The 144,179-nt window shown below is 34.5% G+C and overlaps 10 protein-coding genes, 1 non-coding gene and 3 pseudogenes across 15 annotated transcripts; 5 read left to right on the plus strand and 9 right to left on the minus strand.

The window, feature by feature from the left end:
* Positions 1–15,675: 15,675 nt before the first annotated feature.
* LOC120192475 (CBL-interacting serine/threonine-protein kinase 6-like) lies at positions 15,676–17,171 on the minus strand. The gene has a single exon (XM_039195247.1). The coding sequence runs from the start codon at positions 17,039–17,041 to the stop codon at positions 15,743–15,745; it is 1,299 nt and encodes a 432-aa protein (XP_039051178.1). The 5' UTR covers positions 17,042–17,171; the 3' UTR covers positions 15,676–15,742.
* Positions 17,172–19,808: 2,637 nt separating this feature from the next.
* On the minus strand, positions 19,809–46,296 carry LOC120192546 (reticulon-like protein B21). Its single transcript, XM_039195306.1, has 11 exons — positions 44,793–46,296; positions 44,626–44,685; positions 44,446–44,545; positions 44,289–44,363; positions 44,058–44,202; positions 43,916–43,985; positions 43,238–43,303; positions 42,255–42,377; positions 41,962–42,081; positions 27,102–27,106; positions 19,809–19,823 (listed from the first exon to the last, which is right to left on the minus strand). The coding sequence occupies exons 1-11, from the start codon at positions 45,877–45,879 to the stop codon at positions 19,809–19,811; spliced, it is 1,866 nt and encodes a 621-aa protein (XP_039051237.1). The 5' UTR covers positions 45,880–46,296.
* Positions 46,297–48,366: 2,070 nt separating this feature from the next.
* On the minus strand, positions 48,367–55,949 carry LOC120192547 (formin-like protein 13). The gene is made up of 20 exons (XM_039195307.1): positions 55,700–55,949; positions 55,521–55,610; positions 54,445–55,145; positions 53,878–54,099; positions 53,027–53,806; positions 52,925–52,991; positions 52,200–52,836; positions 51,986–52,109; positions 51,498–51,569; positions 51,194–51,292; positions 50,970–51,011; positions 50,710–50,790; positions 50,573–50,623; positions 50,396–50,477; positions 50,058–50,152; positions 49,812–49,883; positions 49,610–49,726; positions 49,456–49,524; positions 49,294–49,360; positions 48,367–49,064 (listed from the first exon to the last, which is right to left on the minus strand). The coding sequence occupies exons 2-20, from the start codon at positions 55,591–55,593 to the stop codon at positions 48,886–48,888; spliced, it is 3,630 nt and encodes a 1,209-aa protein (XP_039051238.1). The 5' UTR covers positions 55,594–55,610; positions 55,700–55,949; the 3' UTR covers positions 48,367–48,885.
* A 5,740-nt stretch (positions 55,950–61,689) lies between these two features.
* Positions 61,690–63,032, minus strand: LOC120192548 (annotated as a pseudogene).
* A 2,564-nt stretch (positions 63,033–65,596) lies between these two features.
* Positions 65,597–73,270, plus strand: LOC120192466. 2 transcript variants are annotated; one of them, XM_039195241.1, is made up of 5 exons: positions 65,608–66,107; positions 66,337–66,422; positions 66,630–66,685; positions 66,785–66,813; positions 73,242–73,270. In XM_039195241.1, the coding sequence occupies exons 1-5, from the start codon at positions 65,637–65,639 to the stop codon at positions 73,245–73,247; spliced, it is 648 nt and encodes a 215-aa protein (XP_039051172.1). In that variant the 5' UTR covers positions 65,608–65,636; the 3' UTR covers positions 73,248–73,270. The 2 variants fall into 2 exon arrangements, with proteins under 2 accessions (XP_039051171.1, XP_039051172.1); XM_039195240.1 differs by lacking the exons at positions 66,785–66,813; positions 73,242–73,270 and having other exon boundaries at positions 65,597–66,107; positions 66,630–66,778.
* A 6,916-nt stretch (positions 73,271–80,186) lies between these two features.
* LOC120192467 (caffeoylshikimate esterase-like) lies at positions 80,187–81,788 on the plus strand. The gene is made up of 2 exons (XM_039195242.1): positions 80,187–80,503; positions 80,977–81,788. Exons 1-2 carry the CDS (start codon positions 80,215–80,217, stop codon positions 81,627–81,629), a joined length of 942 nt encoding a protein of 313 aa, XP_039051173.1. The 5' UTR covers positions 80,187–80,214; the 3' UTR covers positions 81,630–81,788.
* A 12,593-nt stretch (positions 81,789–94,381) lies between these two features.
* On the plus strand, positions 94,382–97,503 carry LOC120192567 (probable LRR receptor-like serine/threonine-protein kinase At2g24230). Of its 2 annotated transcripts, XM_039195324.1 has the most exons (3): positions 94,382–94,475; positions 94,566–95,608; positions 95,756–97,503. In XM_039195324.1, the coding sequence occupies exons 2-3, from the start codon at positions 94,790–94,792 to the stop codon at positions 97,349–97,351; spliced, it is 2,415 nt and encodes an 804-aa protein (XP_039051255.1). In that variant the 5' UTR covers positions 94,382–94,475; positions 94,566–94,789; the 3' UTR covers positions 97,352–97,503. The 2 variants fall into 2 exon arrangements, with proteins under 2 accessions (XP_039051255.1, XP_039051254.1); XM_039195323.1 differs by having other exon boundaries at positions 94,383–94,475; positions 94,566–97,503.
* A 2,738-nt stretch (positions 97,504–100,241) lies between these two features.
* Positions 100,242–101,833, minus strand: LOC120192410 (probable purine permease 5). Its single transcript, XM_039195195.1, has 2 exons — positions 101,737–101,833; positions 100,242–101,527 (listed from the first exon to the last, which is right to left on the minus strand). Exons 1-2 carry the CDS (start codon positions 101,759–101,761, stop codon positions 100,449–100,451), a joined length of 1,104 nt encoding a protein of 367 aa, XP_039051126.1. The 5' UTR covers positions 101,762–101,833; the 3' UTR covers positions 100,242–100,448.
* Positions 101,834–105,201: 3,368 nt separating this feature from the next.
* LOC120192414 (probable WRKY transcription factor 32) lies at positions 105,202–108,229 on the plus strand. Its single transcript, XM_039195198.1, has 5 exons — positions 105,202–105,478; positions 105,596–105,644; positions 106,292–106,998; positions 107,139–107,297; positions 107,857–108,229. The coding sequence occupies exons 1-5, from the start codon at positions 105,237–105,239 to the stop codon at positions 108,212–108,214; spliced, it is 1,515 nt and encodes a 504-aa protein (XP_039051129.1). The 5' UTR covers positions 105,202–105,236; the 3' UTR covers positions 108,215–108,229.
* Positions 108,230–109,139: 910 nt separating this feature from the next.
* Positions 109,140–113,495, minus strand: LOC120192579 (probable GMP synthase [glutamine-hydrolyzing]). 2 transcript variants are annotated; one of them, XM_039195334.1, is made up of 6 exons: positions 113,323–113,495; positions 111,010–111,941; positions 110,438–110,495; positions 110,223–110,306; positions 110,004–110,145; positions 109,140–109,743 (listed from the first exon to the last, which is right to left on the minus strand). In XM_039195334.1, exons 2-6 carry the CDS (start codon positions 111,470–111,472, stop codon positions 109,381–109,383), a joined length of 1,110 nt encoding a protein of 369 aa, XP_039051265.1. In that variant the 5' UTR covers positions 111,473–111,941; positions 113,323–113,495; the 3' UTR covers positions 109,140–109,380. The 2 variants fall into 2 exon arrangements, with proteins under 2 accessions (XP_039051265.1, XP_039051264.1); XM_039195333.1 differs by lacking the exon at positions 113,323–113,495 and adding an exon at positions 112,046–112,643.
* A 2,269-nt stretch (positions 113,496–115,764) lies between these two features.
* Positions 115,765–119,308, plus strand: LOC120192387 (annotated as a pseudogene).
* A 10,165-nt stretch (positions 119,309–129,473) lies between these two features.
* On the minus strand, positions 129,474–129,545 carry TRNAW-CCA. Its single transcript has one exon. It is a non-coding gene; the product is annotated as a tRNA-Trp (tRNA).
* Positions 129,546–131,144: 1,599 nt separating this feature from the next.
* LOC120192582 (replication protein A 70 kDa DNA-binding subunit E-like) lies at positions 131,145–133,989 on the minus strand. 2 transcript variants are annotated; one of them, XM_039195338.1, is made up of 3 exons: positions 133,561–133,989; positions 131,914–133,131; positions 131,665–131,828 (listed from the first exon to the last, which is right to left on the minus strand). In XM_039195338.1, the coding sequence occupies exons 1-3, from the start codon at positions 133,869–133,871 to the stop codon at positions 131,810–131,812; spliced, it is 1,548 nt and encodes a 515-aa protein (XP_039051269.1). In that variant the 5' UTR covers positions 133,872–133,989; the 3' UTR covers positions 131,665–131,809. The 2 variants fall into 2 exon arrangements, with proteins under 2 accessions (XP_039051268.1, XP_039051269.1); XM_039195337.1 differs by having other exon boundaries at positions 131,145–133,131.
* A 518-nt stretch (positions 133,990–134,507) lies between these two features.
* LOC120192550 lies at positions 134,508–138,249 on the minus strand (annotated as a pseudogene).
* Between the last annotated feature and the right edge of the window lie 5,930 nt (positions 138,250–144,179).

Here is a 144,179-nt window from a genome sequence, read left to right on the forward strand (position 1 = left end):
AATTTATTTTTATGATTATCAAATTACATTTTAATTTTAAATATTTTATCTTTTTTAATAAAATTAGCTTTCTGTCGCAACCGTCTTTCGGTTGGGCCCCGGGATTGGGCTTCGACTTGAAAATGTGGATTGGAGTCGCCACCGACCATTTTAAAACGAATTTAGGTGGGTCGGACACCATCTTACCTGATATGCGTTGTACCAGAAACGTGTCGGGTTCGGGAGTCGATTACTGTCAAGGAAGGATTAGCACCCTTGAACTGCCCTTTCGGTACCAATTAATTTGTCGGCTATTTTAATTACGAAAAATTAAAATTTAAATCAAAATTTAAAAATTCATTTCGAATTACTTACCGTTGACTAGTTAAAAGTGTACCCTAAAAGGTCAAAAATATTAGATAAAAAGTATTAAATAAATATTAAATAAATGAAATGAAAAAAAAATAACAAAAAAAAGTAATAATATAAAATAAAACTCATAATGATTGATGGGCCATATGGAGAATTTACCCAAAATTAAAAATACTTGGGACTTTGTTTTACTTTCACGCAGAAGCCACAGAATTGGTCACAAATGGTTGCACATTTCCACGTGCATTTTAGATTGCTCTCACATACCAGTTTGTGGATAATCGAGGGTTGAACCTTCTCGTGTAAGTACTTCGAGCCCCTTGCCGCATCAACTGCAATTCTTACCCTCTGCATCTAGTTGAGAATTGGCCTCGGTTGTGCCCCTTGAACCCCCTTCCTTCCATGCAAAATGTCATGAAGCGAATCCATTGTTGCAAACTCATAGGCAAGCGCACGGTGATTTCATTCAACATAGCAACCTTGCACCTCGACAAAATTGTCATGCTTCAGTCTTGAAACCATGGGAAGCGATAGTTTGAGTTAAGATTCATCGTTGTTTCTTGCAACTTTAACGTGTACGTAACCGTAGCCCCCGATGTTTCATCGGATGGTGGTGTGGGAGCCATTAGTTCAGGCATCGCCCTTAGAGTTCTTTCTCGTAAGACAGTTTCCACCGTCGCTTGGCAAACACGACAGTTTCCACCGTCGCTTGGCAAACACGACAGTTTCCTGTCCATAAAAATACCGACGGCTCCGTTCAAAGGATTCACCGTTCTCCCACAAGCTTCGAACAAAAGTGATTGGAATAAAGCAGGACGTTGAGACGGTCGTAGTTTTTGAGGAGGATGGGCCACTGGGAAGTGCCGATGGAAGGGGTGGTGCTCTGGGGTTTGATCATGAAATCTTGCTCCGATTCTTTGGCTTCACCATGTCAATGGGCAAGCAAGAATTTGCGTCCACCTCCCCCAACACTGGTTATCGGTTCGTGAAGACCTGCATGTGGCAATCTTTGACCAACAATATCCTTGTTCTTCGATGGCAGCCTCCAGTCTCGAGTCTTCTTCTTCAGTCCACGTGCCTACATTCAAAGCTGGATCTAGAGAATTCACTTCTGCATAGGTTAGCAGTGAGTGTGGTGTTGAAAACTCGTTGGCATCTCGGATTTAGCCATGTGCACGATGTAAGTCTTCCTACGGCTCTTCTCCTTCCCCGATGTTGCAACCATGGACAAGTGGTAGAAACCCAGAAGCAAAACAATCATAAAACACTTAACCATCCCGATTTTTGTGCACTCTTGGATATTAATTTTTGTTTCACATGACTTAATATCCTTTTTTTTAACTGAGCCCCCGCCAAGAACTCCTTCTCCCCCTAAAACCAAGATGATGGCCCTCTTAAAAAGAAGAAAGAAAATGTAACTAAAAGGAGAAAATTATGGGATTTGTTTTGAGTTAGTGGGGGTAGTGGTTGCACAATGGAAGGGGAAAGTTGTTGGGTAGTGTCTGAGTGGATTATTATTTTCTAACTATGTGGGGTGTAAAAAGTTAATAAAATATTGAATGAATGGTTAAAAAAAAGTGTGTTTACAGCTGCCCCTCTTTGTCCATAGTCGTGTAACGGGTGTAGGACAGATTAAAAGACACACTTTTTTGTTTAACATGAATGTATCCAAATTTAACACCATCCATATAGGGGTGAAATCCCATCGAATATCCTCTGTTTTAGAGTTGAAATCCGATATTTGGTCTAAAACACAAAATGAATCCCTCGCCGTGAGTTGAACTAGAAAATTCTGAGCACGAAATCCTTCGTTGTGAAGTTGAAAACGAGCTCAAAGCTTTTGACAAGTGGCCTCTGAATCGTCTTCTGGCTCAAGATACTTCGTCGTGAAGGTGGAACTTGAACTGAAGACTTTGGTGTTGTGATGTTACAGATGACCCATTCGTCGTGAGGTTAAGTCAATCTGTTGGGGTATGATACCCTTCGTTGTGAAGTTGTACATGTATATGGCCCCTTCGTCGTGAAGTTGAGCCTGAGAATTGGATATCCTTCGTTGTGAAGTCGAAATCCAAGTAAGTTGTATTGTTTTGAGACCAATATCCTTCGCCGTGAAGTTGAAATCGGTTCTGGAACTGGAAAGTTTATTGACAGACACTCCTTCTTTAAGTTGGATATCCTTCGTCGTGAAGTTGAAATCCAATCTAGAGATGGATGCTGCTTGTGTGCACGATTCCCTTCGTCGTGAAGTTGAAACCGCGGGTGGCCCCTTCGTCGTTAAGCTGAGCCTGGAATTGGATATCCTTCGTCATGAAGTTGAAATCCAAGTAAGTTGTATTGTTCCAAGTCCAATATCCTCCGCCGTGAAGTTGAAATTGGCTCTGGAACTGTGAAATTGTTTGTTGACAACCAGCGGTCCCTTCGTCGTGAAGTTGAACTTGCGTTGTCTGGAGTCCAATATCCTTCGTTGTGAAGTTGAAATTGGTTCTGAAATTGAGAAATTGTTTATTGACAACCAACGGTCCCTTCGTCGTGAAGTTGAACTTGCGTTGCCTCGAGTCCAATATCCTTCGCTGTGAAGTTAAAATTGGCTCTGAGATTGAGAAATTGTTTATTGACAACTAGCGGTCCCTTCGTCGTGAAGTTGAACTTGCGTTGTCTGGAGTCCAATATCCTTCGTTGTGAAGTTGAAATTGGCTCAGAAATTGGGAAATTGATTATTGACAACCAGCGGTCCCTTCGTCGTGAAGTTGAACTTGCGTTGTCTGGAGACCAATATCCTTCGTTGTGAAGTTAAAATTGGAAAATTGTTTATTGACAACCAGCGGTCCCTTCGTCGTGAAGTTGAACTTGCGTTATCTGGAGTCCAATATCCTTCGTTGTGAAGTTGAAATTGGAAAATTGTTTATTGACAACCAGCGGTCCCTTCGTCGTGAAGTTGAACTTGCGTTGTCTGGAGTCCAATATCCTTCGTTGTGAAGTTGAAATTGGGAAATTGTTTATTGACAGCCAGCGGTCCCTTCGTCGTGAAGTTGAACTTGTGTTGTCTGGAGTCCAATATCCTTCGCTGTGAAGTCGAAATTGGCTCTGAAATTGGGAAATGTTTATTTGACAACCAGCGGTCCCTTCGTCGTGAAGTTGAACTTGCGTTGTCTTGAGTCCAATATCCTTCGCTGTGAAGTTGAAATTGGCTCTGAAATTGAGAAGTTGTTTATTGACAACCAGCGGTCCCTTCGTCGTGAAGTTGAACTTGTGTTGTCTGGAGTCCGATATCCTTCGTTGTGAAGTTGAAATTGGCTCTGAAATTGGGAAGTTATTTATTGACAACCAGTGGTCTCTTCGCCGTGAAGTTGAACTTGTGTTGTCTGGAGTCCAATATCCTTCGTTGTGAAGTTGAAATTGGCTCTGAAATTGGGAAGTTGTTTTTTTGACAACCAGCGGTCCCTTCGTCGTGAAGTTGAACTTGTGTTGTCTGGAGTCCAATATCCTTCGTTGTGAAGCAGAAATTGGCTCTGAAATTGAGAAATGTTTGTTGACAACCAGCGGTCCCTTCGTCGTGAAGTTGAACTTGCGTTGTCTGGAGTCCAATATCCTTCGCTGTGAAGTTGAAATTGGCTCTGAAATTGAGAAATTGTTTATTGACAACCAGTTGTTTGTTGACAGACAACTTTTCTTGACTTAAGTTGTGCTGTAAATTTCCTTTAAATGAATGATGGCCCCTTTCGCCAAATTTTGTGAGCCGGATATCTTTCGTCGTGGAATTGAAATCTGGCTTGAAAGTGTTAACTGGAAACATACTGCTCATGGTTGAGTTTGTGTCGAACTGGATTTGTTTTGAACTGGTTCTCGAACCTATCTGAAATTGGTTCTAAGATGTCAAGTCGGTTGAGGTGTAGCTTCTTACTGCCGAGTTAATCAACCACCATCCTTCTTCGAAGGTACTTGAGAATCAAGTATCCTTCATCCTGAAGTCAAAACTTGACTCTAAAAGCTGCAAAAACGTGTATGCTAAAATGATGAATGTGATGCACCTAAGTATGTTTAAGATGCATGCAATATGGATGAATTATGTGTTATCTTTTGGATGGAGTCTCGTGCTTTGTCTGTCAATCAGGTCCTTGGAATGGATCGTGCCCCATTTGCTTCCCGAGCTTTGGCTTTACATACCTTTCATATCTGAGACTGTTCTGCTTGAAAATGTTTTTTCCTTTTTCTTGTTTTAGGAGAGACATGATAAAAATGTTGTAAAATATTGTTCGCAATTGAATCAAATTGTAAATGTGAGTTCAAAAAATATCAAAGGAATCAAGAGCTCTTTTAATGCTTTCAGAGTTACAAATCTTTGACAAATGTTCAAATGGATGAGTTGGCTTTAGGTTGGCCTCCTTTCTAAGGTTTTGGTAACCCAAAATGTCATTTTTTTTAAATATCGAAATATGCTTTGGCATTTCATTTGGGTGCGGACATAATGACGCAACTAGAATGATCAATTACTAGACATTTTATTTCGGTCCTCTGAAATCTTCCATTTGTTCAAGCTTTGTAGGCTCCTCCAACAAAGGCAGTGCGAAAAATATCAGTCTAAAAATGAAATTCTTGAGTGCTCGTGTATAGTCGACTATAACAGGTGTTCCTTAACTCCCTTAGTTCAACATTACTAAAAATTTCTTGCTCAGATAAATTTGATTTAATTTTTCGTTATCTGGCAAGCTGGATCCATAAAGCCGGGGCGTTTAACCAATTGCTTTAGAGGGACCACTTAACATTATAATCAGTTTCATCAAGTTCACTGAAGGGTTCATTTCATCACAGAGTCTTTAGCCTGACAAGAGCAGTGGAGCAAACATCGAATTGCCAAGTGTCCGAGCAATGTCATGGTTTGAACGTAATCTACTCATAAGACCAGGGCTTTCAAGTTTCCTCTATAACCAATTGCCTTAGTGGAATAGCTCAGCTTTACGGATTTAATTTCTTAAGATTGTCAAGAAGAACCTGTTATAGCTTAGGTGTTTGTTGAAAGTCAAAAATTTCCTCTTTAGAGTTCAATTTTCAAGCAACTGACCTAAACTAGATTCACATACTCGACTCTTTCATTTGTAAAGATCATCATCGTCATTAAATAAAAAACATAGTAATTGTCATATGCAAATGATGCCCCATGTTGTCCGTACCTTATGAAAGGAAAAGGTTGTATTAGTTAATTGTAAGAGCAGGGTACGGTGTTTGAGGGTATATTTTGGGTAAGGTCAAGGTCCTTGTTTTAAAACATGTTACTTTGTCAAAGATCCGTAACTTTGAACCATTCACAGAGTTTCTTAATTCGAATGATATTCAAAGAATTGCAAGTTTGCAAATGTGATCCATTGCTTAACATCTTTAAAGTAACATAAATTTATTTAAAAGTCCTTATAAAAACTTGAGAAAAAAATGAAAAAACAAATTCAAACAAAATGTCTCAAATGATGAAATGGTCTTCCTCACTTGGATGCCCCCAAGTTATTGAAGTCGATCCGATTCTTGTTACGTATTTTCTGTATGATTCTCTTGATTGTGGAGTAATTCTCGATAGTGCGCCCTGGGACTCCACTGCAATGAGCGTTCTCATCATACTACCTAGGGTATGGGGCTTCATGGATTTCTCTGGATATGGTGACACCACATGTGCGTCGAACAACTGTTGGTAAAGCTCCTTATATGTCATAGGGGCGAAGTGTTCTCATTTTTTGATGAATCATGTGAAGATAGTTAATGTGAATGTAAAGAAATGAACAAAATGCAAAATGTTTAAATGCATGAAGCATGAAATGTCCGAGGCATTGATCCGAAAAATGTGCCTATTATTCTGAATAATCCTTATTAGGGACAAAAATGTTACGTCTGAAGAGACAAAAAACTTTTTGATGGTATAGATCCCGCACAGCCTCTGGCAAGTTGATTCGTCTTCCGCTTCTTCACCGGTTGAATATCCTGTCGAACCGTTCCAGCTCCTTTGGCTAAACTTGTGCGGGTGACGAGTTGCTTGCCCCAAAAAAGGTCTCGAATGACTGCATCTCCGGCCTTCACTCTATGCCGAGCTCGTTCCAAACGAAAGTGTCTTTGGAGCCTTCCATCTGAAGTTTGTCGACTTGTTTTTGGAATTCATCAATAATGGTCTCTAGCTTGGCTAGGGTTTCACCATCTTATTCTCGTAATTTTCGAAAGGATTCTCCGGGTCAATAACCATTTCCTCGTCTTGCCCCTGCAACCTTTGCCTCTAAGTATTCTTTAATCCCGGTTGGACTTCTGAGCTTTTTATCTCGTTGTATTATAACCCCTTTGTCCATTAATGTAGACTATTTACGTTTAACAAACACATTTTTTGTGGATCAACACCTCGTTTTAATGATGCGAATGATCAAAAAAAATGCAAAAGAACAGAAAATGAAAGGAGAAAAAAAAAGTTAGTGAGATAAGGATAATAAAAAAAATGAAAATGAAAATGAAAAGTCCTACCCCACATGATATCTACCCCACATGCTTATTATTCCTACCCGGACATGATCTCTATCCCGCATGTTGATTTTGAACAAGTCCTAACCGCATAAATTTCTAGTTCACATGCTTTGAACAGAAAGAAAAGCAGGAAATAATTCCAGCATCCTAGGGTTTGAAATGAGGTTTTGGGGTGGGCTCTAACTCTTTCAAAGTCTCCCAGTTTAGGTTCTAAAACACGGTACCCGAGTTCTCCTTGCTGGTGCCCCCCTTGGGCTTACCAGACCCTTAGTCCTAAACCCATCACAGGCTTGTGTAGACTAAGTTAAACTCGAGAGGAAACATTCCCTTATGCCCGCACGGTGAATAAATTCACACGAAGACATAAGGTATATGAATCCCGAAGGCTACTTGCTAGGCATATGCGGTGAATAAATTCACACGAATGCGTCGCTTTCACCCCCACTTAAAACGGGTTTGGAGCTCGGGTTTAGAGCTTAGAGATGACAATTTTGAAAAAATCTGAAATCATTAAAAAACATCAGTACAACTATTTATTTGAAACAAAATAATCAAAGATAAATAATTGGAATCGAATAAATAAATTAAAATTAAAATTTAACATTTTCACATAAAAAAAACAACCAAAAAATAATTTCGGCCTGACTCACTTACCTGGTCCCCAGCGGAGTCGCCAAGCTGTCGCAACCGTCTTTCGGTTGGGCCCCGGGATTGGGCTTCGACTTGAAAATGTGGATTGGAGTCGCCACCGACCATTTTAAAACGAATTTAGGTGGGTCGGACACCATCTTACCTGATCTGCGTTGTACCAGAAACGTGTCGGGTTCGGGAGTCGATTACTGTCAAGGAAGGATTAGCACCCTTGAACTGCCCTTTCGGTACCAATTAATTTGTCGGTTATTTTAATTACGAAAAATTAAAATTTAAATCAAAATTTAAAAATTCAATTCGAATTACTTACCGTTGACTAGTTAAAAGTGTACCCTAAAAGGTCAAAAATATTAGATAAAAAGTATTAAATAAATATTAAATAAATGAAATGAAAAAAAATAACAAAAAAAAGTAATAATATAAAATAAAACTCATAATGATTGAGGGGCCATATGGAGAATTTACCCAAAATTAAAAATACTTGGGACTTTGTTTTACTTTCACGCAGAAGCCACAGAATTGGTCACAAATGGTTGCACATTTCCACGTGCATTTTAGATTGCTCTCACATACCAGTTTGTGGATAATCGAGGGTTGAACCTTCTCGTGTAAGTACTCCGAGCCCCTTGCCGCATCAACCGCAATTCTTACCCTCTGCATCTAGTTGAGAATTGGCCTCGGTTGTGCCCCTTGAACCCCCTTCCTTCCATGCAAAATGTCATGAAGCGAATCCATTGTTGCAAACTCATAGGCAAGCGCACGGTGATTTCATTCAACATAGCAACCTTGCACCTCGACAAAATTGTCATGCTTCAGTCTTGAAACCATGGGAAGCGATAGTTTGAGTTAAGATTCATCGTTGTTTCTTGCAACTTTAACGTGTACGTAACCGTAGCCCCCGATGTTTCATCGGATGGTGGTGTGGGAGCCATTAGTTCAGGCATCGCCCTTAGAGTTCTTCCTCGTAAGACAGTTTCCACCGTCGCTTGGCAAACACGACAGTTTCCACCGTCGCTTGGCAAACACGACAGTTTCCTGTCCATAAAAATACCGACGGCTCCGTTCAAAGGATTCACCGTTCTCCCACAGGCTTCGAACAAAAGTGATTGGAATAAAGCAGGACGTTGAGACGGTCGTAGTTTTTGAGGAGGATGGGCCACTGGGAAGTGCCGATGGAAGGGGTGGTGCTCTGGGGTTTGATCATGAAATCTTGCTCCGATTCTTTGGCTTCACCATGTCAATGGGCAAGCAAGAATTTGCGTCCACCTCCCCCAACACTGGTTATCGGTTCGTGAAGACCTGCATGTGGCAATCTTTGACCAGCAATATCCTTGTTCTTCGATGGCAGCCTCCAGTCTCGAGTCTTCTTCTTCAGTCCACGTGCCTACATTCAAAGCTGGATCTAGAGAATTCACTTCTGCATAGGTTAGCAGTGAGTGTGGTGTTGAAAACTCGTTGGCATCTCGGATTTAGCCATGTGCACGATGTAAGTCTTCCTACGGCTCTTCTCCTTCCCCGATGTTGCAACCATGGACAAGTGGTAAAAACCCAGAAGCAAAACAATCATAAAACACTTAACCATCCCCATTTTTGTGCACTCTTGGATATTAATTTTTGTTTCACATGACTTCATATCCTTTTTTTTAACTGAGCCCCCGCCAAGAACTCCTTCTCCCCCTAAAACCAAGATGATGGCCCTCTTAAAAAGAAGAAAGAAAATGTAACTAAAAGGAGAAAATTATGGGATTTGTTTTGAGTTAGTGGGGGTAGTGGTTGCACAATGGAAGGGGAAAGTTGTTGGGTAGTGTCTGAGTGGATTATTATTTTCTAACTATGTGGGGTGTAAAAAGTTAATAAAATATTGAATGAATGGTTAAAAAAAGTGTGTTTACACTTTCTATTTGTATAAAAAACATCACTCATCTCAACTCATTATGTATTTAATATCAATATTCCTTTTAATAAATTCTATAATAAGTATATAATTAAAATAATTAGTAGCATTAACTATCAATATTAATTCAAATTATATAAAATAAATTAAATTTAAAATATAAACATAGTAGCGCGAGTTTTTCACCTATTAGTTTCACTTTTTAAGGTTTATTTTTATGCCGACACCTATAATTTTATTTCATTTTAGCTTTAAGCAAAACTTTTAGATAAATTATTTTAAATGGCCCCATAAGTCAACGGCGCGTTGCTTTTGTTTGGAATTAAAATAAAGAAAATTCCTAAAGGTGAGATGATAATATATTAAGGGTAAATTGTCATCTTGATCACTAAATTAATATCCCTTTTTATTTTAATCATTGCTTTTAATAAATTTATTATTGAAATTATTTTTTATATTTTGATAATTTACAGTTTAATCCATGATAAAAATTTCACGAAAATGACGATATAACCTTAAATTATAATAATTTTAACCCAAAATTTACATATTTTATTATTCTGATTTTTTAAAAATTTTTTTTGAATAAATCTTTAAAAAAAAGTTTACTCATTTCTGTTGGAGTATTTGATAAAAGTTAAAATGTCAAATGTGTCGACTACTTTTTGCCTTGGTTAAGGCAGTCCAATCCGTTGTCTTAATAATCTTGGATCTTCAAATTAACATGTAATATGAGTTTGAGTTACGTCCCGGCAAAAGTATATACTATTTAGGTTAATTGTTTAAAGAGTTCCATTTCAAATTTGGCTTATAATTATTAAATGGTTTTACTAGAGTTTCAATATTGTATTTTAGTTTATTTTAATAATATATGATGTGGAGAAATTTAAATTTTATGCTTTAAATTAAGAAGCAATTAATTTAGATATAGTTTATAATTCATAATTACATAAATATCATTCATTCTTCTTCAAGTACATTCAATGGCTTAAACTACAATATTAGGTGTATGCAAAATTAGTATATATATATATATATAACTTAAAAATTTATTTATGTTTATTTCATTCAAAAATTTTCTAAAAATATTTTTGAATTTGCCGCAATACAAATATCTACTTGGAACAACATTTATGATATACATAATTGAAATTTAATGTTAGTTCCTGCATGTCTAAAGAGAGTATTACATGAGAGATAGATATTAAAAGGATTAATACAAAAATAGGTATTTTAACTAAGTCTTAAAAAATTCTTTAGGGATTAAAGAATTTTTAATTAAAATAAGTGTCTAACGTTTCCAATTTACACTTTTAGGTGTCTGGACCATAACTATCATTAAATTTAATCGTTATTTGACACGTGTCGTCCTCATATTCATGAAACTCTAAAATCCTTCATTTCACCCTCATATAATCGTCGTTGATCATCACCGGCTGTATTCACCATCATCAAACGGCCACCTACTCGTCATCGGACTTCCATTATCGACCATCCCTATTATCACCGTTCAAATCTTCCTAAATCTATGAATCTCTAAACTTAAATTTAATGGGTGAGTGATTTAATTGAGATTTAATCCCGATGATTCAGACTGGGGAAGGGGGACCGACAGCAACAGTGACCGTAGGCGAGCTTCTTTGTTCTTGTAGCCATTTTTCTCACCATTTTAGTAGATTTAGGAAGGGGAGGGGAAGCTGCTGCGCGGGGAAGGGGGAGTGAAGGGGGACGGGGGTGGAAAGTGAGGATGAGGTGGCATCCACTTTTTTTCTAAAAATATTTTTTACTTTTAAAAATTAAAAATAAAAATTTAATTTAAAAATAATATTCTTATTATTAAAAAATTAAAAATATAATAGTATACACTTAAAAGTGTAACGGAAAAAAATACTAGATACCTATTTTCAACAACAACAAAAAAACTTTAAACATTAAAACGTTTTTCTGTACATAATATAAGCACCTGTTTTTGTATTTAGCCATATTAAAATTAGCAATGGATTAAGGCCTTGTTGAACCCAAAATTACAGCTATCTTCGTTGGTTGAATCGCACTGTGGCAGAGCTGCATCAAGCTGATTGATTACGATTGTCCAATTATTGGTTCAGCACATCTTGAACCCTATATTATATAGATCTGTATCAACCTACTGAACTAAAGGTTTAGAATTAAAGATGACAATCAACCCATAAAATGATTTAAGTAGTATAAGAAAATATTTTTTTAGATGTTTTAGATTCAAATAATTATATATATATATATATATAGAGTGTGTACGTTGTCAATTAATAATTTTTTTTAAATATATATTATTTTATAATCACTTTAAATTATATATATATATATAAGAAGAATTAAAAATTGAAGGGATATATTATGTTTGTGTGGAAGGTAGGCTTGGGGTTTGAAAAGGGGCTGGTGGGTTTGGTAAATAACGAGGGAAGTGTAGGCTTGAGAAGGAGTTAGGGAGGCTTGGGTCGGGTGGACTTGAGAAATAATTAGGGAATGTTGGGTTTTGGCTTGAGAAAGAAAATGTGTCACATGTGATTAGGGACGTAAAATTAGACGAGCTAGATCGTAAATTATTTAAATTCGATTCAATTAATATTCAATATGAATGGACTCGACTTGAATGGTTAATGAGTTGAAACGAGCTATTTGATGATAACAAGCAACTCGAAAAAAATAATATATTAAAATTTTAATTATTCTAAAATTAAATTATTAACAATATTGATGTTTGTACGTATTTTTTTAAATATAATATAAGGTTTTTATGTACTTAAGGTTCATGTTCGTGTCGAGTTGGAACTAAGCTTGAGTTTGACCTTCAACTAAGTTAAGTCTGAAAATGTTTTGAGTTCAAGTTTTTTCAAACTCGAGTTGAGCTTTATTTTTTATTTTGAGCTCAATTCGAACTTGATAATTTTAAGCTTATGAGCTTTCAAGTCGAACAAATTCAACGTTAAACTTTTTGAATCTAGTTGAGTTAAACAATGCTCGAACATGATTCAGTTCATTTACAACCTTATATGTGATTGTGAGAGAAGGGGTTAAGCTTGGTTTAGGGTTGAAGAGGGAGGAGCTTATGGTATCCATGAGCTGAATAGGGTTCATTGTGATCGATAAGGAGGGGGTTTTGGCGGTCGATATGTGGCAACAGGACCGTCACCGACATAGAGAAGAAAGCATGATGTGAGAGGTGTGGTTCTTTGTCGGAAAGGGACTGACCGGCGAGGCTAACTTTCATGGTGATATTCATTATTCTTTTAACTTTTGTTTAAAATTAAGTACTCTGGTTCTTGGACCGTCCATTTGAAGTGCCCCACGCACCCAGCTGTTTAGCCATAAATTTGAAATAGAGATTAAATTATCTAAGAATTAATCATTCACTAATCTGAATCTAATTAAAGTTACCTTCCCCACATAGACGCAAAACAGAGACTCAATTATATGTGATAAAGAATATATGCATACATCATACAAATTTTCATACCATTATTGGCTCAAAAGTATATATTATCTTCTTTTCATTAATTATGAGCTTTTGTTGACAATTGTTCTTAGGATATTTGATGCAGTATTATTTATGACATTAAGTTTATATTATCAAATTTATTAATATTCTATCATTTATAAAAAAAATTGTATTCTTTTTATAATATATCAATAATAATGTTAGCAGTAAACTCAATTCACACAAATTATTTGTTAGCATAATTCATTAATTATACTAGTGATTAGGTTAAGTAAAATTACTGTAACTAATGTTGTGAAATAAATACAGCTAATATTAATTTATGTTGTTTAATGTTAATTAAATTGGGACAACCAACATGTTAGCTTATAGTTTAAGATTATAGCAATTAAGGGTTTATAATCTAAGTGGACATTTTGCTTAGTTTGACACGAAACAACTTAGAATTAGATGTACAATTATTTTCATTTCAATATTAAGCAATTTTGTGCATTGAATGTATTGCATGGAATTCAATCTTTTTAAAGTTAAATATTGGTTTTAGTCCTTGTGCTCAGGGCTGAAGCTAGAAATTGTGTTTAGGAGTCAAAATCGAATCATTAATTTTTAGGAGGATCATAGTGTAATTTAGTCATTATATTAATTTGTAATTTTACAATTCTCGAATGGATTAAAGAGAAATTATACCATTTTTTTTATTTAACTATCAGTATTTGATCAACTATTTCGGATCACATTTTGTAAAAATCCATTATGGAGGTGACCCTCTTAACCCAATTGTTCTATTCGCAAAAATCAACATTCGAACTCTTAACATTTTTTTAAAGAATTCCTCGTACCACTAGACCAATTGTTGATAATAAATTAAATTATATTAACGTAATATATTAGAATCATAATTAATTTAAAAAAAAAACTATAAAGGTTAAAGAAATCTTGGCGTACTAAGCTAGTTGAGTGGTTTGAAATGAAATTGGTAGGGGCCAAAGCCACGTGAACAAAAGTGGATCTTAGTCACCACAACGTGACAGATGATAGTCCTTCACATGCATGTATAACTCATCTCCTACTACATAACGCTACCTCTGGTCTACCCCGGTCGGTTACCGTCACAGTTTTAACGTCCACTTGCAACCTTAGAGAAGCTTGAACTCTAATATAGGATCGGAAACATTACATTCTTCTCAAAAGATATGCCTAATAATATGTATGACGTCATTGCTTATAAATGAATTATTCCCCTCTCGACCAATCTACATCCTTAAGGATTTTACATGCAAATTTTATTAGAATTAGACCTAAATCAAATAAAGTGTTTTATACTTGTAATAAATATATATTAATGCGATTTTCCAAAAGAATCATTGATCTTTATCGATGATCATCTTGTATTTAGATTATATATTTAAAGATAAAATAATAACCTTAAAATCTATATTGCTATATTAGTCCACAACATGACCCATGCAACCAGCCCCTTTCATGGAAAATTTAAGACGACAGACCTATAAATTGCAGAGTTTCAGTATCCATGGTTCAAGCTGATGAACCCTTGTATAATAGACAACCCACCATTTCCATTTACTCCGTACGTTGCTGGAGTAGGGAAACCTAACAGTGAAAAGGACCAAATAAAGGAATTAACTCAGCTCAAATAATTGTTCAGTCCCTGTATTATGAGTAAATTACATACATAATCCTTGTACTTTACTCATTGTAGTCATGATAGTTTTGTGGTCAACAACACATGGCAAACACGATAAGATAGCATATTGAAGTTTAAAGTAGCAACAGCCGGCAAAAGCATGAGAGACATGAAAGGATTGGTGCGGTGGATATGGGATCTTATCTTGACTGATTCCAAGATGTATTCATATGATTCAAGTGCGTTGAAGCACCCAAGAGGGAGCCTTAAATGGAAACAGAGCGTCCAACATTATACCTCACAAAACGCATCTTCTTTTACAAGATTACGCAGATTACAGCTCATTGAAAGTTCAATCTCACGTGACCTCAAGCAGTTAAGTTGATTAGTTGTGGATATGATGAATCAAAGTTACCGGATTGTTTGTTGAAGTCAAAACTCCCATGTACTTGGGCTGACGCTTGTCTTGCATAAAACCCGAGTCTTGAAGCCTAATTAACTCATCTACGTACCTTGCTGCTTATTAACACACCACACCAACAACTACTGGAATTGTAGTACAATAATTGAGTGTAATATCAAAATTGAAGCCCCTAGAAAGCGGTAAATAAACGCGGTCGAGGATCCAAAGGACATTATTCAATCAAAATATAACTCTTCAAATACGAATATATATTTTCTCGGTTCAACTTTTATATATTTATTACCCGATAAGAATAACTATATAATCGTAAAACAACAAAAATATGTCTTACATTAAAATAATTTTCCAGAAATTTAGAATCTTTGTACGAACCAAATGACATCGGTGGTAAATGAATTATTGTTATTCATTGAAATCCTGAAATCTTGAAATCGAGCATCATAATTATTAAAGATGTGAACGTTCCATAAAATTTATTTTTGAATAAATACTATATAAAAGTATTATTTAAGGTATGTTATCCAAATTGCAATACCAAAATAGCAAACTCTCCCCCTTCATTAAAAAGCAATAATCTGCGTGGCTTATAGTATGACTAACTATTGATTCCAAATATCAGTATATCACTATAATTGAAAAGAGAAAGAAAGAAGAGGATTGCTGACAAAGATAAATCGTCACTAAAGCAGTCCACTGGCACTCAACATATCAACAACACAAACATCAACAACATACAATGGATCCAACAACAATAACAAAGTTTTAAACAATCACGACATTAAAAGAAAATTACAAAGAACAACATTATCATCAAGCAACGGTCGTGTTCTCGGTCGGCGATGTCCACACGATGTCTTTAAGTGCCGGTCGCAGCTCTTTACTGCAAAACTGATTGTACTCGAAGGTATCTCCGTTGTCTTTCTTAACTTCCACCACCGAAAATGACGGCGTCACCGAGAATATGTCGGCGGCGATGGCTAGTTTCCCTTTCCTTCCGTATTCTTGACCCTGTAACCGCACCCTTGACTCGCTCTTCTTGATGCTAAACTTCCCCGATTTTGCCACCTCTTCGAGCCTCAATATCACGCTGCTCGCCGGCCTTGTGGTGGCGAATCTCATTTCTTCCTTTTCTTCTCTTTTTTTCTCTTCGAACAACGGCGACAGATCGAAGCCTTCCGACAATGATATGATGTGGAATGCGTTCAAAGTCTCGGGCTTGGATGATTTGTCTCCGTTGAAAGCTTCGAATTCAAGCTCTTGTTTTGTTGTTATTGTCTTGGGGATGGATTTTTTGAACCAAGACGAGTCCATGATCTTCGAGATCTTGATTCGTGTATTCGGGTTCGGGTCTAAAAGCTTGGTGATTAACCTACGTGCTTCGGGCGAAAACCATGGCGGGCACTTGAAATCACCTCTGTAAATCTTTCTATACATTGCCACAATGTTATCATCTTGAAACGGTAAAAATCCGGCGAGAAGAACGTATAAAATTACCCCACAAGACCAAAGATCCGCCTTGGCTCCGTCGTATCCTTTTTTTCCGATGACCTCCGGTGCCACATACGCCGGCGTTCCGCACGTCGTGTGTAACAAGCCGTCTTGTTTCAAGTGTTCCGAGAAAGCGCTAAGTCCGAAATCGGTGACCTTCAAGTTGCCATCTTCGTCCAAGAGCAGGTTCTCCGGCTTCAAATCACGGTGGTAAACGCCACGGCTGTGGCAGAAATCGACGGCGGAAACAAGCTGTTGGAAGTAAACTCTGGCCGCGTCTTCTTTGAGACGACCCTTGGCTACTTTCGAGAACAATTCGCCGCCGCGGACGAGCTCCATTGCGATGTAAATCTTGGACTTGCTCGCCATAACTTCGTGTAATTCCACGATATTTGGGTGTTTCACCATTTTCATGACGGAAATCTCCCGCTTGATCTGGTCTATCATCCCGACTTTGATCACTTTCTCTTTGCCGATGACTTTCATGGCGACATTCTTTCCCGTTTGGAGATTCTTTGCATGGTAGACTTTGGCAAAGGTTCCTTGACCCAATACACGACCGAGCTCGTATTTCCCATGAAGCAAAGATGGATTTTCGTTCTTAGTACCATTATCCGCCATTTTTGTAACTTATAAGCTCGAGGAATTTTTTTTAAAGAAAATACACCCTTTGAACTGAATTTACTCTATATTTACAACACGAGAGATGAACATAAAGAAATGGAAAATTAAAAGAAGAGAAGAGAAACTATGACTGGATGACCGATGAATGGATCATCCGTCTTCGACGTGTTTCCGGTGACAATTCCGGCCGCCAATGGATCGTTTACGGTTGCCGCAAAGCTCAGGCCGTGTCAACGATGAACTTCTCATCTCTCTGCATTCCCCAAAGGGATTTTTTCACTATTTTACAACGAAAATTAACAAAAACAAATGAGGAAAAAAAAGACCCTTTTTCCTGTTATCTACAATGGCAGGAGATTCAAGCTTTTTTCTTTCTGGGATTCAATGCTAAAGGTTGTAACTTATAGAAGTTTTCCCAAGGGTGGAATTATCGTTTTAGTCCCTTGAATTATCAAGTTGTGATATTTGGTTGTGGATGATTCGATTTGGTTTGAAACAGTAGGATCTTGACGCGTGGAAGTCTTCAGGCAATAATTTTGGCCTTTTTGTCATTGCAACTGGTAGGTTCTTAATAATTTCGTAGGGTCCAGTTTCAGACAAGGAAAGCGAAACTGAGGTTATTGTTTTTGGCACGACAAGTTAGGCAAAAGTGCCGCTACAAGGAGTGTTTAATTTCATAACTTGCTTTAAATATAATTTTTTCATCTAACGTATTTTTTACCGTAATTATTTAAAAACTACCGAATATCTTAATGTCTTTGAGTTAAAATTTTTATACATGAATTACTCGAAGTTTTAGTTAATTTTTTCTGTGATTTTGGAGATTTTATCAAAAAAATCACATTTTCCTTAAATATTTACGTTTCATACACCCTTTAAGATAATATTCCCGATCTAACACCCTTTGCAGAAAGGCACGACTTATGCACCGCGCCTTACGCTGATGTGGTGCCATGTGGGTCGCGTCTTACTGTCGTCTGACACACGTACCAGATAGGCGCGATGCATGGTTCGCGCATTGAATAATTATATCTGTATTTCTCGGCTTTTAAACTTTTCTCTTGGCTATAAATACGCTCTCAACCCGTAAACATTTATAACAATCTTCTCAACTAGAAGAATGTCGTCGCTTCAGTACAGATATCCAACATCATTGTTTCCCTTAACTTATACAGATTTACATCCAAACAAAGTAAACCGCTTTCCATTTTATAACTGCAAAAAATAACATATTTAAATAAAATAATTAAATAATAAAATAATACAATAATTAAATAAAATACTAACAAAATATTAAATATAATAAAATATACCTTATAAATAAATTTTGAACGAGGTTTGGTTTTTGAGAGGATTTGGTGTGGTGAAAATAGTTGAGAGTGGGGTATTTATAGGATGAGATGGATGGTGTGAACAATCAGTTGGGTCGGTGTGATGGAAGGTGCATGGGCCGCGCCTTCGGTATTTATTCTGTCCTAACGTGGGCCACACCTTATCCCACATGTCGCCATATCAACGTAAGGCGCGGTGCATGGGCTGCGCCTTTCTGCAAAGGGTGTTAGATCGAGAATATTATCTCAAAGAGTGTCTGAAACGTAAATATTTAAGGAAAATGTATTTTTTTGGTAAAATCTCCAAAAATGCACAGTAAGCAGAAAAAAAATTAACTAAAGACGCCGAGTAATCCATGTATGAAAATTTTAGCCCAAAGACGCCGAGATATCTTAGGGTAGGTGATTACTGTAGAAAATACGTTAGATGAGAAAATAATGTCGGAATCATGTTAGTTTGGGAATTAAACACTCCCTGTAGCATTATCTGGGTACTTTTGCCCGACAAGTTATTACGCGGTTTTGTTTTAATCAATGTCCAGAGTAAACTGATGAAAAGAAAGTGGACTTTAGCGCACAATAAGTTTTCTTTGGGCGTACGTTAGTAGGGCTAACGGTTTTAGGGTTCTTCGTCGTATCTCCGGCGTTCCTGGGTGTTTTTTTTCATCTCTTTCACGGAGTCTTCTCTTCGCTCAGTCTGCTCTTGTCTCCCTTTATGCCTCACCTCGTGAAATCCCATGGATTGGAGAAAGTTATTCGGATGTTCTGAAGGCAACAATTTGGAATTTCACCCTCTAGGGTTTGCGACGGTACCACAACGGTTCATCCCCCAAAAGAAGTGCTTGATTATGGAATTAATGAGTAGAACCTCTCTCTCGTGGGACAATTTCTTGGTCCTACTCCGAGCTTCACTTCATTGCAAATAATTGTTAACAGTTTGTGGAGGAATGCTACGGCGGGTGCACAAGTCCAGGTGAGTATTGCTGGAAACAATTTATATGTTTTCTCATTCTCTTCTGCTACTGCTCGTGACTGGGTCCTTGAAAATGGACCCTGGCACGTTTTGAACAAGCCCCTTATTTTAAGAAAATTGGAGCCTAGTCTACAAAAATTAAGTTTCGATCTTTCTAGCTTACCTATCTGGGTTCACCTTTACAATGTTCCCCTTGAGTTATATTCTCGCTTAGGACTCAGCTACATAGGTAGTGCAATTGGCATTCCACTTTCTATGGACACTATCACTGCTTCTAAAATGCACATGGAATATGCTAAACTCTGTATCGAAGTAGGAGCAAATGACATTGTTCCTGAACAAGTTGAAGTGGAACTAAAGGATGGAGTAAAGGTCTCAATAACAGTCGAAGTTCCTAGGATGCCAGCTCTGTGTAATTACTGTAAAATTTTCGGCCACAATGAAAAAGGTTGTATGCATTCTAAAAACCATGTTGCTGCAAAAAATCTAATTTGGAGGAAAAAAGAGAAATCTACAAGTGTAGCCGAGACATAACCTTTAGTTGGTGTAATTGAATTGCTGCAAGAGAAAGTAGCTTTTTCTTCAGGAAAAACCAATGAAGATAGTACAACTAAGGACGATTCTGCCAAAAGAAGGAATGAACAAATCGAAGAACAACAAAATCATACTGCCTCTATTGCAAATGATTCTCAAGTCAAAGATCTAACAAAGGAAAACATAGAGAAAAAAGAGGCTCATTAAGCCCTCTCCATAGTGGATCAAACCAGCTCAGACCCAAATGTAGAAACTGTTAAGAACAAAAGTGAATCTTCCTCGACTATTCCTAAAAAAGAACGAGGAATGCTTGCCAAAGAGAAAACAAAAATAGATATTTCAGTTTCCTCAAACAAATTCCAGATTCTTAATGATACTGAGGAAATTCTTCCTGCTTCAATGGAAATTCAAAAGAAATCTCGTGCATCTTCAAAAGGAGTAGCTGCCATAGTAAAGGAGCTTAAGTCGAAAAAGAAAGAAAAGCAAGATAACCAAAAGTGTTTTGTAGTTGGTGGTGGAGGGGAAATGGAAACTCCATCCTAACGAACCTAGCTTTTTGGAATGTAAGAAGACTCAACTGTCCTCATAAGCAAGCAATAGTTATTAGAAGAGCTAACCAAAATAAAATTGACGTGTTCTGTTTGATGGAGACAAGAGTGAAGGAAGACAAGTCTGTAAATATCCTAGGTAACAAATTTCATGGCTGGAATGCAGAAACTAACTATGACCAGGCCTTAAATGGTAGAATATGGATTCTTTAGAGGAAAGGTTTGGACTTCTCGTTAATTAAATCTTCATACCAGTGTATTTCTATCTGAGGGATGTTCCAGAACACTCATATAGTCATCTCAGCAGTATACGACAACAATGACGTTAGTTGGTGTAATTGAATTGCTGCAAGAGAAAGTAGCTTTTTCTTCAGGAAAAACCAATGAAGATAGTACAACTAAGGACGATTCTGCCAAAAGAAGGAATGAACAAATCGAAGAACAACAAAATCATACTGCCTCTATTGCAAATGATTCTCAAGTCAAAGATCTAACAAAGGAAAACATAGAGAAAAAAGAGGCTCATTAAGCCCTCTCCATAGTGGATCAAACCAGCTCAGACCCAAATGTAGAAACTGTTAAGAACAAAAGTGAATCTTCCTCGACTATTCCTAAAAAAGAACGAGGAATGCTTGCCAAAGAGAAAACAAAAATAGATATTTCAGTTTCCTCAAACAAATTCCAGATTCTTAATGATACTGAGGAAATTCTTCCTGCTTCAATGGAAATTCAAAAGAAACCTCGTGCATCTTCAAAAGGAGTAGCTGCCATAGTAAAGGAGCTTAAGTCGAAAAAGAAAGAAAAGCAAGATAACCAAAAGTGTTTTGTAGTTGGTGGTGGAGGGGAAATGGAAACTCCATCCTAACGAACCTAGCTTTTTGGAATGTAAGAAGACTCAACTGTCCTCATAAGCAAGCAATAGTTATTAGAAGAGCTAACCAAAATAAAATTGACGTGTTCTGTTTGATGGAGACAAGAGTGAAGGAAGACAAGTCTGTAAATATCCTAGGTAACAAATTTCATGGCTGGAATGCAGAAACTAACTATGACCAGGCCTTAAATGGTAGAATATGGATTCTTTAGAGGAAAGGTTTGGACTTCTCGTTAATTAAATCTTCATACCAGTGTATTTCTATCTGAGGGATGTTCCAGAACACTCATATAGTCATCTCAGCAGTATACGACAACAATGACGTAATTACCAGAAGACTTCTCTGGCAGCATTTACGCGACCTCCATTCTACTGTTGGCCTCACTCCCTGGATTATTGGTGGAGATATTAACATTATTCTCCACTCAAATGAAAGTTCGGACTATGACCTCATTGGCCCTATATCTACTTCTGACATGAGAGATTTACAAGAAGCACTCACTGATCTTGACCTTTTCGATCACCCATTTTTTGGTCCAACGTACATATGGAGTAACAAGCAACAGATCACCTTCCTTGCAAGGAAACTCGATAGAGTTCTTGTTAACCCTAAATGGGTGTCATCTCTCAAAGACTCGCACGTTGAATTCCATGCCCTTGGTACCTCTGACCATTGTCTTGCTCAAGTCTGGCTCTCTAAAGAAGCTCAAGTTAATCGTCCTAAACCGTTTAAATTCTTCAATTATTGGACCCAGCACCCCGAGTTTCATAGAAGTGGTTATTGAGATATAAGTTATAAGTTGATATTGAAATAATACAATTTTCAATTATTAGAAGAACGAGAATGGGTGATTATTCTTTGAACAAATACGTAAGGGTTATATGAAAAGATTGGGTGTATAATAATACTTACAAGGATTAAAAAATGAGCAAAAACTTGATTTATGTGCAAAGCACATAGAGAATGATGAAAAAGATCAATTGATCCATAATTGTGAGGATTAAGGATTTGGGGTTGCTATCTATATAATGAATAATATTATATGGACTTATAAAGATGTGGACGTATATGAAGAATTGAGTATGGGAAAATGGTAGGTTGTAGCGGTGGCAGGAAATATTAAGGGAAGCAACATGAAAATATTAGAAGACGTGATATTATAAAGGCATGCAGTGAAAATTCGAGGACGAATTTTCTTTAAAGGAGGGAAGATTTGTAACATCCCAAATCATGGTCAGTGATTAAATTGCAAATTTTGAAAGTTTTGTGTTCAATTTAGAAATGAAATTTAAAAGTCTTGGAATTTAAGTAAAGAATTTTAATATTGGATTAAATAACAAAGATGGATGAACTAAAGGGGCAAAATGGTCTTTTCATGGGAAAGATTTTTATCTTCCCTTTTTGAGTATTATAAATGTGGGAAATATGAGAGAGTTCCAGACTTCTCTTCTTCTCTTCTTTTCCACCGTGAAGCCATAAGCAAATGTAAGTTTCTTCATTAGTTGATTATTTGTTCAACTAAAGGTTTGGTTATGATTATTGGATGATAATTAAGCTTAAGGAAAGCTTAAATCATCTTAAAAACAAAGGATGGTGGAATTATGAGAGATTAAAGATTTTGAGTTTTTGAATGAAATCTTGAAATAAAGTTGATAAGTTGAATTTGAAGTTGAATTTGACTTATCAATAGTTGAATTAAGAGATTTGGAGTGATAGAAAAGAATTTAGAACATGTTGAAATTTGAGTTTAATTCTTGAATTTCATTAAGATGAGAGGATTTTGAGAATTAAGATGGATTAAATGAGTACAAATGGGCTTAAGTATGTGTGTTTGAGTTTAGTATATAGAAGAGGTTGAAATATGAAGTGTTTAAGATGAAATGAAGTAAATTTCGTGCTAAAAATATGATTTCTGGGCAAGGGGAATCAGTACCCATTCAAGGGAATCGGTACCAATTCAATGGGGAATTGGTACCCATTCAATGGGGAATCGATACCCCCCTCAAACGAACCAGAAATTCCAGAATCTCATAGGGGAACTGATTCCCCAACAGGAGGGAATCGATTCCCCCTAAAGGAAAATTGTGAATATGGGTTTAATAAGTTCGTTTAAGTTGCTAGTATCCAATTACAAGGTGTACGTATCTAATAATTGCCTTAAAATGTACATTTATGTAGATTCTGAGCATAAGGCAATTCTGGAACATTTGGCAAGTAAGATTGATCAGGGGAAAGATTAGAGATCGAGATTGACTAATGAAACCAGGTGAGTGCATATTCAATAGTATATGGTGTGTGATGGGAATAAGACTTGCGATGAGTCTATTTCCTGAAGTGTTACATATGAATTCATGATTAAAGGCATGAGTTGAATATGAGTGTATGTATGTTTGATTATCTGAATTGATATGTTTTGTATGTGACATGTGGTTTATGTAAAAACACGATTAAGTGTTATTAAGAGAATATAAAATAAGTTATGAAATTATAGGAATATAGAAGATAAGTCGAGAGATATAGGGAAATAGAAATAGATGTAGGGAAATAGAAATAGATGTTTATAAAGAGTCATATGAGAACAAATATAAGTAATATGATAATGAAATATAGGACTATGTGAATACATGGTTATGAGATAAAATATGTAATAATAGGAAAATATGATGAAATTGAGTTTATGAGAAGTGATATGAACTAGGTAAACATGGGTAACAGTATATGCATAATGGAAACATGAGTTGGACAAGTACATAGTGGTATGATTTATTATGAGGATTAGTATAATGGAGCTATATGAAAAGATTATAATGAATATATGAAATTGAATTAAGTAAAGAGATTAAATTAGTACCTAAATAAAAACACTATTAAATGATATATGTTTAGAAATACGACATAATTTATAATCTAAGGGAATACAAAGAAATGGAGCATAAAGTAGATAATATGATATCAGTTATTATATATCTATATGATATATGTCATCAGGTAATATGAAAGGACTCTGAAAATTGATATAAGCTATGAGAAAGTGTTCTAAGTGTTTCTATGTGTTATATGAAGCATATATGATCATATGTGAACAAGATATGATATGTATGTTTATATGAATATCTGAGAAATGATCTAAGCTATATGATATGATATATGTGATTATATGCACTTTGGGATATATGTTATATGATGTGGATCTATGTAACTACGTGAGAAAGTATATAAGCTATGTGACATGTAAATGTGACTCATATGAAAATGTTCTATGAGTAATTGAACTATGTGTTATGTGAAATGATAAGTATAAAAGAAAATGCCCATGTTATGTGTCTTGAGAGCTAGGGGTATATTTGGCATGCCAAGAGTCAAGGGTCTACGCGGTCCTTCGGGACATATATGTATTCTTTGGAACATGTGTGAAGACTGGTGAGACACATACTTGATCCTTGGCATATGTATATGATTCTTAAGGAATGATATGTGGTCCTTCGGGACATATATGTATTCTTTGGAACATGTGTGAAGTCTGGTGAGACACATACTTGATCCCTAGTATATGTATATGATTATTAAGGAATGATATGTGGTCCTTATGGACATTATTATATGGCACTACGGTGCAATTCTACGCGGCACTCCGGTGTAATTCTACGTGGCACTTCGGTGCAATTATACGAGCTGTGGTGACAGCATAGTGCACAACCTCCATAGACTCACATATCTATAGTTCTCACATGTGTACATGGGCTTTGAAAAGAGAACATAATTTGATATAATGATATGTGTATTTCTCTTGACATGGTAGAAGTGCATATATGTCATGGTGATATGAGATGCTATGCGTTTATGTATTATATAATTATAGAAATTAGTAACGTATTGTGGCATATTAAAATATATAATATGTTTATATTCATTATATGCTCATATGAAGGAATTGAAGTAATGACAAGGGAATTAGTAAGGATAAACAGGTTGGTGATATGAGAACAATGTATGTGATATATGTATATGATGTGTGATATGAATTGCATGATATGATATATGTGTGATAAGGGTTATGGTATATGTTACATAATATACATGAATATATGTTGATGTATATGTAAATGAGTTGTATAATTTGATAGCATAAAACAATCATGCATGATTAGTGGGCATGAATTCCATTAGATGTGTTTTCTTTATGCCTCACTAAGTCATCAACTTAGTGTGTGAGTGTTTCACACGTAGGTTCCGGAAAGCTAGAAGAAAAGTGAAGAGGAGCAAGACCGGTCAGTTACTTCTTACCGAAGATCAGATCAGAAAAGATGTCTTGAATTAGATGTATTTTGTATATTGAAAATAGTTGGCATGTAATTAATGTTTTGAATTGTATATACTATGATTGGTTTTGCAAAAACATTTAAGCTCTGAATAGTTCTGGAAATCTTTTGAATAAGTTACATGTATAAAAGTTTTAAATTACTCACTATTTTATACAAGTAAATGTTTTGAAAAGTCAATGTGACATCTCGGACTCGTATCCGGGTCGGGTACGGGTTGGGGTGTTACAAAACTCCTTCAACTCAGACTCGAGGCTCACCAAGTTCTTACTCCAACTGCTAATAATGTCAGTAAAATATGGGACTCACTTCGGGAAAAGAAGGCTAAAGTCCCTTGGCAAAAACTGCTATGGTTTCCCCTGCATATTCCCAAACACAGCCTGATAACTTGGATGGCTTTCCTTGATAAGCTCCCAACAAAGGACAGACTGCTGCGTATAGGACTCATCAACGAAAGCCATTGTGTTCTCTACAATTCTGATCTGGAAACTAGGGAGCATCTTTTTTTCAAATACCCTATTGTTGTCACAATTTGGAAAACAATCTTTTCACTGTTTGGTTTACAATTTCCGATATGTTCCTGGGAGATCTTCATGGCACGGGCCTGCTCTATGTGGAAAGGCAAATCATTACTCACGGTGGTCATGAAGTTAGCTCTCAATGCCATCATTTACATGATTTGGGAAGAGAGAAACAAAAGGGTGTTCCAAAGCCGAGTAAAGTCTACAGAAGCAATTATAAAGGCCATTAAAGATATTGTTAGTCTGCAACTTAGGGGGGAAATTTCAATAGAATAGATGATGTTAATATTACTATATGCAATCATTGGGGTATAGAATATCATTGATTATTTTGTAAGTATTTGTTTTTTGTTTTGGATCCGTGATTGTAATTTTGTATTTGACTGTGTTATTTGGATAATAAAATCTGACTTATCCAAAAAAACAACATCCATAGTAAAAAGGATTATATCCTAAAAGTGGAATTTGTTGTTTCTTGTTCTATAAAACCTTCAAAATATTTGTTTGAAGTCATATAAATCTCGATTAAATCTAGCTTCGAGCTCAAATATATTTTATTTCAAGCGTTAAACTTTCTATAAAGTGCATTTTTATCTGTAATGAGATGTTATTACAAGATTTAAGGGGTCGAATCAAAAAATACTTAAAACCATTATTATCGAAAAATATGTTTTTGGATCTCACATTTTAAGTCCTTTTTTTATCGTATTACATTAAGATAATATATATATAATCACATGTACATTTGGTTAAAGATCACTTGTATTAATATATATGTATCAAGTATTTGTAAATATTTATTTAAATTGTATCTATTTTGAGGATAATCAAATTAAAAAACAAAGAGGGAAAAGTATATCATTTTGACAGTAGTTATATCAGAAACAACAGTCGACAATAGTCGAATAGTAGTGAAGAATGATAAAATATTAGATTAATTTCATAAAATGTCTCGGTACTCTTCTTATACAACTAACGAATGAGTAACCTAAAAAAATAAAATTTATAAATTACAACAAGTGATAACAGTTTTTAAAAAATAATTTGAATTATCAAACTATAAATATAGTATTTATTTTTTTTAAAAAATAATTCTATTGATATTTCTCTTATAATTCAATAAAAATACATGATATTTAATTTTTAAGATAAATTACGTATTTAGTCATTCTTCACGCGGTTTTATTAAGATCGTCTAATTATATATTTTTTTTAAAATTATATGTAACGATATAACGTTATGTTTTGGTCATCTATCATAAAATATTATTGATGATATTTATGTGTCACTATAAGATAATGTCACATTATCTTTAAAAATAAATAAATAAAAATGATATAAAAAATTTACAAAATTATTCTTTCTAAGTTCTAGAATAAAAACTATCTTAATATTTTTCTTATTAATTTGATGTGATTATAAAATAGTATATGTTTGAAATACTTTCAGTTATTTGATAATGAACCCTTATACACCATTGCAAACATAATGTTCAAACCTTAGACCTCAAAATATAACAATGATCTCTTTAACTATTGAGATAACTTGATACGTGTAAAATCATCATAAAATTTAAAAAAATCAATTTGCTAAGTATTTAGATAATTTTAAAAAATTGTTAACAATTAAATTTCTTTAAATTTTAGAAAATAAATACCTATTACTATTTTAAGAACAATTATTTAGTATATTATCTACACAAAAATTTAATTTCACAAAATTTCTTAAAAAATGATATTTTAAAATATATATATTTAAACTTTAAGAGAAATAAAAAACAAAATTGTTGTCATTTTAAAGATACTTAAAAATTATTTTTTTATGATACGTCAAGCGTTTTTCCTGAAAAATCACCAGTGACAGGTATATTTATCGATCTAACATCGGTCAAACTATATTTCCCGATCTAACACCCTTAGCAGTAAAGCGCACCCCCTGTATCGCGCGATATGTTGATTTGGCGTCACGTGGGGTAAGGCGCGCCCCCTGAAGCGCGCCTTATGCTGACATAGATACACGTGGATAAAGCGCGGCCCCTAGGGCGCGCCTTACGCCACGTAGGGGTATAGCGCGGGGCAGGGGCTACGTCATACATTTAACTGATATAATTATATATGGCGCGGTGCAGGTACCGCGCCTTGTTACTTTTCTCGGCTATAAATACCCTTCTCCCCGATTAAGTTTCTCACATCTCCTCATATCTCTCCTCTAAACTTATAAATTAATACAACAATTCCGTCAACGAGTCAATAATTTTGAAAATTTTATCATATTTTATTCAGAAGCTCGTTCAATTTTTCTTTATAAGGTAATTTTGTGATAATTATTTTATTATATTTATTGTTTATTATAATTATTTGAAAAAATATTATACTAATTTTTGTCAATTAATTTATGTGTTTGTAAAATTAGAAAGCGGGAATATACGTCGAAATAGTTTTACGGTACAGGAAATCATATATGGTTGTGGTGGCTGTTGTGAAGGTCCTGTTGGTGTAGCTGAGGATGAACCGAAAGCACCTGCTCTCCGTCCACGAGTCGGGGATGATGGTGCTGTGTCGGTGAACGTCTCTGTCGATGTCGCAGAAAGGTCTGCCCTCGTGCATCCTCGGGAAGCAAAAATGGTTTCCCGTTACTGTTGAACCACTCGTAATAACCGTCAGCAACCATCAAGAGGTCAAGTAAAATGGGCTCTCTATGGGGAAGGCGCCGATGTCGATCCTCCCACAACACGACCCACACATGATGCCTCACCAGCCAATATGTATCTGTCTTGCCGCGTCTATATGTGTTATGCAACTCGTCCATATTGCGAGGTACTTCCGGAATTGGTTGAAAACAACCAAATTACCGGAGCACGCGATCAGTGGAGTGTCACTCAACGGTCGCATAACAGATCAAGGGGACCATCGCCATCCAAACATCTGATGGGCCCCTCAACTCAGGTGGGATCACCGCCCTCACACCATCAGTAGAATATGACACCCATTCAAACTAAAACAAATATATATAATTTTTATTAAAATAATAATCTAATTATAAACTATAATCTAAAATCGATTTTTAAAATTAAAATTCATATATGTGTGCCAGCCTGCTGATCGATGAGAACCCTAATTTTTTCTAAATCATCAGGTAGCTCCTGATTATTTTTCCTATCAGTAGACCACTTATTCGAGGAAAAAAATTATTATACGTTGTATAAAATGATTAATATACGAAATCAGTTTTATAATTACTTCAATAGTAGTGGAAATACGAATGAGTTCTTGACAACGGGACATAAAAAGGGCAATCGATACCATGCCCAAGACTGCAACAACATGAGACATCGGCCGATAGCATTACGCTTGTAGTCAGTGGCTCGACACATCTCTCTGTACAGGAAAGCCAAAGCTGCCGAGCCCCAACTGAGTGATCTGGCCAGATGAAAGTCGCCAAGGTGTCGCAACCACTTGCAGTGAACTTGGTTGCGCAATTTATCCGGCATCAACAACCCTCCTATCAGCTGCAGTATGCATGCTCGTGCATACATTTTAACTTCATCCTCAAACGCGTCCTCGCTCAAATGACGAAAATTGGCATCTAACCAATTTAACGGTATCCGACCACCGTTAAAATTTTCCGGGACACGTCCTAGATTATCCCGACACAAAGCAGTCCATGAACCATGCGCGATCCCCGATATCACATCTCCATCCAGCGAAAGCCCCAGGTGCATAGAAACATCCTTAAGTGTAATCGTGCACTCTCCGCACGGAAGATGGAATGTGTGGGTCTCCAGCCTCCGCCGCTCTACTAAGGCAGAAATCAAGTCTGGCTCTATCTTACAGTGACTCTGATATCTACCTATATAACCGAATCCAGCCTCTACTAAATACGGCAAGACACAGCTAGGTATCACTAACTTAAGATTCCTAATAAAAGGATCTAATACACGGTCCTTCTCCTAAAATTAAATAATTACAAAAACTAATTCTTAATCTAATAATTATGCATTAAATAAATCAATAAATTATTATTAATAATTTAAATTAAATTAAAACGTTAAAATGTTACCGTATCAGCAAAGTGTCGAGATATATAATTTGCATCCAAGCGAAGTAGATCGTCTGCCATTTTATATCTGCAAAAAAATTAAATAAGTAAAATATTAAATAAATTAAATACAAAATATTAAAAATATAATAAAATATACCTTAGAAGAGATTATAAGAGTATTTGAGAGAAGTTGAGAGAATTTGTTGTGATGAAAGTGATTGATGATGGAGGTATTTATAGAGAGGTTTGGGGTATTGAAGTCGGGGTAGTTGTGTAATTACACCTAAGGCGCGCCTTCCTGACGCGTGTCAGATTCACAGGGAAAGCGCGGCCCCTGCCCCGCGCCATAGGTGTAATTACACACCTACCCCGCGTTTTATCCACGTGTATCTATGTCAGCATAAGACGCGCTTCAGGGGGCGCGTCTTACCCTACGTGGCGCCAAATCAACATATAGCATGATGCAGGGGGCACGTTTTACTGCTAAGGATGTTAGATCGAGAAATATAATCTGACCGATGTTAAATCTGTAAATATATCGGTTACCGGTGATTTTTCAAAAAAAACACCGATACATCAAATGATAATTTTTATTTTAATACATAAACTATTTATTTGATGGATATACTTATATACTAATGTATTATATATAAATATTTTAATATTTATCAATAATTTACGGAATAAATGGTTAAAAAATTAGTTAACATCTCTCGTTTCTTCTAGAATGTGAACTCAATGCACACTAAAAATAAAATTCTCATTTTTCTTCTCCCAAGTAAATTGTTAAAAATAATAATATTTTATTGTGGAGCAAATTTTTGTGGGATATGTGGACAGGTTTTGACGACACATTTAAGGGTATTACTTTTTCTATTATTTACAGTATTAATTAAAGCCGGAAATTGGAAGGTATATAGGTCACAATCAAAAGAACATATTAAATCAATATGATTAGCCGTATCGAGTAAAAAAGAAAATATTAAATCGATAGATTATTCGGGCATTTTTTCCCAAATATCACATAACATGTTTTTATTTTCCTGTCAGACACTTATTTAGGCTATTTTTCGATCTAACATCTTTTGCAGAAATATGCATCGTGCTTTAAGTTGATGTGACGTCACGTGCTGATATGACGTCACGTGTTAAAAGGCACGACCCATGCACCACGTCTGATGTCACGTGTAAAAGTTGAGGGCTAATTTTATAAATATTTTTAAAATGATGCTCAATATGAAATTAATTTTTATTAATGTGACATTTGTGTGACAACGTCAACTTTATTTATTTTTTTTGTGTGTGAAAAAAAAAATTATACATTAAAATCTTTAAATATTATTTTTCAAATTATTTTAAAACTCGACAAATTTTAATTTTGCATGAAATTACATAATACATATAATCTAGTATAGGAAAATTTTGAGGGTAAATAATTTAAAATATGAATATTTTTATAAAAGTTTTATAATTAGTATTTCTTTTACAAAATGATGATGATGATAAGAAATATTTTATAATTTAAAAAAATATAAATTTTATATATTTTTGAAAAATTTATTACTTTTAAAATTAATTATTTAAAAATATAAAAAATATTAAAATAAAATTTTAATTATAATTGAGGGATCAAATGAATTATTATTCATTAATTATTTTTTTAACAATAGTTAATAATGTTTATTCATTTTTAATAAAATTAGAAAATAACATTTATTTTATATTTTTTAAAATTTATATTAGAAAGAATATTTTAAATAAAGATGTAATATTTTTTTAACTTTACATTTTTTTATTAAATTTTATTCACTTTTAATTATTTTTTATTGATTTTTAAACATATGGGTTATAATTTAAATGAATCATTTATTCTGCTATTATTTAAATTAATTAAAAAAATTATGATAAAATGTTTCCAAAAAAAGTATAAATACATATATAAAAATCTAAAGATTTTTCTTTCTTTTGTGCTACTCTCTAAACTTGTAATAAAATTCAATAAAAAATAATATAAAATTAAAAAGTATCACTTATATATTTAAAATATAAGAGAAGTAAAATTTAGTGAGTCAATATATAATTTATCCTTTAACTTTGTCGTAATTCAACCATACTCTATCTTTAATGATTTCAATCACCTATCATTAAAGTTTTTTTTTATTAAAAAACAAATAATATTCATATGATTTTTTTTCAAAAAAAATATTCATGTGATTTTTTTATATATGTACTTGAGGGTTGACCGAGGGGATGAATAGTGCCATAGCCCTTGAATATTTCAAAGTTCTATATATTTTAAATATTTTTATAGTATATTTTTATTAAAAATTTATTTTTATCCCTTAAAATTTTATAAATTATCTCCCTTAACCTTAATATAAAATCTTTTGTCTTTCCATGTATTTATCGACCTCAATTCTCAAAATCTTAAACTAAATAATCACCTTAGAAAAACATACACACATAAATCAGCTAGGTATAACTATTAATTTGGCCCTTTTATTTTATACATTCTCTCAATCAATATTTAATTTTTTTATCATAAATTAATATTTTATTGTTCATTTTATCAATATGTTTTATAACACCGTTAAAAGAGATGATATAACATAACAAAATCACAACACTTGATATCATTTATGTTATATATAATATTTGATAAAAAGAAAGTATATAAAAACCACCGCCTTCATTACAATAAACAAATCAATACATTTAAAAAAATGGTTTTTTCTTGCTAAATCAACAACAGGCCAAAAGTAATAATAGAAAAAGAAAAGAAAAAAGAGCGAATAATTACAATGAAATAAATTAAAAAGAAAATTTGTATATGCTGAACCGGTTGTTTCTGGTTCAGGTTTTATTTAATGTGTAATGATAAGTTGTGGAACCCATGCCCTTAGGCCATACGCCTACGCTTGGTATGTCTGTCGTCATTGACCTATTGTCTTCTTAAGGAATCGACCCCACCCATAATTCATAATACTAATAAAACTGGTTTAATCGCATCAACGGTCTTCAAGCCATGAATATATTATAAATTGACATTTGATTTTCAAGCCGAGAGTATGTTCACTTAAAAACTTAATTAGGGTAATACTATTACTTTGAGGACTAAATTAAAATGTTTTTAAAGTTTGAAAGTCAATATAAAATCTAAATTGTAATTTGAGGATATCTTAGTCATAATACATATACAATAAAAATGATTAGTACATTAAATGTATGTACAAATATATTGCTAGAATTCTGTGACATGGATCCCATTTGGTTTGGAAAATTGCTTTATCTACCCTTGTTAAAGATTGATGAACTCAATAAGGTTAAAAGATATAGTATAGTGTTTTATGATAGTTAGTGTCATTTTTCTTATAAGAGGTCAAATGTTTTACGAGATGGTAAAATATGTTGAAATTCAATATTATGTTGAAATTCAATATTATTTGAACATGATGTTATTATTCGTGGTGATACTAATGCAAGTAAACTTAATGCTTATGACAATCCCGTGGATATGATAACTAAATAATTTCTTATAATTAAGTTTAAGCATTGTTTGGATTTGATTAGTATTTTTTGTTGAAGAATATCCTTCAAGGATTTTTTCTTATGAAAAAGGTGAAGAACTTGTTGTTGATAATTCGTGTCAAAGTAAAGATTATTAGAGTCGTGTCATCCTAATTTCGTTTGATCTGACCTAAAATTTTGAGGTGTAACTTACTTGTTGAATAAACAAAATATAAGATAAAATTGCGACCTCGAGTCATTTGATCAACTAGGGGTATCACGATATGAACCTATTGAATTCGTATAAGACTATATTTATGTTATTAGATGCTGATTATGAGTAGATTCATAGTTACGTAAGTTTCATTTATATTCAAGTAATCATTCGTATACATAGTTATTAGAAAAAGAAACTATATATGAGTTGATTAATCCTTAAATCACACAGTTATATTTCTTATCTATGATTTCTCTCGGTTAGCATTTTCACTTAATTTTTCTTATTTTCTTATGTTTTTTCTTAATGCTTTGCGATTGTTTCTAACGTCAATATATAATATTACAACACGGAAAATTCTAAAATGGATGCCAATGTTTGACATCCACTACTAATTTTATAATGTAAAATTTATAAATGAACATTAAATTATATCAAAATGATATTTTTAGATGTCAAACTTTTAAAAGTTATATAATAGACATTAAACTTTTTATTTTGTTACAAAATGTGCACAACACCATTTTTTTTAAAGAAATAATTAATTTTATTCAAAATAAGAAATATCCTAAATTACAATAAAAAATTAAAAATTATAATCGTAATTTAAGCATATAATTAGGACAATTTTCTATAATCATTGAAACAAAACTAACAACTTAAGATCACATAAGGACCATACAAGGAAAGATTAAAATCTAAACAAGAAAACTCGACAAAAGATAGATACAAATAAATATGATTACATCGGCAAACAAACCATAAAAGAGGACAAAGCTACTGAAAGACCATCGACAAACCGCAAATCAGACTCGAGCGACGTGAAAAGCTATCCACGAATGCATAATGATATTCAAATCCAATCCGAGGGTCTAAAGCAGGGAAGATCAACAATATAATAGATAAGTACCATATTGATCAATCGTGGCGATGTCTAATAAACCCTTAGAAAATGATAAATGAAAACAATAACCAAATGGCCGAAAAATGTGCCAAAAGGTGAAAAAAAAAGTGTCAAAAGACAGAAGAAAGCGTGCCCAAAAGGTTGAGGAAAACATGCCATACATGTTGATTTATTGAAAATAAAAAACAAGAGAAATTAAAACGACGGTAAAGAATACATGCAATCGACAACCAACAATAAAGTTGGCGTCGTCGACGATCAACAAAGACAAAAAAAGAAAAAGAGATGAATGACTTACCAATGAGAGAAAACTAGAAGAAAAAACTAAGATTGAAAACTAAATATACAACACCATTATCTATCATTAAAGATGTGACATGACATACTAAATTAATAAAAAAAGTACCTCATTTAACCCTTTAATTGTAGCTAAAATTTCATTTTACTATTACATTTAATTAAAATAATTTTTATTATGTTCATTGAATTGAAAATAAAATGGATATAAATAAAATAAATATTATTATTAGTTTCATATTATAAATATTGAACATATATTGTATAAATTTCTAGATACATCACAAAAAGTTAAGGATTGTTATTTTTATATAAGTTTGAATGTATTTTTTATTAATGTGATACTTTAATTTTCTGAATATATTTTTTAAAATTGTGTTTAAACTTCTTAAACAAAAATCAAGTGCTTGAATCACATCATTTAATAAAAAATATTTGCATTGTTTGATAATTTTATTTTTTGTATCTTGAAAATTAAAAAAAATTAATTTTATAGATACAATCACAATTAATAAATAAATAATTATAAAATAATTGAATGAAAGGTTTTAAAATTATAATTTTTAACTTTAAAAATAAATAGTTTTCATATATATTTTTAAAAATTCTAAATTATTTAAATTATTACTTAAAAATATTGAAAATATCAAAAATGGAATTTTAGTTATAATTGAGAGACTAAATAAGATATTTCCTATTAATTTAGCATGATACTTCACCCCTTTATAATATTTCACGGTCATTATCTATTTTTTAAATAAAATTCAAAGTTTAATGTCTATTTTATAACTTTTAAAAATTATAACAAATAAAAGCATTTTAATAATAAATTTTATTATATTTTTGCATTAATTGTGAATATCGACATACATCGATACAAATTAGTATGTGTCACTCGCTCTGAACTCATCTATTATAAACACTAATATTTTATGTAATAATAAATTGTTTTAGAACGCATATAACAGCTAATGTAATATTAGTTTTTGTTCTTATGTTATTATTTATATTCTAAATCTGAACTAAATAATTTATCTATAGAAATATTAAATAATTTAGGGCCTAACATTCCAAAAGTTTGAGTCCGATCAGATCGGCGACATGGACAGGATGGAATCCGACAGGCACCTAAATAGCTACAAATTGTGTGGAGCTCAATATTTTGATGTCATACTTCATCGCTAGATTGGTGCTTCCATATTAATATAATATGATTGTTGATGTTTAATTTATTTTATAGAAATTGTTAATTTTATAATATGATTGTTGATGTTTGCATTAACCTTGGAATTATGAAATCTCAAATGTCCTTTTTCGAGCGATGAAGTAGATCTTTATGCATAAAATAATGTTAAAATTTTGATTTAAAACCTATTTAATTATAATTATTTATAATACTAATCAAGAAACCTTAACGATTAAGGGATTTATTGTTATCCTTTGAGATCTCGAGTTTAAACATGCATATGCAGGGGTATGAGCATTAATTGTCAAACCTTTGAACAAATATTACATTTTACTTATATCAGTCTTAGTGCTAGTTACTATCATTAATATTTCTTATTTTCTCTTTATTCTATTATATCACATATCGATTCCCCTTTGATTTTTTTAATTTTTTAATAACTTTATCTTTATGACACATTTTTTCCCTGTATTTATGACATGTTTTTCTCTGTCTTTTGGTATATTTTCAGTCATTTGACCGTTCTTTTTTCATTTACCCTTTTTATTAGGGTTAAATTTGACATTGTCACGACTAATAAGATGATACTTATTTGTTATCATGATGATCTTCTGTGCTTTTAACATCGGATTGAATTTGGATATGTAATTTGTCATTCATGGATAATTTTCTTATCTGATTAACGATTTGTCGGTAGTCTTTTAATAGCTTGATCATCTTTTGTAGTTCGCTTGACGATACAATCAGATCTGTCCGTATCTACCTTTCGATCGAGTTTATATGGTTAAATCTTTTAACCTTTTTCTTTTATGATTGTCGCGTGTTCTTAAGTGACTAATTTCTTGTGTTAATGATTATTAATAAATATCATATTATGTCATTATGTGTTTAGTTTACGATTATAATTATAAATATTTATTATAGTTTTAGATATTTCTTATTTTTAATAAAATTAATGGCTTCTATTTATCAAAAAATAAATAAATTTATATATAATATTAATTCTTTAATTAAAAAATATAAATTCATAATTTTTGTATATTACTTTTTAAAGGAAAAGGATGTGAGGTGGGGTGGAATTGAATATCCAATAATAAATCTGAATTTTTTTTCGTCTGTTTGAGAATGGACACTTGGACACGCTGCCTCTCACATTTTAGTTCTGCCATCACTTTCACAGTTTCACTTCTTTATAAACTGTTATTAAAATAAAAAAAAATAATATCAAAACAATATTGGAATTCAAAATATTTATCTAATATAAATTTACTTTAATAAGAATTAAGGGTAAAAGTTAATAACGAGTCATGGTAATTTCGATTATGTAAATTTGGATGTGATTGAGATTTACGTTTATATATTACGTAGAAGATAAATTTCGATAAAGAAAATGTATTTTAGATACTGTAACCATAATAATTACGAGTAATTGAACGATTTATTATTGAGGTGAATTCTTGATAGTAATTTTTTTTATTAAGGTCATTAATATGGATGAAGACTCAAGATGACTCGAGGGGTAGTTGAGATAATTGTTTTCACTCTTAAAATTTTATAAATTCATTTTTTTTTAATTTTTAAAATTTCACCATTTAATATAAAATTATGTCTTCGTTCTTAGACAGAGTAATTGTATAAATTCATTCATATATGAAAATATATAAAATTTTAGTATTTTAAAAATTAATTATAATATATTAACTGTATTGTTTTAATTTTTTTAATATATTGGCATAGGTCCATAGGACCCCGAAAGAGAAGGTCAATACTAATTCTCTCATATTATCGTTATTGTTAAAGTTTAAAAGTAAATTCATTTCATGTTTTCAATTTAGATCTAATAATATTATATTAAATTTTTTAAAAATAAATCATAAAAATCAAGAAAATATAAAGACTAAAATCATAATTAAACTTTTATTTTATAAGTAATAAAATAAAATCCACAAGTGAAAGAGTGACATATGCCTTTGATAGTTCGTGTAGTAGTCTTTTAGTTTATTTATGAAGTAAAAAAAATCCCCATTCTTCACCATCAAATAGGAAAAATAGTTTTCAAACTCGTAATTGAAGATTTTTTTGACTTTTCTTTATTAGGTTGCAAAGTCTATTTAGACAATGACAAATTGGAGTTTGGAAGTGACATAAATTGATTAATTATAGAGATAATTATTAATATTATGGGAATTTAATGGACTAATTATAATTAGTTAGACAATCTCATCATGATTATGACAACTCGATAATATTACAAGCTCTAAAGCACACGGTTTCGTAAGTTTAAAGATTTCAAACTATACTAGTGTTTAAGGATTTTTATTTGAATTTTATTCAATTTGGTCTAAAAAAATTGTAATACGGAGATCCGTATGGTGAAAAATTAATTTTTTTTAAAAAAATGGAGATTTATAATAGATGAGTTCCCTATGATAACAATATAAGTGTGTCTAAGATTTAATATTCGTACACTTGTTTCTAAAAGATAATAAGTCGTATTCAAACGTCAATGACATCAAGAATTATATCGTTTTTAATACATTCCGATTCATAAAACATAAACTATAAAGAATTTATCATCGTTTGTATAAGGTTTAGTGTTCGTACACTTATATATATATATATATAACTAGGGTTTTTTTTATGATTAATGTGTTTTTCGCATCTATCTTGTAATATTTATGTCATTATAGTGAACTTTTTATCTAGTCGTGATTTTTTCTGTCAAAATCCTTTTACATAAATTTGTATGATTGTTTTTCTTTTCTTTTAAATTTGTTATTGATTATTTACTATTATCTTTTTTAGTTTGCAACGCTAGTCGAATTATATTATGCATATAAAATAGTTGAAAATTTGGAAATGAATATTCAGTATAGTTATTAGTTAGATAAAGATTGTGGTAAATATTCAGGTGTGACTCTCATCTTTTGTAAATTATATATTGAATGCCGTTAAATTTTGTTCTAATTTTAAACCCATCATGTGTATGTTTCTACTAAATTTATGCTAATTTAATTCTTGCTAAATTTCGATTATTATATATTTTATAAAAAATAATTCTAGTTATAGACTGTAGTCTACTTAGATATTACTTATAACTTAAATAATAATAATTTTTCGTCAAATATTTGTGTTTCCTTTGCATACGTAGAGCAACCATGTGTATTCTGCTCGTGCATGCATACGTATCTCCCCTCTTAATTTTCTAACATTTTCATATTAGACGACGACTGATTATTTGGATTTTTTTTGCAACTAATTAAGAAAAGGAAATTAGGGTAAATTAATATAATGGGTTCGATTAATTAATCAGGGACGTGTTACATAAACTTTGGACGTGATATATCATATGAAGTTTTCAAATTAAATTATTAGCAATTAGGGCCAACGAGGTTTACATTTAATAAGGAAGATGTTTGGATTTTTTGAGGTTTCATGTAGTTATGACGTCTTAGGTGTGCATAACATTCGTCTCATATTATAATTTAATTCTCGAAATGAATTTTAATATTTTTAAACAATATAATAAGATATACAGTTCCACTTTGTGTTGGATTTCTATAATATAATATTTTTAAACAATATAATAAGTCTTACCATGCTCGATTTGTGGTTGTAATTATGTTAATATATGTCTACAACTCGCAATGTACATTTTTATTTTAAATAAATTTTTTATAATTTTTTTATTTTGATTCCTATATATTTTTTATTCATTTTTTTCATTTTGGTCCTAATAGACACATCACTGAAATTAAAATCAACCAAAGACATCGATGAATATCACCGACTCCGTAAATGTCAATGATAAATGTCGACGACCTTGACCACTTCAAAAAAATTATCATCGTGTATAGAATAATTTTACTAAAATTGTCAACATTTAAGAACGACTTAAAAAAAACTATACTAATTGTTTAACTAATTACCGAGTTACATCGTTTTACTGTTTTTTTTTCATATACACTATCCCTAATTGAGACCATTTTGGTGATTAAACAATGAAAAACTGGGTTTAGACAACAATGATTTTAACCTAATTAGCGGGCCCTATAGTGCAAGTAGCTAGCCAAGTTGAAACTTTAATGGAGAGCAGAGCTTCAGATACGTAGCAATATAAATATTAAAATAAAAAGATATTAGAAAAGTAAGAAAATGGGAACCACAGAGTAGTGATTCAATGGATCGAAGAGACAAAACAAACCATTCAATTGATCACAAACGTCACCCTTTTTCATTACAACATTATTTATTATATTCATTATTGAATAGTATTATAAGTTTATTAATTGCTTATATATGAATGAAGTAAACTATTTTGATGAGCTCAGTCACCTGAGACGTTTACTGAGGGCAAAAGAATAATGAAGGACCCATAAGTAGGTAAATATCTCCATCATGTCGTATAATTAGGCTGGATTTCTTACTAGACATGGCGGAAGCTCATTTGACAGATTAAGAAGGTTTCAGATCCCATGGTAGTGAAGATTCAACCATGATAATACCATCTACTTACCACTTCAATGTTTTATATATTGCATTCCCACTCTACATGTCTTTATCGCTTATAATTTAGCTCCCACGTCTCCACCAAAGTTTTTGGCAATGCATATGATGTGGTTCTGCCTATGCCTGTTCTCAGAGTTGAAGGGTCGACATAGTCGTATAACGAAAAATTATTTAATTTTAAATTCTTAATAAATAATTTATTTAATATTTAAATCTAAAAAATTAAATCATTACCGGATCCAAAATAAAATTGAAGGAAAGGGACTTTCTCACGTTCCATTTAGTTTTGTCTCCTACAATAACTAGGGATATGATGGTGATCTTATTAGAATCTAATGAGTTCTGGTCCAACTCGATAGAGTTTATTTTTTTTATATGATTGTGGATCAAGATAAATTATGTAAAGGGTGAGATCGGATCGGATTCAAATTTAAAATAAAAAATGTCTGATCTAACCCGACTTGATATCATAATATAATTATTTATTTATATATTTAGAAATAATTGCTACAATATCTCTCTTTATATAATTATTTTTCAATTAGGACTCTATTTTATTGAATAAAAATAAATTTTTTTATATTTATATCAGGTTAGGTCAGATATATATTTTTATCTCAAGATTCAAATCGAGTTTTAAGTCGGGTGAAACTTTCTTATACTCGGATCGGATTGAGTTCAAACATAGAAAATATACTTCTTGAGTCTAATTAGATTAACCGAAAATCCAATCTATTATCATGCCTAATCATAATCGACAAAATCATAGTTAAAGAAACAAAATTATCGTTGGCTAGGATCACATATCATAGTTCAAATCTTGCATCACCTGTCCAGAAAAAAAAAATTAAGGGTAGTGAGTACGGTTGTGATTGATTCCATTTAAATAATTATAACTTTTAAATTTAGAAATTATAAACGGTTAAAACACTAGTTTAGAACAATTTTGTTAAAGTTAGCTAGAAAAGCCACATAAACCAAGCATGCATATGGATAGCCCAAAAAGGAAAATAGAGAGAATTTATTATTACTATAAAACTATATATTACAGAATTTGAAGTAAACCCAAAGAAGAAAGAGCCCAAAGCAACATGTAGTGTGTGATATATGCATGGGCCAAAGCTGACTCTTAGGATCGTTTCTTTAGTTTATTTGGTGTCTCCCCACCGGTCCTTGCCATGATTCTTCATTATTGCTCGGCTCGGCTTGGGCCTCAACCCACTCCTCCGTCACTATTCTTTGCTGATAGTATCGGAAGGCCACAAATAGCATGAAAGCTACACACATTTTTTGGACGATGTTAAGTATTTGGACTAAGCAGTAACATTAGTTTTAATTGGAAGATCGAATTATAGTACAAAATTATAAGGATTAAATCTCCAAATTGACTATATTACAAGGACCAAAATCGTAATTTGACTGAAAAAAAGTCAAGCTGAAGTTTGCTTACCGGCCCATATGCGAGCAACAATTGAAGATAGGTTCCAAACCAGGGTGAAGATGGCCACTGCCACGGCTTTTTTATGTGTGCATGACGCCCATGCATCTCGAAAGCGTCTAATCCAAAATTTCCCTTCATATTTTATTTAGTTATAAATAAGTAAGCAACCCGAATCCGCTTAATCCAAACTCGACAATAATCCAAGCCCAAAATCATCTACATGATAAATTTGAATGACCCGAACCCGAAATAATTCAAAAATAATCCAACCAGACTGATCCGATCCAAAACCAACTCAACCTACCCCATTGACACAAATCTACAACAGTTGTGTACTACATCGATCAAATGGACACCCAGCTCTAGTGCTGGAATTCAAAATTCAATCTCTTTTTCAGTCTTAACTCAAATTTTAATGCATTTGAATTAAGACACCAAATTCGATAAAAGCAATATAAATAATAGAGATATTAAAGCATTTTAACCACCAAGTACTACAGCATTAAGCACATTAAACCACTCACCAACCCCATTGAAGATAAAGAATGATAATACAACAAATAATTTATGACCCAATATGTAGACCGCTCTCCTTGATCTTGATGGTACCTACATGTTCATTATTTGATGCCATCTAACTTCCATAATTCATTCATATCGAATTAATTGCATCAGACATCCTAAAACTATTACTCAAACCGTAAATTAATTCTTAAATTTCAGGACGTTCTGGTTGAGCCCTCAAAGTATCAATATTATATCAAACAGGTCTTTCCATCAACCTAATATCAACTTGAAACGTATTTAAAATGCATGTGGTATACTACACGAAAGCTTCGGATCCGGCTCGAAACATGATCATATCAAATCAATCAAAGAAACAAAAAAGAGCCGTTACTAGTACATCAGATCAGACAAACAAGGTCATATGTGGGGGGCAATGATATTTATATGATTGATGGAGAGATTACTGGGATGAGAATTTTTTTTACCGTATGCAGTAATTTGATGAGAATAAGAGCAGCATACTTTTGGAACAGTGAAAACGCCAAAAAATCCTGAGAGAGACACACAATCAACAAGAAACCATGCCTCAGTTGAAAGGTGAAACATGCAATCATTCATTTAGATTTTGTTTTTCACTGAAAACTGTTCTGTTTTCAGTAGTGGCCACCACTACTTCTAACATTATTGTCTAAATGAGGTCAAAATATGGTTTGCATCCTTCCATATGTTCGAACTTACAATTTTGTCCCTTCATTCTTTTATTTGGGGAAGGGGGCGATAAGGGAGGGGATATGGTTTGAACTCGTGAGTCGTGATTAAGTATAAATTAAAGACTTGATAACAAAGCAAGTCTTTTTGCCACTACACCATTGTCTAGTTTAGTACCCTCTATTAGTTCAAATTTGAGATTCAGTCCCTATACTTTAATTTGACATAATTTGATCGTTTATTTTTATGTTGTCACTACTTAATCCATGATAGTTAGCCTGTTAATTATTCTCATTAAAATATTGACAAAAAAGTTTCTTAAAAATACCTTTAAAAAACCATGTCAGCATTTTAACCGAAATAATTAACAGGATAAACTAATGACATTATGAAAATAGTGGATTAAGTGGGGGACCGAAACCATAATTTGACCAAAAGGAAATGAAAAGGCTTACCCAATTTAGCCATTTTCCATATAGTTATGGAGCTGCCACATCTGGCCAAAACAAACAGCAGCACTGCCAACTGCAACTTTTCCCAATTGATCAACTTCTTTAAAAAACAAAACAAAATGGTGTTGAAAAATTGGAAATTTACCTTCATTGTTGTAGAAGGATCACCAGAGAAAAGTGCCCTCAGCTTTAATAAGAACTCATTCAAGTATGGAAGAACCAATTTAAGTACCCAAATTGCTTCTTCTTCTCCAACAACACAGCTTGATTCATCAATATCCACAATTCCCCTGGCATTATTATAGAAAGAAAAAGAAAGGGTTAAATTAAAATTCAGTTTATTTGTTCATTAATGGCATGTGATGCAAGGTGTTACCTGCAGATGACTGATCTGTAAAGGAATATGGCAGCAAGGTAAACAAGTCCCACATAGGAAATTACAGTAATAAAGCTGTTGAAAAGATTGGCCAAAGTGTTTTAGTAATGGACTTTGTGAAGATTGAAAACATTGAAAAAAATGACAATTTTGAGACCTGATGAGGTCTTGTGTGTAAGACGATGAGATGGTGATGAATGTTCCAATCCCGAAGATCAATGCCGATTTTGACACATCTCTCCACATTACCAAATCAACTGAAAAAAGAAGAAGGATTTAAACAAGTTGCAGCTATGAAATCCATCGATCTTACCAAGGAATGAAATCAGTTTTCTACCTAAACTCTGCAATTTGTTCTGAGTTTGTGGAAAACTCTGGTAATGGCAATCATCTGGGGCTGAGAAAGGAAAACAATAAGGTCTATTAGCAACATTCATTCAGCAGTAAAAAAAGCAACAATCTTTATCTCAATACATAGCATCAAATGGAAGCAAACACACTTACAAGGAGTAGATTTTGTAGTTTTTGCAGATGTTGTGTAAACTGAAGTAGCACACTTAACAACTGGTGGTGGTTGCTTATTCACAGTTGAAGAAAATGGTGCAGCTTTGTTATGGAATTGGCTAATTTTCTTCACTTCATTAGCAACTTTACCAGGCTTATTTTCTTGCAACTTTGTCACCGCATTCACAGCTTTGTTGGATTTCTTTTCTTCTGGGAATTTCGTAATTTCATTAGCTTCTTTGTTAGGCTTCTCCACCTCTGGTACATTCATTTCCTTAATGTCAAAGCTTTTCTTTTCATCCCCAATCTCCATTTCTTCTTCTTGTTCTTCTTCTTCTTCTTCATAGAATTCTTCTTCGTCTTCTTCTTCTTCATCATCATCAATATCATCATCAACTGGTATTTCTGGAGATGCTTTGGCCATATTCCCAGTGCTTGAAATGACCATTTCTTGGCACACAGCAAATTCTTTGCAATGCTCCTCAGGCAAAGATCCATCCTTCAAAGTTTCATTCGAGTTCTTCACATTTCTTTCAATCTTTTCATTATCTAAAACCAAAACTTTATTGCCATTTCCATTACCAGAATGAGCTGAGGAGACCTTAACTGTATCTGATTTCGCCTTCCTTACTTGAACCTCAGATCTTAGCTTCTTACTATGAATTGGGGTCCTCTCAATCCCATCAACAGATTTACTAAGATCCCTAACCCCTTTCTTGACCTGAACTGGAATCTTCTTAATCCCACCATCAACAGACAAGCTCAAATCTTTACAATTCTCCATTGAAGATCTTCCTTTAGCCACCCTAATCGGACTCTTCTTGCATTGCTCCTCAGCTTTACCTTTAGCAATCTGAATCGGGTTCTTCTCAAACCCATCAAAGCTCTCACTTTTCCATGTCTTCCTCTTCCCAAAGGCTTGCCCTTTCTTCAAGCCCAACCCCTTATCACTGTTTTCTTCACCATTGCTGTCATCTTCTCCGTTGAAAACCTTAAACCCACCTCTGATTTCATCACTCCTCATCCTGGTCTCCCACACTGAGCCTGCAACAACACTGCTTTTAGCTGCTGTTCTTCTCAAATCCATCACTTTTGTGCCACCTATTTAACTTACCCCTTGTGGTAATCAAGTACTAGTTGGACATGGGCTGTTAATAATTGGATAAGAAATGGGATTCAACACTGGAAAAAGGGGAAAGGGGAGAGAGAGATAATGAGTGAATTGCAAGGGACTCCTGGGGATTTATTGTGGAATATGAGATTACATACAAGGTGGTGGGGTTCAATGATTTGGGGGTGCTGTTTAAGGATCTTTCTCTCTTTTCTTTTGCTTTAGTTCTTCCCTTCGCATAATTGTTCTCTCTTTTTCAGTATCAAAAGGATATCTTAGACCGAGTTAAAGACTGCAATTTCACATGCAAAATGGAGACATTGTCCTCACTGAGAGTTAAAGGCTTTTGCTAATTTTCTTTGGATCTGAGGCAAGAAAAAACTGCAACTTTCTTAATTTTTGTGCTCAATTCTTTAATCAGATTCTAGTTTTTGCCCATTGAATATAATAAGAACTCAAATACCAGTATAGCATGCTCAAATTGTGGTTTTGGCCCCTTTACTATGTTTAATTTGTGAAATTGATAAATTTTTGGTATTTTAAATTGACAAAATCTTCTTATTTTTTTTTGTAATAGTATTCTTTTCTTGTGTTAAAATGAGAATAGATATAACAAAAAAATCTTTACAGACTAATCAAATTCTAATATATTTATATCATCGTCAATCGGTTTAAGAATTATCGATAGAAAAATTGATAATCAACATCATTAATCAATCAAAAATTATATTTTTTTCATGGTAAATATGTTTTTATTAGTTTGAGTAACAACAAGGTAGTATCTGATCGTATATTCTTAATCATTTAAAAATAAACGTTCGAACACCCCTGTAAACGTCACTCGAACTTTGGACTTCTGGAATACCAACCATATTTTGAACCATTGAGGATTTTAATGTCCGGGACTAAATCACGAATTTAAACATAATAAAAGCACCAAACCGTGATTTGACTGAAGAAAGATTGGTGAAAACGAAGATGTCTTGATAAGCCAACAAAAATGTGAGTATTGCAACTGTCGGTCCTTGAAACCCTATGTTTTAGAATTGGGTGGCACGTTCCATAGAAAATGCTTGACCTTGGCTCATCAATTAATGGAAACCCATGTTTCTTTTAAAAATTCCAAGTTGAATTTACCATGTAACATGTAGGGTTAATGGCATTGAACGTCCCCGACTTTTTAGAATTTTCCATATAACTATACTCAAGCTCATGTGACTTGTTTTTGGCGAAGAAATAAATTGAAAAAAATGTAGATGATAGTGGCACAATTTTATTTAATTAAAATATTTGTATTTTTATAATCATATATATGTCTAAAGTTTTAGAATTTAATACAATCTTATATTATATTCTTATAATTATCGACAAGTAAAAGTAATTTTTTTACATGAATCTATATAATATTATTTTTTTACTGTTTTGTGATCATTTATTCTTCTATTTATAATTACTTTATATTTTGTTTGTAATTCTTTATTTTTTTTTAAATGAAATGAGGTCCCACCGCCCCTTGCTTTTGAACAAGCTCGTAAGGCCAAATCATGCCGAGAGCTTTGGCTCCTTCGTAAATGGACAAGGTGAAATTTCCACCGACACTCATTTACCCAATTTAATATTTCTCGTATGATCATCATTACTGTCACTAAATTAATATAAAGTATATTAATCACAACAACAAATACAAATAATTTAGTCATTTGTTTATGATTTAAATATATTATATTATCTTGAAATATAATAATTCGAACATATCAAACGGCCTCAATAATCAAAGAGAATATCACTCCCCCTAAAAATCATGAATTTAAATAGCTGCATTTATAAATTATATATATTTTTTCAATAAATTAAAATTTTTAAATATATATTGCATTAATCGTCTTATTGTAATCGTCCCATATAAGAATTTACTTTGTTTCTTTAAACGTATAGCGTTGAGATCACGTGAGTGGCATCGCCCGCCTCCAAATATACTGCTATCCACGTACAATATAATATAGTTATAGGACACCACCAATAATACTACAACGTATATGTATTATATAATATACGTTTGCATGGGAAAGGACACAAATATCACCAAAGTTACCTTCCAAAATTTACAGATATAGGGATTGCAGTAACTGTTCGGGAATGGCATTGATAATTGTTTACTGGCTTACATTGTTTAATACAACTATGAATAAGGTCTCACCCACAATAATATATATACACTGGCCAAATTACAGCTATAGTCCCTTCATTATGTTTAACTTTTTCTTTAAGAAAAACACTCGTGCTGAAATATATTGTGTATTGTAAAAAGGTGTTTTTGAGGGGGGGGGGAACATGATAAACATCTCTGAAATCAAAGCTGAAACTTCAGATTTAGAATAAGAATGAACATGGAAAGATATACACAGTTCCCACATTAGTTCTTATTTGTGTAACAAACAAAACATCGGCCAAAAGGCAAATTCATGAAATCAAATCAAAGTAACAAACTGTGGTTCTCTGAGGGGGAAAAGGAGCATTTGTCATGATTTTTCCTGAAAACTACTTGCAAGTTCTACGAGGGGATAATGTACAAGTTGCCTATAGATTTAATTGAGTCCGCGAGTCACTTAATTCCATCTCTGCAACGATAGGATCGTATCACATCAGTAAGCTATCATGTCATATAGAAGGGAACAAATGAAACGGCAGAATTATTATGATAGACCAGGAAAAATGGAGGAAATGGGGATGCTTGCCTCTTTCAAGCTTCGAGCTAAACCAGGAAAAATGGTGGAAATGAAAGGATGCTTGCTTGTTTTCGTCGAAATCCTTTCATTTTTTTCATTTTTACATTTGGTGTATCAGTCCACTACTTGTTCTTCAACAACCATCCATCCACTGCCCTTCTTTTTTCTGCCAATTCGAATAGTTCTTGTATGGACACCATTACAATCTCTCTTCCCCAGGGAAGAGAAAGCAGTTTACATCGATGTCTGAAATCAATTAAGCATTGCTGGTCTGAATAGAACTTCGTAATAATTTTTCAGATCCCTTTTTTTGCGAAGCATTCATCTTCAACTTCCCACTTTCTGCTGACTTTTTCATTTCTTGCTCGAGCTGCTTGGAGTTCTCTTCATGAGCTTTGTTAAACCTCCTCACGAAATCGAGTAGAGTTGAGGTAACTGCAGTAATTTAGAAGAGAAATATAAAATAAGGCATGAAAAGAATTGAAAAGCAACTTCTACTGTTTTAATCCAGCAACTACTACCTGTCCGTTAAAAAAAAGAATATGTAGCGATTTTAAGATGAAGTAAATCCGGAGAAACACGGATCATATCCATGTATCTCCAACAAAGTTGACAGAAGTTAAAATGTAATTAGCATTACGAACTCATGACATCCATTAAATACCTTGTTCAAAGGGACACCGAGCAGGATCCTCTCCAAAGTAAACAATCAATGCATCCACATTTCTTCCCTGTCAAGGTAGAACTCCGATATAATGAATGAATGGTTGAATACGGTAAACATTAGTAAGAATGTCACTGTTTGCAACAAAACCTAGATACATACCACTGCAGAGTATAGGGAAGCCAGGGATCTCACTTCGGCTTCGGCAAAAGAAAGGAACTCCTTTAAGTTCTGGACAACACAAAAGAGAATATAATATATAAATGAAACACGATTGTGCTAAATCTGTTAAAACATATTATATGCTTAAAGTCACCTCACGGAACTTTTCGGATACAGGCCCATCATTTTCAGAACTGGAGAGTTCCTGCACAACTTTCTCCAATCCTTTGGTTATGGCTTGCATTTCCTCAGCCAAAAATTTAAGTTGTATCTAGTTGGGAATCGCATGTCAGCCAATGATGCTAGCCCAAACTCAACTTTTGTAAAACTATTTTCTCCAAGAACAAGTAACATACCTTTGATGCAGGTTCTAAACTTGAAATATCTTTTGAAAAATCTAGTACCTCTGGGAGCTTGTCAGCGAGCACCTATGATTTATTATTCAAAATATTATGAACAATTGAATATGTTACAGTTTCGACAGATGATCACATGAGTAAAGAAACTAATTTAGAGAGGTAAATCAGTATAGATTAATAAACTAGTTCAGAATCAATAACTAAAAAAACCGGGTATGGTTCCGAATGATAAATAACTTGTACCTTGCAAAGGTAATGCATGAGAGTCATCCTGTTGTTTCGTGCACGTGTATCTGTTAGTTTAAGAAGGCTGTCCAACCTAAATCCAATAGCAGAACCTAAAACAAAATACAATCATTACTGCAATCGTCAGACAGATCAATACTAGCGGTATTAGTGAATATCATTATGGATAAAGTTCCAATGATTAAGCCAATGAATTTTTGGAGCCTATGACAAGCACATTTTGGGTTCATAACCAAACTTTAACTTACGATTATGATGTCTCCTCATATTGAAGATATGGAAGTATGATAGTTGTTACCGATGTTCTTGTACCAAACAAGTCATACTAAACTCACCTCTTGTAGTTCCCTGGTTCAAAGCATTTCCTAAAGAAAGAATAGTCTGCATGATTCTCTTCAATTTGGCAGAGTTTCTAATCTGATAATATAAGTTCCGGCATTAGTGTGATGTTGATCATTGGATAACTAAAACAGTTTGCAAGAAAGAATGCAAGTAAAAACTATATAACTTGCCTCCTCTGCTGTGGAGTTCACAATATTAAGGCTATGTCTGAGATCGGAAACCTAAAGGACAATTCAAGGCCCGATGAGTAACAAAATAAAGCCAACATTTAGCTACTCTGTAATTTGGATGCAGTTTTTGATCAAACCTGGGAGCGGAACTGTTTCTTAAAAGAGTACACCCTGAGCTTGGATTCTACTCTGGGAATTTTCATTAGCTCCAAGAAGAACTGTTTCCGGAGGTCCATGAAATAAGTTGTTAATAAGCAAAAGTTCAAGTGAAAGCCAAATGACTATAGTTTGACTGACAAATTATGGATATCCAACAGAAGGTGCCCTGGTTAACATATTGACTTAGCAAACAACAAATAAACAAAATATAAAGAAACACAAATAAAATCATGTATACCTGTTCACATTTCCCTAACTTTTCCTTTTCTCCAGTGTATCCCTGAAAAAGGAGTTATTTATGTAAGTACAACTTATGAAATGACAATTCATGTACCTTGAATGAAAGTTGTTTTGACTACATCAAAGGCAGAAAGATGATTAGAGGGAACCATCAACTCTAATGTTACTATGATAAGAGAGATTTTAAAGAACTATTAATCAAATAACAATGATTCATTTCACCTTTAGTAATTCCATCTCCTCTTTGGTAGGGCAAATTTTTATGAGGTTATCAACTTGGTCAACATCTAATGCAGATTCATCCAAGGCAAGCACCGAACTCTGCAAAAAATTCACTAAATAGCATAAGGCTGAGAAACAAGAGATTACTAATAGATAAAAGGGTAAAATGCTGTCCAGAGTCCAATGCTATGCTATGACTTTGCAGTTGATTTAAGGATCAAGATTGACCAAAAGTAAGGTTTCAGAGTAAGAACACAAAAGAAGTAAATAATTGCAAGCTCTTGAATAATACACTTCCACCTACCATTAATTCGGGCAAGGGTACTTTCACTTTCGAAAGCATGATTTCACAATTATATGCACGTCTGTGGTCAACCTGCAAGAAGGAAAAGTATTAAACAAAAGCATAGTAAAAGACAGTAATAAGGTTGATCATATGGTTATCACAACCAAGCCCATGGTATGAAGTTTAGTTCACGTGTCGATACGAATTAGACTGGAAGTTTGCATTACATGCACCATTCTAGAAAGTATTATAGTATTTAAAAGTTCATTTCCTGGATCCAAGTCTCTCATCTGGAGCAGTGTTACAATCATTCATATTTCCTTTGGCAATCAAGCAGATAAGCAATGACAATCAAGCGGATGAAAACTGCACTTAGCATTTAATATACAACACCTTCAGCCAAGGTTAAATCATATAGCATGAAGAATCAAACTATAGATGGTAACCTCTATGAAACAAGCAACTAAACCATCAACTGTTTCAATTCAATATTGAAAAAAAATTACCAATGTTACTTTCTCAGATTTTGGTGCACGTGTTGTAGGCATACTTGATTTACTACCACGACCAGCATTGGGAGCAGCTGCCGAGAAAAGATTTTCAAGCTCTGACATGTCAATCTCTGGAGCTCTGGAACATTCCAATGAAGTACAAGAAAAAAAAGTAAATATCATAATACTTAAACGGCACTAAAAACAAATTTTGCTGAGCAGCACATACTTCGAAGCTTCACCCAGTTTTTGTGCTTCAGCCCATAGGCTTCCCGACACAGCTCTAGATAGCTTCAACCAATGCAATGGCTTTAATTTCTTTGTCTGATGACTCCTTGAACTAATCGTACGTGAAAGATGTTTGTTTCTTGAATTTGTGGGAGAAGTATAAGGTAGTGGTCCAGGAACCGAAAAGCCACTACTATCTACAGCTTGAGGTTCTGTAATAATGGCATTTGGCCTTTTACCAAAAGGAGCAGGGGGTGCTGGTGCAACTGGAACTTGAGAAGACTTTGATCCCGAGGCAAGGGTGGGTGGGGGTGGGGGTGGGGGCACTGATGATGAAACTGTAGGAATCGCTGCTTGCTTGGTATGAAGAGGAGGTGGTGGAGGTGGTGCAGGTTTAGGAGCTAAACTTTTATTCAAAGGTGGCATTGGAGGCGGCGGCGGAGGGGATACATGAGATCCAGCTCTAATAGATGTTGGAGGAGGGAGAGGGGGAGGTGGAGGAGGTACAGATTTAGAAGCCAAGTTTTTCTTCAAAAGTGGCATTGGAGGGGGAGGTGGTGGAGGGGATACATGAGATCCAGCTCTGATAGGTGCTGGAGGAGTGGGAGGGGGAGGGGGAGGAGGTGCAGATTTAGAAGCTGAATTTTTCTTCAAAAATGGCATTGGAGCAGGAGGTGGTGGTGGTGGTCGAGGAGGAGATACATAAGATCTGGCTCCATTAGGTGCTGGGGGAAGGGTAGGTATAGGTTCTGCTGGAGTGGTAGCCCTCAGAGCTAAGTTTTCCTCCAAAGATGGCAATGTTTTACGAGGTATGCCACTCTCTTTCAAAAGTGGTGTTGGAGGTGTCACAGTAGAGGCTACTGTAGAGGCCGGAGAGGATGTACAAGAGGAAACCTTCAGAGACTGCTCTTCAGGTAATGCAGTCTGATTTTTGTCTTGTAAGTAGGTTCCAGCTTCTGAGGCAGGTGAAGATTTTGCTGGTTCTAATGCTGAAGAAAGAGAACTTGGCAATGGTGGAGGTGTCGGGGGATGAGGAAGAGCCTTAGTTGCACTAGAAGTTGGGGGAGGTTGCACTGGAGCAGATAGAAGTGTTTGTGGTGAATCAGAAATGTTTCTAGTTTCAGCCACTTCAGGTCTCTGTGATACAGACTGAGAATCATTTATTGCACCAGCAGCAGACCGAGAAAATGGATTGATGTCAGAGACTTGGGGTTTAGCCTCCTTACTAGCATCAGAATCAAAAGATGACCTTCTTGAGGGTGCAGAGAGAATCTTCATGCTAATAGATCTGGGACTCCTGGGACTACTTGGTAATACTACAGTGAGCTTTGTTTCCTGAAGACTTTTAGGTGTTGATCTCTCTGACCGAGGACTGAGGTCCGTGCTGCTGTTCCAATGACTGTCAGTCACTTCTTGGGCAATATTTGATGCACCGATTTGTTGAAGCATGTTAAATGCAACATCTGCCCGAGGATCCAACCAGTCGACATGACTAAAGATTTCATGAACTTTGGCAAATGCTTCCACAGGAAGGCCTCCTTTTTCTTCAAAGCCAGTAAAATCTAGGGAAATAATGGACGAAGCAGCATCCAATTCTGAGAAAAGGAACTTCATCCACAAGGAAACATTTTGTCAGAAAAGGACCCAAAGTCACAAGCAAAATGCACGAAGATATATACCTCAGCTGTAAATTCTTTTGGAAACAGCTCTTTAGTATCCCACAATGTATCAATTTCATCACGATTGAGCATCAAAATGTTTGATCTAATAAAAGCTGTGTTATACACAACCCTGAAGATCATCCCCTCTCTTTCCATGTCATCATTCAAGTTGATACACTCAACCACAACATCACCTTGAATATGGCAATTTATATCAATTTTAACAAGGGCACACTCTTTCTGCAATAAAATAGTAATAGGTTAAACCATCATATGATCTAGAGTGAAACCAAACAAGAGGGAGATGTCACCATATGATCCAGCATATGCCAAAAATACATTAGACATGTTTATAGTTAGAGTGAGGGTTGATGAGATTATTTTTACAAAAAGCATTGGCTTTTTCATTATATTAGAGCACAATTCCCCAAGTTCGAATTTCAAGAACAAGGTTATAAGCACTAAGCAGCAGATGTAACCTAATCAACCACTGAAGCACCAGAGAAGAAAAGGTCATTCATCCTTTTACTAGAGGATTTTCAACCACTTTGTCATATGTGTGTATATCTAGAAAGATGGGATTACCTGCTTATAATGCCGTACAGATTTGTTTCTTTTAGGAGTTGAGTGCAAAACTTTTGGAGTTTTATCATCTGCAAGGAAAGGATCCTGTCCATATATCCGAAATATTGGACGACAACCACCATGTCCATCAATATCAGGAATGCAGCGGAGAATGACACAATCCAAGGTGAGAGCTCGATCCAAAGGAGGCCATTCTGACCCAACATTCCTCCGACAGACATACTGTAGATACCTCAATTGTGAAGGAACTGGATTCAGGGGCGATAACAACCGCAAAACCTCATGAGAAGCTTGCCTATATATCATGTCCAATGTCTTCTGCTCTCCACCGTACTGCTTCCTATATAACAGCAATGCAGCCAGCACGAAGGCCAAGACCGGCCAACCACCCTGTTCGCAATGCATCAGTAGCAAATTATGCTGACCAAGCGAGAGCCAGCTTTCACAGGATCTCAGAAAATGGTGAAGCACCTCCATTGGTATTAAAGGACACCCTTCATATTGACGAGGGTAATCCATTATAGTCAAATCATACTTGGACAGTAACTCTGTTATCGGGTTTTGTGATTCTCCTTCACGGAAATTGAAGACCAAGAATGAAGCATCGGGGAAGTGATCTTGAAGATTACTAACTATTCCCTCTATGTAGGCTTTGCAGTTTTCTTCTTCCCAAGAATCAATGGTGAAGCAGTAATCAAAAACTATAGGCCACCACACCAAAGCACACAATTTATCAGACTCCAATTAAAAGATACACAAATAAAATTTCAAGGAACAAAATTTAGCTACACTATGGTTCTTTTTTTTATTCCTCTTCTCCTCCACACTTAAACAGAGAACTCAAGAGTCAAAACTTCAAACTTTGCATTTCCTTCCCGAATTTTTCTTAGCAACCAAACAGAACCCATATTCTAAAATAAACAGTATACCTTCCAAAAATTCATTTTAATCACCCAGGTATTAATCATTAACATAGTGACCATATTCCCGCATCCTAAAAAGGAAAAATAACTGAAATCCCAATAATAAAAAAGACAAATTGAAGAAAGCCAAGAAGACAAAAAAAAAAACCTCACCGTAGACCCCTTCAGATATTTCCAGAAGCCCATCAGGTGGTTTCTTGTAAAACAGTTTACTAAACAATCCCATGTCTTCGCCCCAGAATCCTTGAAACACAACAACTAAATCAGACCCCAAAACATTCAACAAACAATAAAAAATAAAATAAACAACGGAGGAATATGAAAACAGAGACCTTGACCTTGAAGGAAACAATTTCTTTAAACCTCTGAGGCTTGCAGTTGAAGGAAAACAATAATTGGATTTTGATAAAGCAGAGAAAGATAACGACTGGAGAGAGATAGAGGGTATTTTTGTTTGAGTTTGCTTGTGGAGTACAACTAAAAAGGCTCAAGCCTTGAGCTTTGCAGCTGACAAATAAGAACATTTGACACCCACCAGCGCATCCTTTACTTGACGTGGACACCGTCTCTCGCCGACAACATCTACCACTTACATATTTCTCGGGGTTTTATATGATTTTGTTTTTATTGGGATCTATTTTTCCTTCTTTAGTTAATAAATCAATTGTGAAAATAAATGGCTGGCTCTCGTGCAAAACCCGGAAAAAGGGGGAGAGTTTCTACTTCTTCATCAGCGGGTTGAAAGCCCACATCATATTCACCCCTCAACTCGGTGGATTTTTGTTTTTATTTTGGCTCAACGAGTTAGAAATTCTTCAACTTTTAAGAAAAATAATTATTTTGTAATTGTTATCTAATTAAAATTTTATATTCTAAAACTTTATTAATTCCTTTTTATTTAATATTAATTATTAAATTTAATAATACTTTATCAGTTGGTATTGTATACCGTATTTTAATGTTCTCGCATTATATTTTTATTATTTCATTAATTTTTAGATTTTTTTTAAAAAATCCACGAATGACACGTAACTAAATCAGAATATGTCATTTAATAATAATATCTAAAAAAGTTGTTAAGGTTTAGCGTTAAAAATGATCAAAGAGTTTAACTAATTTAATTTTATAATTCAAATATTTAATTGATTCAACTCATAAGTTGAATAGTTCAATTGAATGTAAAATTAATTAAAGATTGAATTGATTCTTCTTAAAGTTCGAAGGCTTTAAACCAGTGTTTTGAAAATCGGATCGGATCGGATCGGTCTGTTCGGTTTAACCAGAAATCGTTGTCTAGTCCGGTTCAATCTAGATCGGTTGAACCGCTACTAATGAACCGGTCGGAATCGTTGAATCGTTCAAATCGGACCGGCTGAAAACCGGAAAAAACCGGAAATTTTGTTTTTTTTTTAAAAAAAATTAAACCAAACAACGTCGTTTGTTAAACGAGCCAAGTCGAACTCGAGTATTGCTGAGCTCGACTCGAACTTGAAAAATTTAAAAGTAAGCTCAACTCGACTCAAACTCACGAGCTAAAAATTATCAAGTTCAACTCGAACTCGAAATATAATATTGAAACTTGAACTCGAAAAGGCTTGAACTCAAAAAAAAATTAGAAGCTCGATTGAAGCCTAAAATTCGAGCTTGATTGAAGTGAAAGAATAGTTCACTCAATGCTCACTAAAAGGCTCCATGATTTTGAATGTCAAATTACCTCTATTATTTATAGAAGTTAGTTGGGATGATCTTATATGTTTCTTAGCCATGTGAGATTGTTTAAAAAAAAATTAAACCAAACAATATCATTTTGTTATGATTTTTTTAGCCCCAAATTTATTTTTTAATTATAGTTATAAATATTTTATTATTTAATATGTTTTATCTTAAATATTATGTTGTAGTTAATTTGAATCATTTTGTTTCACTTGATGTTATGGTTTTTAACTTATATATGTTATGACTTGCTTTGAATATAAATTGTGATATAAAAAATTATTTTTTATTAAATATTTTTGGTATTTTTATTTAATTTTTTTAAATAATTATGAAGTCGTCCGATTTTTCTAACCGGTCAGATCGATTCGACCAATTGAACCAATGAACCGATAACATAATCGATTCGCTAACCGATCCGATTCTAAAAACCATGCTTTAAACATCCTATACTTTTTTATTTTTATACTGCTTGAAGGCTTTATTTTTTTTATATAATTTTTTTTCTATTGAATATCAGAATAAGCTTTTATAGGTACTTATCTTTACGGTGAGGAGAAGTGAAGTGAAGTGAACATGAGGCATATGTCAAAATTAACTTCCACTATTTATTAAAAAAGTTATTTTAGTTATCAATGCGTTATTCTATAATAAAAAATCTTTAATATTTGATATTATAATATTTTTGCTTTTATTCTTTTTTTTATATTTTGACTTTCAATTTTTTATTTTAGAGTAAAAATGTTTATATTGTGGAGTATTAATTATGTGTTGACTGACGATTTTCACTAGGGGTGTATTCGGTTTGATTCGGTTCGGTTTTTACTAAAAATTGAACCGAATTGAAATAAACGGTTTTTTAAAATTTAAACCGAAACCGATTTTTTCGGTTCGGTTTTTTAAACGGTTTGAGTTTTTCGGTTCAATTCGGTTCGGTTTTTAAATGAAAAAATCACTTGAAACTATAATTTTTTTTAAAAAATTGTCTATTCGGTTCAATATGAAACAAATGGGTTCCATATGGAAAACCCAAATCAAAAGAATTGAGACTTTAAACCAACCCGTATAATACCAAACCAAACCGTTTTACTCGATTTATATCGATTTTTTCGATTTCGTTGCTCAGCCCTAGTTTTCACTTATAAAGGAGAGTTTTTGCCCAAAATAAAATGTAAATAGTTAAAATATTATTAAAATATAAGAGTTAAAATGATCATTTTGATAAACGTAGTTTAATTTTAACCTTATGCCAGTGTAAAGCTGTAGACTTTTCTTTGAATGCATTTGGACGGTGGATTGGGATGAATTGGTTCCAGTTTAAAGATTGGTTAGTTTTAGAGTTGTTGGTTAACCACAAGGTTAGCTAATAAAGCACTAAGAAATGGTGGTTGTATAGTGTACTAAAGAAAAATCCGGTAGTAATAACTTTGATTTTGGGTGGTTGGGCTACAATTAATTTATAGTATATATTTAAGTGGAAGAACAAAAGCCTGTGGCCATTGATGTCCCTTCAAAGTTATGTGATTAAAGGAGTTTATGGAACAATGCATAGTGATTACCCATCATGTATAATATATTATTTCCGTAATAACTTTGATTTTGGGTGGTTGGGCTACAATTAATTTATAGTATATATTTAAGTGGAAGAACAAAAGCCTGTGGCCATTGATGTCCCTTCAAAGTTATGTGATTAAAGGAGTTTATGGAACAATGCATAGTGATTACCCATCATGTATAATATATTATTTCCTGCTCTTCCATTGATATTTTCTGTCTACACTCAACATCCTGTTACATTCCTCGGTTCGTTGTCCTTGAGGGGTATATAGAAATGCCAAGTTTTACATCTTTCACAGGATTAAGGCCCTTTGCAATTCAAGAGTTGATGTTGTATTACCGGGTAAAAGTAAATTGGAGAGAAGATCATATACAATACAAAAGTCAGGTGACTATTTTTTTAAAATGAGAGGTTGAAGAACATTATGGTCTTTTATGAACTCAATGGACTTCATCTTTGCTGTTGATGTTGATGACAGTAACTAAACAAAGTTTCATGGAATTGATGGCTGCCCCAGAAGAATCTTCTCCAATCACTGTTTTGAAAACCGGACTGGACCGGCCGGTTCAACCGAGAATCGTTATCTAGTCCGGTTCAATATACACCGGTTGAACCGCTACTAGTGAACCGGCCGTAACCGTTGAACCGTTCGAGTCGGACCGGCTGAAAATCGGAAAAAACCGCCAATTTTGTTTTTTTTTTAAAAAAATTAAACCAAACGACGTCGTTTGTTAAACGAGCCAAGTCGAACTCGAGTATTACTGAGCTCGACTCGAACTTGAAAACTTTAAAAGTAAGCTCAACTCGACTCAAACTCACGAGCTAAAAATTATCAAGTTCAACTCGAACTCGAAATATAATATTGAAACTTGAACTCGAAAAGGCTTGAACTCAAAAAAAATTTAGAAGCTCGATTGAAGCCTAAAAATCGAGTTTGATTGAAGTGAAAGAATAGTTCACTTAATGCTCACCAAAAGGCTCCATGATTTTGAATGTCAAATTACCTCTATTATTTATAGAAGTTAGTTGGGATGCTCTTCTATGTTTCTTAACCATGTGGGATTGTTTTGTTCTCATATTTTTACTCTTTAGACTTCTGGGATAATCTTCTATGTTTCTTAGCCATGTAAGATTGTTTTTAAAAAAAATTAAACCAAACAATATCATTTTGTTATGATTTTTTTAGCCCCAAATTTATTTTTTAATTATAGTTATAATTATTTATTATTTAATATGTTTTACCTTAAATATTATGTTGTAGTTAATTTGAATCATTTTGTTTCACTTGATGTTATGGTTTTTAACTTATATATGTTATTACTTACTTTGAATATGACTTATAATATAAAATATTATTTTTATTAAATATATTTGATATTTTTATTAAATTTTTAAATAATTATGATGTCGTCCGATTCTTCAGACCGATCAAACCGATTCGACCTATTAAATCAATAAACCAATAACATAACCGATTCGCGATCCGATTTTAAAAACCATGTCTCCAATCACATTTCTCAAAAGGGTAATAATGCCTGATATTTTTAAGACCTTGGGGTCCATTGCCTTTCTTGGTTCTTCCTTATCTGTCAGCCGTCACTTTCAGTTTCACAAAGTGTTCATTCCTATGCTCAAATCATTATTTTTCAACATATTCTTTAACAGAGGAGATTTCCATGAAAATTATTGTTGCTCTTGGACAGTGTTAGATCAGAGCATCTCCAACACTGCGCTACAGTGGAGATATATCCACTGTAGCACGCTCCAGCCATGACACACCTGTCGCTATAGTAATGAATTGCTACAGCACCACGCTGCATATAGCACGGTACTGTAGTTAATGCTATATTTTTTTTAAAATTAAAATATATTAAATTATAAGATAGATAAAAATATATTGAAATTAGATAAATAATCATATTATTTTTTTTGCAATTTTTCGGATTTTTTTTGTATTTTTTCTGATTTTTTTATATTTGTAAAATTAATATTATAATAGTTAAATATTATGAATAAAGTAAAATTGATGATAATGTAGAGATAGCGCTGAAGATGAATTACTATTTCATCTCTAATATAGATATAGAGATGCTCTAGAGTAGAGATAAGGGCTGGAAATGACCTTAGCTAAGCAGATTCATGCTATACAAGCTCAACCCAACGTCCTAACGTACTTAGCTGTAAAATGATTGTAAATTGTTTTCTAACCTCTGTTTAGATTGACCTAATCTGTCGGTGCATGCAGGGCATCTTCTTATAAAAATATATGTTCCTCAATACTGACATTTGATCTTTTTTAAGTGTTAACTAATTGTAAACCTAATCTCACATACTCTTTTTTATTCATTTATATAAAGGTTGGAAAACATATATAATATTCAATTATGTGGGGTATAAATTAGCATTCATCAATGGTGGAAATCTGGTTTGATCTGTAGTTAAGGTTTGAGTGAAAAAATTGCAGGGTGGATGGACCAGCTGGTTCATGAATGATCTATTAGACTAGTAAATGCAGGTAGTAGAGTTTGTTGTGGTTTTTTTTTGGTGGGGTTGTTGGGGGGGGCCTTATCAATTATCATTAGTAGATTTGGTGTACCAGAAAAATGTTCCCAGGATTGAATCGATCGAAACTTATCGGAACTAACAGTACTTAAGACACTAACCTAACATGAGGCAAAGCATAAGTTCATCATTCTGTCAAATGTTTTATATCTGTAAGATAATCAAGCAATTGCAACTGTTCACATGTAATGAGCATCTAACAAGTGCGTCTTTGGTGCTCGAGCACCATCTGCACCGACTTGCCTTGGTGCCCCGACCACCATTACACCAACTAGACTTGGGCTTAAACATCAAGATCTAGCTAGTGCCTATTGTGTTCCTTGGTTCTCGATATCCCACTTTTTAAGGATAGGTACTTGAATCAACTAGCTAAATCTCGATTCGAAATGAAGCAAATGGTAAAACAATCATTTTTTTCATTCCTTTGTAACGATAACCAAAATACTTTACAATATAAGAACTCTAGCTTTCTATTTATGCTGGTGGCGGTTTAGCAATCTGTTTCATTTCTTTGAAATAGTAAGCAAGTTATATATACAGCACACAACTTAAAATGTCACCCTTCAATCCTTTTGCCTAACCTATAATATTTGCTGTACCTATAAGTTGATCCTCCATGTTCAACTACCTAAAAACTTAAATGACTATTATATCAAAGAAAGAAAATGCTGCTACACCAACGAAACCATGACCTGAACCATATAACCGGCATTGGCGGAGTTTCCCATATGTCAAACACATTATCCTCACTACGAAGTGAAAAGAGCCGATCACCCCCCATCGAGAATTCACATATCGAACCGCCATAACATCTTTGAAGCCTAGATTTTAACACCCAATCGGGACCACAAAACACCGAGATGCGATCATTCTAGATGAAAACAACTGCTCATTATGCAAAACAAGTTTAGGATAGCAAGGCTCATCTGGCATCTTCCCTTTCATCAACCTACTCCTTGAACTCCACCTTACACTCCCCCACTGATCCTCAAATCGATAAACCCCAAATCCTCGTACTCATTAACCACGCACACCGAGTTGCATTCCTCCATTGCGATTGCATCCCTCACTCTTTTTTCATCAACGGTTAAAGAAGGACCAATGTCGGACCAAGACCAAACCATTGTCTTCTGTCTGAAATCAAGTAAACAGATGTAACAATTGTCTTTCCTGGGAAACAAAGTGGCTACTAGCAAACAGTTTGTCCCGTTTAGCCATTGGAGTTTATCGGCTTCACCGAGTGACCAACCGTGACTTTCGTAGAAGAAATCAATCTGTTTGCCAGTAACTTGGCCCAAAATCCAATCTCATACTCATTAAGGATGGCAAACGGCCGGGTCGGATGCGAATACCCCCTCCCCTCTCCATCTCCATACTCACATAATATTTTTAAATCCACCATTCGCCCACCACCCACTAGGTAAAATTCTTCAAATTCACACCCGTCCATGTAGATACATTCTCAAATACATCCCCACACCCACTACTCAACCGGATACGTACCCAGCTAGACCCGCTTGACAGCAACCTTAAATTATACATAAGCAACAAATATAAAACAAACACGTCCATTAAGAAACATCATAAAATAAACCAAAGATTATATGAGTTAAGTGTTAATATAGATCTTAAAATACGTAAAACACCATCGTAATAAAAGACATAATTAAAGCCTAGAAACATAAATAACAAACACATAATATTTTTGTTCTTTGGCACACATAAACGACAAATCCTAAAATTATACATAAATTTATAATGATCCAAAATTTAATGAGTATTTAATGGGCCGGCGAAGGTGGGGCGGGTAAGGTCTCAAACCTGTCGCCCATCACCTGCCTACTACCCGCGACGGGTATCACTTTTTAAATCTACACTCGCCCACTACTCACTAAAATTATACCCATCACCACCTAAATTAAAGCAGATATGATACAGAATCCACGAAATTATACTCGTTTACCATTCCTAATACTCACTTCACTACTTCTCCCTTTACAACATGCAAAAAATATTTATGATCAGGGTTGAAACTCAAAGCACGCTAACTCTTGATTTGGTTATCATGGACAACATTAAACTTGTACCTCAAGTCACCGGTGTATGAACAAAACAACCCCATCCCGCCATCTCCTCTCCCTAGCCTCTCACAAGCACTTAAGTGGCATTTAGTTCGTTGGAATGTTTATGAATGAATTGAAATATGTGAAGGAATTAGAATATGTAGAAATTGAAATCTGAATCTGAAACATGTTTGGTTGGCAAGAAATTGAATTGGAATCCAATTCTATATTCTGTTTGGTTTGCAGACATATCAGATGAACTTAATTTCAATAATGTAAAATGACAGAATTACCCTTCTTATTTTTTTTTTGCTTAATTTTAGTTTGTTTTATAACTTACATGTAGTAATATATTATAAAAATTTTAAAAATATTAAAATTTCATTTTATTGAATGATTATTCATTTCAATAAATTATAAAAATTATACTAATAAACATCATAAGTTAAAATCATCTTAATTAGGGATGATCATGGGTCGGCTTGGGTCGGGTTTTTGGTCAACCCGATCTGATCAAAATAAAGTTTCACCCGACTATATAAGGTAAAATTATATATTTTTTTCAGGTCGGGTCTGGTATTTTTCACCCTAAACCCAAACCCGACTCGAATATCACACTTAAAAACCGACCGAACCTACTTTCCTCTCTTGATAGAATTGAATTTCAACTCCCCTTTGAAATCTTGAACCAAATATAAGAAAGTGGTAAAATTAAATTACAATTTCCTCTAATTCCAATGATTCCAACGAACCAAACGACATCTTAGTAAAATATTCTTATCGTTGACCCAGCCTATGCCGTTGACTCTTTATTAATCGACGTTAAGTGGTGGATGTTCTTCTAACATCCGATCAAAAACATGGACCATGCTACCGTGCGCCACGCAGCAGCCGCCGTCCGGACGGCGGTTCCGCACGGACTTGGTTTGTTAAGCCGTAAAACATGGCTTCTTTGTAAAGAAGCCTTTCCGGAACGTTTGAAGGGATGCAGAGATCGACGGTGCGGAGAAGATCGAGGATGACGGCGAAACAGTCTGGGTTTCTGTCGATGAAGAAGTCTTGGTTTTGTTACTGTCGTAAGTCCCAATTATCGTCGAATAATGCACCGAAGAATGAATCGCGGCCAGCGTTTGCAAGTGTTGTAGCTGTCGTTTGGAAGATTCTCCCACCTACGTTGAACTTCACTATGTCATTTTGGATTCCCATGATTTTGAAGAATCCCAGATAGTGAAACAGAGGAAAAGTTTTGGATTTTGGTCTCAGGGGAAGGGAAAACGAGATGAATTCCCTCAAGATGAGACTCACAATAAAGCAGAAAGCAACTAAAGATGAAGGGAAGCTCAGCTTTAGAGGGGGAAATGAATTGAAAGAGGCAAATTTAATCAAAATCGGGATCTGGGTATTGGAAATACATGATTTTTTAAGCTGGGTTTTGAATTTACGTCGGATTTAGTGGAATAGAATTAAAGAACGGTAAACTACACTCAACGTCGATATATTTTGAATATAGAGTTTTTTTTTGGGGATAAAAAACAATAATATGAAATATAACAATAATAATAAATAGTTATATCAGTAGTAAAAATATAAAAACAATAAACATATTTGTTGAATCATATTTAAGCCTATATTTACTTATTTTTGTTTTAAAACTCACGTATCCTATCTTTTCAGAAACGCAATAATACACTAAGACCTAACCCTCAACAAATCCATTGTCCCACAACAGAGAAATCCCAGCCGTTAAAGGTGTCTTTTTTCTAGTCGTTTTGTTTGTCTTGAAAGTCTTGGATTTTACTTATTTCGGATTTGCTTTGGTGGGGTGTCTCCATAACCTTTTTTCTTTTAATCATGATGGCAGATGGTAAAATATTATACTGGCTATGATGACGTCGTTTGGGGCTTCATAGAATATGATAATGAGGATGCATTCGTTCCATGGATTCACTATCAAGCCCAGTTAGTTGGTGGTTATGTTGTGTATCAATCACTCATGTTATCACACATTCTGGGTGACATCACTCTAAACAATGCAGTTAATTGTGCAACCGCTCTAGTACAAGAAAAGACAGGTCTCAAACTAGATATCAATGATCTTGATGAATTTTATGTTCGGTATCTACTGCATTATTCATTATGCACGCCTGAATTAGTTGAATTGTTTCTTCTCTACCGAGCTCGAACCGACATCAGATTACACGGTGATGTACCTCTAGACGACGCTATTGATTACACAAGGTATTGGTTTGGAACGTTTTCATACTTGATGAATGCCCGTGCCTATAAAGCTTCCTCCTTTTCTGCATTACATTATAGAAGCAGAGCCTGAAAGTAATGTATTAATCCAACTTTTGTTACATAACATATATATTCATGTCCGTTTTTTGTTGCAGCCGGAAACCTCCCTTCATTTACTGGTCTACAAGACAATCTCTCTTCATGACTATTGTCTTTTGTCAATGCGAGACACAGATTTTGGAGTGTGTTAGATTGCTTTTTAGGGCCACCAACGAGGCTGAGAAAGAAATATATCGTTACGTGAAAGATGGGAAACTTATTGAGATAGCTTCCGTATTGACAGTAGCTCGAGAAGAAGTTACATCACCCTTTTTTTCCACAGACTTACGTGATCTTGTTTTGAATGGGAGTATGTTCCTTCGGCAATTGGTCTTATCAGAGATTGTATCACTAATGGCTTCAAAAATAACATTAGTTTCTACTAGTGAAGAGGTGCATGATGAGCTGAGCAATAAGCTGGAAACAATGATGTCGATGTTACGCATGATTGAAGCTTTTGAAAGGGTTGGCGATAAAATCAAGCTATATCATCGATACCTGACTAAGGTGTGCTCTTTGCGAAGTTTCTATTTCCCTTCTTAAGTGGCACGTTAGCTTGTAAGTTAAAAGGATTATGTCTAGGCCTGTCTTTTTTCTTCAAGACTCTAATTTAATGGGAGTGGTTTAACATCTACCTTTTTTTTTTCTCTTTTGGTTTTGTGGCGGTGTGTACTTATGGGTTGAGTTAGTCTTTTTCTTCTTGGCCAAACTTAAAACATTGTCTTTTGATTTACAGTTGAGCAAGAAAGAATTGGCTGCAAAAATTGCATGCTTGTTTATCAGTGAGGGATTTGCCGAATATACAGACTTTGCATTGAAAAGGTTTCAAATTTTGCTTCTTCCATGTTGCCTATGATATTTTTCTTGCATTTATCACATATTTACAAATTAAAAAAATGCTAATTTTTCCTCTTGCTTTTAACAATCTAAAGTTGTCTTTTAAATTTATTTTTGAAGCCTTATTCTTTCTACTGTCTTCTTTTTGGTTTCGTGTTTTGATTGGTTCTGCTATGATCCATGTGATGATAAACCAATTTCATGTGTGGATAGGACACAATTCCATAATGACTCTTTGGAATTATTAGGTAATTGCTTTATTTGTTGCTCATTTTGTTACTACTTAGATTGTAAAGAAAAAAATAGGTGAGATTCACGCCAACACCATAGTTTTCGTTTCAATGTAGAAAGTAAATTATCCTGTGAAAATGAAGGCACTTATGATACATGCATCACAAGGCTCACATCAAAGGAAAAAGTAATAACTCTTCCAAATGATCCACTCGTCCAAGCATTGGAAAAGAAGATCAGAACAGAAGCAGACTTACAATGACTTTTTGAATGGGATCCTGATCTTATTTAGTCAAGATGTCTTCTGAATATACGACCGTCTGTCTCTTATCTTTCCAACGGTTCTTGAATCGCATCAATCCGATATCGGGAACTCAAGATATAACTATTTTACTGAAGACAGTGCATGCAGAAAATCCTATACGGGATTAATACGAGATTTTGTAAATATTACGAATTTTCAATATTTTTATTGATTATTTGTAATATAACTTAATATAGGATGATGCATTATCTTTTAGGATTATATTATTATTTATTAGGAATTAAGGTTGGGTTAAAAATATTATCTTTAGTTATTATTATTTTATTATGAATTAGAGTTAAGATATGTTTAGTTTATTATTATTTTATTCATTAGTTATTTAGGACCTTTAGAACTCAATCCATATATAAAGGAGGCTTCATTAAACTTTGTAATTGAAGATTTCTTTGATTAATAATACAACGAGAGTTCGTTTTTGCAAGTGCTGATTGCCTTGTGCCTTCGAAGCTTCTTCTCCTTGAGTTCTTTCAAGTTCTTGTGAGAGAGATTAATCTTCACACTACAATTTGCCTTTTCATCGCGACTAGGAGGGTTGGTTAGAGCCATATTATCGTGTTTGCCTTTTCATTGCGACTAGGAGGGCTCGATAGGACATTATCCATCGATTTTCCACATATCCATCCACGTCATCAATCATCTTCACTGTTCACCTTCATAAGGAAGATCTTTTGATTTCTTGGTTATCTTATTTTATTAGCAATTCCTTTATCTTTTCTTTATCTTGTTTTAATCTTATTTCTTATCTTGTTTCCAGCACCAAAAAGAAACCCTAAAGAACCCTATCTATTATCGCCACCTTCCCCATTCATCCCTTATTGTTCTTCATCGAGTCTTAGATCTTTTCTGGGTTTGATTCTTCAACAAGAGCAACGTTCATCAATCCGCCACCGCTTCCCTATGAATTGGTATCAGATTTGGGCCGATTCTTGGAAAGAAGCAAGCAATCTTGCTTGTTCTTGCACACAAAACCGTCAAGGTATCCCAACGGAGCTAGTCCAGAAAAGATTCATCGTTTCAGGTTCTTTTTATTTAATTTTAATTTAAATTCAAATCATTCTTGTTAGTTTGTTATTTTTTCCAAAAAAAAAAACAAAAAGCCAAAATTTCAAAAAAATTGAAAACGAATGTATTTAGGGAGGATTTTCTCCAGATATCATATTCATCCTAATATAAATCTCCAGTCTAAAATATACCCAAATCGGAGTTCATTAGAGCCTTCAAATACATTCTTCAAGTTTCATCGGCATATTCGGTCTAGGATCTTGTCGAATTTATTGAAAATTCTACAGGAGGAATTTCGTGGTAAAAATTTCCAGATTGCAACTTAATATATTGAAGATCATTTAAACAAAAAAGCAGAATATTTGGAGATCAAGAACACCTTCGATCAAAGCGATCAAGAAAAACAGATTGTTTGAGGACTCACCGTTCAATAGAGTCCACTGGACACTACTGAAGGTATTTGGGTCTGAAATTTTGCAGGTGATTTCTTAACGCATCGAAAGACATTCAAGAATTTTCCCAAAATTTTTGAACACCGGTAACTCCCTCAAAAACGTTGCTCAAGTTGATCCAGTGTTTTCCAGGTTTCTGGGTTGGTTCTTTTTTTTCTTCTTTCTCTTAGTGCTTTAAGTTCTTTTGTTTTTTCTTTTTATTGTTCTTGTGCATTATTTAACACATTATCTTTCTTGTGTTAGTAGGACTAAAGAGTTTGCATACTTCTTCCTTCTTTGCATTCTCGTTCTATTGGAGTATAACCCTTGTTTGGCCTCTTAGAACTTTTAAGTTTTTTCTTATCGCCTTTGCTAGTAATCAAACTCTGATACGAACTGTGGAAGACTACTTGGTAAAGTGAGTTTTAAAGAGTACAAGATCGGCTTATTTGCCTCTCGTTGTGTTACTTTCTTGGAGTGACTTGTGAGGTTTCTTGCTTTGTTGAATTTTCTTCCTTTTATTTTTATTTTACTTTAAAATTTTCTTTTGAGTGTTATGATTTCAGGATGGGCGACAATAACAACAAGACACTTACGACTATCTTAGCCACACTTACTCGACTCACGACTCAAGTTGAAAGATTTGATGAAATCGTGAGAGAACGACAAAAACCACAACTGGATCTACCAAACCAGAATTCAAGACCAAACAATGCTGAACTTTTGGTACCCGGGCGAGAACAACCACGTTTTCAAGCACCCAAACTCTTTGCAAAACAAAAGTTCACGATCCCGTCTTTCAAAGGAGACAATGATCCAGACAGGTACATCGAATGGGAAGGAAAAGTTGATCTCATGTTGGCATACCATGACTGTCCCCAAGCTAAACAAGTTCACCTCATCACCACAGAATTCGAAGGATATGCTCGAACTTGGTGGATGCAAACAAGGAAAAAGATCCAGAACTTCCAAATTTCCAACAATCACTTTTTTGGACCGACCTCAAACAAACCATGAGGAAGCGATTCCTACCGACACATTATACACGAGAAGTTAAACTACGACTAGACCGACTTCGACAAGGTAGAAGTTTAGTTGAAGAGTACTATAAGGAGATGCAGTCCTTACTCAATAGGGCTAACATAACCGAAAAAGAAGAGGTCACCGTGTCAAGATTCATCGTCGGCTTAAACTCAAACATCATTGATCTTCTTGATCTACAAGGGTACGAAAACCTTGAAGATGTACTAAAGAAAGCAATGACAATCGAAGCACAAATCCAAAGGAGATCTCGATTCAGTGAACATTACCAAGGTACTTCATCCTCTTACCAAGGTAATCCTTCAAATTCTTCCTCATCTTCTACTTTATCTTCTTTGAAAAAGCTAAGAGATGACAAACCTGACAAGGAGAAAGAACGACCAGAAAAGAATGACACACTTCCAACCCCTAAAGATCAAATGATAATTTGTGAGGAGGTAGGGAAAGCAAAAAAAGAAAAAGCTGAGAAAGAGGCAAAAGAAAAAGAGGTCACTAGTTACAAAAGCCAAAAGAATAATGACCCATGGGAGGTGAGTGAACCTAATTGTGAGAAGAAAAGAGTGACTCAAAATCTATCTGTGAGCACAAAAGAATTGAGAGAGAACCTTCTTTACAAACAACCTTCCATCCTTGTTCGCTTTAGAGAATCAATTGTTTCGATTTCTAACATTAACAAGGATTTGCCTAGTGTGTTTTCATCTTTGTTACAGGATTTTCGAGAAGTATTAGGTGATCCACCTAACAAATTACCACTGAAAAGAGATAAACAACACCAAACCAATCTAATTCAAGGTTCCATCATACCTCGTCAAACATACAATCTCGAAGAAACTAAAGAGTTAGATTTGTTACAAAAAGGCTACATCCAGGAAAGCCTTAGTCGTGACGCCATCTTAATGAAGAAACATGACTTGAACAACTACACATGCTTTATAGTTCATGCACAGGGAATCCATGTAAATGATGAGAAAGTAAAAGCAACACGAGACTGGACCACACCATCTTCCATCGCCATGAGTTGTCGAATAGTGCTAGGTGACCCTCCTGAAAGCCCTAATCACTATGTCATATCAATGAAGAGTCACGATTTACGGGAGTCCAAAAGTAAGTATTTTATTACTCATTTTAATGACATTGTAACATATTTCTTTTCCTTCTTACAAGGTAAGGCTTGTGAAGTTGTCATCCATACTAAACACAACTCCTTTAAGTGCGTAGCTGACCGAGGTAAGCAAAACACATTAGACGATACACTACCACGAAGGTATACTCTTAAGCATGCTACTATTCCAAGAATTGAACATATAAAAGATGTATATCACGATAACTCTGATATTTCTGATATTTTTACTCATACTTTTAAAAGTGCTTTTAATGAGTTTTATCTTGTATATGAGTTTCCTTGTCAACTAAACAGGTTCTACAATCTACAAATCTCCTGTCGATAATTATTAATTCATGAACCACACTTAGGAGACTTAAGGGATTACTTTAACAAACTAGTTGACATAGTTTTTAAACACTCATTCTCACCACACATGAATAAAACCATTGAGAAATTATCTGAAGCAATCATACAGAAAGCAAACAGTGGTCGACACCATGTTGAATTTCAACCTAAACATCATATTACAAGACTTGTATGCAAAAGAGGATTTCAAGACTACAAGAAATCAGTTCCTACAAAGAAGAAACCTCGACTGAAACGCATAAAGACACATCACATTGATCCTGGTAAATGTTTCACAAGTTTTCCTTTCAACACATCTAAGTCTCTTTCTCTTGGATTTTCATATTCGAGGTCGAATCATTTTGAGGAGTGGGGGAATGATACATGCACCAGAGTCCATAATACATGCTTCTTTGGACAAATGTTTCTACTCGAACCTATTAGAAGAACAAAGTCTCGAAGATTCAAAGTATATCTATTCGGTAAGTATAATGTGAATGAATCATTAAACGATTCTAATGTTTCTCCCTTTAATGTTTCAGATTCGAGGTCGAATCTTTTTGAAGAAAGGGAGGATGATACATGCATCACAAGGCTCACATCAAAGGAAAAAGTAATAACTCTTCCAAATGATCCACTCGTCCAAGCATTGGAAAAGAAGCAGACTTACGACGACTTTTTGAATAAGATCCTGATCTTATTTATTCAAGATGTCTTCTGAAGATACGACCATCTGTCTCTTATGTTTCCAACGGTTCTTGAATCGCATCAATCCGATATCGATAACTCAAGATATAGCTATTTTACTGAAGACGGTGCATGCAGAAAATCCTATACGGGATTAATACGGGATTTTGTAAATATTACGAATTTTCAATATTTTTATTGATTATTTGTAATATAACTTAATATAGGATGATGCATTATCTTTTAGGGGGTGTTTGGTTCAAGGATTGTGGGATTCCCATGGGATGGGAATCACACATTCCCATGGGATGGGAATCACACATTCCCATGTTTGGTTGGCCGGTAATCTCATTCTCGGTAATGTTTTATTACTAATAGTAGATTTTTTGGGGTATATTACCGGGAATGTCATTACCTCCCTTCCCTTAGGTATTATAACATTACCGACATTTTGGACTAAAATGCCCTTAATTTTTTTTTTCAAAAATATCCTTATTTTGTCATTGAATAATAAAAATTATACGAAGGTTAAATTACAAATTTATCCTTAAATTATTTTAGATTTACAAAAAAAACTCTATAATTAAAATTTTATATGAAGTTCAGGGGCTAAATTTTTTTTACCCTTTCATTAAACCTTTTTTATATTTTTAATTTTGTAAAAAAAATATATAAATATTATGAATTTAATTTTTTAAAGAAAATATATAAATATTTTACAATTTGTAATATTATACAAATATATAATAAGGACAATTTGGTCAAATATACATTCCAATAATCTTTTATTCCTTTAACCAAACACGGTAATCTTACATTCCTGCTAAACCAGCCAAAATACAAAATACAACATTCCCAGTAATCCTATTCCCTGGTAATATTTTATTCCCACTGGTAATCTTACATTCCGTGAACCAAACGCACCCTTAGGATTAGATTTATTATTTTATTAGGAATTAAGGTTGGGTTAAAAATATTATCTTTAGTTATTATTATTTTATTAGGAATTAGAGTTAAGATATGTTTAGTTTATTATTATTCTATTCATTAGTTATTTAGGACATTTAGAACTCAGCCCCTATATAAAGGAGGCTTCATTAAACTTTGTAATTGAAGATTTCTTTGATTAATAATACAACGAGAGTTCGTTTTTGCAAGTGCTGATTGTCTTGTGCCTTCGAAGCTTCTTCTCATTGAGTTCTTTCAAGTTCTTGTGAGGGAGATTAATCTTCACACTCCAATTTGCCTTTTCATCGCGACTAGGAGGGTTGGTTAGAGCCATATTATCGTGTTTGCCTTTTCATTGCGACTAGGAGGGCTCGATAGGACATTATCCATCGATTTTCCACATATCCATCCACGTCATCAATCATCTTTACCGTTCACCTTCATAAGGGAGATCTTTTGATTTCTTGGTTATCTTATTTTATTTGCAATTCCTTTATCTTTTCTTTATCTTGTTTTAATTTTATTTCTTATCTTGTTTCCAGCACCAAAAAGAAACCCTAAAGAATCCTATCTATTGCCGCCACCTTCCCCATTCATCCCTTATTGTTCTTCATCGAGTCTTAAATCTTTTTTAGGTTTGATTCTTCAACAAGAGCAAGGTTCATCAATCCGCCACCGCTTCCCTATCAACTTAGTTGGAGGGTGGGACTACAAAGATGAAAATGGTATGAAAAAATGCTATTCTGTTGATTAATGAGTTAGTTTAACGTGTGTACATGGTGTCTAGTCTTATTACACCCTGAGACCAAGCTGATTATGTGCTTTGTCATCTTATAAGACATAAAGTGGATTCCTCGGTTGTCCAACCAGCCACCGACTTTGGAGGTCATCCCAGTACTCAATAATGAGGATGATGCTAAGGCTTCTTTTCCTCTCCAAGTATCTCTTGAAAAACTATGGTAAAGGTTAATTTATTCCTGTGATATTTGTTAACATTATGAATGCCAGTTTTCAATTGCTGCATGCATTTCTCTCATGTTACTATGCTCTTGAATTGTTGATTTTCTTCCTGTTAATGTACTTGTTATCATTATCATTGAAGTCACCTTTTGTATTTTTCATGCAGTTATCACCCTTATTTGAAAGATTGGACTCCCAAAAAATCCATCATCAAGCTAGTTTGTATATTATGCCTACCGCAGCTGGTTTGTTTGTTTCATTCGTTTTCCCAAGTCTGCTCTTCTCTCTTTAATGTCTTTATTTTAAGTAATTGTGCATTTCATTTTCACTTCCATTATCAGAAAGAATCCTTGGAGAGTGTCAGGTTGGTTGCATTCAAAACGGAAGAGATCGAGGCCATTGGTTGCAATCTGGCGAGGCAGGGAAAGCTCATCGAACTGGCTTCACTGCTAATTGTGGCTCCAGAGAAGTTGATCGTAACCATCTCACCGGAGAGCAATGATTTATGTTCAAATGTCATTTGCCCACGCATAATGAGTGATCTCCAGGCATCGCTTGATGCGGAGGTCAGATTAATAGGTAGAAACAACAGTCAAAAGTTAGTTGAGAAATGTATGGATGAGAAAGAAATTAAGTTGTCTGCACTCGTGCTGCTGGAAGTGTTTGAGAGGGCTGGAAACTCTATTAACCAATATCTTCAATCGAACTCATATAACGTACGTATCAGGTGTTAGATTGATGCTTTAAGTGTTAAGAATGCTCGCTGTTTCTTATGCGCTTCATTCATTGTATGTATCATATTCTGATTTTACATATCAAACATAATATTATTGCAGGACGATACGAGATCGAGATTATAAATCTTTATAAAATTCAGAACCTTCTTGAGAAAGCAGGCTTTGCTATGAAGCCCAAAGATGCCGATTTGAATGATATAAAATGGTATGGCTCTCGGCATTCTGGTCATGTTTTCCATGCAAGTTGTCACATGGTCATATTTGGTTAAATCTATCATTACAAAATATCAAGTGCAATAACGTCTTTTCAATTTGATATTTATATAAATATATTGCCTATGTTTATGTGACACCTATCATTTGATTGCACTAGTTTCTCACCCACATTGGATCCAGTTGATCACTCTAATTTGTCATTGGCATTGAGGCCTCATGAGTTCTCTGTTGCAGAGGTGAGTTACAATTTTTCTTTTTGCATTGCCTTGTATATTATTTTTCCTTGGTCGGTATGATGGATTGGAAACTTAAACATCGATAGCGGGTTGGGTTGAGAATATTTTATTTTAGTTTGATTCCTCAGTAACTTAAACATCGGCTTTTGCTTTTTCTTCTTGTCTCTGCATATATACATGTGGATTGTTCTCAAACTAGTGGAATTTTCATATCTTGTACTGATTTGTTGCTAGAAAAAGCATTTGTTCGGCACGCGAGGAGGGACACCCTCAGCTCAAGGCTCAGCCGCAGGATTGAGACCGTTTCACACTATGGTGCAGGGGAATATGAAATGTCGTGGCCCTCTGCTTTCGGCACCAAAATCAAAGGCTTTGAAGCCTGGGATGCCACGGAGAATAGGGTGGTTTTTATCTCTCAGCAAGGTGATAAAACGCGTATGATATATAATCTATTGACATGAATTATTAGCTGGTGTGGTATTCGCACAACAAAACTGAAACTTCCTCAGTTTTGTAAAGTCAGGGTATCATATTGCATGTACGACTTACCAGGTTCTATCATTTTGGGAACTAACCTTATGCAACTTAGCAGGCAATACTGAAGAATGTTTGCACTTGTTGTTTCACTAAAAACGTTATCAAAGGTCATATTAATTGATTTGTACTTGAGAATTTATAATTTGCACAAGCTCAACTGGGTACAACTAGTTGAAACACTTCTTCCACTGTTTCTATTTGTTGATTGGAAACGTTCACAGCTAGCATAGAAACAAATAAAAAAAATAGGCTTAAATGCACCATTAGCCCCTAAACTATACCGTCTGTACCGAGTTATCCTTAAAGTATTTTTTGGGACATTTTACCCCTGAAGTTTAAATCGTTACTTCATTTGCCCCAATCCGTTATCTCCGTTAAAAAATACGAAGATAAATTATATATTTAGTCACTCAACTATTCATGCGGTTCTATTTTGGTTAGTCAACTATTTTTTTTCTCAAAAATCACTAAACTTAAGTTATTGTTCCATTTTGATCACTTAATTCGATTCATTTTATTTTTTAAATTTGTAATATATGAGAACTCATTTGTATAACATATATTTTTTACGCAAAACATAACTCATTCAAACAGAATCAAACCATTTTTTATTGATTCCATTCCTCGGGAACTTGCTAGCTATTAGATGAGAGAAACACAAAAAAAATGGTTGCTATGAACAGTTGGTGGTTTTCGGGGGTTGCCACTGGGAACCCAACGTTCAAACCATTTATTTATAAAGGAATATGAGGGTAGAGGACGCAAAAGAAATTGTAACTCACCTCTGCAACAGAAAACTCATGAGGCGCAATGCTGATGGCAAGCTAGAGTAGTCAACTGGATCCAGTTTGGACGAGAAACTAGTGCAATCAAATGATGGGTGTAACATAAACATAGGTAATATATGTATATACATATCGATAAATATAAAATAAAAACAGACATATTAATGCACTCGATATTAACCAATGACAGATAACCAATAATGAGGGTGGGACAGCTTGAGTGAACTGCATAGACAGAACGCCCGGGGCCTTACGATTTTATATCATTCAAATCGGTATCTTTGGGCTTCATAACAAAGCCTGCTTTCTCAAGCAGATTCTGAATTTCTCTGGCGATTTCCTTCCTTCTTATGATAATATTATGTTTGACGTGTAAAATCAGGATGTAATACATAAAAATGAATAAAGCACATTAGAACAGCTAGCATTCTATACCCTTAGGGGGTGTTTGGTTTAAGGATTGTGGGATTCCCATGGGATGGGAATCCCACATTCCCATGTGTTGATTGGTCGGGAATCTCATTCCCAGTAATGTTTTATTATTAATAGTAAATTTTTTGGGGTATATTACCGGGAATATCATTACCTCCCTTCCCTTAGGTATTGTAACATTACCGGTGTTTTGGACTAAAATGCCCTTAAATTTTTATTTTTTTTCAAAAATATCATTCTTTTGTCATTGAATAATAAAAATTCTACGATGGTTAAATTACAAATTTATCCTTAAATTATTTTAGATTTACAAAAAAAAAATCTAATTAAAATTTTATATGAAGTTCAGGGGTTAAAATTTTTTTTACCCTTTCATTAAACCTTTTTTATATTTTAAATTTTGTAAAAAAAATTATATAAATATTATGAATTTAATTTTTTAAAGAAAATATATAAATATTTTACAATTTGTAATATTATACAAATATATAATAAGGACAATTTGGTCAAATATACATTCCAATAATCTTTTATTCCTTTAACCAAACACGATAATCTTACATTCCTGCTAAACCAACCAAATATAAAATACAACATTCCCAGTAATCTTATTCCCTGGTAATCTTTTATTCCTACTGGTAATCTTACATTCTGTGAACCAAACGTACCCTTAAAGCATCAATAAACACCTGGTACGTACATTATATGTGTCTGACTGAAGATACACTGAAATAGGGCGGCATTCGGCTTAGTTATTTCAAAGTAGAATGACTGAATTGATTTGCTTTTGAACTTTGTAACAAAATGACACGGAGCTCAGAAACTGATACGCCATCACTCGTATTATAGATGTTTTTTCCACCATTCCCATATATATTTTTGTTCTGAAGAATATTTGTTTTTCTCCTTTTTAGGAAAGTATATAAATTCCCTCTTTGTGAGCATTTGTAATGAACTTTACAATTGATTTGATTCTATTTTCGTGTTGGGCAGTGTTTGCCTGTTGCTTCTGTGCGGATGTATTGGGAGAAAATGAGTAAAGAGTGTATATGAGTGGCATTGTGGCGCAGCTACAAGACTACTTTCCTGATGCTTCATTCATGGTTTTTAATTTCAGATATTTTATTTCAGGACTGTTACGGATTATCCACGACAGCATGAGGGATGTCCCCTTGAAATGATTCATCATTTCCATAGATCAAGCTGGTTGTCATTGGAAGGGCAGCAGAATGTGGTTTTGATGCACTGTGAAAGAGGAGGTTGGCCCGTATATCTTCAGTATATTTCTAGAAGAAATTTGGGTTCTCTGTTTTTGGATTGTCTAATTCTTAGAGTTCTTCCAACCTTTGAAGGGGGAGGAGAGTGTGATTATCGACTAGAAAAGGGAAAGATTGATGCTACTACCGATATCTGGTATCAGTGGATTATCGATGGAACTATGCAAAGATTCTTCATGATTGGCAGTGACTAATTTAGTGTACAACTTATTGTACTGGTCAGTGCAGTTTGAGTTTTGCACAAGACAACCCTTGTCATGAGATGAACAGAGAAGAATATTGTCGTGAGGGCATTCCATACACTTCCCAATCTTTCTTATAACATTTTTATGGTACAAATCCAGAGAGATCCCTTGACGATATGAGGACAATGAGTATGGGGTTAACCTCATTTGCCGGAAAGCACTTCTACGTTGATCTTTGCTTCCTTTTGTCATTTGCGAACTACACCTAAAAAAAATATTGTGCAACCAAAAATTCTCATGACAATAGAACTAATCTTAAGTCAAGATATACTGGAAAAAGCGGTTTAACTACTCAAGTGTGCTTGTAATTTTTCTAATACTAGTGGTAACTTAAGGCCTATAAAACACAATATCTAAATCCTAGTTTTTGTGATGACTGATGATTTAGAAAGAAGCCTTCTGTGTCATTTCAGTGATATTATTTTCACAATGAGTTTTTTTGTTTGTAGATATCCATGATAATTTAAACCAGGATTGACAAGTGTCGATGGATTTTTTCATATTCGCATGATCAAATCGAAAACAACTCCAGTCTCGTGTGTCTCTAACACTACTTTTTTGTTTTTGCATTTGGTTTTGTTGAACTTTAAAAAGTTAAAGAAATCAGTTAAAGGGTGCCAAATCAGCTTCTTCACTGCCACGTCATACTTTTGTTACATAGTTAAGGGTACTACTAAACCTACCGAAAAAATAATAAAAAAGTTAGTCATGTAAAAAACAACAATTAGTGGACTAACCCTTTTTCAGTTTTATTTTCCCAGGCCCTACTAGACTACACGTGGCGTTTTGTTGCTGACTTTGTTTATCATTTTACTATCATTTCACTATCATTTTACTAAAAAAATATAATAATAAAAATCAAATATTCATTGATTTAATTTAATTACCAGATTAAAACTAGATTGATGTTTGATTCAAATCATATTTGGACAAATTTAATTCAAACTATCGGGTCGGGCTTTTTTTTAAAAAAAATTGGGTTCGGATCGTGTCAGATTTTTTAAGGACAAAGTTCAGGTTTGGTTGGACCACCTTATCCGACCCATGTCCATCCCGACCGCTGATATCAATCGCTCGATAAATCGTAGCCGACAAAGAAGTCTGCTTACTACCTACCAAGGGAGTCGTGGGCAATTACGTAAATAATTTACAATATAAATATAAAACTATTCAAACATCGAAACTTTTAAAATAATTTGATATTTATCAATGAATGTTTTAATATTTATTTTTTATACATGTATGTATAATTAAATAACAGCGTAAATACTACACGTATAATTTATTATTTACTTAATAAGAACATTTTAGTTAATAATATATTTTAATATGTCGCTTTAATAATATATAGTGGTATACAACGTACAACTTATCCTAATTTAAATTATCAATGTTATAAATAATATTGATTTCTTTAATTAGAATTAAAGATTGAAATCCGATATAATGAATAAAAAATAGAGCTAAAAATTATCTGTAATAATGTTTTATAATATTTAATTTATGAAAATATATACTGTACAAGATCCGGTTGGAATGAATGGGAGGCGGTTGGGTACGTTGAGTTCAGCGCACGTGAAACATAGAAAAAGGTGGGTTGCTGTCCAAATGCTGACAAAGCCTTTTTTATTATTTTATTAAAAGAATTGGTATGTTTAGTAAAACACTTGGTACATTTAGACTATCCCCATAGTTAATGGGTATTAATTATTGAGTGACTGCTTTGTTAGAAAATTATTTTGTAATTTTTAAAAAATTAGTGGTACTCAAATTTTACTGACAGTTGACTTAGGTTCCCTATTTTTTTATTACATTCTTCTGCCTCGCCGCTAAAAAAAACTCTTTTTCTCTGCCAACACAGAACCCTAGCCACCTTCGTCCGGCGCTGTCATTTCCCAACAATCTCTCTCTTCTTTCTCCTCTATTCGTGTTTGGTCTTCCCCAAACACAAATTGAAAATCTAAGCGCTGCCGCGATTTCAGTCGCTTTGCTCGCCGTCAGGGGCAATTACGTACTTTACTTGGTTTTGTACAAAACCTAAAGGGTCAATTTCCACACCAACCACAACATGGAGCCCACATAATAGTCAGTCCACCAACCCTTACCCACTCCCGCACAACAAACTTGGTTGGTGAGGCGTGGACTCCACTGTCTTCTTTCCTCAAAACCAATAAATAATTAAACCATCATCTCCTTCTTCAGCAACCAAAGTAAGGAAGGAAGGAGTTTGGGTGTAAATGGCAGCAAATTTCTGGGGAGATTTGCCGGAGGAAGAGTATTACACGTCGCAGGGCGTTCGCAACACCAAGTTTTACTTCGAGACGCCCAACGGGAAACTCTTCACGCAGAGCGTCCTGCCTTTGGATAAAAAAGTGAAGGCCTCCGTCTACATGAGCCACGGCTATGGCTCCGATACAGGTTGGCTCTTCCAGAAGATTTGCATCAAGTTTTCCACTTGGGGTTACGCTGTTTTCGCCGCCGATCTCCTGGGACATGGCAGATCCGACGGTCTCCGTTGCTACTTAGGTACTTTCCATTACTAATTCTTATTTTATTAAGGAATTAGCAGCTAAATCTGAGGTTTTCGCAAGATATTCCTTAATGTCTGGATATAAACACCTAAAAATCCGAACAACACACATTAAAATATTCTTTTATTCATAATATAAGAATTAAAAAAGGGTTGAATTGAACAAAAAAACATAGATAAACATTTAACAGAGTTATGGAGTGAGTAATTATTTATAAGAATAATAAAAAAAAGTTGTGAATTGAAAGAGAAGAAGTGATCTTGAGAAAATTAAAGATAACTTCCATAAGCTCAGTTTTGTTGTGACAACCGTTCAATATGTAGTACCACGTTTCCAGAAAACAAAGTAACTTTTTATTTTGATCAACTTTTGATTCATTCGCCATTGGAACTTTGGTCTATGTTATTGGTAATTGGTTGGATGTTTTGAAGATGAATTACTTGATTGAGCTGCTGATTCTTGATGTAGGTGACATGGAGAAAGTTGCAGCCACGTCCTTATCATTCTTCAAACATGTCCGCAACAGTGACGAATACAAAGACTTACCTGCATTCCTCTTCGGTGAATCCATGGGAGGAGCAGCAACGATGCTGATGTACTTCCAATCAGAGCCCGAAACTTGGACCGGTCTAATATTCTCGGCACCACTCTTTGTGATGCCCGAGAATATGAAACCGAGTAAGGTCCGGTTATTCATGTACGGTCTGCTCTTCGGATTAGCTGATACGTGGGCGACGATGCCAGACAACAAGATGGTTGGGAAAGCAATCAAAGACCCAGAAAAGCTTAAGATCATAGCATCGAATCCGAGAAGATACACCGGACCACCTAGGGTTGGAACCATGAGAGAGCTGGCTAGGGTCTGCCAGTACATCCAGGACAATTTCTCAAAGGTGAAGGCGCCATTTTTGACGGTTCATGGGACAAGTGATGGTGTAACATGCCCAACATCTTCCCAATTGTTGTATGAGAAGGCATCGAGTGCTGACAAAACCTTGAGACTTTATGATGGGATGTATCATTCGTTGATTCAAGGGGAGCCGGATGAGAATGCTGATTTTGTTTTGAAGGATATGAGGGAGTGGATTGATGAAAGGGTCGAGAGGTATGGGTCTAAATAAAGTGTGTTTTTAGTTATTCGGCTGTCATTGGGTCCCTAATTATTCTCACAGAAGAAAAAAAATGTCTTAATTGGGCATTTGGTGGGGTTGATTGATTTAAGGACGAAAATAAACATAGAAATCTCAAACATAATTGTATTTAAAGATGATCAATGGAAATTTAATGTGGCTGTCATTATATTTACAAAACTTTAAATGCCCTTATCTTAAAGTTCAACTCCATGAATGTTGTTGTCATGATGACATAAAGAAACTGCAACAATCTATAAACTAATAAGAAAATTTGAATGAGGACCAATCCAAAAGAAACTTTTTTGAGAAGTTATTGAAAGTGGATTACGTATGCCGTTTATCATTGTTTTTTATTTTCCTTCAAAGAGAAAAAAAAAAGGAAGGAAGAAGAAAAGGCCATTTCGGCAGCACTGAGTTTCTGGAAAATGTTGATAGAGTAGTAGTTGGATTCATAGGTAATGCTTAAACAAAATGCTCCTGTAAGTCCAGCTGATTCTTCTCTTGCCAGAAACAAATGTTCCTGTAACAGAATAATATAAGCATTAAGAACCGAGTCCCGTTTATTCATTCACCGCTTTTGAGAAAGTCTATGCACACAATACCAAAAACATTTTCTTACCTTAGCTTCAATTTCAGCATAGTACTGGCCAAGGGCACCCTCAAGATTCAGTAACTCAACATTTTTTGCAACTATGGTCTCATATAGTTCGAAGGTTCCTTGTTCAGATCATCAACGATCCCTTTGACTCCTGATTTCCCATTACCATGTTTAGGGCTTTCTTCAAATTTCGCAACAAATGTATTTCTTCCTGATTCTCTTCGTTGACGATCTACAATAACTATTGATTAGTCCACATGATTCGTTGTCATCCAATAATCTTGTCAATCTATAATTAGTTATCATCACTATTGTTGAGTTAATCGATTGACGAAATCGGCCAAGAGGGGGGTGAATTGGCAATTAAAATTTTTGTGGAAGCTTTTGCAGAAAATTGAAAGTAATTGCACAGCGATTTAAAGTGGTTCGACTTTCTCAAATAAAGTCTACGTCCACTACCTTAGCTATCCACACTAAGGATTTTCCAACAAATTCACTAATTTGTTCTTTCTTTTGAGGCCAAAGAGATAACCTTACAATTCCCTCAAGAGTATACCCCAACTCTTGAGAACACTCTTTTTCCCAAAGAGAAGATTACAAATTTGCAAACTTACAAGAAAACCTCACAAGGTAAGATGTTTGCACAATTCTAGAACAAAGAAAAGAACACTCAAAGATGAATACAATTGAGCACAAAAAAGTGTTCTTGAAAGCAAAATGAATATTGAATGAAAATAGGCTTGAAATGCTCAAACTTGAGGTTTGATGCTTTCTCTTTGATTCTCTCTTGATTCTAGTTGCTTGATGTTTCTTGTTTTTGATCAATGGCTTCTAAGCTTGCTTAAATACACCTTGGATCACTTCTGAACGTTGGGGATGATTAGAGAAGATATTATAGCCGTTTTAGTGTGAAAACATTTAATAAAACAGCTTGGAGCGTGGGGGGAATCGGTTCCCCTTTGAAGGGAATCGGTTCCTAAGTGTAAAATTCAAATATTTCGACCGTTGTACAAGGGGGGAATCGGTACCCCCTTGGGGGGGGATCGGTTCCCTCCGAGCATACTGGAATTCTCGGAGCAAAACTGTTTAGGGGGAATCGGTTCCTCCTATGGGGGAATCGGTTCCCTCCGAGCATTCTGGAAATCTCGGGGCCAAAACCATTTAGGGGGAATCGGTTCCTCCTATGGGGGGAATCGGTTCCCTCTGAGCAATCTGTAATTTTTGGCTTTGAATTGGTTCGAAATACTTTGTAAGATTATTTTGAAATTGTTTTATGATTAAAACTTAATTTTACACTTAAGTAAGGATTAAAAATGATTTTTGAAATATTTGGAGTAATGTTTTGATATTCGAATAGTTATATCGAATATACTTAGAAAATCATTTGGAAAATCTTAAAATCCATTTAACTTAATTTGTTATATCGAAATATCAAAATGTTTCAACAATCTCCCCCTTTTTGATATAACAAAACATTTTAGTAATTTTAAGATTTTTGAAATCAAGTTTTGAAATTACTCCCCCTTACTTTAACACTTCTTCAATTTATTATGTAAATCATTTAACACCTATTCTTCTCCCCCTTTTTGTTAAATCAAAAAGACATTGTAAAACAAGGTTTTGAAATCATTTAGCCAATTGATTTATTAATTATAAGCTTAAGCTGCTAAGATCACAATCAAAAGAGAGGTTAGCCATTAGTTTCATAAATCAATATTCATAAATAATGTGATATGGCAAAATTGGTCATATTGCTAATGATGATGCAAAAATGAATAAAACATATAAGTTCACACTATTCATAAATCCAAAATCCAACAATCCACAAAATCAAACAATTCAAAATGTTGAAACAATATTCATTTTGTTCAAAGTTGTAAAGCTAAACACAAAATCAAGCATCCGGATCGGTAGGAGGAAAACGGGCTCGCATAGCAGCCATTTCATGAGTTAGTTCATTAATACGAGCATTGGTTGCTTCATTGTTTGCACGCATCTCCTGAAGAATCTCTAATTGTTGAGCTCCCATTGTGGATAAATGAGACTCTATAGAGGAAAAGCGCGAATCCATTGTAGCATAACGGAAATCAAATGTCTCCATAAAGGATTGAAAATATGGAGGCATTTGAGTCGATTGTTGTGCATGCTCCTCGGGTTGTTCAGGTTCTTCTTCAGCTTCATCAATATCCCTCATTAATTGTTCAAACTCGGGATCTTCGTCAGCTTCGGGTGGAGCTTGTGAAGAACTAGCTCCCGGAGTAGAAGATCGAACCCATGCACCGGTTTCCTTATTTTTGACCCATCCCGCTCTTGTTAAAGAAAGAAGATTGATTTGTTTCTTAAGAGGAAATGAGGCATCTAGACCAACTCGGAGTTCAGCTTTAGAAAAGAGATTACTAAGGATACAACCGTAAACTAGTGAAGAACAGAGTTTCTTATTTGGCACTAGGTTAACGGTTTCAACAATTTTAGCAAAGATAATCTCGGAGAGGTTTATTTTTTATATTGTTTTCAAAACAGTGCAACCACCAAAGATCTAAAGCTCTAAGAGTTGAATATCGACCCCCCGGATGGTCGAAACCACCAAGTGATCATGAGATGAAAGAAACGCTCATGGAGATCTAAAACACTTGCATTATCATTTCGTTTATAGCGAGAGCCTAAAACTTGTTTTTCGTTTGATAAACCTTCATTGTCCAAGCCTAAGGCATTGGCTATGTAATCCGGATCAAGATAGAAATATTGACCTAGGAGGTAGGAACGCACTCCTATGGTTTTGGTTTTGTCACGATTTTTGATACAAACGGCATTACAGTAGAAGATACGAACAAGTTGATGATAGACAATGGGTTCAAGTTCGAAAAGTTTATCAAATTTCCATTCGTGCAAGATAGGGAGATATTTAAAGTTAGTATCAACCATAGTTTGAAGAGATGGGATACGTTCTTCCCTAATCTTATACGAGTCAAAATATTGGTAAAACCAATAACGATAATCTTTAGGACCCGGTTGATTGAAACAAGAATTTTGGATAGTCAAGTTAGGATCAAGATTTGGAATAGGATTTTGAGGAATAGGAGGAGGATTTGGTTGACGACTAGAACGACTAGATGAAGACCTAGGACGTTTAAGATTTGACATGGTGAAGGAAATCGGAATAGATAGAATAACCTGTAATTTTAAAACAAATGTATGCAATTCAATTAATCCCAAAACTCAAATGAGTCATCAATATTTCAAGATTCTCTAAATCAATCCTAATGGGCAAAGTTTTTGAAAAACTTTTGAAAAATATGGTTTTGAGAAACAATATATGTATAGTTTTTCATAACAACAACATAATTTAATCAAAACACAATAATTTGAAAAATAACATTTTTTTTTTCGAAAATTTAAAAAATTTTGAAAAATTCTTGTGTTTTTGATGAAATTAGTTGTAACATCTAGTTTCTAATCCCTAAATAATCAATGCCCGATCACTATTTCAACCTAGAACTAATTGAAACTAATCCTATGTTCAAAAATAATGAAATAGAGAGTTTAGAAAAATTTACCTTGAAAGATGAAGATTGAGGGGATTTAGATGTTGTTTGCACGATTTTAATGATGATTGCAAGTTTAGGAGATGATATTTGAAGTGATTTCCGATTGATATCGTTGATTTGAGGCAAAAAGGGAGATTTGAGAAGAGTTGAGAGGAAACGGCGGAAGAGAAAAAACAAAGGAGGGTTTTGGGTGTTTTGAAGGTTCTGTCCGATTTGAACAGAACCCCAGGGGGTATCGATTCCCCTGTGGGGGGGAATCAGTTCCCCTTTAAAGGGGGAATCAGTTCCCTCATGGGGGGATCGATTCCCTCTGCAACAAAATGCTAAAATCCGATTTTTTTAAGCACAAAATGCTAAATTAATCTTTTCTAGTGGTATTGGCAACTCATATATCAAAAATTAATTATGTTCAAACAATTAAATTAATCTTTAATCGATTTTTGAACATAAAATTAATTTTTCACTAAGAATCACAAACTCCCCCTAACTAATAGCAAGAATGCAATCAAAAATTATTATTATAAGCATTTTTCAAGATTTATTAAAAGTGCTAAAATTATTTTAAACACTAAGTGAAGATAGGTTGGTCAAACCTAATTCTCTCCTAAGTGTCCAAAATCTTTCCTTGTCTAAGGGTTTTGTAAAGATATCCGCTAATTGGTGCAAAGTATCAACAAATTCTAGAACTACATCTTCCTTAGTGACATGGTCTCTAATGAAGTGATGTCTTATTTCAATGTGCTTAGTTCTAGAGTGTTGGATGGGATTTTTAGTGAGACAAATAGCACTAGTATTGTCACACTTGATAGGAATGGTACCTACTTCAATTCCATAATCAAAAAGTTGTTGTTTCATCCATAAAACTTGTGCACAGCAACTACCGGCTGAAATGTATTCCGCTTCAGTGGTAGATAATGCAACACAATTTTGTTTCTTTGAAAACCAAGAAATCAACATATTTCCAAGGAATTGACAAGTACCGGAGGTGCTTTTCCTATCTAATTTGCATCCTCCATAATCCGCATCAGAAAAGGCATGCAAGCTAAAGCTAGAGTCTCTAGGATACCAAAGTCCTAAACTAGGAGTGTCCTTAAGGTATCTAAAGATTCTCTTAACAGCTAGTAAATGAGATTCCTTAAGACATGATTGAAATCTAGCACATAAACAAACACTAAACATAATGTCCGGTCTACTTGCAGTTAGATAAAGCAAAGAGCAAATCATTAACCTATATAATTTAACATCTACACATTTACCTCCTTCATCTAAGTCAAGCTTTGTTGAAGAGCTCATTGGAGTGTTATGAGGTTTCCCATTTTCCAGTCCAAACTTCTTGAGCATATCTTTGACGTACTTAGCTTGATTAATGAAGATGCCATCTTTTCTTTGCTTGATTTGGAGTCCCAAGAAAAATGAGAGCTCCCCCATCATGCTCATCTCAAACTCACTTTGCATTAGCTTAGAAAATTCTTGGCAAAGAACATCATTAGTAGAACCAAATATTATATCATCAACATAAATTTGAACTACTAATAAATCTTTACCTTTTCTCTTTAAAAACAATGTAGTGTCAACCTTTCCTTTTAAAAAATCTTTTTCAATTAAAAAATTTGACAATCTTTCATACCAAACTCTAGGAGCTTGTTTTAAACCATAAAGAGCTTTTGTCAATTTTAAAACATGATCCGGAAAATTTGAATCTTCAAAACCTGGAGGTTGTTCCACGTACACTTCTTCTTTTATAAAACCATTTAAAAATGCACTTTTAACATCCATTTGATATAATTTAAATTCATTGAAACATGCAAATGCCAATAACATTCTAATTGCTTCCATCCTAGCTACGGGAGCGTATGTTTCATCATAGTCTATGCCTTCTTCTTGAGTATAGCCTTGAGCAACAAGTCTAGCCTTGTTCCTCACTATATTACCACTTTCATCAAGTTTATTTCTAAAAACCCATCTAGTACCTATAGTAGATTTATTACTAGGCCTTTCAACTAATGTCCATACTTTACTTCTCTCAAATTGATTTAATTCTTCTTGCATAGCCATAATCCAATGTTCATCTTTTAATGCTTCTTTGATGTTCTTAGGCTCTATGCATGAAATAAATGCAACATAATTACAGATATTTCTAAGAGAAGATCGAGTAGTTACCCCTTTTGATGGATCACCTATAATTTCACCATCCTTGACATAGTTGTACTCTCTTGGAAAAGATACTTCCCTTTCTTCAATGGTTGGATTCTCGAGGGGATCATGAGTTTCTTCATCTTTTGTTTCTTCCTTTGATGATGATTCTCCAACGTCATGTCTAACGTTATTTGCTTGTACAATACCTACATCATCATTAACAGAAGAATCCTTCCTTGGAAGGGGATTATCATCGAAAACAACATGTATAGACTCTTCTACAACTAAAGTTCTTTTATTAAATACACGATAAGCTTTAGAATTTAAGGAATAACCCAGAAAAATTCCTTCATCACTTTTAGCATCAAATTTGCCAAGATTTTCTTTACCGTTGTTTAAAACAAAACATTTACATCCAAAAGGATGAAAATAACTAATGTTAGGCTTTTTATTTTTGAGAATTTCATATGGAGTTTTCTTTAAAATTGGCCTAATCATTACTCGATTTACAACATAACAAGCGGTATTTGTGGCTTTCGTCCAAAAATATTTTGGCAAATTATTTTCACAAAGCATGGTTCTAGCCATTTCTTCTAAAGTTCGATTTTTCCTCTCAACAACTCCATTTTGTTGAGGGGTTCTAGGTGCTGAAAAATTATGGCTAATACCATTAGAATTACAAAACTCAATAAATCCAAGATTTTCAAATTCAGTTCCATGATCACTTCTAACACTAGTGATAGAGTAACCTTTTTCATTTTGGATTATTTTTGAAAATGTGATGAAATTTTCTAATGCTTCATCTTTAGTACTTAAGAATAGAAACCAAGTGTATCTAGAATAGTCATCTACCAAGACAAATGCATATTGTTTTCCTCCCAAGCTAGTAGTTCTAGTTGGCCCAAAAAGATCTAAATGGATCAATTGTAATACTCTACTAGTTGATACATCATTAATAGATTTAAAAGAAACTCGTTTTTGTTTTCCTTTAGCACAAGCATCACAGATTTTATCATTATCAAATTTAAGCTTAGGCAACCCTCTTACTAAGTCTCCTTGAATTAACCGTTGCAAAACACTCATACTAGCATGACCTAGTCTCCTATGCCATAACCAACTATCATGCTCATCCTTAGCAACTAGGCATAAATTAGCCATATCAATAGAATCTAAATGCACCATGTAAATGTTTCCTATTCTATGACCAACAAGCATAATCCGATTAGATGCAATGTCAATGACTTTACAATCATTAATTTCAAATAAGACATTGAATCCTTTATCGCATAATTGACTAATACTCAATAGATTATGCTTTAATCCATTCACATATAAAACATTCTTAATTTGTATGGAAGAGGTATTACCTATTGTACCAATACCTTCAATGTGACCTTTTGAATTGTCTCCAAAAGTCACTTCTCCTCCATTTTTGGCGTTAAGCTCAATGAACCGGCTTTTGTCTCCGGTCATATGTCTTGAGCATCCACTATCAAGGTACCATGAATTTGAATTTGTTTCCCGTGCCTTGTAGCAATGCTCCTTTCCCTACAAACATAGATTAATTTTTGATTTTTGGTACCCAAATTCTTTTGGGTCCATATTCATTAGTTTCCAAAATCCTAGTCCCCTTAGGTATCCATTTGTGTAGGATATTTTTATCTTTAGTAGTAATGAGTTCTTTAGGAACCCACATACTTCTAATGATTTTTCCATTAGAGGTTCTTTGGGGACCTCTATGATTGTAGTTTCTAAAACTTTGTCTAACAAAGTTGGATTTTGAATTTCCACCTTTTTCAAAATGTTTTGTTCCAACTTTATCAAAAGAAGTTTTAAGATCATCAATTTTCTTTTGATGATCATCATTGATCTTTGAAAGTAAATTTTGCAAATCTAAATTTTTCTTTTCAAACTCTTCTAGTTTGATTTGCAAATCTTTGATTTTACTTTCAAGATCGTTGTTGGTTTTGGATATGAGTTTGTTTTCATTTTTCAATTTTGAAACATCATTTTTATATTTTAAAAACAATTTCTCATAATCCGAAGCCAACCCATTGTATTCCTCAAATAACTCATCATAAGATAAATCATCAAAATCGGATGAGTTAGAGGTTACCTTAGAATCTTCCCCGAATGCCATCAAGCACAAGTTTGCTACTTCTTGTTCCTCTTCATCGGAACCTTCTTCATCGCTCCATGTAGCCACATGAGCCTTGTGCTTATTCTTTGATTGACCCTTTTTCTTCAATTGTGGGCAATCATATTTGACATGCCCCGGTTTTTTGCATTCATAGCAAATGATTGGGTCCTTCTCTTTTGGTTCATTTTTGAGGCCTTCGTTTCGTTTGAATTTTCTTCCTTGGTAAGGTCTCATCATTTTTCTGAACCGTTTGGCAAACAATGTCATTTCCTCGTCATCATCATCATTATTAGAATCACTCTCATCTTTTGTGGATTTGAGAGCAACTCCAATATTTTTCTTCTTCTCCTTTTCCTTTGGTGTCTCTTCAACTTTATCAAGGTCCACCTCATCTTCGAGCATCATCTCATGAGTGAGGAGTGAACCGATAAGTTCTTCAAGAGTTAAGGACGATAGGTCCTTAGACTCGATGATTACCGTCTTCTTTGATTGCCATGATTTTGGGAGGGAGTAGACTAACTTCCTCACAAGCTTTTCATTTGAGATGATCTCTCCATATGATTTGAGACCATTGACAATCGTTGAAAATCTATCCGTCATAGCTTTGATGTCTTCATTTGGTTTCATCATGAAATTTTCATAGCTATGCGTTAGAATACTAATTTTTGATTTCTTTACCTCATCTGTACCTTCATGTGTGACTTGAAGTTTGTCCCATATTTCTTTGGCGGTTGTACACGATGAAACTCTTCCGTATTCATCTGGTCCAAGAGCACAAAAAATAATATGGATGGCTTTGGAGTTGAGCTGGAACATTCTTGTCTCTCATTCACTCCACAACCTTGGATGAGTGAGAGGTTTGATGTATCCTTCTTCTACAGTATTCCATGCTCCCATGTCACTTGCTTGAATGAAGTACATCATTCTATTCTTCCAATAGGCATAGTTAGCTCCATTGAAGAAAGAAGGCTTGTTGACGGGCATCGAATCGAGACCGGAGTCGAAGTTTGAAGCGGAGGCCATTGATGACTTTAATAATCGATATAACTCTTCCCGAATCGACTCAAGAGGAGATAAAACCTTCAAATGAGTTAGGCTCTGATACCAATTGTTGAGTTAATCGATTGACGAAATCGGCCAAGAGGGGGGTGAATTGGCAATTAAAATTTTTGTGGAAGCTTTTGTAGAAAATTGAAAGTAATTGCACAGCGATTTAAAGTGGTTCGACTTTCTCAAATAAAGTCTACGTCCACTACCTTAGCTATCCACACTAAGGATTTTCCAACAAATTCACTAATTTGTTCTTTCTTTTGAGGCCAAAGAGATAACCTTACAATTCCCTCAAGAGTATACCCCAACTCTTGAGAACACTCTTTTTCCCAAAGAGAAGATTACAAATTTGCAAACTTACAAGAAAACCTCACAAGGTAAGATGTTTGCACAATTCTAGAACAAAGAAAAGAACACTCAAAGATGAATACAATTGAGCACAAAAAAGTGTTCTTGAAAGCAAAATGAATATTGAATGAAAATAGGCTTGAAATACTCAAACTTGAGGTTTGATGCTTTCTCTTTGATTCTCTCTTGATTCTAGTTGCTTGATGTTTCTTGTTTTTGATCAATGGCTTCTAAGCTTGCTTAAATAAACCTTGGATCACTTCTGAACGTTGGGGATGATTAGAGAAGATATTATAGCCGTTTTAGTGTGAAAACATTTAATAAAACAGCTTGGAGCGTGGGGGGAATCGGTTCCCCCTTGAAGGGAATCGGTTCCTAAGTGTAAAATTCAAATATTTCGACCGTTGTACAAGGGGGGAATCGGTACCCCCTTGGGGGGGGATCGGTTCCCTCCGAGCATACTGGAATTCTCGGAGCAAAACTGTTTAGGGGGGAATCGGTTCCTCCTATGGGGGAATCGGTTCCCTCCGAGCATTCTGGAAATCTCGGGGCCAAAACCATTTAGGGGGAATCGGTTCCTCCTATGGGGGGAATCGGTTCCCTCTGAGCAATCTGTAATTTTTGGCTTTGAATTGGTTCGAAATACTTTGTAAGATTATTTTGAAATTGTTTTATGATTAAAACTTAATTTTACACTTAAGTAAGGATTAAAAATGATTTTTGAAATATTTGGAGTAATGTTTTGATATTCGAATAGTTATATCGAATATACTTAGAAAATCATTTGGAAAATCTTAAAATCCATTTAACTTAATTTGTTATATCGAAATATCAAAATGTTTCAACAACTATCCTAAACTTGACAATAGCATACAGATCTATATATAAACAACTAAAAAATTTTGCATCTCATTAACAAGAATCATGTATTTATGTCAAAAAAATATATAAAAACAATTTTTTGAACTTTTAATTTCTATTAGCAATATAAAAAACGATGCTATTATGATCATAATATCATCCGCAAAAACAAGCACTAAAGAATGAAGAAACAAGTTCAAAGAAATTAGGGTACTAAGTTGCCAAAATCAACTCAATGATGGAAGCCATATCAGAGAAATGATTAGGAGAAAGAACAATTTGGTGGATTCAATTAATCTTTCATAAAGATTTGGGCACATTGTTTAGGGTTCTTAATTTGTAATGATGGGACAAGTATGGCAATTCATTAAGACTCCTTTATAGAGATATGTAAAAAGGGTAGATTTTTCAAGGAAACATTGCCAAGAAAACAAAAATTAGGTAAAATTCTATTATTAGTATAGGGATGAAGACCAATTTAAAGGGACTAAAACATAAATTACCATTCTTGAGGGACCAATAAGTAATTTTACAACTGTTTTTATTTAAATTTTTATAATTTTTACCGGACAATTTACATTTTGGGGCAAGTCCTCTGCATAGCTCGTGGTGTTGTACCTAACTTGACTCTTAAATTTTTTTGTTAAAAGTAATATTTAAATTCAAAAATTAATATCAACTAATAAGAATATGATATTTGACATATTATTGTTGAATATAATATATTTTAGGGTAAAATGAAAATAAAATGATAGTTTTATATACCACTTTTGGAGAGAAAAAACCCTTGAAGGGTCAATATGAGAATAACTGTAATTCAGAGGACAATTTACAAATAAAACCTTTTGGTTACATTTGTAAATTTGAAAAGTCATTCATATTTCCATTTTTCCTTTTGAAAAACAAAAGGAAAAGCAAAAAGCAGCCCCTTTTTTCCTTTCAAACGCTAAAAGTAGGAGTAGCCTCACCCAAAGGTTCTCGTCAATTAGCGTTAAAAAAAGAAAATGATAAATTATACTAATGGTCGCTAAATTTTTAATTCATTTAAACTACATTTGATGAAATGAAACATGGAACCTTAGCATTTGGTTCCAGCACCTAACTAATGTATTAGGTTAAGAATTTATTTTTATTTATGTACTATTAAAATTGTTTTTTATTGATTTTTTAATAGGTAATTTTTTGAATTTTGATCATAAGTATTTTAAATAATTATTTTTTAAAATTAAGTTTATTTATAAATATATAATTGAATATTTTTAAATTAATTTTTATAATTAATTTTTTATTAATGATAAATTTTAAATAATAAAAAATTAAAATTTTAAAGAAAAACGATTAAAAAACTAGCAAGAGACGATTTTAGTGAGACAAAAAAGGTACGATATTGATAAAAATATTTAGATTAAATTATGATTGAAATAATCTAAATATTATTTATAAGAATATATTGATAACATTGATTAAAATATATTTTTATTAAGTGGAGAGGTGTAACATTTTCAAAGAAAATATCAGGATTCAAATTCATACAAGATGGGATAATTAAAATACATATTATAAAATGAATAAATAACATTTAAATTTAACTATGATTGATTAATTACATTTATTTTATGAAAATAATAATATTACAAATCGTATTTAGATTAAGTTGTGAGTTTAATGTAATTTTAAAAGTTTAATGATCAAAATACAAGTATTTTAAAAATTAGGTGACCTCTATTGTAGTTTACCCAAAGATACATAATTCAATGAAGAACCATAATGAATGCCCACAACCAACAATCCCTGATAAATTCAGCAACCTAAATTATGTTTCCTTTAATATCTTTGTATTAAATCATCCCTTCATTAATGAAGCTCAACTTCTGATATTTCCCGAACTCCCATTTCCCTCCTTCCCAATATCACCTTGTCTTTGCTGGTTTGCTTCTCTCTCATTAAAAAGCAAAAACCTGTTTTTGAATTGTTCTTTGAGCAGTAATATTGTTTGTAAAAAAAAAAAAAAACTTACAAAAAAGTTTTGTACTTTTATAAAACAACTGTGCTTTGAAAAGGAATGGAGCTATTGATGCTCCACACGGAGACACAACTACTTTACTTTGGTTGTTTTTTGTTTTGTTGGCTTTGATATGCTTGCAAAGTCTCACAAGGTAAGCTCCAATTCTGCTCCTCGGACATCCAATGCTTCATGATGCTAAAAAAAATCTTTTCTCACTGTTTATTTTGTTTGTTTCTTACAGACTATTTATTGAGTTTTTCTGGTTATCACGAGAGCCTCAACCGAGTCTGCTCAGTGGTTGTTATTGTAGGCGGTATTGGCTTTAATGGGGTTTTGCAGAATTTGAAAACCAATTATAATATGGTGCTGGTAGTTTGAAGTTTAAGGATAAAAGTTTTGGAGTTGGTTAAAAAGTGGTGGCTTTTGATTTTCTTCTTTAAAGTTTTGACCTTTTTTTGGGCTCAAATGGCTTTTGGTTTCTTTGGTTATTTACTAATTCTATCACTCTTCTTGAAGCTTTTCACTTGTCAATTACCCAATACAGATGGGTATTATGTCTCTGACTTCTTGAAGAAAATGAGGTTGAACTCTTCCTTGTCTTACAATTTCTCTGGTTCTGTTTGTTCATGGGAAGGGGTGCATTGTGATGCCAAGAAGGAGAGTGTCATTGGGTTAAAAGTTTCAAGTTTTGGCCTGTCTGGTTTGATACCTGATACCACCATTGGAAAGCTAACAAAGCTTCAGTCTTTGGATCTTAGCATTAACAAAATCACTGCTTTGCCTTCAGATTTATGGGGTTTAGGGACACTGCAGAGTCTTAATCTCTCTTCTAATCAGATTTCAGGGTCTCTTCCGAATAATTTTGGCAACTTTGGTCTGCTTGAAGTCATTGATCTTTCTGGAAATAATTTCTCTGGGGAAATCCCAGCAGCTATAAGTTCCTTACTTAGTTTGCAGGTTCTTAACCTTGCTGGAAATGGATTTCAATGGAGCATTCCAAAAGGAATTCTGAATTGTAAGTCTATGGTTTCACTTGACCTATCCTCAAATAGGTTAAATGGTTCCTTGCCAGATGGTTTTGGTGCAGCACTTCCTAAGCTCAAAACTTTAAACCTAGCCGGCAACGAGATTCTTGGCCGGGACACCGATTTTAAAGAAATGATCTCTCTTACTAGCCTTAACATTTCCAGGAACTTGTTTAAGGGTTCAATTATGGGTTTTTTTCAAGGGCAGCTGCAGGTGATTGACCTGAGCAGGAACCAGTTTCAAGGTCATTTTTCTCAGGTACAATTCAACTTTACTTACAAGTGGTCTCATTTGGTTTATCTAGACTTGTCTGAGAACCAGCTTAGTGGAGAAATTTTACAAAATTTGAGTCATGCTCAGAGCCTTAGACATCTTAATCTAGCGAATAATAGATTCGGTATGCAGAAATTCCCTAGAATTGAAATGCTTTTGGGGTTAGAGTATCTCAATTTGTCTAAAACCGGCCTCATTGGTCACATTCCTGGTGAAATTTCACAACTGAGTCATTTACACACACTTGATGTTTCATCCAACCATCTTACAGGCCAAATTCCATCATTGGCTAACAAAAGCCTCAAAGTTCTTGATGTTTCACGCAACAATTTGACAGGAGAATTTCCCTTCTCTCTCTTGGAGAAACTCCCATCGATGAAGAGATACAACTTCTCTTACAACAACTTAACCCTTTGTGCTTCGAGATTCTCCTTCGAGACCTTCAACACAGTCTTTTATGGCTCATCGAACAGCTGTCCCATTGCTGCAAATCCTGTCCTTTTCAAAAGAAGAGCCGGTGGTCAAAAGGGTTTAAAGCTTGCCTTAGCTTTAACCCTTTCCCTGGTCTGCTTACTTGCTGTGTTGCTAATCCTAGCCTTTGGTTGTAGACGGAAATCCAGTACATGGGTTGTTAAGCAGCCCTCATATAAAGAGGAGCAACATATTTCAGGTCCGTTTTCCTTCCAAACCGACTCCACAACCTGGGTGGCTGATGTTAAACAAGCAACGTTGGTGTCGGTTGTGATATTTGAGAAGCCACTACTGAACATCACATTTGCAGACCTCTTGTCTGCAACTTCAAATTTCGATCGAGGCACTTTACTAGCAGAAGGAAAATTCGGGCCTGTTTATCGAGGATTTCTGCCTGGTGGAATTCATGTCGCTGTTAAAGTTTTGGTTCATGAATCAACATTGACAGACCAAGAAGTTGCAAGGGAGCTCGAGTATCTCGGTCGAATCAAGCATCCCAATCTTGTTCCATTAACCGGATATTGCTTGGCCGGGGATCAAAGGATTGCTATTTATGATTACATGGAGAATGGAAACTTGCAGAATTTGTTACATGACTTGCCGCTCGGTGTTCAGGCAATAGAAGACTGGAGCCAAGAGACATGGGAGGAAGACAACAATGGGATACAAAATGTTGGCTCTGAAGGGTTATTAACAACCTGGTCATTTAGACACAAAATAGCCCTTGGCACTGCACGAGCACTGGCTTTTCTCCATCATGGCTGCTCACCACCAATAATCCATAGAGATGTCAAAGCTAGTAGCGTTTATCTCGACTTAAACTTGGAGCCTAGATTATCTGATTTTGGATTGGCCAAGATTTTTGGAACCGAACTAGAGGATGAAATTGCCCGAGGGTCACCTGGATATGTACCACCAGAATTCTCTCAGCCTGAATATCAAGCCTCCACCCCGAAATCCGATGTATATTGCTTCGGTGTTGTTTTGTTCGAACTAATCACAGGGAAAAAGCCAATCGGAGATGATTATCCGGAGGAGCAAGAAACAAATTTAGTGAGTTGGGTTAGAGGATTGGTGAGAAAGAGTCGAGGATCAAAGGCTATTGATCCTAAAATTCGTGATACCGGACCAGGTCACCAAATGGAAGAGGCCCTCAAGATCGGATATCTCTGCACAGCCTGTATTCCCATCAAGCGACCAAACATGCAACAAGTTGTTGGCCTTCTCAAGGATATTGAACCAAGAACTCCTCGATGAAAAATTGAAAAACAATGACTAGCATTTTTTCCCTACCACGGGAGAGGATGTAGAGTAACTGTTAAATTATGTCTTGGAATCTGATAATCTTTGTCATCATAGTTATAATACACAAGTTTGATCCTTGAAAGTTGCAGATAGATTTTTTTTTTATAGAAAATCAACACTCATTTTGCCTTTAATCTTCATACAACAACTAAATCAATCTGAAACTGTTTATCAAATACTTTGCTCAGGCAATTGCCGACTTTGATCACCCTATGGACAGTTTTGCATATGCTTGTATGAAAAGCAAACCCCGTCGCAGTTATTCTAGTCTGCTGGTGGATATGGAGGTGGTTGGGAGCACCGCAAGAGTAATAATAGTTACTCACGGACCACTGATTCACCATTAACGGAAGAGAAATACTTCTGCAACATGAAGAAAAACAAAAATGTGAGTTGTGCTTGTCAAAATTAAAGAAATGGGGTCCATATCATAATACTTCCTTAATTAGAGAAATTTATTGCTCAAATCTCAAGGCTTGGTATACATTGCAGAATAAAGGTAAATGTGATGGAGAGAGGTTCCTAAAAATTTATTAAGACAATTAAACCTTGAAACTGACTATGATTTAAAATATCAAATTGAGAGTTTTCTGCCATTGTAGATATTGTCATATTTGTAAATGATTTTCAATATAGGACTAGCTTAATTGGGTTGGTTTGTCAAGCATCTTTTTGTGAGCCTGTGGAGAATGGACAAGGAAAACACTACTCTATGTCTCTCTTATTAACCTAAAAGGAAGACTGCAACTAATATATATTATAAAAGAATTGAGTCGAAGGTCATATCATTTTTTTTTCCAACCTAATATATCGTTTTATACTAGCTAATTAAATAGTTGATCATATATGTCTATTAGATTTTGCGGCCTAAATTTTAGTCTTGTGATATGGATCTTGTCTCACACCCAGTTCGTACATGATTATACTTTGTCTATTAGATATTAATTGAAAGTAGGGATGCATATTAAAAAAAACTATTTGTAATATTAGATTTCTTTCTCATCAATTAATTAACATGATAAATTGATAATAGTGATTAAGATTATTGTAAGAAGAAACTTTAGAATTCGTGTGACCTTGTAGCAGCAAACTCTTGTAATTTTGACATTGTAGTGAATTTCTTTCCTTTGTGATTTTTATTTTTAAGATTTTTCACGTAAATTGTAGTGTCTTATTTTCGATTTTGTTTATTTCAATCGTCGTTTTCTTCTCGATTATCGTAACAATATCAGTGTCTATACAATATATTTGGTCATATGGTCTATTAGTTCTCAGTTCAACCGATCAATTTGATTCGATTTTTTTTAATCAATGATGAAGTGCTTGAAAAAGAGAAGGCAATATAATTCAGGAAAGGCTGCGTTGTTATAAATTCATCAAGTATTCACCTAAAGTGGACGTAGCAAGTTTCTGTCAATGCAGTTTTGCCATGTCTGGGAAAGTATCCTTCAACGTTTTGTCTATATATACGCTTTAGCATCATGGGATGGTGTTGAAAAAGCTGTCTCGGATTGCATGCTAGAATTTCCATGCCCACTTGGACTTTCAGCATCATAAGACATTGGTACAGGATCATTTAGACATGTAGGATACACTTTTCTGATTCCAAACTTTATGCATCACTTGGTGAGTGAAATGATTGTTAAAGAAGTTCATCATGGTCAATAAAACCATGGGTGCTTAAAGGGTTGTGCTTTTTACCAGAACTTGCCTTCTAAAAACATCACTTAGAAAGCTCTTCACACAATTCCATCAGAGTCTGATAGATTTTCAAGCATTAATTGTCATTCACCTTTTAGAAGAAGGTGAAGTTCTGAAATGGTAAAAGTAGGTATTTTCAGCTACCCTTTGACATTTGGCAAATTCATGAGTCATGCAAACTACAATGGTGCTGGCATTTAAAGAAGTGGTCCAGGGAGGAGCAGAGGGGATTAAAGACAAATGAATGTTGGCTTTCATAGACAGGCTATAGTTCAATAAGGTCAGATGAGGGCACAATTTCTCTGTTGGCTCCATTTTCAAGTGCCACATATCTCTTAGTTTGTCTTGAATCTTGAAAAATACAGCACTGAATCTCAACAAGTGGCCCAGGACCAAAAATCTGAGACTTTTCAAAGTTTGCCTGCCCCTTGAAAACTACTGGCAATGTTTTTTAATGTATTATCTTGGGCTTCCATAGGCAAGACTTACTAAAAAAAATCATTTATAGCAGCAGTTAACCCAATAGTTGTTCCTCAATTTGTTTTTGCCACTTTCTAACAATCCACAGACATGGTGATTCCTCTTCTGCTAAAAATGGAAAAATAGGATGATTCCCTCTTATGTTTAACCATAGTTGGGAAAAAAACAGGAAACACGGGAGAGGTGCTAGTCGAGTGAGCTCTGCAAATCTTTCTCTAGGTGAAACAATGAGAGACAAACGGGAAACACGGGAGAGGTGCTAGTCGAGGGCCAACCAGTTCGAGGCAAAGGTGAAGGCTGGAGTTTCAAAGACATACCCTTAGCAAGCTGGTACTATCCACAATAATGGCTATATCGTCATCAAGATCCGTCCTTGACCTTACGTTTTGATTCCATTGATGATTGATGGTTATCTTTTAACTATTTCAATGTCATTAGACATTGGTCCTAGAAACTGAATATATATATATATATATATATATATATATATATATATATACTGTTTTAGGCTTATAGCTTTGTACATTGACAAAGAAGTTTACTATCCATTCATGTGTTGAAGCAGAATTTTCAATATATATACATGTGGAGACATATTCAGATAAGAATATATGATTATAACTCTTCAACGCCAAAGATCCTTCATATACATGGAAAAACTTCTAAGAAATGAATATCACCTGTTTTAAATACGTATCCACATCTAATACACACATTCAAGTCCGAATACGTCTTACCATAGCAATCTAATACACGTGGCATAACGTTTTTTACTCCATTTGAATCCAAACGGGGCATCGGTTTGATGGATCCCTTTAAATGTCGGATACGAGTACGAGGCAACATAGTTCTCAACAGGAACATATGACTAGGACAACTTACTCCCAGTGGAAGTGCCATAAATGTAGGAAGCAAATCCCCAGAATGTCATGACCAAAGACAGGATCTTGAAGCCACTCATTGGGTCATTCATGAAAATTACTGCAGCAATAGCTGTGACCGGTACCCTTACTGCATTAAGCACCCCGGCCATGACAGTGGAAGCCAGGAACAGTATAGCAGTGGCTCCCAATACACCCAATTGGAAAGTAATAACACCCCAAATGATAACCATAATGTATGCGGTTTGGCCGCCCTTGAAAGTCTTGGCCTCGGCTGCCATTCCTCGAAAATCATTGTTAACTATGACCCCGATGGTTGTAAACACAAATGCAAAGAAAGAAACCACGACTTGTTGCTCTAAAACAACATGAAAAGACCTTCTGCCTAAGAACTTTATGAAAACCCACTCCGAAAGAGCGAATATAAGCCCATGGAGTGCTGAACCTAAGATATCCCATACAAAACCCCAAATGTATTGGCTGTTGGTCACATACGGATACCTATCGGAATCCGAATCCAATGCGATCAACGTCATCGCAGCTGTTATGATCACAATAGCATTTATCACCGAAGCATTCAGTTTGTTCTTCACAATCCAGAAACCAAATAAAGCAGAGAAAGCTAGTGATGATGAGGCCAATAGAGATGCTGTTGATGCAGGGAGATAAGCATATGCATATGCATACATGAGATTATCAGCGGCACTTAGAAAACCCAGAAAAACATAGGAAAGAAACAGATATAAGTTGAAAGGTGTAGGGGTGGTTTTATAAAAGATGTATGTGGGTAACAAGATTAAAGCTGGTATAGGCCATCCAACCACTGCTACCCATGAAATGATCCATTTGCTGGTTCCACCATTAGCAAAGTAGACACGAGATAAAAGACTAGAAGCAGGAAATGCCACGAGCATCCCCAAACTACTTAGAAACAGGAGAATCCAATACGACATGGGCTTGCTTTTGTATGCTTCCAAGCACAAGTTTTTGACCTTGCAAACCCAATTCAATAGTGAAAAATTAGAACTTTCTGTCCCTGTTGTGACCTCTTCTTCCATTCTACCTCCTAAAAACAAATAAAAAACAGGGGAAATTTAACATTTTTTCCTCATCAATTCTGAAACCAAAAAAACCCAGATTATAAAATGAAACAAATAGCCAAAAAGAATAACTTTAAACTCAAAAACATGAAGAAATGGATAAACCCATACGAAATTCAACAAGAATTATAATGAAAAAACAGATAACCGGCGCGGGAAATAAAAAATAACGAACCTTTCTCGAGTAGCAGCTCTTGCATTTCGAACCTGTTCCTTGATGATGGGGTTTAAGTACTTTCCTTTCTAATGGAAAAATCTGTTTTGATGTGCAGGGAATTCATAGAATAATACTAGATTTTCATTTTATAGTCGAATCGTTATATTACTCTAGGGTAAACTATGAGTTTAGTACATAAATTATAAATTTTGTCTGTTTTAATATCTAAACTTTTAATTTTTTTAAAATCATATCTAACATTTTTTTTTTTATTTTAGTATCCCGCCGTTAAAATCTTAACGGACGGACTTGTAAGTCGTTGCGTTTACAGTCGCATCTGTTGGCCAATGAAGCCTAAACTTTCCAACATGCATCTTTTTGACCCCCTAAACGAGATTATGACCTCTATTTTATCGAAAAATGTATCGATCTCTCCAACTCAACAATGGACTCTTCGATTTCTTTATCTTCTGATCTTCATGGTCCACCGTCTGATGGGCTTGAAACTTAATTATGTTGATCAACTCGTCATTCTCTCGTAGTTCACCGTTCATATTGATCGTTTATCCACCGAAGCTATGCCACATCAGCCTATCCGTTAAGTTTTTTAACAATGATGTACTAAAATAAAATAAAAATTAAACGTTAGATATGATTTAAAAAAATATTTAGATACTTAAACATATCAAAATTGATAATTTATATATTAAACGTACATTTTACCCTTTATTTTATATCCTTTTTCTACCGATTATTTATGTATGGCTGTGAAAAATGAAAACGACAGATTAGGTGGTCTAATAATGCAAAATCTGTTAGCCAATTCGTCGAAAGTGAATTTTACAGGTTTAGTCATAAATGATATGACTGGATTTGTTCATTAGATCCGATTTTGGGATTGAATTAATTCAAATTTTAATTTTTTAATTTAAGTTATTTCGGTAGTTTATTATTAATTCTTAAATTAAATTATTTTACATTATATATTCAGATTATTTAGTCATCTAATTATTTATTTAGTTCTATTTTAATTATTTAGCTACAATTTTTTAAACTATACATAATGTTATATTTTGATTTCATTTTGATCATCCTTAATTTAAAAACATATAACTCATAATATGATTTTTAAAATTTATTAAGCATTACTTTATAGTGACACATTATGATGTTAACATCATTACTAATATTTTAGTGATAAATGATCAAAATGAAACTAAATAGTAATGTAAGAATAAATTACGTCTAACATAAGAGGAGTCATGGCTCTAAAATTATTATTTATATCCTCTCTGAAAATTTATCCGGAACTATTTACATATGTAATGAAGCGAACTATGTAAGGTTGGGTTTGTTGGTAGAAGTAGAAGATTCTCTTAATTTTGTAAATTGGATGTTACCTTCATTTAAATATATGTAGATTCTATTAAAAATATATTTAAATTTTATTTTTTAATGTTGAAATAATAACGATGTTGATTGAATTAAGACTTATTTGATTAAATTTTAAAATATAGTAAAGATGGGTGCCCTAAGGCTTAATAAAAAACATAAAACATAAAAGTAGTATTATTTATGATTTTAATAAAAATAATGAAATTTCATATAACTAAAAAATATAATTGATTCTTCTATTGCACGAGTCATGAAGTCTCAATTGAATGGTTTGAAGATTCGAAGAATCTGATTTAAGATATTAAAGAGTTTAAAGGACTCAATTGGAGAATTAACTTGAAGGGGGAGTCAAACTTGTGTCCTTTAAAGGCATTATGAAGAGCCATGGTACCACCAAGCCAAACAATAAAAAAAATGAATCTATTAAGTGGTCTTAGTGGTTAAAGGGATGTTGTTCTCCCTTGCGGTTTCAGATTTGAGTAGTTACATCCACATATGCTGTCAATGGTTAATAAAACTTACGAAATCATACTATATTATAATCACCCAAGTTATTTTAAAAAAAAACTTCAAAGGATAAATTATATTTCCAGTATCTATACTTTTTACACATAAAATTTATTTAATGATTGTACATATAATTCGTGAAATTTACAAGACGATTTAATAATTGAATTTATGTGAATGGAATTCTATTAAATTGGATTATGTAATATCTTATAAGAAAAAAGTTTATTAATGTCGCCGATTTAAAGTCATATATAACAGACTTCTTCTAATGTCGTCTGTTGTGATTATTTCGTGTCCCATTGCCCCGGTTATGAAGAACCTTTTGATTTGGTAGGGATATTCCTCGGGAGTGTACGCAGTCCGGTCAGGGTATTTTCATTTACTTTGTCAACACAGACTTCTTCTACTGCTTCGACACTTTGCCCTTTCTTATCCCAGCTGTCATTCCTCCGAAGATTCGGATTTTTCGGTGGCGTTTGGCTCATGAAGCGCTCACGGTGTGTGGACTGATGAATGGTTTATCGAATGACTAATGCCCGATGTGTGGACTGATGACTGAGACTTGTTTACATGTTACTCATGACTGCATGGATACGATGCATATCCTTCAGGCAACAAGCGTCACTAGTTCAACGGTCTTCACAGCAGGTTATTCCTCGGTGGTGAGTGGTTTCATTTGCTTCAAGCTGTAATGACTCGAGATGAGTATCGACTGTTATTGATGGTGTTGTATTTTGTGTGGCAGAGGCGTAATGTTTTCGTTATGGAAGAACATTTTTCTCCGGATTGGCAGGTGGTTGGATTAAGCACGGCCTTCCTTGCTTCATTTGATGCTGCAATTGGATACTCGGTTCATCATTACCGGCTGTTATGTCCCCCTCTGATCATTGGTGCAGTCCTTAATATTAATGTTGATGCATCATGTTCTCTCCCAGAAGGTTGTCGTCGATGTTATCGTTGGGATCATCATGGTTCGGTGGTTGCTTGCCAGGTTATTCCATTTTCCGGATGTTGCGATGCTAGAGTGGCGGAAGCAACCACTATTACATATGGTCTCCGTTTGGCTGTTGAGTTACAATTTGCGCAAGTATGGGTTGAAAGTGATGTTGCCAATGTTGTCCTTGCCCATCAGTTAACGACATCGCAATTTGATATTTCTACCGTTGGTTTCCATCTCACCAACGCCTGTCAATTTCTCCACGATCGTCATGGTTTTCGGGTTGTTGGTATTCGTCGCTCCGCAAACACTACCGCTCACAATTTAGCTCAGTTCGCTTTATCTATTTCTTTATATATATATATATTTTATGATTAGAGTCTCCAATGTGTATTTCAAATATGATACTTACTGATGTCATTAACTGTTAATTTATGAACATCGTCTTCTTTCATAAAAACATTTTATTTCGTTAGGGTAATAATAATTTATCTTAATAAATTGAAAATCTTATATATCCTATAAAATAATTATCAATGAATTAATAAATTGACACGTAAAAAATATAAAATTGTATCAGATTTTTTAAATACTTTTTTAAACAGAAAGAGCACGGAAAGAATACAAACTGTTTGCTTACTTTACTCTCTTATTTTTCGCCGAGGAAAATTCGGGCATGGCCGAGACTGAGAGCCGAGCATCTCACACGAAACGACACGAGGAACACCAAAACGACGATTTTCAAGGAGAGTACGATGGAGAAGATGGCGAGTTGGAGGACGAAGAGGAAAAAGGAGTGAGTCGAGTCACTGAGTCAGGCGGTGCTGGAGCGGCGCTTTCGAGTGATGCTGGATTGAGAGATTGTCAATTGAAAACTCTAGCGAATGATGATCGTTCTGAGGGTAAGATATTTTTTAAGTGTGTTTTATGGGGAAAAAAATGGTATCTCCCCCTAATTCTCAATAAAGTAAGCTCCTTTTTAATTCCAAGAAAAATGTTGGCATTGTAATGAGGGAGTATATGGTGATCTCTCAGGGTTAAGGTGAATGCTAACTCTGAACCAAAGGAAGGAGCTGAGTTTAAGGTTAGCTTGTAATAATGACTGTTAATTAAGGATTTTTTTCTCAAATGTTGTTGATTATCTTAGCTTGCACAAGTAGCCAGCTAATACACCCCTATGGTTCTGTATAGTTTAATTATAGGATGCAGTACCACCTCATATGAAGTCTGCTCCGTTGTTGTTAAACTTGTCATCTTTAGAATACAATAGAACTTATTAATGGAAATCTATTGGAAACTTATGGGTTATTGTATGTGACACAAGGATTAAATTTAACTTTAAATGTAAAAACGGAGGCCAAAAGGATAAAAGCCTATATAAACTTCAGTGGAAAATGGGGAAGAGGACGCAGAATCATTTCCTGCGAACATTTGATAATCCTAGTCAGAGCTCTAGCAGTTATAACTTCGTATTCTGTTGAATTTTACTATTTTAGTGATTATTTATGTTCTTCTTATAGTTAGATCATTGAATGAGTTCTTCGAAACAATGATGTCAAAGGATCTATGTGGCCTTAAATTTTTTACGAATCTGCTTGTCTTACCATTTGAGTTCCTCTTAGATAGAAAAAATTATAAAAGTGCCCGAAATGAGAAAAGGACACATACACTTAAATTTCTCTATGATCGAATTGTTCTTTTAATGGAGTTCGTCTTGGTTTAATATCTTAGGAGAAAGTTAACATAGCCCACCAGGAAGTTTCCGCTACTTTGACCGTCCAGAGTGCTGAAGGCTCTACACAAAATCAGCTTCAATCATTTATTTCTCCAACTTCTTTGGCACAACTATCACCAACGTCTGTTACACAAGGTATATCATCTGCTTCCACTACACCTCTACAAGAACAAAGCCTTTCAGACCAGAAAGTTAATGGTGCATCTGCGCCAGAAGCAAACCAGCAAAAATCTTATAATCTTAAAATGGTATCTGTTGTTCCCATTTTGAAGAGACCTGCATCTGATGGTTACAATTGGAGGAAATATGGTCAGAAGCAAGTGAAAAGTCCTAAAGGTTCTCGAAGTTATTACAAATGCACATTCTCTGATTGTCAGGCCAAAAAGATAGAATGCTCTGATCTCACTGGCCATGTAATAGAGATTGTTAATAAAGGCATGCATAGTCATGAACCACCACGGAAAAATAACCCTGCAAGGGAAAGTAAGAAAGTATCCTCCGCTGCACATGCTTCACACAATATTGTTACAGTCCAGCCCATCAGAATACATAATGATTCTGATCCATCCACATCCTCTAAAGATTCTGTACCAGAAACAACTGTGAATCCTGAAAGAAAAAGACCATGTTCAAGTGGCTCTGATGGGAATGACAATGTGCAAGTGAAGGAAGAGCTTACAAGTGAACCTGAGCCAAAAAAAAGGCAAGCATTCCTACAAGCTTCTGTTTGCCTTTGTTTTCTTTGACTTCATGATATAGAATATAGATACATATATGTACATGCATCCGGTCTGTGAGTCTCATTTTAATAAGGTTTTTTTATTGTCTTCCTTCAATAATCAGGATGAAGAAAAGCAATGTCGTGTGTTCTGATTCTTTCCTAAAAACTTGGAAGAAACCTAGATTTGTTGTGCATGCAGCTGGTGATGTAGGGATCTCTGGTGATGGATACAGATGGCGAAAATATGGGCAGAAAATGGTGAAAGGAAATTCTAATCCCAGGTGCCAGTTCACTTCTCATTGTTTTTTTCTTATTATCCATTTAAACAATTACCCAATCCATATGACTACTCAGCCTTGTTTCCATTTTAATTTTTATGTTATGGTAGCTTGCTTCTTGTATGTGTATGTGGTATGTGACCTGACCCTCTATGTTTACTACATGTCTTTGTTTTATTGAAATATTAGAAAAACCATTCATTTGTATGGTAGAGGTTTTTTTGGAATTTATACTAAAAAGCTCTAGTGGCCTTTGTCCTTGCTTTTGCTCTCAACACCTTTTACAGTGCTTTGCAAAGATGGCTGGTTCATTTGTTTAACAAATTTTGTCAGTGCTGCATCTATAACTGTTCCGAACCAATGAGAAATATTCTCTTAGGCTATTGTTCGAGAGCCAGCATTTGTTCTGCTTTTTTTTCTTCTTTTTTGGTTAATTCTCTGCTTGACCAATTTGGTCCTTCCGAGTTCATTCTTTAACTCATTTGTTATGTTCCAATTTACTTGAGCCTGTATGCATTCTATCGGATGTATTCTTATTTCTTTAGCGATGAATGTTTTCTAGGAACTACTATAGATGCACTTCTGCCGGGTGCCCTGTACGTAAGCATATTGAGACAGCTGTAGATAATAAAAATGCTGTCATTATAACATATAAAGGTGTTCATGACCATGGCATGCCTGTACCCAAGAAGCGACATGGCCAACCAAATGCACCTCTTGTTGCCGCTGCTGCACCTGCTTCTATGAACAACATACAACTCATAAAAACTGATGGAGGGCAAAGCCAAGTTAGATCAACCCAGTGGTCAGTAGGTACAGAAGGTGAATTAACTGGTGAGGCCCTAGATCTAGGAGGTGAGAAGGCAATTGAATCAGCTCGAACACTTATGAGTATTGGATTTGAAATCAAGCCATGCTGAGTGTTGTTAATATCATGCATCTCTGTATAAATACTGAATGGTCAGGTTTGATTTTCTTAATTGTAGTTTTCCTTACGCTTTGCTGTATGCTTTTCTGTTGTATCCCCTCTCAATCTTGTAGGAACTAGGAACAAGGTTATTATAGTTGTGGAAACGATATAGATTTGATTGGCAACCCTTTTCTTGTCACCTTAGTTGGAACCATGTTTCAGTTTCTCCTTTTCTTTTTATGTTACATGAGCTGGAATTTAAGAGCTTAGCTTAGCCATGCATATTTGTTGGGTTAAAGGGTTACAACTACAGCATTTAAGAGCTTAGCTATGCATATATAATATAATTAAAAAAATACACTGAAAAAAAATCTGCCTGCCTTTTTGTGGTCACTGATTTTGTATTCATTAAGGAGGTGATTTTGTAGTCATTAGCCAATGCAAATCCCTTTATAAGCCTTTATGTTTGCAAGAAAAAAATTAGTGGTTACCAATCAGATCTAGTGCAAAGCATAGTAGGACTAAATAGGTAGAGTTTGGAAGTATTCTAGCCATTTTCAGATAAAACATCCATCAATACATTATTATGTCAATAACAGGAGGAAACAGGGGGACCCTACATCATTAGTGATATTGGGTACAATAGAAGCATGCCCTTTTGGATGGAGTCCTTCCACAAGGTCCTTCTAGGACGTACTAACATTTTGCCACTAACCATTATTGCCATCCATTTAAAGCAAATGGGAGTTGTCTGTGTAGGTTTAGCTCTCCCAACAACTTACAGGGTGAACAAATAAAATCGATCCACACTTATTAACCGTATAGTCAAGAATTTGATAGGGACAGATCCGGTGGCGAATATGGTTTTCTGCTGTTGGGGTCTGGCATGTTGAAACATCATCTCTGATTACTAAACTTTCTAACTATACAAGGGGCAAGAAAATTGTACATCATATTTTAAGACTTCCATGACATGCCCCATCAAACAGCACATTCATTGGTTAAATTTAGTTTACTTTAAGATCTACAATCTAGAAAATTCAGTATGCATAGTTGTTCATGAAATTTTATTCACAAAACCACCTTAATTACTACACAAAAGAGCAGTGAATCAGTCAATGTGGTAAAACTGATGATCGAACCTGGAGCGTCATCTGCCGTCTGCCAATATCATTCTTAGGAGAAACTCAAGTCATTGATAGCTATGGATAACTCTGATCCAATCATGCTATTGGTTTTTTCCTCTTCGGGCATATCTTTGGTCCCAGTTGCTTCTTTTCCTTCTGCTGTGTTTATACAGTCCTGGAATCTGAAACAACTCGTGAGATGGTCGTTTGTTATTCCCGCCACTTGCATGAAAGAGTAGATGACTGTTGGCCCCACACTTCGAAAACCCCTTCTTACCAAATCTTTGCTAATGGCATCTGCTTTCGGAGTTTTAACCGGAACCTGACGTGGATACCTGAATCTGCTAACGATAGGTTTGCGGTTAACAAAACTCCAGATGTACTTGTCGAATGACCCAAACTCATCTATAACCTGCCATCATCAAAACCTGCAAAAAGTTAGTTGCATTGGTAATCATAGCCACTATGGAGAGTGATGACTTGGGATTTTGCCATGCTGGCATCTTAATAGATAGGAATCATTAAATGCAAAAAATAAATATATATAATCAAATTGTAAATACACTGTTACTAGCAAGTGCTACTTACAAGTGATTTTGGGAGCACTATTTTCATGCTAAGTTGCCAACCAAGGTTAAAAGATGGTGCAAATAAGAATGAGAATTTACCTACCTTTGACATTTGGCGTGCATTCTCGAGGACAGCACGCAACTTTAGTTCCGATAACAAGGAACTTGCCGTACTACCAGGTGCTGTTAACTTCTTTTCATTCAGTTTTGATACAGCAACGTGATCAAAATCCGCAAAAATCTCCCTGCATAAGAGACACTTCTAGAAACAAGTTGCTTATTCAACTTAAGTAAGATCGAACTTATGTGTGGGAAAAATTACCTAAAGATGTGTCTTTTGCTAAGGATAGCCGGCCATGTAAGTTCAGACAATGCGCCCGCAAGTACAAGCAGCTCAAACAATTTCCTGCACATGGGCAATAATTTCAAGCAAACTACCCATTCAATGAAATGCTTCTTTTTTTTTTCTTTTTTTATCAGAGGTAACCATTTAATCAACGACAACCAGATGCGGGCAATAATATCGAGATCACATACTTGTCATCATGCACCGGAACTCCCCACTCTTCATCATGGAAAGCAACATAAATCGGATCTGATCCCAACAAATATAACTATGTCAACAAAAAACATGAAGTAGGAGAAAATTAAAGCACTGGATCTGACAGTCTCGTTTTGAATATGACGCTTGAACATATGAATGCTTAGCATTTATGCTATTAATGCCATATCATGTACTTGGTAACAACCGTCTTAAGCGTGATGATATCGAGTAAACGGATTGTAGATGAAGTCAGAAGGATAAAAATCCAAGGCAAATTTAACCTATTGCTCGATTTAAATCATAAAAATCCTACAAAAGCGGTAAAGTTTGGCAATCATAATAAGAGGAAAATCGCCACCCTAGTTGGTTCTGGGTTCATTTGGCTAGAAGCTGACCCTTCATCGTTCCTATGATCGTATTAATCGAAACTAGCCTAAGGCAGAAGATGTTCTTAGTGCAGGGAATTTTCTCTACCCTAATACTTGGACAAACCGTAAGAAATTGTTGAACACAACATTTTAATCAATCATTAAACAGTGAGGAATTGGAGGCTACAACAACAAACCTGTATTTGGTGTCACCCAAGCACATCTCTTCCTCTGATGTGAACCGTCGGGTGGAGAACCCAAACCACCATGAGAAACAACACTTCTTGGACTTGACAAGTACGGCTTCCTCCTAGTTCCAAAGCTGTTTGACCGAATGAACCTACCACCAGTGGATGCTCGACTGTGAAATGAATCCGTGGAAGCATCGGAGGAACAAGAGGCATTTAGTGATAAATTAGAATGTAATAACTGTTCGTGGCGGCGAAGCACTGAATGAACACTAACAGAATGGGATTTGGGGGAAAGAGAATTAACTTTAGGTGACGGCAGGTCATTTTTCTCCTCTGCTAAAGTGGCCTCAGCTGGACACTTTTCAATCTTTCTTAATGGCTTTGAAGTTGGTTTTCTTGAACTCAATGTACCTGCCTTGTTCCCTGCAGGTCCCAATACGGGCCTTGCCTCGGAATCAGCCGTATTCATGGACCTCAATCTCGGAGCACCAGACAGAGACTAAGAAATCTATCAAAGCAACACTAATTTTAGAGGTATCAGTTTTTTATAAACCTCAAAGCAAACATAAGTTCCCACTTTATCAGCTCTTTAGTTCAGTCCAATTCTGAACTTTGCCTAAACAACCCTCAAAATGATCAAAACTCAACAATGAAATCTAGTAAAATCATCATATTCCTCGTAAACACAAATCTTAAACCACTTCAAATACAATTGCATACATTTTTTTGAACTTACAGTACACACAATCATCAACCATTCCCTTAAAAGCTCCCAAAACAGATCTCAGCTTTTTGCCATTTTCACCCCAGAAAACTTCCTCAAATTTACAATTCTACCACCCACTCTAGGCTACACTCAAATCCTCAAAAATCCACAGCTCTATCTCTCATTACCGCACTAAATCCACATTTCATCTTCAAAAATCAGCTTGAAAACCCTAAAAATCAGTACAGAAACAAAAAATGAGATCAGTTTTAAGAAGCAGGAGCTAAAGGTTCAAACTTAAAAGCTAAGAAAAAACAAAACGAATTCGAATTTAACCTCGAAAAAACAGAGATTCCATTCTGCGTTGTGAAAAACAAGAGAGAAAGAGTTTCTCATTTCAATTATCTAAAGAATTTGTAGTATTTTGTTTCTGAATGTGTTGTTTCAGTCACTCGTTTACGAAAAAAGCAGACACATTTGCTGCCAATTCCATACTTTCTTCCTCTTTCCTTTTTCCCGAGAAAATGAGGGATAGTGACCCAGAAAATTCGATCAGAGACTCGAAGAGAAACAACAACAAAATGGGTTCGATCTTTGGGAATTTGATGGATACTCTACATTACAATTACCTACAATTCAGAGACTGAAGTGAAGAAAAGAAGCCAAAGCGTGGAAGAGAGAGTCAAGCAAAGATTGGTATTTTATTTACAGAATTTTCATTTAGTGACCTATTTGTTACCTGCTATTCCCGGTTACTTCTTGGGACTTTTATCTTACATTTTCTTTTCTTGAAAAACATTTGCTTTTATAAACTTCGTTTCTTCCATTAACATCACAGCTGGTAAGAATTGAGGTTACCACTCAACCATCAAAGTTACTGTTTTTTAAGTGAAGCTTTATGCATCCAATCTCGGGTTTGATCCTTCTTTACAGATACGTAGCACCATCGGAATATTATGCGCATGCGCATCTCTCGAGTTTGATCCTTCTTGTTATTAATGGGAAAGATTACGATTGTGTTCCATGTATTCTATTCATATTTTCTTCTTCAAATTCAACATTATATCATATTTATTATCATCTAATAACTAAAAAAAGAGACATGTCATCTGTACTATTAAGCATTGGATTCTCACAAGAGAAGCAAAAGATACAGCAAAGAATATATTCAGGTGATAAAATAATTCCTAATTTATACGAATATAACAAACAACAGGATTTTTTACTTACTACACAAGCAATATGATATTAGCAAGATTTGGCTTTTGTGAAGTTTAGAGAGGGCTTAAGAAATAGGCTGAATCCTTTCTCTCTCTCCTTAAAACTGTAACCGTTTAAATGTATGTTTGTAGCTTAAAAGCGAGGGATTGTTGTACCAAATAACTCATTCAACGGGGCTTATATTTTTGAAGTTTTTATTAATGTTTTGATCCAGTTTAATGAGCTCAATATTAGATTATACAAGTTGACTTACGGAACCATCCATGACCATGGTTGTAGTATAGCATACCATGTTATCTTGGAGCATGGTAATGGAACTTACTTGTCCCTAGTCTAAAAACCCAGTTTTTTAGCCCTGTTTGCCAGAAAGACAATGGTTATTAATCCTGTACCTATCTCAAGCACCCACTGGCTCGGACATAGGCAGGGAACTCCTTTCCTTTATTGAGCCCTTCATTGACAGCTTTCTCTGGCTCTGCTTAAACCAATTTGGCTGAACAAAAACATGAATTTTCGGCCAACAAATCAATAGAAAATTAAAAACTTACCTCAAAATGTTGCAACACTATTTCCATGATATATTATAGTAATTATATGTTTAACCTAGGGCTGAATCCATTTAAGCAATGCTAGAATTGAAGGTGATCTTTGTTGACCAGTCCAATTTACCCAAATCACATCATTTCATCTAAAAAAGGGGAAAACAATTTAACATTAGGTGAGTAATCTTCTCTGTGGTCTAATCAATTTTTTCAACTTTTTAAGCTTGGTTTCATCACTTCTTACCTTTATGGTGCGGGGAATTGATCAACAACAAAAACATGTAACATAAGATTAAACCCCTCCCCCCATTTTTTTTTTTTGGCCAAATCCACAATTCACTGCTTATGAAAAGTTAGTAGGATTTCTATGTTTCAGAAAGAAAACAAGTACTAAGACAATATAGATGAATCCCAAAGAAAACTAGTACCAAGACAATATATATGAATACCAAACCTTACAGAATTTGAAACATCTTTTTTTTTTCTAAGACCGCTGGTCTCCAGTAGCCTCAAGGGTTCCAAATAAGTCTGGGTTTGTGTTGAGTTACTTGAGTAGGATTCTGTTTCTGGAGTCAAGCTCTCTCAAAAATGTTTTTTTTTCAGCTACAAGACTCAAACTCGGTACTTCGTTTAAGGGACATAGTTACTTATTAAGCAGATTCAAATGTCTCTATGTGCATGCATTTATGTATGCATGTATGAAAGTGGGAGTCATCAACCGAGAAACATGGACAAATGAGGAATCAAGTTTCCTTACCAAGCACTTTTATTAGATTTTCAAGCCTGCAACATACAGTGGGTAGTTGGGACTCTGATTGTGCCATTCCATTGACAAATATACTACCATAGTACAACATAAGAAAGTAAAGGATCAAAGTTAAAAGACGTGAAAGAAAGTTCGTAAAAACTTAAAAAGCAAAAGCATGTCAAACCCTTTCTGGCATATAATCAAAGTGGGGTGAAAAAGGACAAAGGTTTCATTCTTCAAAACTTCAAATCAAAAAGACTTATTCAGCACTTTGGTCTCTGCTCAAAATGGAGAGGCAAAAAACAAAAGAAAAAGAACTTTTATAGGTAGCCTATCACTCTTAATTATTTCAATGTAATAATTATCAAGCACAAATCAAAATATGTTTTGAAACTCATATTTCTAAGTGATGGTTATCTATTAATATTTGTGTTGTTGAACTGTGATTAGATGAGGGGTTTACTGATTTTACAAATTTCAATTCCATACTTCTCATATTTTGTAAGTTAAAGTATATTTATAAGTGCAGTTACAATCAATGTATATCCGAATAGCTACTACTAGAATCAGTCATCAATCATTATAACTATGACTTCTATTTTGGTATGACTTAACCAAAATATAATTTGCAGTTAACCAAAATACTTTTTTTTTGCTTACACAATTTAAAATAGTCCAAAATCCCCAAGAAACTGTCTATCTCAAATTCTGATTGATTAGGGTTTAAATATGCTTACGCTCCTGCAGTCCTGCTGGGGATGCATCAACTATTTCACCAACAATTGCAAAGGGTAAGCTAGAAATCATATACACATTATTAACAATTGGAAAATATCTCAAAAATAAGGTTATGCAAGGATGCATTTTGATTGATTGATTTCCCATCAACACTATCAAGTAACAGCCAAACTAATTGGCAATAGCAATAACAAAAGAAACCTTCGGTGCATGAAGGAAGTTACTACCTTCTACGTTTCAGGCAGTGCCAGTTTCATTTCATGAATGGTATTTTTCAAACATCAATGTCAGGTGATAAAACATAAGCCAATTCACGATTACAACAACAATATCATTTAACTGCGCAAATGGTGCAAGAAATTGAGCTACTAACCTGAATGGAGAACTTGATCAATATTGAACTGTAATTTCCTTGTTATCATTTTTCAAGTCTGCTCAAATGAAATGGAAAAGAAAAAGGTTGTTAATTTCATTAATACTAACCTTTAATCATGCACTAATTCCATCATAATAATGCTACTGCCGTTGTGAAATTTTACAGAGTGTGTTTTGGGATGTTGGAGGGGGGCGGCTATAATTGTGAGCACCTGCAAGGAGCTTGATGCTGGCATATAGGCCTAAGTTATTGGGACTTGCGTTTGATGAAAGCCCAACAACACACAACATCGACTTAAATCCAAAAGCCAAAAAGTTTAGGAGCCCGAAGGGGCAGATATGAGCTCGCAAAACTTGGGATAGATTAGATGACATGGGCAAGAAAATGATGTCGATGCACAATTCTGTTTCAAAGTTCAATGCTTTAAGCTCTTGGAAAAAAAATAATGGTGGCCACCATTGTAGCGTCTTCTCCTTCTTTTCTTTTAGCTCCATCTGTTTCACACGCTTCTTCTACCTCGTCTTTGTTTTTCACAAGTTTACGGTCTTCAGCTGGGCTTAGATTGTCTTTTGCAGTTGCGCCTTTGTGTTCTCAACGAGCAAAGTTTATGGCTCACTCTCTCGCTAGCGACAATCTCGGCCTTACTCAGGCAGCCAACATTCAACAACCCAAGGTGACCCATTTTTTATTTTGCTCTGTTGGGATCGAGCAAAATTGGGTTTTAGATTGAGAGTTTTGGGTTGAATAATGCTTATGGAGTATTTATCTTTCTCAAGAGAAAAATGAACTTTTTGTTGGTTGTTAGGAGATGCTTTTGTTTTTCGTAAAGAATTGACCTTTGAGGGCTGTAAGCTCAATTCTAAAATTAATGGAGTAAATAATATCAGCTTGATTTTGTCAATGTTTGATATGTATATGATAAGACCATCATAATTAGATCCTTGGCTTCACTAATGGTTTCAAAATTTGAAGGTTGTTTCTTTGTGTGTGTTTCATTTTGGTGAAATACAAAGAAATTATACTAAAATTGTTGTTTTTTATTTTGTGAAAAATTCTGTAAAGATGGCTTTTTGCTGCAAAAGAGATATTTTTGTTAGTCGTTCGGAGGTACTTTTGTTTTCTAAAGAATTGACCTTTGAAGGCTATAGGCTCAATTCTGAAATTAATGGAGTAAATATTAGCTACACTTTGGGCACTGATCAATTCTGCAAAATGTCTTAACTTTTGGTTTCTAAATGAGAAGGTTGTTTCTTTGTGTGTGTTTTCATTGGTGAAATACCAAAAATATGATACTGAAATGTCTGTTTTCTATTTTGTGAAAAATGTTGGAAAGATCACTTTTGCTGCGAAAGAGGTCGATGTAGGAGAATGGAAGGGGGACATGCTTGCAGTTGGTGTCACTGAAAAAGACATGACCAAGGATGAAAACTCCAAGTTTGAAAACTCAATTTTGAAAAAAATTAGATGGACTTTTAGGTGGTCTCCTATCTGAGGCCTCCTCTGAGGAGGATTTCACGGGAAAAACTGGCCAATCAACAGTTCTTAGACTTCCTGAACTTGGCTCCAAAAGGGTTGGTTTGATTGGTCTTGAACTGGGTGAGTCTGTTGCTGCAGCCGCGAAGACTGTTCAAGCCAATAGCGTTGCTGTTGTCCTTGCCTCATCAGAAGGTCTCTCAAATGAGTCAAAGCTTAGTACTGCTTCAGCAATAGCATCTGGTAATGTCTTTATGATATCTTAGTATCACAATTGATGTTCTTATTGGATAGATTGAGATTGATCGTAGTTTGATGGTTTGCATTCTCATAGGGATGGTGCTTGGAATACATGAAGATAATAGATACGTCAGAATCAAAGAAACCACATCTGAAATCTGTGGATATTCTTGGTCTTGGAACTGGACCAGAGTTGGAGAAGAAGCTCAAGTATGCTGAAGATGTTTCATCTGCTGTAGTATTTGGAAGAGAGCTTGTGAATTCACCAGCCATTGTACCTGGTTAGTATATGCATTATTCTTGATTTTTGTTTAAGAAAAGGCTGTATTTGGTTTTGATTAAGAAAGAGGAGACAGATCTTATATGCTGATCTAATGTGCCTTTTTATGCTGCAGCTGCACTAGCGGCAGAGGCTTCAGAAATCGCTTCCTCATACAGTTATGTTCTATCTGCAAACATCTTGACTGCAGGGCAGTGCAAGGAGTTGAAGATGGGATCTTATCTGGGAGTCACTGCAGCGTCTGATAATCCTCCTCATTTCATCCATTTGTGCTACAAACCCCCAAGTGGACCTATTAAATCCAAGTTAGCAATAGTCGGAAAAGGATTGACTTTTGACAGGTAATTTCATAGATACATACACATATTCTAGCAAGAAGATACTTTATGATTTGGTTGCAGTGAGAAATAAAACAAGGATAAGGCTGAGATGCATCTTTTGTTTTTAGTTTGCCACGCAATACCATAATAGAGAGGTGTTATTCACTACGTATTTATACACACATCTCAAGTATTACCAGTAAAGATGGGATTTCATTTCCCCTTTTTCGCTTATTTCTATGTGCTGTCTATTACAAGAATGATTTGAGCAAAATTTCTTCCAAATGCATTGGGATCGTTTTAGCATGAGTAGTCGGATATATCCCTCTTGTTTATCTTGGTGGATATGTATACAGTATATGTTTCAAATATTTTTCTTGAATGTTCTTACTTCTTAGTGGTGGCTACAATATCAAGACTGGACCTGGTTGCTCAATTGATGTCATGAAAATAGACATGGGAGGTTCTGCAGCAGTTCTCGGTGCTGCAAAAGCTCTCGGGAAAATCAAACCTCCTGGAGTTGAGGCAAAAGCTTCTTTCATGTTCATTTGCTTTTCCGATTCTGTGTGGAATCTAGCTGGTAACTTAGCAAATTATCCTTTATGCAGGTTCATTTTATTGTCGCATCATGTGAAAACATGATAAATGGAACAGGTATGAGACCTGGAGATATTCTCACAGCATCAAATGGAAAGACAATTGAAGTAATACTTTGTTTGATTATGAAAAAGGAAATTCCAGGTATAGGTCAATTATATGGTGTCCTGACACTTATAACCGGGAAATAAATGACCTGTTGCTCCCAATTCCAGGTTAATAACACCGATGCAGAAGGCCGGCTTACACTTGCAGATGCTTTGGTATATGCTTGCAACCAAGGCGTTGAGAAGGTAAAGCCGAACGATGCACATCCCGAATTTATCTTGACAGCTTTAAACCTGATATTTTTGGATTGCTTATTCTGTATAAATAATTAGGAGACTAGGTTCACTTATTTTGCAGATAATTGACCTGGCAACTCTAACTGGGGCATGTATTGTTTCTCTTGGACCCTCAATTGCAGGTACATGCATTACATACATGGTATAGGGTTAAATACAAAGAATTTCCTTAACATGTAATCCTTTCTTGATTCTAGTCAGTTCTGAAGGCCGTTGCATTCATCGTTTCCTTGGTTATTACTCGATTGAAATTCATCAGAAACGTTTTTCCTTTTCAGGCGTCTTCACGCCAAGTGATGAACTACCAAAGGAGGTATTCGAAGCTTCAGAGTTCAGTGGTGAGAAATTTTGGAGGATGCCACTAGAGGAAAGCTATTGGAAGTCAATGAAATCAGGAGTTGCAGATATGGTAAATACCGGCGGTCGTCAAGGTGGTGGTATCACCGCGGCTCTGTTCTTGACATTTTTATCTACACTTTACGCAGCCCTGAATGTTCCAATCCTTTAGCCACATTGGTTGTGAAACTCAATTGTTGAACTATGGTTTTGCAGTTTGTCGGCGAAACAGTACAATGGATGCACATCGACTTGGCTGGTCCTGTCTGGAATGAAAAGAACCGCGTAGCGACCGGCTTCGGCGTCTCGACTTTGGTGGAATGGGTTCTGAAGAACTCTTCTTAAATGGAAAAAGCTTGGACCGTGCTGTGGTGTGACAACTATCAGCATGCAGCTTATGCTACAGTCCGACCATTCAAGCTACTTCAGTAACAGTTGACGGATGATTCTTCATGCAGCTTATGAATTTTGTAATTGTAAAATTCATAGTAATCTTTGATTTTTTTAAGGAAACTAAAGGCTTAAACGCACCATTGGCCCCTAAACCATACTATTTTTAATAAGTTATCCCTTAAAGTATTTTTCGGAACGTTTTGCCTCCTAAAATATAAATTATTACCTCATTTGCCTCAAACCATTAACTCTGTCAAAAAACACACGGGTAAATTATATATTTAGTCACTCTACTTGTAACACCCTATTCGTATCTGACCCGAATCCGAGTCCGATGTGTCGCAATAACTTTTAAAACTTTTACTTATTTAAAAGAATGAAAATTTCTCGTTAAAAAAACTTCATATTATTTCATCATAAAAGTTTACAAACTTATTAGAGCATATACTATTCAAAATAAATACAAATCATTTATATTGCGTGCCAACTATATCTAAAAGAATCAAATACATATCAAACATTTCTTTTCTGATCTGAAACATTGTAAGAAAGATGCAGACCTATCTTGCTCCTCTTAGATTCTCTTCTCGCTTCTATAACCTACATGTGAAACAATCACACGCTAAATCTATGACTTAGTGAGACATAATTAAATTTACTATAACATACCATTTCTAATTGCTATTATGCATATTTCATGTAGACTTCATAAACTATGGAATGCATTATGTATCAAACATAACTGCAGACATATGCATATCAATTCTTTATTTTTATTATAATTCTTATCATTATCATTGATTTCTTTGATCATATTACCTTTTACTCAACATGCATTTACATTATATAACACATATATAACTATACCAATTAACAAATGTATCATCATGAGATTTCTGTAACACACTTAACATTACCAAACATACATATCACATATAGTGTATATGTTATTATCTCTTGATTAGCCCATGTACACTGTGAGAACTATAGATATGTGAGTCTATTGAGGTTGTGCACTAATGCTGTCGAGGTTGTGCACTAATGCTGTCACCACAGCTCGTATAAATGCACCGAAGTGCCACGTAGAATTGCACCGTAGTGCCGCGTAGAAATGCACCGAAGTGCCATATAAGATTGTCCCTAAGGACCACACAGAAAATTCCTTAAGAACCATATACATATACCAATGATCAAGTATGAGTCTCAAAAGACCTCACACATGTTCAAAAGAATACATATATGTCCCGAAGGACCGCGTAGACCCTCGACTCTTGGCATGCCAACTATACCTCTAGCTCTCATGTCACATAACATGGGCAGTAATAGTTATGTTATCACACATTCACATATACACGTAGTCTCATAGTTCTTTCACTAGCTCACTGTCATAAAACTCACATATCACATATATATATAGACACATGGTTCACTTACACGTAGAACATTTTCATATGATTCACCTATCATATGTACTTTCTTTTTCATATATCTCATATCACATAGCTCATATCATTCATTCAAATCATGTCACACACATACAATAACATATAGCTCAGACACTCATAACAAATACATGCTCAGGTTCATGAATTCATGTATAACACTATAGGAAATAGACTTATTGTAAGTCTTATTTCCATTAAACATCATATGCTATCTAATATGCACTCACCTTACTAAGTTTCAATCCACTTTTATGATTTCATTCCTTTCGATCGAATCATAACTTGATAATCGTTCCGGAACTTGTTCGTGCTCGATATCTACATAAATATACATTTTAAGGTAGTTATTATATATCTGCACCTTGTAATTTGATGCTAATAACTTGAATGAATTTAACAGACCAATATTCACTTTTTCCTTTAGGGGTGTACCGATGCACTATAGGTGCATCAGTGCACAAAATAGCTTCGAAATTACCATGCATCGATGCCTTCCAGTGTGCATCGATGCATATTCAAAATTATTCTTAGTGCATCGGTACACATTCATAGTGCATCGATACACCTTCCCAGAATCGACTGTTTTTACCCGGAAATTATCAACACTTCACCCAATTTTCCAATATTAAGCCCTAATTATGTTACCAAACTTAACTATGATCACTTTAACCAACTTCTACCATTCCAACACCTTATTTTCTTCCATATATTTCTCAAATCCTTAAAACCAAGAATCTCACCCCATTTTCCATGTTATCTAAACTTAATTCTAATTCTTATAACTTCTTATTCTCATAGATGACAAGTCAAATTCGACTTCCAAATTCATTTAAACCTTCTATTTTAATAATTCACTTAAAAACTCATTTTTCTTAATCTCTCATAACTTCTTCATTCTTTGATTTTAAGATGACTTAAGCCTTCCTTAAGCTTAAGTATCACCTAAGGTTCAACCTTCTCTTAAAATCAACAAATAATCAATTACCCATAAAACTTACATTTTCTTTGAGCTCTCAATTATGAAGAAGAAAGAGGGAGAAGAAGAAAACTCTGGAATCAACTTGGCCTTTCTTTCCTCTTCCACGTGAGTTAATTCCTTATAAAAGAATTATAAAAATCTTCCTTACAAAATGACCATACTACCCTCATTTTTTTGAAACTTCATTATTAAATCCAACATCAAAATTCTCCAATTAAATCTTTGAACTTTTAACTTATTTCGGAATTGAGCATTAAGTTTTCAAAATTTGCATTTAAGTCGCTGACCCATCTTTTGGGATGTTACAAATATCCCATCCTTTTAAGAAAATTCGTCCTCGAATTTTTTCACTGCACACCTTAATAAGATCATATCTTTTAATGTTCTCATGTTGCTTTCTCTACCTTATTCCTTCACCATTACAATTACTGATTTACCTTCAATTTTCAAAAACTTAATTCATTTCTATCTTTTCACTTCTTCTATTGTACACTTACTCTTAACCGTTGAACATACATATCATGCTACTTATCATATACATATTAACATTCTCTCTTATTACTCAAGATTATAAATCAATTGATTTCCTTCGTCAAAATCTAATTGCCTTACAATAATAACCCTACCTTTAAGCATTCCAAAATAGAATGCTTATTCTTGATAACTGTATCAACATACTGTATAATTTAACTGTCAATTGAACTTTCTTAACGCCTATAAATCATTTCTTATTCCTCTGATTATGTCTTCTTAACCAAGAAACATAACCTTAAACATTCATCACATATCGTTAAAATATACATTTTACCAAAATTAAACCATCTCTTTATATCACTTTACATACATTTTTTATTTCTGTATCAAACTTTATAATCTATTCGTTCATAATCCTCGTCACCCATAATCTTAAAACTACATCTTTTATTTTCCTTATCCGCTTATCCTTCATAATCAAATCTGCTTATAACATACCTAAATCATATATTTTGTCCACACTCTCACACTCTTTAATCTCACTTGTAATTATCCATGATCACCTATCTTTATCATATTCACATAATTCTGATTGTCAACACTACTTGCACAAATTTTCTTCTAACATACGAATCCTTGCCTTCCTTACTCTTCAATTCTTCTTATCATATAGATCATATATTTTCTTCCTGTTCCAAACTCTTTTATACTCATTTCTCAAACTTTTCTATTACTCTTTATCTTCTCTTGAACATTCAAATCCTTATCTCATTCACTACATCCCATTACATAACTAAGATATACATTGTATTCGAATCCACTTCATATTTGGTTATCATAACCTGAAAATATCTTATAATTCCAGTACATTTCCCTCACATAATTTTGTTAGCCATTGCTAACTCTTTCCATCTATAATGCAAATACATTATCATATCCACACTCTTGCTTATACACAATATTATTTACACATCTACTATTCCTTTTTACATATCACCTCTTCAATAAATCTTTCGTGCTATCATAAACTTCACTTCATTACTTTAATTCTTTCATTACCTTTTCCCCTATGCTTTTACATTTCTTTCATATCATTTATACTTTTCCTTCTTTATCCTTTTAACTTTTCTATCAATCCTTAGTTTCCGTCAAACATACAAATCCTTTAACCTTAATACATTCACTATCACACTACTTTATTATTCAACTTATTTCTTTCAATCCAAACATAAACCTTCATCAAACTATCCATACATATATATTCTTTCCAGTCAAAATATTTCATTCACTATTTCCATCACTTATCAAATCTTCATTCTCATTCATCCATAATACAATTCCTTTGGTTCGAATTCAACCATTCCATTTACATTTGTTTTATAACTGATCACTGATATACATATTCTTAAACCCTTCCTTGGTCTTTTAATATTCTCTAATTATCATCAATCTCTTCCATTTTATCTTGTCCATGTTATAAAGAAACTATTCTATTTCAGAACGATAAAGTTATTTTAATACTATAATTTCCAATCCATCTGAACTGATTGACTTTATTCTCTGGTGGAGAATACAACTAATTCATATCTGGTTTAAAGTTGAAAACCAGAATCTCTACCTTTCTTTGATGGTGCTTAACTTTATGAAGCACTAATTCTCTTAATCATCTGTGATTTTTTTCTCCAATCCTTTCATTTTGAGCTCTTGCTAAAGCTTTAACGCGATTGATTAACCATTTCTTGAAATGAGAACAAATTCAAAACCAGTAACACTCTTTTAATTTAAGGCGCAAGCCCTAAACAACCAATCACATATATCCTTCTTAATTGGAATTAACTTAGTAACAAATATGCTTAACTTATTAAACTTACTTCCATACACATGCATGTGTAATTCCCTTGCTTCAATCTCATATATTCAAGCTTCATTTGTCTTATGAATTGGTCATCCATGTACTGTATTCTTGAACTCTTCCACAATCAATAACCACATCACTTGATCTTTTAACGTTCTTATGGTGACAGTTGTCCACCACACTCTAGCTTGCCCACGTAGTAACGAAACTACTCAATTTAACTTCTTCAATTTGGAGAAATGAAAACCTTCTAACATTATCTTCCCATCATTTAATCAAATGTCTATAACAATAGAACATTTCTCAAATTCACCCTTGAACTCGGGTGTTCTCAAATCTTTTTGATACATTCATTCTATGAATTATAGAAGTATAAAATTGGAAACACATCAAAATATCATTCAACATCATGAAGATATTCCATAATCTTGTACAGGCACTCCCTGAGGTTTTCGCTCTTCTCCCTGCCTGGCCAGGCCAGTTGAATGCTATTACCTTCAGGTCTATCGCCTTGTGCTTCACTTTGAAAACTCTTATGATCATACATCTAATATAACATAACACTTAACTCTATTATCAAAACAGTATACTCCTTACACTATCAGATCAGAAAATTTTTCACTTTGTGTTGGCATGTATACTTTTTAAAACACTTTTGATTTCGTTTTTAGCCTAGAATCAGCTAAACCGTAGCTCTGATACCATTAAATGTAACACCCCTACCCGTATCTGACCCGAATCCGAGTCCAAGGTATCACATCAACTTTTAAAACTTTTACTTATTTAAAAGAATGAAAATTTATCGTTAAAAAAACTTCATATTATTTCATCATGAAAGTTTACAAACTTATCAGAGCATATATTATTCAAATCATTTATATTACATGCCAACTATATCTAAAAGAATCAAATACATATCAAACATTTATTTTCTGATCTGAAACATTGTAAGGAAGATGTCGACCTGTCTTGCTCCTCTTAGATTCTCTTCTCGCTTCTGTAACCTACGTGTGAAATAATCACACGCTAAGTCTATGACTTAGTGAGGCATAATTAAATTTACTGTAACATACCATTTCTAATTGATATTATGCATACTTCATGTGGACTTCATAAACTATGGAATGCATTATGTATTAAACATAACTACAGACATATGCATATCAATTCTTTATTTTTATTATAATTCTTATCATTATCATTGATTTCTTTGATCATATTACATTTTACTCACCATGCATTCACATCATATAACACATATATAACTATACCAATTAACAAACATATCATCATGAGATTTTTGTAACACACTTAACATTACCAAACATACATATCACATATAGTGTATTTGTTATTATCTCTTGATTAACCCATGTACACTGTGAGAACTATAGATATGTGAGTCTATTGAGGTTGTGCTCTAATGCTATCACCACAGCTCGTATAAATGCACCGAAGTGCCACGTAGAATTGCACCATAGTGCCGCGTAGAAATACACCGAAGTGCCATATAATATTGTCCCTAAGGACCACATAGAAAATTCCTTAAGAACCATATACATATACCAATGATCAAGTATGTGTCTCAAAAGACCTCACACATATTTCAAAGAATACATATATGTCTCGAAGGACCGCGTAGACCCTCGACTCTTGGCATGCCAACTATACCTCTAGCTCTCATGTCACATAACATGGGCAGTAATAGTTATGTTATCACACATTCACATATACACGTAGTCTCATAGTTCTTTCACATAGCTCACTGTCATATAACTCACATATCACATATACATATAGACACATGGTTCACTTACACGTAGAACATTTTCATATGATTCACCTATCATATGTACTTTCTCTTTCATATATCTCATATCACATAGCTCATATCATTCATTCAAATCATGTCACACACATACAATAACATATAGCTCAGACACTCATAGCAAATACATGCTCAGGTTCATGAATTCATGCATAACACTATAGGAAATAGACTTATCGCAAGTCTTATTTTTATTAAACATCATATGCTATCTAATATGCACTCACCTTGGCCTCACTAAGTTCCAATCCACTTTTATGATTTCCTTTCTTTCGATCGAATCATAACTTGATAATCGTTCCGGAACTTGTTCGTGCTCGATATCTACATAAATATACATTTTAAGGTAATTATAATATATCTACACCTTGTAATTTGATGCTAATAACTTGAATGAATTTAACAGACCAATATTCACTTTTTCCTTTAGGGGTGTATCAATGCACTATAGGTGAATCGGTTCACAAAATAGCTTCAAAATTACTATGCATTGATGCCTTCCAGTGTGCATCGATGCATATTCAAAATTATTCTTAGTGCATCGGTACACATTCATAGTGCATCGATGCACCTTCCCAGAATCGATTGTTTTTACCCGAAAATTATCAACACTTCACCCAATTCTCCAATATTAAGCCCTAGTTATGTTACCAAACTTAACTATGATCGCTTTAACCAACTTCTATCATTCCAACACCTTATTTTCTTCTATATATTTCCCAAATCCTTAAAACCAAGAATCTTACCCCATTTTCCATGTTATATAAACTTAATTCTAATTATTATAACTTCTTATTCTCATAGATGACAAGTCAAATTCGATTTCTAAATTCATTTAAACATTCAATTTCAATAATTCACTTAAAAACTCAGTTTTCTTAATCTCTCATAACTTCTTCATTCTTTGATTTTAAGATGACTTAAGCTTTCCTTAAGCTTAAGTATCACCTAAGGTTCAAAACCTTCTCTTAAAATCAACAAATAATCAATTACCCATAAAACTTACCTTTTCTTTGAGCTCTCATGTATGAAGAAGAAAGAGGGAAAAGAAGAAAACCCTGGAATCAACTTGGCCTTTCTTTCCTCTTCCACGTGAGTTAATTCCTTATAAAAGAATTATAAAAATATTCCTTGCAAAATGACCATACTACCCTTATTATTTTCAAACTTCATTATTAAATCCAACATCAAAATTCTCTAATTAAATCTTTGAACTTTGAACTTATTTCAAAATTGAGCATTAAGTTTTCAAAATTTGCATTTAAGTCACTGACCCATCTTTTGGGATGTTACACTACTATCTATGCGGTTCTGTTTGAGTTACCCAACTTTGTTTTCTTCAAAATCATCACTAAACTTAAGTTTTTTGTTACGTTTTGGTCACCCAATTTGATTCAATTTACTTTTTAAATTTTAATATATAAGAATTCATTTACATTATATTTTTTACTCAATACATAAATTTAAAATAAGTAATATTATAAGATAAATAATAAACAACATATTAAATTGTATGTAATTAAAATTCTATTAAATGAAATATTATTTATTTATTTAAAATATCATAAATGAGAATTGCACAATGTACGAATAAACATTGATCACCCACCTAGTTTAGCAACTTTTGGAGAAATGATAAAAAAATATATTTTGTCACACTAGAAAAATGGTTAATTACTCCACTTCTGGTAAAAAGAATGTTGTGCCTAAGTAGACCTACTCAATAGGGATACGGGTATCAGCCTCCTAATCCCATGCACCCAAACTATTTTATTGTCGTTCTCACATACATCATTAACAACACTATAAAAAATCACGAGTATAAATATAAAAATCATTTTTTTAAGTTATGAGATTTGATTTTGAAATAAAAAATATATTAATTATATTTTAAAAAATTTAAATTTACACATTTTCAAGTGTTTTTATGAAACCAAACAAAATCAAACTCATAGTTTTCCATTTATTTCTTTATTGACATTCCTTCTTCATATTTCCCCGGCCTTCATCGTTGCTTGCACTATCTACACCGTCATCGATCGTCGTATTTAAGTTTTTTTAAATTACTTTCTTCTTTGGAGGTATTTTTATTTTTATTGGTTTAGTTGTTTCTTTTTTTCAAATATTTTCTCTTTTATTTTAATTGTTTGGAAACCTAGATCTTGCTATGGGAAAACACTTGCAAAAGCCTCGATTACAACTTGTTTGGGGTGGATTTCTTTAGACTTTGGATGCAATTTTAATAGCTATTTTTTTGCTTAAATTTTGGTTTGTTTTCAACTTTTTTTCTGTTGTTGTCAATTATTTATTATTTACGTTACATATTATTTGGGTTATATATAATTTAATATATTATTTATTATTCATTGTATAATATTACTTATTATTAAAAAATTATGTGTCAAGTAAAAAAACATAATATAAACGAATTCTTATACATTAAAAATTTTAAAAATAAATTGAATAAAAACATAACAAAGACTTAAGTTTAGTGATGATTTTAAAGAAAAAAAGTTGGGTAACTCAAACAAAACCGCATAAATAGTGGAGTGACTAAATATGTAATTTCCCAAGTGTTTTTTGACAGAGTTAACGATTTGGAGCAAATGAGGTAACAATTTATACTTTAGGAGGTAAAATATCCTGAAAAATACTTTAAGGGACAATTCGATAAAAACGGTATAGTTTATGAGGCAATGATGCATTTAAGCCGAAACTAAATTTAAAAATAAATAAATTATTAGTTCATCATACATGAAATACTTATAATATATATTGGTATTTCGTTTGTAATCACGCAATTAGAATTTCCTCTTTAAACTGCCATTGAAAAGTGGTGAAATTTGACATTTTTAACACTTGAAAAGTATTGCTAGTGAAATTTATTGGGTAGCAAAAAAGGTTTAGTTGTGATTTTACTCCTTTTACTATGCTAAAATTTGGAATATTCTCTCAACTTTATTTGATATTATAACTTGGTCCTACTACTTTACATGTTCAACCTACAATTAGACAAAATTGTAAGGTATATGAAATTGGAATCTGAGAGTGGTTAAAACCATAAGTAGACAAAAAAGCAGAATGAGTAAGGTTGTTTTTAAAAACATTCACATCATCCCACTTTTTAAAGTAATTGACTGTAATATCTATTTGAATATATTAATAATATTATAAAAGTAGAAAGATTTTACTATGTCAAATAGTCAAATTAAATTCAAAATATTCAGTATAGAGAGGGACTAAAGCCATGACCCAAAAAAGAAGTGCTAGGATGTAGATTTTGGGAGGGACTAAAGTCATAAATAGACCACAAAAGTGACAAGGGAATCAGACGCGTTACCATTTTTAGGATGTGGAATTTGAGAGGGATTAAAATAATAATTAGACCCTAAAATAAGAGATTAAATTATTTGAACACAACGCGAATAGTTTCAGCAACCTTCTGATCCGGAGTCAGACGAGCTGCACGCAGATCATTTTCTTGCTCTTAGGGGTGATTTGTTTTTTAGTAAAACAAAGTTTTATAGGGTAAAACCGTAATTAGTCCATAAAGGAGAATCAAGAGAAATGGGAATTGAACCCGACGTGAATCGAACACGCAACCTTCTGATCTGGAGTCAGACGCGCTACCATTGCGCCACGGATCCCTTCGATTTCTTCAAGATGTGAAATTTTACAAGGACTAAGAGTATGATGTGGGTTTTGAAAAGTACTAAAACCATAATTAGACCAAGAAAGCGAGAAAGATGTGGGACCTGGGTCTGAAGCGCCACCACTGTGCCACGGATCCCTTGTGTTGCCTTTTTCAAAAAAAAAAAAAAAATTAGACGATTTTATTACAGAAACATGGGAAACTATTTAATGGCCTCAAACTTCAAGACTTTTCTTCTATGGTGCTGAATTGAATACTCTCTTACAAGCAATCATGTCATCATCTAACAATGGAAGAAACAAGTATTAATTTTGTACCACCATTGTTTATGTAATGAACATAACAGCAGTTAACTCCTAAGACATCATGTTAAGTGGTAACATAATTATCTGCATCTTCAACGGTAAAAATCATGCTTGGAAGCCTTTTGTAGTTTCACCAACTCCTTTTCCACTCTCACCATACTGATTTCGATACCACAAACTGCATTTGCTTGAAAATTTGGAAGCTTAACGATGCATGAACGTCCAGTAAGTTCATCGAATCGATGTTTCGGAAATTAACATGCTTTCTCATTGAGTGTATCTTAAGAAAGGGTAAGCCAGTTTTTGCTGCAATACTAAATGCACTCTGCACATTATAATCAAAGATAAAACCAATGAGCTTTTCAAAAAACAGTGGCATCAATGACTCTCAATCACAATGCTTAGCAACCCGAAAACGAGCAATAAGATTTCCAGCATGATCTCACCTTAAAATCCCCTAACTTACCGTCCTTGCTCCATGTGCCTTAGGGAAAGAAAAAGACCAAGCCACCGAGGCACCATTCCTTAAAAGATCAATGCATCTTTGAAGAGGCTCCTACATGCACAACCATTGGTCGTAAAAATTGAAGGTGGAAGGTTGGAAGTTAAAAAGTCGAAAGTAAAGAAAAAAATTGAAGGTTGAAGTAAAAAATGATGGAAAGTAACAAAGCATGAAAGACAATGGATGATGAACTTTGGTGGTAAAAATGAACTAGCAAGATCGGGTGTTCTCCGGCTTGCCAACTCCGGGAGTGACTTTCACTACAACAGGAGTGCATAGGATTCAAGTTTCCACTTGGAACACAAGACAATGAAACCATCTTTGCTCGCAACCATTGGTTACTTTGTCTTGAAGCATGGTCGCGTGCATGTTTCTTGAAGCATCTCTGGGCTCTATTTTGCAGAAAAATGTTTCCATTTTGGGTAGGCTAGTGTTACAATTCTGCTGGAGCTGAAGTTACTCAAATAGACTGCTAAAAATCTGATAACTTCTACCTGTAGATAGTGGAGTTTGCCAAATTATGAATGTTTAAACGAATGGGAAACTTGCAACTGCTGAGATCTGCAATTCTGATTGTAAAATTCACAAAAAAAGGAACGCCAAGAATACCCTATTCAGGACATTTGTAATGAATGATATCAATAATCAAAGCAGTAAGAACAACCAAAAATTCCACCAGAATCTTGCCTTTTGCATTCAGAAAATATAAGCATTGTATATATAGGGATATCCTACAAATGCCAAAAAACTAGGAAACACTCCCCCCCCCCAAAAAAAACAAAAACAAAAAAGATACTCCATGAGCCTTCAACAACCCCCCCCCCCCAATTTGTTACCTTGAAACACCTCCATATCGCATAGACAAAAAACCAGAGCTTCGATAAGACTGACCGGCCCTTGGACAGTTTTTGGCCCAATGTCCAAATTGATGACATTTATAGCACTCATCTGAGGTACGCCAAACACTTTCCTTGGAAGATATTCTATCAGTGTAATCCCTGCCCATAGACTGTTCTGGACCATTAATTAAGGTGGAGCAATTCGTAGAGTTATGACCAACAACATTGCAACTATTACAGAACAAATTTAGATTTGAGACAATTTCTCTAGGCCTATGACCTCCAAGAATAGACAGACCATCAGTTCCTATTCCACAATAATCCATTCCAAGATTTAGTGTGGTAGTTGCTGCCTTCGATGCAAATAGACAAGAATTGCTTGCTTTAATCTTATAAATCAAAGACAACAGGTATCTGGATTCTGATGAATTTTTTTTATTTTCTACTTCCACCACCATCAATTTCAGACGCCGTTTATCATTAAAAGTTTCTTCCTTTACTTTCAACTTGAAAGTATATTTATTAAACATAATCTGATGCATGATTTCTTTAAATTTTTCCACATTTTGGTTTTCATACCTCAAGCGATACAAATCTTTTGCAGACACCCCCATTAGACCCTCACCAGATTCCTGAAATGCTATCACCCATGTTATGTCTGTATGATCTTGAATCAGGAACTGAAGTACATATCTGTAGTCACATTCATCTACTAACCTATCACATTTATTGCACCGCCATTTCCCATCTCCATTATCAGTAACCTTTTTGTTGCATTGGAGATCCCCATCCATGAGAGGACAAGCTGTATAGCAGAAATCATCTAACTTGATGTAAACAACCGTGGCTACAACTGTAATCCAATCTGGCTTTTCAGAAGTTCCTAATCTTTCATCTTTGATTTGTGAGATAGTTTTTCGATTAAATGTCCTAGTCAAACTTGATTTTTCCCTAGCAATGGAGACAGAACTAGTGTTCCTCCCTTCACCGGCAAACCATTCCCTTAGCTTCCGGGCCTCAGGAAAATCTGGATTTATAAACAACTGCGTAGAAGAAATAGTTCCTACTTCCTTCCCACTAAAATCACTCACCCTACCAGATTTCACAGCCAGAATCGGAAACTCTCCAGAGTCGCACAAAGTTTGGAGCTTTTCTCCTTCACTGTTGCAAAAAGCTCCCCATAAAGTTAATTCAACGCTCCGGCCAGACATGTCCTTCAAATGAAGGGATCTCTTCAAAATTTCTGAATCATTTTTTCTCATTAACAAAGCAGTAGGACCAACAGAAAATACCACACCGATTATATCCACAACATCATTGTTCTTCATATCTTCAACATCGCTTATGGCACGGAAATGAAACTTCTGCCAAGGAATTGTATTGTCCTCAGAACACAACTGTACTATTGATCTGCTATCAAGGAAAATTTGATAATCACTATTAAGGTGATTGAATTCCTTCTGAGCAGGTTTTAAACTTCCTCTAGATATCAAATAAATATTTCCAGCTTGAATCTGGTTATAGAATTGGTCAACCACAGCATTAAAGCAAGTTGCTCGTATTTCCCCACCATCCAAATCAATAAGATTGAAAGAGAAAACTTTCCCTTCGCCATGAGCATTTCTATAGTGCTTAAGTTCTTGTTTTTTTGTTACTCTGGCCTTTATTGTCCAACTCCCCTGATACGGATTCAGAACAGAAATCGGGATTATTCGTCCTATCTCATTCTTGGCTGGTGGCTCTCTGTTAATGTAGAATGGGGATGGCTGTTGATAGACAGGTACTGACTGGATTAGAGGATGAGAAACTACTGGACCAGGGCTATGGAAACCAGTATGAGCTTGTGCGAAACTAGTAGATTTTTGTGCTGGTACAGGCTTCCCAATGATATCACATTGTCCAACCATCACCTCCAACTCAATAATAATAACCACCCTACAAATGCATCAAATTGAACATAAACGCATAGCCAATTAACACATACACCCACGCACAGATTTAACTAAAGCACACAGCTTGAATAAAAAAGCTTAAGAGGACTCAGACCCAGATCCCAGAATAACACTTGAATAATGAAAAATAATCCCAATCGATCAATTGGAATATATTAATTGCAAGTTCAACAAAGAACAAGAGATGATGATCAAATATCAAACAAACAAATCACTGACTCGTTTCCACAGTAAAAACCAAACTATATAAATATTTTAAGTCTCGAGTACCTGTACCATGTACCCTCAACACACTCGACTCAAGCACCATGTCAAATTACAGTTAAAAGATGAAACCCCCTACAAAAAAAATGTTATTTTTTTCATTTGGCAGAAAACCCAAATCGATAAATAGGGAAAGAGAGAGTTTTACATGCGATCTTGAACAAAGTTGCTAACGAACTGAGTCAACCGAACAATGGAGCCAATTTGCAACTTTGAGGACTTCACGAGTCGTTTCTTACTGGCAGCAAGCAGACATTGCTGCGTCAACACCCCGTCGGATAGCAATAGCACGAACCCCCTCTCGCTGTTTCTCGGTTCTTGCTGCTGCTGTTGTTGTTGCGACGTCGTTTGAATCTCTTCTAGCTCTATCACTTGAAGCACCGGTTTCAAATCACTCGAAGCAGACACCTCTCCGTTTATAATCCGAGTCACAGCCTCTCCCGTTAAATTCACCTCCATCGGAACCCTAAAGGTTGAGTCTTTGGGACACAAACAGCGGTTTTGACGAAGAAACAACGAGAGAAAACACTGAATGATCGGTTCACATTTGAAAGAAACTGAAGGGATTGAAGAGAGAGAAAGCCCTGTCTCTGGTTTCTTTCGGAAAACTATGGGATTTTAATTATCAAAAAAATATCGCGCCCCTTTGGTTGGGTTGTTCCCTCGTGCGGATACCTCTATCTAGTCACGTGCTTCTATGCTTCGCGGGCCTCAAAACTAACTTATTGGGTAAATTACTTTCTAGATCACTAAAGGGCAGGATTTTATTCACTGAATTATTTTTTTCCTATTAGATCACTAAACTTTCAATTTAGCCAACGGATCTGTGGTTAAATTTCCGTTAGTTACTAACAAATTTCTCTAATAAAAAAATTATATTAACTTGAAAGTTAACAATATTATCAATATAACATTATAAAAATTATACTAAAATAGAAAGATTATAAATCCTAAATTTCAATATAATAAAAGTATTAAGATCAAGGGATTGAAGCACTTATTTACAACAACACATACTCGCAGCAAATGAAAACAGTCATATGAAAGTCCAGAAAATGCAATCTTCGTTTCTTTTTGCCATCACCATGCATTCGCTCATTTCAGCAGCGTCTTCACTATTGATTTGACGTTAAGCTTCTTCAGGTCTGTATATGACTGACCACAGCCAACAAACATGACCGGCGCTCCCGATATGTACACCATCGACAATGCTGCCCCGACCTACATCGATTTCAGTTGCATGCCACAAGTAAGAGATAAATGACAGTGATTCCTTAAACTAACACTGAGCCAAATGATAACATGTCATTAAGAACAAAATCACTGGATTATATTGTTATATATTTTCGGTGCATCGAATATGAACCCAGTATGAAAACCTTCTCAAGGTTCGTACCTTATCATCAATAGTGTCGAATTTGGTGAGCAAAATCCCATCTATCAATCTTGGGGTAGGAGACGTAGAGAGGTCGGCCAACTTCTGCAAGAACATGTGCAAAGCTTTATTACATAGAACTAATTATGTATAGACAAATGCTCGAGTATGACAGCAAACCTGATTGAATTTTGATAATTGGTCAACAGCATCATTTCCGACAAGTGCCTCTCCGACAAACAAGACCAGATCTGGATTGTTGAGGTATATAAGCTTCGAGAGGGCTCTCATTAGTGGTTCGTTATCCTGATAAGCATAATTATAAGTATCATTATGGAGGTAACAAGGAAAACAATATAACTAGGACTCCAAGCGAAGCCTATATGACTGGTTCCTTCTCCAATTTTTGAAGTTAATGGCTAGTTACATCCAAAACCAACCTCTTTTGATGGGTAAACCATACATCCTCTATAGCTCGTTCCTTTTGATTTCACAGTAAACCATGTATTGATGGCAACTGGTTTTAAAAATGTAATTTGAATATAATGGAACCATACTCAGAAGTCAGAAGCATTTAGTTCTTATTACCAGGATTCTGGAAGAAGAAGATACCTGCATCCGACCAGCTGTATCGACAAGAAGAACATCAGAACCATTATGAGTGGCCTCCTGAATTGCTTCCTTTGCTACAATTGCAGGATCTTTTTCGTACCCTTTCTCAAAAATAGGAATCTGGCAAGGGCAGCAAGTAGAAAGTCAGATATAAAATAGCAGCTATACCAAAAATACACGATATTGTACAAAATAAACCACCTTAATGCATAATGGGAGAAGTAACCTTTATGACTGATGTAATACCTGGAGTCTACGTGCATGTGTTCTCAACTGCTCAACAGCTCCAGACCGGAATGTATCACAAGCAGCCATCATAACACTAACATTGTGCTGCAGAAGCCAGTAAGCGCCCTGCAAAACAACATTGAGGGTTAGCCACCCTGACTAGAAGGTATGTCCCTTTGTACAAGACTAGACGTGAAGCAGTTAAATCAGCTAAACCTTGGCGAGGTTTGTTGATTTCCCAACTCCATTAACACCAACAAAGACAACAACACATGGCTTCCTCTGTTCCTTGGCAGCATGTACATCCCTCGGTATGTCAATGGAGCGCCTGGGAGTTAAAATACGAACAAGGGCTTCTTCCATTGCAGCCTGCAGTCACAAGTACCATACACGCTGAAATTTATAGAAAATCAAAAGGCGGGAAAACTAAAAGCAAAAGAAAAATTATGCTGGAAAGTTTGTAGGCCTGCACTGTTGAAGAAACCCTTGTGAATGAGACCAGCTTTTTCCCTTCAAGACTTGCAGCTACTGATTCACAAAGCTTCTCAGCTATCTCCTCAGCCTGTGAATGCCACATAAAACAAAGCACCCCTAAGAATGTTTAGAGGTATTAATACATCAGAAATCAAATATGTTTAATTTGCAGAAGACGAACCACATTCTTGGTCATAAGCCTATCTTTGAGAGCCTTAAAGCTGGTTCCAGATCTCCCTTCTCCAAGTTTGCTTTTCCAGCAATACTGAGCCCAAGAAAGTAGATCATGAATAAATGACACAATTCCATAGTAAATTCAACAATGTATGATGGAAGCTTCTGGTGAAAGTTGAAAAAAAAACAAATGGAACATGTCTAGGAGCTTATAGTACCTTTCTTTTTTCAAATTAAATCAAGCACAATAAGAGTCACCGTCAGATGAGAAACAAAGAAGACTCTTTTCGTAGAATAGAAATAATGTACAAACAAATGATGTCTAAACTCGTCATTCTTCAACAGTTTAAGCCTAAGAGGAGATCTAGAAAATTGACTCCTAATGCAATCTTTTGTATAGATACAGAGCTACATAAAGACACCATGAATTGATAAACTCATGAAACATCTGCAGCTCCAGTTAGAAGGTTTAATGAAAAAAAAAGTAATGGGGATATGCTTTATGTCACATTTGACTGACCTACAACTTCACTCGTCGCAAAGACAGAATAGATATATCCAACAATAAAATTATGGTACTCTATCAATAATTACCTCTGGAACATAGAGGAAAACCAACCCTTTTTCTTAGCTTCAGGCTTGCTATCATTCTGCACATCGTCATCTTCTTCACCTTCACTATCACATCACTGCTGATAATCTCTTCTAAGTCCATCATACTTTCACCCTGATTTGCTGCAACAACTTCTACATTCTCATTTCCATTTCCATCCGCCGGATCAGTAAAGTCCAATTTTGTCTGCGGAGGTGCATCATCCCAAACTCTATTCTTCTTTGTAACCTTTTTCTTAGGGTCCACCTTGGAACCCTTGTTAACAACAGAGTCAGTTTTCTTTACAGTTTTTGTTCTTTTCTGAAGCTTACTTACATCAAAAGCACTAATATTAGAGCTAGTATTTTCTTTACCATTAACGACACCTGTTATCCTAGTTACTTCATTCTCAACATGATTACCATTGGAGTGCCCATTCTCCAACTTACGACCTTTCCCATTATCGCCATCCCCACCATCAGCAGCCGAGTTACCCCCACTATTCTTACTTCCTTTATCAGAACCAGCTTTTTGCACCTGCCCTTACTTCTTATTGTTATTAATAGGCTTAACCATCTGTTTCGATTTCTTTAACTCCTCAGCCCTAGCTTCGGCCTCCCTCCTAAGCTGCCTAAAAGTTTCATCGAAATCATTATAGACTGTCCTTTTTGGATCATAAATCTCCGAAAACTCACGCCTCACCATTGCAAGAAGCTCATCCACATACAAAAGATGAAGAATCCGTTGATACACAGCAACGAATACAAGGCCGAGCTCATTATGGAAGGTCCACTTGAGGGTATAAGAAGCTCCTGGAGCGTCATAGTTATATGATGCTGCACCAGAGCGTTCCTCCAAAAGACAGGACCGGATCAATGTGTCAATCGGTGACCCCTTAAGAGCATTTCCAAGCTCTTTACATGTCCAGAGAATTAACCCTCCTCTGGTAAATATCAGCAACTGCTCTAACATGCTTGGACTCCAATAAATCTCCTGCAATACAATCAAATAAAAACTCAAAATTCGACAACCCCAAACAACTAAAACCAGCCTAATTTTGCAAGAAATGAACTTTTCAACTAAAAAAAATTGAATTCATGTCTTTTATCTATCCTTTGAAAAATATCCTATATTAGATCAGAAGACACCAGAACAAATTTCAACAATTGAACCATGGGTTTTGAAAATCTCATTGAAATAGGAAAAATCTACGATTTTCTCAGTTACCAATTTGAATTCAACCTGATCATCGAATCACGATTAAAAACAAACCTCAAGGCAAGCATATCGATGGCAAAAAAGTTATACAAAACGAACACAAAGCAAATTCCTTTAAGCAATCAAAAGTTAATAAGAAGGACAAATACCTGTTTTTCCTTGGAAATCTTACGGATCCTATGAAAAAATTAAAATAATAATAAAAAGGTTAATTTCAAAGAGGAAAACGAAAAGAAAAGAGTCAAATTGGGAAAATGATTACGTTGGGATGTATATATATAGGCTTTTTTTATTCAGATTTCAGATAAATAAAAAAAATGGTGTTTTTGGAAGGTAATAAACAGTGAATCTGAGTTTGACCAGATTTGTTCATCAGTTCAAAAGTTGGCGCACGCCACCGAAAAATAACAGCCACGGCAACGTTTTGCTCATAACCGCGTTATTTTGAGTTGCAATGTGATCCTCACGCCGGGAAGCTTCCGAAGAACGAAACGCTGCGTTTTACTTCCTTGTGTCTCAAGTCTGAAGATATCGGGTACCGCCCTTTCCGAGGATTACTCAACCCTATCTCTTTTTGTTGTTGTTTGTGTATGTATATATATATATATTTAAGGATTTAAATAGATTCCATTAGTTTCATGAGATGGCAGTAGAGGCCTAGAGGGAGGCAAGTGCTAATAAAGGAGAGAGAAATTACTTGAAATCAGCAAAATAAAATTTTAGCGGCGTTTTTAAACGCCGCTAAAAGTGCTTACGGCAATTGGAAAAATGCCGTAAGAAACGCCGCTAAAAATAATGCCGCTAAAGTTAGCGGCGTTTGTTCTAAAAATGCCGCAAAATGTCGATATATAGCGGCTTTTTTAGAAAAAACGCCGCAAAAGGTTAGATATTTAACGGCATTTTTTGACACAAACCCGCAAAAAGTCATATCTATAGCGGCGTTTTTGAAACAAATGCCGCAAAAGGTTATATTAATAGTGGCGTTTTTTGATACAAACGCCGCTAATTACCATTCTTTAGCTAAGATTAATTGATATTTTGCATATTTCGTTTTTGCTATACATCACCTAAATTTAATATCATGTAACTTTATATAAATAACAACCATAAATTTTAACAACAAAATAAATTAAAATTTATAAACATTAAAATTAAATGTAATGTAGCTTTGATGTTCATTACTTCGAAAATATTGAGTTCAAGTCCACATATGGAAAGAAAAATAAATTAGTATGCATATAATATAAGCTACAAATGCCTTTTGGCTGAATTCCTGACCTAAAAGCCATTCCAAATTTTATTGGAGATTCAACTTCTGCAACTCCTCCCATTTTTCTTTGTCTGCGACCATTTTCAAAGTTATTGGACATTTCTTAATGGAAATCATAAGCGAAGGATGATCTATTGCAACCTTCTGGACTACGCCCACCACTGCCCACACTGAAACCGAGAAGAGCCTTATAATCAGATATAATTTCTAAAAATGGTTGTTACAGAATGAGTGGTTGATTAGTTTCAAGCTTGAAGGTATGCAAGGTCTACTTTCTCAAAGAGGACTTGCCTGTAATAAAGTTCCCTTTTATTATTTATTTGTTACACATCTTTACCCCTGTCACAGTTGTTGAAAATAAAGGATACTTACGCTCTAAGTGAGACTTTAACCATAAATTCAATAATGGCATCCCAATTAAAGCTCTGTCCAAGTACCGTTATATAGAATAACTGATAGACCACAATTGTTATCCTGAATACAAAAGTTAACAGCATCTTCATCATAAAATGTGTAAAAGAAATCATGAAATGACATAACTTGTTGATTTCAGATAATCCGAGATATCGAGTAATATATGGAGTGTTTTATACAGCATAATTAAAAGAGCAAAGGATAAATCCATAAATTGAATACCCATCATTTATCAAGGATTCTCCTTCAATTATGGTGCTAAGCTTTTTGCTAGCACCAAGATCCTTCAACAATGCCACAACAGCAACAGGATCAATGGCACTAAGAAGTCACCCAAGCAACAGTGATGTTTTCCAGTTCCACTCATATGGAAAAGTAAGTTGCAAGGAGAATATAATATTGTAATTACACAATTATAATATCAAATTTCTAAGCACGAAAGGTGGGATACCTTCAAAGCAGATCCAAGACACAAGGTCGAAAGCAGATACCTCTGGTATTTAGAAGCATCTTTTTAAGTAAAACTGTGAAAGTGATATTCTTATGCACTTATAAGCTAAGGAAGAAAAAACATACCTTTATCTGGTGCAATTCCATAGAAAATGCACTTTTAAAAAGTAAAGCATGTAGAAAAAAAGCTAATAGAAGGTTAGGATCAATGTTGTTCCCTACAAATCAGAGGTAATACCCGTAATTTATGACTTGTACCATATTCTACGAAGCATGGATCAACCGCATTGACAATAATGAGTAAATAACTTCTAGAGACAAGCAGAAGAAATCGTAAAAGACTATGTTCTAAAGAACATGAAATAAAAGAAATAAACATGCAACAATCTAGCATGACTAAATTTTGATACTCACTTATTGATCAATATAAGTGTTCAAAATTATCTTACAGAGTTCTTAAACTCCAGCAGATGGATTTCGTTCGAAATAACTAAACCATATTAAAAATGAATTCATTTTCTATATACTCGTAGTGTAGTTTTTTTTTAACTTTCACAAGCAAAGCTAAGGAGTAGCTTTGGTATTTCCTAAATACACTTTACTTGTGAATTGTAAATACAATTTCTCAAAAATTAATGAAACAAAAGATATCAGTTTCGCTTGTGGGGAAAATTTATTTTTTGTGAAGTTTTTATTTTTATTCTATAATAACAATAATAATAACCTAACTGAAAATAGAAATGGGCAAACTCTTGAACTCATTGAGTTAAAAAGGAAACTCCGGAGCATCAAAGATGAACTTATATCAATATATTTATTTGGATAAGAAAATCAAGCACTGAAATAATATTAAAAGAGAAAAGCAGATAAAAGGAAAAAACCCAATAAATTAGTACTACTATTTTTCTGGCAAAACAAAAAATTAAAATCCAGATTAGATCTGGTGACATACACTATTGAACTTAGATGAGTCAAGTTAATATATTTTAGAAGCAAATGGATTAAAAATCAAATGAAGTTAGTATAAAACAATGAAATCAACAAATTCTTATATATGGGTACAGTGCTTCAAACATTCCTAAGCAAAAAATGTTTGTGACACAAGTGTGATGCTTCTGATTTGGCATAGAAATGCTTGTGATAGTTCTATTGCATTTCAAGAATAACACCTAAAATTCAGAACTATGAACAGAGTATGGTTGGCAAAAAGCTGATAGCAAAATAATAGATAATTAAAACAATTCAAAGAAAAAAAGACAATAGGTAATAGACCTTGACAAAAGCGAAAAACTCCTCCTAGACATGAACAACAACTGCCATTCGTTTCAAGTGATATGCAAAATGGTGCCTCTGCACAGGATTACCGCTTCCTCTGAAATGCATAAGATATAAGAGGAGTGTGTTAGACCAAAACTTCATAAAGAAGAAAGCTTTTAAAATAATTAATGATTAAAATCACAAAATACAGGGAAACAAGATATATTCCTATAGTACATGAACGACAAACATGTTTATTATAAACAATATTGATCATAACCAGCGCACAGAACTACAGCCAGTGCGCAGAACTACAACCAAACAACCACCATCCAGAGTTCTCAGAGGGAAGCTCTTACTCCAATTAGAAATATAGAAATATAAATGAAGTGAATAAACATGAGATATGTTAAAAACTAAATTTTGGTATAACCTACCTTATCAGCTGTGTGCTGCAATATTTTAATCCCACCAAATAAAATATGATTCTTGTCAGGCTTGGAAGATAGCTTCTCCTCAATACCCCTGCTTGCAATAGAAACCTAGGAAAAAAGTTTTGCCTCATATAAAATGTTACCGTTCAAATGATATTTAACAATGTATTTCTCTAGTTAGCTTCTATGAGAGAATTAATGTGAAAACAACCCCATATGAAGTGCAACATATATACAAACCAATTGATCTAAAATAAAACCAAAAGCTATAGGGAAAGCATTTAAGGGCAAAAGCAGAAGTAGGCTTAGACAATACAAAATTTTCAAGTCAAACTTATAAGATTGTAATACTAACCATTAAAGAGAAATATAGTTAGTTCTACAACAGAAAGTTTACTTTCAACAATTGAACTTCCACAACAAAGATTTAACACAACCAAACATCAAATAGCTTATACTAAGAGATCAATGTTGAATATTAAAATGGGAAACATGAGAGGAATTAAGAAGAAGAGATCCACCTTCCATAAGGGAGTAGACTCGCCTGTGAGAATGGCTTCATTCACAATAGCACTTCCAGATAGTATAAGTATGTCTGCTGGAACAGACTTATCTTCTTCATTTTGACCAGATGAGCGACCAATAGAGACCACATCCCCAGGCAATAGATCAGTTCTAGATAATTTCACCCACCTGCAACTCCCAAAGTTTGAATGATAAATCTAAAACTCTGAAAAAGCTTTAAAATAATAGTAGTAGTAGTAGTAACAATATTAGCGATAAAAAATCATATTAATATATACAAAAAATAGAACATAACCCAGATTGTCATAGTCTACAAATATAGTTCAGAAATCATAAGTTCACAACTAATATGTCTGAAGAATCATTAGAAAATTGAAGTGGGGAAAGACTTGTGCTCTGTAAATTAATTTAGGTAAGAATAAAAACAAAATTAAAACATTAGAGCAAAGGAATATTGACACTCCAAAGAATTCAACAGCAAAACCATTAACCCATTGATAAGCGCAATAAGCTACTATAACAAGGTTACTTTCAATAGTCGTATATATCCAGGATAAGTCAAATTAAAAAGAAAAAATTGAAAGGCTAGCGTGAAAATTATTATGATAGCAACATACACATTGCGTCCCCATTTTTCAGTTGCAGCAAGAATTTTGGCATCAGATCCATTGCCGATACACTTTAGGTAATAGCCAAATGTTTTCTTTGTAGGATATTAAATCTTGCAAAAGGTATCCTCCTCTTTAGAATAAATGAAGCACTGCTTCCTGAAATCAAAGTAAATCTCCTCCGCATCTTTCACAGATGAAGAACTTGCTACCTATACAATTAGTCAAACTAAAATTTAAGAACCCAAAGTGGTGGGGAAGGATGGGAAAAATAGGAGCACTGGAAGCAAAATCTAGATCGCACATTTCATATGAAATAAGAGAGTTGAAAAGGGAAGAAAGACGAGGATCAAGTTACTTAAGGAGGTACGCTCGCCGGTGAAGCCTCGTCGGTTCCATCTCGTAACCATCAGTGTTGGAGAGTTTCAAACCAAAAACCATATCAATCATCAACCACAAAAAAACGAAAAGAGAGTTTTTTTAAATCGATCGAAAACCAAAATCAAGGAAAACGAACCAAAAGTCTTACCTTGCTCAAGAACCTTACCTTTTTATTCGCCAAGGACCTTTGATTCTTCGTCGGAGTCGTGACACCCTCAAGTTATTGAAGGTATTCCCTTTTTCTCCTTAGATGTAGGTTCGGCGTTAAGCATTGGGGCTGCGAGAGAGACTATTTTAGAAGGTCTAGAAATGGTCTTAGGTTGTCGGAGTTGCGAAGGGAGGGGTGGCCATGGAGGATTTTGGCCTCTGGTTCATTTTCTATTAAGGATAAAAAGAATAAGAGTGAGAGGATGTAAGCGGCAGAAAGCTAGAAGGGTAAACATAATAAGGTTTTAGGGTTTTTTTTTAAATTAATGGGATTCAAGTGCGTGTTTTGAGGGGTTTAGCAGCAGAAACGCCAGTACGGATCTTTGGAGGCGTTCTAAAGTACGAGTCTTTGGCGGCATTTATATAAAAACGTCACGAAAGTACGAGTCTTTGGCGGCGTTTGTATAAAAACGCCACTAAAGTATGAGGCTTTAGCGACGTTTGTATAGAAATGCGACTAAAGTTTGGGTATTTAGCGGTGTTTGTATAGAAATTTAGCGGGTTTTATACAAAAACGCCACTAAATTATAAGAATTTAGCGGCGTTTG

This window comes from Hibiscus syriacus, unplaced genomic scaffold (genome assembly GCF_006381635.1).
Source record: "Hibiscus syriacus cultivar Baekdansim isolate YM2019G1 unplaced genomic scaffold, ASM638163v2 tig00116975_pilon, whole genome shotgun sequence".
Taxonomy (NCBI): Eukaryota; Viridiplantae; Streptophyta; class Magnoliopsida; order Malvales; family Malvaceae; genus Hibiscus; species Hibiscus syriacus.

Excerpts from the sequence above, each read along its gene's own strand:
- LOC120192475 (XM_039195247.1), bottom strand. The coding sequence starts at position 17,041 with ATGGCGGATAATGGTACTAAGAACGAAAATCCATCTTTGCTTCATGGG.
- LOC120192546 (XM_039195306.1), bottom strand. The coding sequence starts at position 45,879 with ATGGATTTGAGAAGAACAGCAGCTAAAAGCAGTGTTGTTGCAGGCTCA. Across the intron at positions 44,686-44,792 it reads AACTACAAAATCTACTCCTT|CCCCAGATGATTGCCATTAC; the intron begins GTAAGTGTGTTT and ends TTCCTTTCTCAG. Across the intron at positions 43,304-43,915 it reads ATGGAAAATGGCTAAATTGG|GATTTTTTGGCGTTTTCACT; the intron begins GTAAGCCTTTTC and ends TGTCTCTCTCAG.
- LOC120192579 (XM_039195334.1), bottom strand. The coding sequence starts at position 111,472 with ATGAATACGGCTGATTCCGAGGCAAGGCCCGTATTGGGACCTGCAGGG. Across the intron at positions 110,307-110,437 it reads GTTCCGGTGCATGATGACAA|GAAATTGTTTGAGCTGCTTG; the intron begins GTATGTGATCTC and ends GCCCATGTGCAG. Across the intron at positions 109,744-110,003 it reads ATGCACGCCAAATGTCAAAG|GTTATAGATGAGTTTGGGTC; the intron begins GTAGGTAAATTC and ends TGATGATGGCAG.
- LOC120192466 (XM_039195240.1), top strand. The coding sequence starts at position 65,637 with ATGTCCGTTTTTTGTTGCAGCCGGAAACCTCCCTTCATTTACTGGTCT. Across the intron at positions 66,108-66,336 it reads ATCATCGATACCTGACTAAG|TTGAGCAAGAAAGAATTGGC; the intron begins GTGTGCTCTTTG and ends TTTGATTTACAG. Across the intron at positions 66,423-66,629 it reads ACAGACTTTGCATTGAAAAG|ACCAATTTCATGTGTGGATA; the intron begins GTTTCAAATTTT and ends ATGTGATGATAA.
- LOC120192547 (XM_039195307.1), bottom strand. The coding sequence starts at position 55,593 with ATGGGATTGTTTAGTAAACTGTTTTACAAGAAACCACCTGATGGGCTT. Across the intron at positions 51,012-51,193 it reads AGGAGATGGAATTACTAAAG|GGATACACTGGAGAAAAGGA; the intron begins GTGAAATGAATC and ends CTCCTTTTTCAG. Across the intron at positions 49,727-49,811 it reads GTTTAGAACCTGCATCAAAG|ATACAACTTAAATTTTTGGC; the intron begins GTATGTTACTTG and ends ATTCCCAACTAG.
- LOC120192567 (XM_039195323.1), top strand. The coding sequence starts at position 94,790 with ATGGCTTTTGGTTTCTTTGGTTATTTACTAATTCTATCACTCTTCTTG.
- LOC120192582 (XM_039195337.1), bottom strand. The coding sequence starts at position 133,871 with ATGGAGGTGAATTTAACGGGAGAGGCTGTGACTCGGATTATAAACGGA. Across the intron at positions 133,132-133,560 it reads AACTTTGTTCAAGATCGCAT|GGTGGTTATTATTATTGAGT; the intron begins GTAAAACTCTCT and ends ATGCATTTGTAG.
- LOC120192410 (XM_039195195.1), bottom strand. The coding sequence starts at position 101,761 with ATGCAAGAGCTGCTACTCGAGAAAG. Across the intron at positions 101,528-101,736 it reads AGAGCTGCTACTCGAGAAAG|GAGGTAGAATGGAAGAAGAG; the intron begins GTTCGTTATTTT and ends ATTTGTTTTTAG.
- LOC120192414 (XM_039195198.1), top strand. The coding sequence starts at position 105,237 with ATGGCCGAGACTGAGAGCCGAGCATCTCACACGAAACGACACGAGGAA. Across the intron at positions 105,479-105,595 it reads GAGGGTAAGATATTTTTTAA|GGTTAAGGTGAATGCTAACT; the intron begins GTGTGTTTTATG and ends GTGATCTCTCAG. Across the intron at positions 105,645-106,291 it reads AGGAAGGAGCTGAGTTTAAG|GAGAAAGTTAACATAGCCCA; the intron begins GTTAGCTTGTAA and ends TTAATATCTTAG.
- LOC120192467 (XM_039195242.1), top strand. The coding sequence starts at position 80,215 with ATGGCAGCAAATTTCTGGGGAGATTTGCCGGAGGAAGAGTATTACACG. Across the intron at positions 80,504-80,976 it reads CGGTCTCCGTTGCTACTTAG|GTGACATGGAGAAAGTTGCA; the intron begins GTACTTTCCATT and ends TTCTTGATGTAG.